The following is a 121896-nucleotide window of genomic DNA, read 5'->3' as shown; positions in this document are numbered from 1 at the left end:
GGATAAAATATATAGTTAACTTATATTTTTATAAATAAATATAAAGTTTTACAGTTTTTTTTAAATTATTTTTACATATGCGCGCGAAATAGCATGTGGAATAACTTATTAAAAAAACTGTTTTTGCGCCGTTTGTATAAAATAAAATAAAATTATTTAATGTCATCTTTTATAATTTTTTAATATTGTTAATATGCTATATTGTTTCAATAAGTGTAGACATTCAATCTGACTTTAAAGTCAACATTTTTACACATTTGATTTTGCAATACATTCTAGAAATACGTACGATATTCAAAGATTTCTCACTTGCTATATTAATTTACACGTCTTTTTCAAAAATTACTATACGTCCAGGATGTCCCTGAATACTATTTTAGGATGTCCTGAGGATTTTCGTAGGATGTCCTGAGGACTTTCAGGATATCACATTTTTAGAACATTCTGTGCTATCCAAAATGTCTGGTATTTATATAGTCATTATATTTAAGTTTATCTTCAGACATTTTGTAGCTAATGAAACTCTTTATACAATATTTTAAGAATAACGTTTTCAGCTAGAATACATATATTCTCAGGACATCCCAAGGATGTCCTCAAGACATGAGTAAAATTTCAATTTATATTAATATTATTACAGAATTTAACATTCTAAACTTACTTTAGAAGTCAAATTTATACATAAAATATTTATATAAAATATTTACAATAATACAACTATTATATCCTGACAAGATCTCAGGACACCCCGGACATATTCAGGATGATCCTGAGGACGTCCTGTGCTATCTGGGTTGGGAGTAAACTCCCAAAATCGAGTATTAACACTCAATTTTGATTGTAAACTCTCAAAATTAGAGTGTTTTTTCCGTAAGGGTGCCGCTACATCTGGAGAGGGTTCACTGTATGGTCCTGAAGTAGATGACTCCATGTAAGTTTAAAAAAAAATTATCAACGTTTCAACTAAATGTCAAACTTTAAACGCGTTTTTCTCGAAACCATGTTTTCAAAACACGTACCAAAAAAATCTCGGAAATGGCTGGACCGATTTACTTGAAATTTGGAGGGGTTAATCTACACTGTTATGAGTGACACACTCATAACGATAAGGTGTCAGTAACACGATGACGTAAGTCGGTCAGCTGCAGTCAGCATCGAGCGCATCGCGCGAGGTTTCGCGCAATCCGCTCGACAATTAGCGCAATGCTCCTTAGACAGCACTTGCTGTCTAAGCAATAATTTGGAATACTGACCAATTTACGCCCTCACGCAATTCTCCCCTTCTTTCGATCCAACTACCGAATTATTGGATATATAAACCGGCGAAAGAAGGTGAGGAACGGTCAATCCGAAGTAGACAAACTAAGACTACACACGACACTCTGTTTTGCGGGGTCGTGTATCGCCGAGATAACTTATTGTAAACACACAACCACGACGTTCTGCTTTACGGGGTCGTGGACAACGAGCTAATAGACGCGACACTCTGCCTTGCGGGGTCGCGATCTACCCATTGTAACTGAATACAAGAATAAAAGTGTTCAAGACAAATAACGGTGTATGTGACGAAATACCTTCCTCGCGAGATCTCTGGCAGCGATCCCAAATCGTACTCACAACGAGGGGTACAACAACACAAAGAAAGGCAGTCTTTATCATAGTGGTTTTTTTAGAGCCCTTTTTTTTACAATTAAGAAAACGACCGATTTGTATCTTTAAAAATCGCTTTTTTTCTTTAAACGGCCACTATTTTGTCAAAAATTGATATTTTAAAAATTGGCCACGATAAAGACTAGATAATTTCATACAGTTTAAAAAAATTCTAGGCTGGTCTGTTTCAGATACTACTGTGTCCAAAAAGTAAGGTGACATTTGAATTTAAACTGCGCGCGAAAATGGATTTGGGGAATTGCTTTTATTTTTAGGTTGGTAGGGCTGCCTTTCACATCCGTGCCAAGTTTAACACATCAAAATATTCATTAGTGTTTGAGATACGTTTTGTGAGCTGCTAAAAGTGAATTTTTCGATTTTTATAATGTCTAAATTTGTTGAGCAAAGAATTTGCATTAAATTTTGTTTGCGGAATGAATTTTCTGCTGCTGATTTGTTGAGGATGGTACAGAAAGCCTTTGGTGATGAGGCTTTGTCGAAAAAAAATGTTTACAAGTGGTATAAAAATTTCCAAGAAGGCCGAGAACGCGTCGAAGACGAAGAGCGTCCCGGACGACTATCAGCTTCAAGCGACAAAGCTCACGTCCAAAAAATCAAAGATTTGGTGCTTGCAAACCAAATCAACTAACAATTAGAGATCTTGTTGATGATATGGCATTTCAAAAGTATCAGTCAATATCATTTTAAAGAATGTTTTGGGCCTCAAACGCGTCAAATCTCGATTGGTACCGAAAACACTGAATTTTTTGGAAAAACATCGTCGCGTTGAAGTGTGTGAAACAATGCTTTCTGAGTATCAGGACAAAATGAAACGCATTATTACGGGAGATGAGACATGGATTTATGCTTACGACCCGGAAACAATCGATCTATCAAGTGAATATCGTGCTAAAGGTGAGGCAAGACCAAAAATACCGCGCCAAAGTCGCTCAAAAATTAAGGTCATGTTGACTATTTTCTTTGATTGTCGTGGTGTTATGCATTTTGAGTTTCTTCCGCCGAGTCAAACTGTCAAGAAAGAATATTATTTGAGCGTTATGCATCGTTTGCGTAAGGCTATTCGCCTAAAGAGGCCGGAATTGAGCCGGCGAGACAACTCTTGATTTTTGTACCACGATAATGCACCGTCTCACACTGCATTGATTCATCGTGACCATTTCGCCAAAAATTCGACCCATATCATTCCACAACCACCGTATTTACCTGATTTGGCACCGTGCGACTTCTGGCTATTCAGCAAACTCAAAAGACAGCTCCGGAGACACCGTTTTGAGTCGATAGAGAAGATACAAGCCGCATCGAAGAGAGAGGCCATCCCGGAAATCGACTTTAACAAGTGTTTTGAAGATTGGAAAATGCGTTGGCATAAGTACTTTGTATCGGGGGGGGGGGGATTACTTTGAAGACGATAAAATTGATTTGGAAGCATAAATAAAGATTTTTCAAAATAAATGCTATGTCACTTTACTTTTTGGACACAGTAAGTCCTGTACGAGCTGCAATTGTGGCGAGACAACTCTTGGTTTTTGCACCACGATAATGCAGCGTCTCACACTGCATTGATTCTTCGTGACCATTTCGCCAAAAATTCGACCCATATCATTCCACAACCACCGTATTTACCTGATTTGGCACCGTGCGACTTCTGGCTATTCAGCAAACTCGTGCAGCATTTCGTGACCATTCAATACCGCGGAGCACCTTTTTTCAACAAGGTCTTACGACGAGGACAATATCTCCGCCATTTTTTAATATTTTTAGTTCAAATTTATTCTGAAACACGTTTTAAGAATGTATTATAAAATAAAGAAAACTAAAATTAATTACATACATTTCGAAAAAAAATCGAGAAAAAGGCCTATTTTTTACGTCTTTAGGTGTATGTAGTCCTTTAATACTAAAAAGTACTTTAAAAACAGAAAATATATGACAGACCAATTTTAAACTATCTCTAGTTATTTAAAAATACAAAAGTAAATTTAAATTTTACGAAAAACATATGCAAATTTTTCGACGAATTTTGCTACTCTTGTGGAAAAAAAAAACAAAAAAATCCGCGGAAAAATAAAAAAAAACCGGTTTTTTTCAAGTCTTTAAAACGATAGATAGCATCATACTCATATTAAGATTGTATATAGCATTTAAGAATAACAATTTATTTACAACAAGGATTTTTTTTTTCTGTGTATGGTCAGGCTTTTCTGTTTGCGTGTGTATATTACATGTATATATTATTGTCAGACTATTTTATATACATTTTTATGTAAAATTATATAAACTTGTAAAGATTTACATAACGTTTCTAAATAAATCAAAAATTTTAATTTAAAAAAATTTTTTGAGAAACGTTCCAATTCTTATAAAAAATTGGAACATTTATTAGAAATCCTGAAGAAAAATTTAAAAATTCTGACAAATTTTTTCACCAGGGTATATTACAATATCTCAAAAAATTTCTTGTCATCCTCTGGATATTGTTCGAGGTATCTACTATTGGAGATGTTCTAATGAATATTTTAAGAAGTTCTCAGGAATTTCAATTCTGTATGAATACTTTGAGAAGTTCTGAGGAATTCGAATCATGGTGTATAACTTCCTATGTTATTTTTAAAGCATTCTTCTATGAATTCCTAAGGAATTACTGTTTAGAAAGGAAGAATACCTTATGAAATCTTTAAGAAGAAACTGTACTATCTGGAATCTTATCTATGTGTATGGATGTTTATCATATTCTATTTACGTGGGTTTGTAATTTAATGAATTCTATCTACGTGCGTATGTAATTGTATGAGTGTATGTGACTATAGTATTTTATCTACATGTTTAATACATAAAAACATATATAATAATGATAATTAATATAATAATGATAAATACATAATAATGATAATAATATTAATAAGTAAAAAAATAATAGAATAATATTAAATACATATATATTATTCTTTAAAAATTTAATGTATAATTAATTAGAAGACGATTTTTTGAAAATTAGTGATGTTTTTGAAAAAATATAGTTTAGAATGAAATCTAAGACGCATTCCCATTAAAAAATTTTAAAATAAAAATAAATTTTAGGAGATTAATAACTTAAAAAACAAAATAATGATAATAGAATAAAAGCTTTATTGTTTTCCTAATGGAGTCACAATGGCGCTTTTTTCACGGAGCGTTCCCGAACCGTTTACATTTAATTTCATCTCCTTCGATCCGACATTGGCGGCCACTACATACTATTAACCCCCACTCCTTCCCACACGCCCTATCCCTCCTTTCCCCCCTTATTTCCTTCCCTCTCTTTCCCTTTTCATTCTGGTCGGCTCCACCACCTTCTCTCTCTCCGGATTAATCTCGCTTTCTTCATATATCCTCCTCGGTGACTTTTCTCCACTCCTCTTCAATGTTTCTCGATCTCTGTCCATTACCCCTTTTTCCACCTCTTTACGCTTTCTCCTGGTCCAACCTTGTGTCTCCTTCCTGCTGGTTCTTTCCACTCGCTCTGCCTCCTTTTCGTCCATCCTCCTCCTTCCCTTCTGTTCCTCTCTTTCTGTTTTCCTCGGCTCCTGTCTCTTCCATCTGCTTGCTAATTCTTCTCTTCTCGATCCGCTGTTCTCTCTCTGCTCTCCGCCAAGATCTGTAGATGAACGACGGGAGGGGAAGGAAGGTCATCGCATGAACGCCATTTTTGAGTCATAAAGTGTATATGTAGTGTTTGTTGTACGAGAAGAGTGAGTGAGTAGTAGTAAAGGGAAAGTGAAATTGATATATCGTATTGGCCCCGGGTCATTTTGTGGCCAAAATGTATAACAATGGATGGGAAGACCTTCTTTCCTCTTCCGTCGTTCATCTACAGACCTTGTTCTCCGCCATCTTTTCTCCTTGTCTCTTTCTCATTCCGCTTCTTTGTACTTCCTCTTTCCACTCTGGCGCTCGAGCAGTCCTCTTCTTCCTTTCTTCTAACTATCCATTTTCTCTACTTTCACTTCTCACTTATTGCTGCCTTACTTGTTGTCATTGCCGGTGGACCACGTGTTCGTACACAATGCGTTCGCGAAACATGCTACTACCGTCCTTTTTCCAGTACTGCCAACTCGACTTTCGACTCTCGAACGACTCTCTCCTTCTCTTCCTATTGGTCCTCTCCCGATATTTCGATATCCCGTATCTCACCAACTCCGCTCCACCGTCTTCCCTCTCTTCTTTTTATCCCCTCTTCTTGATCTTGACTTCCATCATATATTTCTCCCTACTGAAAAAAATCACGTCACGAAATCACATAACGAAATTACAAATCACGTAATTAATGACGACCAAACACGTAACAAAATGTTTCAAACTGATACCTGCTTTTTAAAAATCATGTGATTTGAAAAATTACATGATTTAAAAAAAAATTATGTAATTTTGAAGAATTACGTTATTTGAAAAATTATGTCATTTTGAAAAGTCACATAACGTTTGGGAATTATGATTTTGTTCATAAAAAAATAGTAAGTAAATTAAATTTTTTACTACTTTTTTATGGACAAAATCATAATTTCCAAACGTTATGTGACTTTTTAAAATCAGGTAACAATTTGAAACATTTTGTTACGTGTTTGGTCGTCATTAATTACGTGATTTGTTACGTAATTTCGTTATGTGATTTCGTGCGCTCGTCGTCTCCACCTTCGCCACCAGCTCTATCTTCTCTTGAGCACTTTCTTTGTACACCAGCGCGTTCTCCATTTCTTCTTCATCGCACTCTCCCTGTCATCCATTTGCGCTTCGTCACCTCTATTTCACTCTGAATTTCTTCCCGTCGTACTTCCCTGCTTGAAGTTCTTCCGTCTTCCTTTCATTTCCTCAGCAGCCTCTTCACCTCCTCTATCCGAATTGCTGTGTCCCTCTTTCCCCCAATTCTTCACTAATCACTTCTTCTTTTCTTTCCTGAGCGCACTTTCACACATCTAGGACGCTCCCTCATCCCAGACCCCCCTTATCTCCCTACCTTTCCCCTTTTTATTTACCTCTCCATCCTCACTCCTCACCTCTGCCATTACTGGAAAATGAACCGATCCTATCTAATACCTTTATTTTCTCTATTCTCTCCTTCGCCTCCATCTACTAAAATATAGTCGATCACCGTGCTCCCTCTGCCCCCTACATACGTATACTCACCTTTCTTATCTCCCACCATCCTACCATTAAAAATTTCCCATCTACATTCTCCTATCATTTCTAACAGCTTTCTACCCTCTTTATTTACCTTACCATCCGTGGACTTTCTCCTAACCTGCTTTTCCCTCTCCCCATTATCCGAATCTTCTCCCCATCCTCCTACTTCTCTACCTCCAGTTCTTGCATTAAAATCTCCCCCAATAATCACCTTCGTATCCCCCTCTTTTGATTCGGGAGCGTCCCGTTTGTCCACGTCAATATTAGCCACGGTCCCGATTGGCCACGTCAATATTGACCACGTCAATATTGACCACGTCAATATTGGCCACGTCAATATTGGCCACGTCAATATTGGCCACGCGTCAATATTGCCCACGTCAATAATGGCCACGCGTCAATATTGGCCACGTTATTGTTGGCCACGCGTCATTATTAGCCACGTCAATATTGGCCACGCGTCAATATTGATCACGTTATTATTGCCCACGCGTCAATATTGGCCACGTCGCTATTGGCCACGCGTCAATATTGCCCACGCGTCATTATTGCTCACGCGTCATTATTGCCCACGTGTCATTATTGGCCACGCGTCATTATTGCCCACGCGTCACTATTGGCCATGTCATTGCTGTATATGGGTTTGCGACTTGGACGGGGTGGATGCGGGAGGGGGGCCGAAGGCCGTGTGTGTGTGTGCGCGCGCAAAGCATTTCTCTGTACCACATAGGTTTGCGACTTTTCACGCTAAACAAAAAAAAATTGATTAATATTGACGTGGGCAATAATGACGTGGGCAATAATGACGCGTGGCCAATAGTGACGCGGCCAATATTGACGCGTGGGCAATAATGACGTGGTCAATGTTGACGTGGTCAATATTGACGCGTGGCCAATGACGCGTGACCAATATTGACGTGGCCAATATTGACGCGTGGCCAATATTGACGCGTGGCCATTATTGACGTGGGCAATATTAACGTGGCCAATCCACCCCGTGGTCAATCGGGATCGTGGTCAATATTGACGTGGCCAATTGGGACCGTGGCTAATATTGACGTGGCCAAACAAGTGTCACTCTTTGATTCCATAACCTGTCTTAATAATTGCATTGCCTCTTCTCTTCCTTCCTCTTTTATATATATCCCTACTACCCTCCAGCTTTTCTTCATCTTTATTCCAACCGACAGTAATCCTTCGCCTAACTCTACTATTTTACTTCCTCTATCACCTAACTCCTTTCTTACTCCTACAATTATTTTCCCCATCGCCCTACCTTTTCTATTTTTTCTACTAGCTTTTTGTACCCCCCACTCATAACCCTTTGGTACCCTGTCTCTTATCTTTTCCCAACCTCTTACGTCCGCCCATGTCTCTAATAAGAACATCACGTCCCAATCTTTTAAACTATCCCAAAAATCTTTATCTTTATTACCCAACCATGCTACATTTCAGAAAGCTATTTTCATTTCTTTACCCCCCCTCCCCACGACCTCTCCTCTCCTAACTTACCCCTCACAATCTTTTTACATTCCCTTCCCCCCCTTTCTCTATCCTCAACTCACCTTTCTCATTCCCTAAGACTTCCTCCTCTTCATCCCACTTCCACCAACAATCTTCTATCCTAATCCTCCCATATCCTAACCATACCTTCTTTCTCTTCTCTTCTTCTACTCTTGCTATCCTTTCTAACCTCTATCTCATTTTCTTTTCCTTCCAAGTCCAGTCTTCCATAATTCTTTCTTCCCTTCCCTTCAGAATCTTCTTCTTACTCCACACCTCTTTCCTTTGTTCCTCACTCTCTAACTTCACCCAAACCATCTCTTTCCTTTTTTTGCTTTCCTATTCTCCTAACTCCTTTCACGGTCACTTCCGCTCCTATCTGCTTGAACATCCTCTCCACCGCCTTCTTCCTATTCCCATCCTTAACCTCTATAATATAGAGGTTAAGGATGGGAATAGGTAGGAAGCGGTGGAGTGCTCGGAATCAGTTGCACATTTCGCCTCGATTCCTGAGGTACCGCCTGCTATACTTCCACTACTGCTCTAGGCTCGACGGCCGAGCCGCCGATCACGCGCGTGGCCTTGTGTCTTAGGAACGTCCTACGATAGATATGCCTGGTCCATTCGCGTGATTAAAAAATTCTCTTGCGTTGTGAATAATTTTTTTATTTTTACAGACAATTAAAGTTATTAATATTATTTTTCCTCTTGAGTGATGTGGAAAGCTATTGACAAAATTGCAATTATTACATTGTGTTATATTATGGTCATTATATGTATATACGTTTATAAACGTAAAAATAATATTAATAACTTTAATTGTCTGTAAAAATTAGAAAATTATTCACAGCACAAGAAAATTTTTTAATCACGCGAATGGACCAGGCATATCTATCGTAGAACGCTCCTGAGATACAAGGCCACGCGCGCGATTGGCGGTTCGGGCGTCGAGCCTAGAGCGGTAGTGGGGGTATAGCAGGCGGTGCCTCAGGAATCGAGGCAAAATATGCAACTAATTACGAGCACTGCTCTACATCCTTAATTAGCAAATTCTTCCTTCTATCCTTTCTTTCTTTCATCTCTATTCTCTTTATCTCCTTGACCTTTCTCTCACATACGCTATTTCCTCCTACCTCTATTTTTTCTAACTTTTTCTTTTACTCTTCCTGCGCTTCTAATAACTTTTCTTTCTCTTTCCCATCTAAATTATCTCTCCTTAAAATCCTTAATTTCTTTTTTTAACATCTCTAGTTCTTCTCTCATCTTTCTCCCCTGCTCCTCCATAATCTTCTTCAACTTCTCTTTCATTTCTGATCTAACTATTTTTAAACTCCGTACAATCTCCTTTTTCCAATCTTTTAATTTTCTATCCCATTTATCTCCATCCTCTCCCGCCGGCGATCTAGCTACTCTTTTACTTCCCCTCACACTATCAATTGAAGTACAGCTGTCACTTCTATCTCGATTCATACTTCGCGATTGCTCTGCTATGAATCCGCCTTAAATCTCTTCTATCTCCCCACTCTGTCACCAGGTGGCGCGCTCGCTCTCCACTCTCCCGCACGCTCGTCTTCTCTCTACCTACTCTCTGTTTCAACTCTGTTATAAGGGCCACCGCACAAACTCTTCCATAACGCGTTACGTTACGTTAAGTACTCCATACGAACTTAAGTTGTACTTAAAATTTAACTTAAATCAACGCACAAAGAAATCCTTAACGTAAGAACTTAAGAACTTACGTTAAAAGTTTCTTTGTGCGTTGATGTAAGTTTAATTTTAAGTACGAACTTAGATTTATGGAGCACTTAACGTAACGTAACGTGTTACGAAAAAGCTTGTGCGGTGGCCCTTACCCGGCTCTCCTAATTACTACGCTAAGGGCCACCGCACAAACTCTTCCATAACGCGTTACGTTACGTTAAGTACTCCATACGAACCTAAGTTGTACTTAAAATTTAACTTAAATCAACGCACAAAGAAATCCTTAACGTAAGTTCTTAAGTTCTTACGTTAAGGATTTCTTTGTGCGTTGATTTAAGTTAAATTTTAAGTACAACTTAGGTTCGTATGGAGTACTTAACGTAACGTAACGCGTTATGGAAGAGTTTGTGCGGTGGCCCTAATTCGCTCCTATTTTTTTTCCTACACTTCACTATCCACCCACTCTTATCTCTCACCTTCAACCACAGCCCGCTATCCTATCCTTCCTTACGCTCTCTTTCACCTCTTACTTTACTCAAATCGCTGCCCGCAAATACACACGTCTAACTAGAGATACTGGCTACGGTCCACTTGACGCTACAAACGTTTCGAAGCATTCTTTGATTGGTCAATTTGTAAAAATCTTTGTTTCAATTGGTCAATTAAACGCTTCAAAGCATTTGTAGCGTCAAGTGGACCGCAGCCACTGTAAGAGATTCGCAGATGTACCGTCTTGGGGTAAAACCGGATATCGGATATGACGTTTTTGATGGCGGTTTATTTTGATTGTAAATGCAAGAATACAATATATATATTTTTTTTATTTGTAGTTATTGATATTTAATAATCGTGAACAAAATGAATATTAAAACAATACATTTAAAAAAAAAGGTTTACACACATATTTCATTAATTTTCCCATGTAAGGTTAAGTAATATAAATTGATTATTAAGAAATTATATATTATTATATATAAATACATATTATGTTTATATACACACCCAGGTAGCAAGCCCACGTCATTTTGACGTCCCAAAATGGTCATATCTGGTCATATGTTGTCAAAATGACCATTTTTTACATGACCTAAAATTGACGTCATGATGACGTCATTTTGAAGTCATATTTCAGTCATAATCTGACGATTATTTTCCCAGACAGCACACATCCAAAATCGGGACATAAAGACGTCATTAAGACGTATTTTAGACACGGTCTAAAGCGATGTCTATACAATGAGATTTAAGGCGTAAAGCATAAGCATATTATATAAGCATATTATATTCAACTTTAAGAGAACTTTTTTAAGAAAACATTTAGATATCTTGGAAATAATTTTAAAATGATCAAATTAACCATTTGAACGCTTCAAAGTCTTAGTGCTAAATAGATCGCAATTTCCATCAAATTATAAAGGTTATGAAAAAAGTTAAATTTAACAATGAAATTAATAAGTAAATAAGTTAATGCTATTTATTTTTAATGTGTTTTGCAAAATTTAATTGCTTTTATAAAAAATAATATAATTGCGACAGTTTATAACATTAGGTATATGTAGACAATAACAAGTACCCGTATCGATGATTCAAACTGGCGTAGCAGATAGAGTACAAGGTTTGTAATCCTAAGGTCCCGGGTTCAAAACTTACCAGCGGTAAGTAAGAGTAAAATAAAATAATATAATTTAAATTTAATTAATTAATAAAAATTTGTCTTAAATTTAGTATGTACTGTTGATAAGAATAATAAAAAAAAAAAGAAATTTTTATTTTATTTTTTTATCTCTAGTTGCAGTTTAAAGATATCCGATTTAAGAAATCTTTTAGATATTAGTTTCATGATATCTTTCTGTTCTCAAAAAACGACGCATTGGTTAACATTCTGACATTATATTGTTACGAGCGTCGCCCGGTATACTCCGCGACTGCGACTCAGCTGTTCCGAAGCCGATCGATACATTGATTTTACCGAGAGCGTTGTCAATTGTCACGTTCTTGGTAACGTTTGTCAACAACGAGTCTTATCTCGGTCTCGAGCCTTGTCAGACGCGTTAATAAAGCTGCTTGGTTTTTAAGTTCAAAAGTGTCTTTCATTTTCGCGGCGCGCACGTTACAATATGTTATCTTTTAGAAGTCTTTTTATGTTATTATTTTCAGAAACAGGATATCTTTTAGAGATCTTTTTGACAACATATTGTTTACGTTATTCTATGACGTCAAAATACGGTACATTTCATGACGTCTGGAATTTGTGACATTCGACCGTCATTTTAACGTCATAAGGGCGTCATTTCGTGACGTCAAGAATAGTCAGTAAATGACCATTTTGGTCAAAATGACGTGAGCTTGCTACCTGGGCATTATATATTACAAATATAATTTAAGCATTGTATTTAGACTCGTAGAAAAATATGTGCAACCTCAGGTTTCTCTCTGATTTTATATTCTATTTGGTAGACACGTAGACCCTCTGTTTTCTTTTGACAGGTGACAGCTTAGGTCGGCTAGGCTTTCTCTGTCAGTTATATCTATCTTTCTCTCTCATACTTCCAGTTATACCCCAAGCGACGGGAGCCAATCAGAAATCGTTAACGCATCCGCGAATCTCTGTTATAGTGGGTGTTTACGATAATGGCTATCCGAGTAATTTTCTCTAGGACCGAAATATATGATAAGCACAACCATCTACTATCATCATGATTCGTGACAACTCAATGCTGTCCGGTATAGCCAAATCATCACGAGCGAGTTGCGAGTTCCGTGAGTTTGTAGCAGGTAACCTAAAAAGTACGACATAAATAATTTGATTATTACAATTAAAAATAATCTGTTTTTAATGTATGATAAGATTATTAACTTTAAAATAGTAATTATATGTAACACAATCATGTATTTTTTAAATATTGTCTAAAGTAATATCAGAGATTATTTTATTTACAAATATTTATTTTGTCTATCAAGTTTCTATCATAACGGTATTATTTCAAAACCTAATATAATATTTTAATTAAACATTGATTCTCAATAAATGTTATTATTTATTATTAACTAACATATATATTAGAAAAGTCATCTTTTATTAAATGGATGGTGTTAACACTTTGAAACAAATGAGATAAATTATGTAAAATTACTAAATAAATCATTATTAATAATATTTTTTAGATTACAAGGAAAAAAAAAATTTAAGTATAAATATTGTTCTTTCTTGTAACAACTGTTAATGATAAGTTGCATGGTGTTATCATTATTTTAAAAAATCATATATCTTTATGTATAAATATTATGCATGAATATTTCACTAATGTGAAACTAATAATAATGTTTACAATAAATTTTTTTAATTTGTAATACAAGTGCATAGTAAATTAAGATATATTGTAAACAGATATACGTTAGATATGCGTTAGATATACGTTATAATAGAAACTTGATAGACAAATTAATAAATAAAATATTTGTAAATAAAATAATCTCTTTAATATTACTTTAGACAATACTTTAAAAATACATGATTGTGTTATATAATTACTATTTTAATGAAGTTAATAATCTTACCATACATTAAAAACAGATTATTTTTAATTGTAATAATCAAATTATTTATGTCGTACTTTTTAGGTTACCTGCTACAAACTCACGGAACTCGCAACTCGCAACTTGCTCGTGATGATTTGGGTATACCGGACAGCATTGAGTTGTCACGAATCATGATGATAGTAGATGGTTGTGCTTATCATATATTTCGGTCCTAGAGAAAATTACTCGGATAGCCATTATCGTAAACACCCAGTATCTCTACGTCTAACTTACTCTGGCCCGGAAACGGAAGTCCCAATATTAAATATATATAATTCTTAAATTTTAATGTATAATCAAAAAGAAGACGTTTTTTGAAAACCAGCGATGTTCATGAAACATTATAGTCTTAAATGAATTTAAAAACGCATATCCTTTTAAAAAAAATTAAAGAAAATTGAATCATTGGAAAAGAAGACGTTTTTTGATAAACCAATGATGTTCAGGAAATATTATATTCAAAAATGAATTTAAGACGCATTACTTTAAAAAAAATTTATGTAAAGTTAAATAATTGGAGTTATATGATTAGAATAGTTAGGTATTCAGTAGGAAGCAGAAAACATAATAAAAATAACAAATGTCAGTATAGTATAAAAAAAAGCCATACCTGTCTGTTGTACCAGGCATTAATGAACTAAATATTTACAAACATAATTTCAAAAGCTTCAGAAAAAGTTTAGCCATGGAAAAAACGTCTTAGAAATAACGGACAAATATCATGAGACACGGTAGTGTCTCGCGCCAAGTGAACGCGCAGCACGAGACCGCCCCGTGTATTATACGCGAGTACGCGACTTGCGAGCAACCGAGATTATCAGATCTCAATAACGACTGAACTGATCGAGTTCTAACTAGACTCAATCGAAAGTTTGGGTTTGATTTGTATAAGAAAACTTTTTATTTTTACTCTACATGCCCTACAAGATACTGTCACGCAAAGACCGAATTTTAAATTTTTCATTTAAGATACGTCGTCGTCACTCTTTATTCTTTGTCCAATACATGAAATCAACACTAGAGGGCATTAATATTTATCTGTGACTAGAGTTCTTATAAGAAGAGTTAGGACCATCTGTCGCCATATACAGCCAAATTTACGTTGGTCACTCTGATTTTATCATCTTTAGATTGGTGACACATCATGGCTGCGGTCCGATTTGCGCTCACAGCGCTCACGGTGCTTACAGTACTAACATTCGGTCTGATTTGTTAGCGTACTCAGAACGCGCTAACAACGATTTTATTTCGGACCGCTTGCGAACATGATTCACAGGGTACATAACCTGCGTAATAGCGAAAATTTTTAAATTTTTATTTTGTAAAAATGGATAAGGCAGTGTTACTGCAAGTAATCGACATGAGGATTCGGATGATGATGATATAGAGCCTGCAATTAAATCATCTTCAAGTAGCAGCGATGAAGATGAAGAAACTGCGAATTTGCATAGAACATTGATTTTGAGCAAATATAGGAAAAAATTAGAAAGAAGACCTCGAATTAAAGGATTTATTGAAAGAATTATCCCAAAGTATACTGCACAAGAATTTAAAACACATTTTCGGTAATATTTTTGACTCTTAATCCTATATTTATTGTCATAATCGACATTTTAACAAATTTGTAACTCGTATATTAATTTTTATAATAGATTACTTCCAGCGACTTTTGATCTTATTTTAAGGTTGATAGGACCAGGTTTGAATTCAACGAAGTACGTTGCAGGTAGGAAGCCTATTTCAGCACAAAAACAGTTACTGATGGCTCTATGAATGATGGCTACACCTGACTCGTACAGGTTTATTACGATAAGTATGTCTGGTTTTTTATGGTTATTGAATAAAAATATTAAAACAAATTATGGCTTTCAGATCTGTGTGCACGAAGTTCGACATAGGAAAAGCAACGGCAATTCGTGCTATGAGACGAGTTACATATGCTTTGCATCAATTAGCTCCACGGTTTATTAATTGGCCTCAAGGAAGAAGAGCTACTGAAGTGATGATAGCATTCGAGCGCATGAGTGGATTCCCAGGTGTGATAGGAGCCATAGATGGCACCCACGTGGAGATACGATCTCCTCAGGACGATCAGCATCAAGCCTACATAAATAGAAAAGGTTATCAATCCATATGCAGGTAACGTTTTATAAGAAGTTTCTAAATTGTATTCTAAACAATCTGTAGAGTTGTAAAATGTGAATTTTATTTTCTTCTCAGGCTGTGTGTATCCAAAATTTCTTATTCACAAGCGTTTTTATTGGTAACGCTGGATCAATGCATGACGCTCGAGTGTTTAGAATCTCGCCAGTGGCTGGTACTTAGAGCATCCAGAAATTTACTTTCCAAATGACAGTCATCTTGTTGGTGACGCTGCATATGGTATTCATCCAAACATGATGATTCCGTTTAAGGATAATGGTTATTTGAGTTATAGGCAAAAGAACTTCAACTTTTGTCAATCTTCAGCTCGAATTATGATTGAAAGGGCCTTTGGTATCTGGAAAGCGCGCTGGAGGAGTGTTTTAGACTGTTTGCCTATGATTACATTACAGAAAATACCGGAATATTTAATAGCAACTACTGTCTTGCATAATATTTGCATTTTAAATAAGGATTTAATTGATACCAATGTAATGTCAAGCCAAAACATTCAGCATGGTAGATTGATATTAGATAGAGTGAATGATGGCAATAGAAAATGACAAAGGATAATGAATAATTTAATTATGAGATACAATTAATGTGCTTTTTTAAAAGTATAATATATCTTTTTATTAACCTTTATAAATTCTTTATAAACTATAAATATATAAATATATGAATTAAATTGTTTTAGCCCTAAGGCTTTTTATTTCTATGCGCCTGTCCTAGTGTAATGCTTTTATATTTAAACATAACATCAGTATGTGAATACATCAGTATGTGAATTAGATTTTTAAACTAAACTTACTAAACGATATTATATTAATAATTTATATCTACGAAGCGTAGAGCGACTAATATTATAATAATATCACATAAGTCAGTACAGTCGTAAATTGGAACAGGTACATAAATTTGTAAGAAATCATAATAAAAAAGCAACTATAGAAACTACAAATTTTAACACATTTACATTAACATAAAAATTGCACACAATATAGGAACTCAAAGCAAATTTTTTTGCAATATTGCAGATTAAGTGAGTGTAATAATAAAAATAAAATGATAATAAAATCAAAGGACGTAACATTTTTCATATAAGAGTAGTTAGTCAAATAATTTTTTCCCTGAAATAGCTTCGCAGAATTTTTTCAGTATATCCATTTTCTCTCTATGTTGTTTTTCTTTTTGTTCTTTTAGTTCTTGCAGTTCAACTAGCTTTTTTTCCTCTTTTCTCTTCTCTCTCTCCTGTCTATCTTGTTTCATTTGCTTCATAAATTTATCTAAAACTTTTTCAGATTTTGGCTTCTTAGTGGCAGGCATTTCCATAATATTCATATTCTCATCTGTTGAACTTGCCGAGGATGAAGGTCCAGCCTCTGTTGCTATTGCTTTCGGATTGGCCCATCCTGATTTTCCGAATAATTCATACATTTTCTAAAAGTAAAAAAATATATCACAGTTACACAGACTTATTTATGTGTAAAAAAAACTAAAGCTGAACATCATGCATTGTGGATAATATACCTCAAAATATTGCCATGACTTTCGATCCTTTCCTGATATGTTATTGTGGTCTATGATATTTCGATACATTTTTTCATGCTGTTCATTTTTGACTGACATTGTGTGCCTGACACTGCAATTCCTGGATCAATTTTGTTCATATCGCTTGCAATGCTACTCCAGATTTTTGAATGACGTTTTGTACCTGATGAGAACTCATTCATCCGTTCCTCATATCTTTCCAAGAGCAAATATACATTCTTCGATGACCATATGAATAAAGACTTGTCATTCTCTATGAGATATCCAAGAGATCATTTAATTAAAAACAATGACCCACAGAGAAATGACCCATCAATTCGATGTCGAATCCATTATCATTTATCATTTCTCGCTAAATTATGATTAGGCAATAGTAATTAAATTCATACCAGTTGACTCATCGACATTTCGTATCGAAGTGTCAGACGATGGGATATGCAGGGTATCTGCCTCTGAAGCAAACGAAGATGGACCAGGAGATAAATCTTCCTCCATACAAACATTTCCTTCACTGGTTTCGCAGATCTGAGGAACTGTCACATTTTTTCGCTTTTCTTCATTTATCAATTGCAATAGAAATGCTTCGTCTGTAAATTTTTTATTGCAAGAGTAGTAACATTAAAATTATTGAATTGTGCAAAGTTAACCTATAAAGTCAGTATACATTATATATTTTATTTTTCCTTACTTTTCTTTGCTCTCGCAGCTTCTGCTGCTGTTAACTTAAGTATTATGTTTTCTCCCGTGTCCTCTATATAGACTGGAAACAAAATTCTGCGAAATTCCGTCATTTTCAAAACAATGTAAGGCACATGTAAGACACGCCAGTGAACGTACTGAACGTTACTTTCATTTTTCCCGCGCAAATTGACGTAAGCGCTCACCGTCGCTCACGCTGACCCATCTCCCAAGCATGGTCACCATGAGCACGCAAATTCAAAAATCCATGACGTCACTTCGCTCACAGAAAACGCTCACCAAATAAATCGGACCGACCGTGAGCGCGTTGATAGCGCTGTAAGCGTAAATCGGACCGCAGCCCATGATGAAGTGTCACTAGTGTGCAGCAATGCACTAGTCTTCATTTTCTTTAAATTGTCAAATTTTATACTTCAAATAGTTTCAAAGTAAAAATATTATTTTAAATTTTTACATTAAGATAATTTTATATTATTAATGTCAATGTATGTAAATCTTTCAAATTGACAACTTAACAAGTCACAAATTTAACTATTATAATGAAATAACTATATAATGAAATAAAATCAATATATTTACATATATTATTATTAAAATCATTGCACTATATCTATTAAATCTTATGTAGTAATTGTTTTCACGATTGCTAAGAATATTTATTAATTTATCAATATCTTAAGATTCTTTTTTTACTTTGCATAATGTTGAAAATTTATATAATGTCCAATTGTTTTATTTCATATTAAATACCCAAAAGAATAAATTTTTCTTTGTCTTTTAATGGAAAATAGCACATTTTAAAAAGCTTTGAGGATAAATTGAATCCTGGAGCTACACACTTTGGCATTATAACTTTTATTGTGTAATTTTGTTTAAATTGTTTAGCCTTCGGCCACCCTTCCGCACCCACCCCGTCCAAGTCGCTAACTTATGTGGACTTAACTCTGCTTGCAATGTACATGGATTGCATTTAGTCCGTGCGCATGTGCAGTGTGCGCATTTGGTCTGTGTCTGTTTGTTACTGTGTCCGTTTATTACTGTGTCCGTTTATTACTGTGTCCGTTTGTTACTGTGTCCGTTTGTTACTGTGTCCGTTTGTTACTGTGTCTGTTTTGCACTGTGTCCGTTTGTTACTGTGTCTGTTTATTACTGTGTTTGTTTGGTCTGTGTCTGTTTGTTATTGTGTCCGTTTCACTTAGTCTGCTGTGTCCGTTTATTACTGTGCGCATCTGGGACGCTTCCAATTATCCTTGTTGCACCAAAAGGTACAACAAAATTGGTGGCAGCGGTGGGATTTCAAACTGCCAGGAAGGAAGGTAAAACTGCCAGAACGGACAGCTCCAACCGGAAGCAGCCAAAAGCCGCTAGAAAGACAGACCGACGTCACGAGCCGAGAACAGCTGTAAGGATCAACCGATACGATGGGAGCGTCCCAGATGCGCACAGTAATAAACGGACACAGCAGGCTGAGTGAAACGGACACAGACCAAATGCGTACAGATCAAATGCGCACAAACCAAACGGACATAGTAACCAACAGACTTACCACATGGGTTGCGACTTTTCAGGCACCTCTACCGACGGGGTGGCTGCGGGAGGGGGGCGAAGCCCCCCTTGCATCTTGCCCGTGTGTGTGTGCGCGCGCGCGCGTGCGTGTGTGTGCGCGTGTGTGTGTGTGTGCGTGTGTGTGTGTGCAAAGCATTCTCTGCACCACATGGGTTTGCGACTGTGCGCATTTGGTCTGTGCACATTTGGTCCGTGCGCATTTGGTCTGTGTCCGTTTCACTCAGCCTGCTGTATCCGTTTATTGCTGTACACATCTGGGACTCATTTGATACGACGAGCCGTCGAGTAGACTTCAGCCGCGGCCCGATACCCAGCGCAGCGCAGCATCGTTATCTGCAACACGGATACGGCACCGACCTACCGTACAGCCCAGCTGACAAGATGGAGCGAGCCGCTGCGTTATTGTAAGTAGAATAAGAAACTTTTGTAAAGCGTGCGACGCGAAGAGCGACAACGATATGCACTCAAACAATAAAAATAAACTGATTCCCCGGTAATTGTAAAAAACCGTTATTGTAATAATAAATCACGGGCGTGAATGCCGGAAAATAACGACGCGACGGTAAGAAACGAATCGTGGTTGTTCAGTGAAGCAGCAAGCCAAGCTATTCACTACTGCGAATTAAATCTTGCGTGGCAAGCGATACATGCCCTTTGCGAAGATCGAGATAACGATTGTCGGGCACTAGGACACCCTATAGAAAACAGTAGTGAATTGCCCGAGCATGTCATACGCGAACGCGAATTCTCCTTCGCAAGTCTCGACACTAGCCTATACGAGAACGCAGTTGACAGGACACGACCGGACCGTGCACATAGACAAACGAGACCGTGCATAAGTCGCACACAAAGCCGCGTATCTTCACGAGGCGAATTCTCTCTGACCTCGTACGATTCGGAGATTTTCAACCCCGAAGAAATACTTGAGAAGTACATCATGAGTACCCATGAGCAAACCGGAACGCAAGAATTCATTTCTAACGCGAAACAAGAAATCGAACAACTCCATCGGGAAACAGTTGAGAATCCGGCCGAACCAACCGCAAATCCGAACCCAGCGCGTGAACGGGATGACGAAATCAGAGCCACCCTGCGCGCACTTATACAAGAAGTAAGACGGTTGCAAATAGATATTGACGCGAGAAACGCAATACAAACCCAACGAATTCACGATCATCGACTATCGTGACCCAACAGACGGGACACGACCTTCGAAAATATTGACGAAGATGTTCGACACCGAAGGGGACGTGGTATTTTACCATTAAAAGAAGCACGCTGTATGATCCCAAAATTCGACGGGAACGCAAATAAACTTCAAGAATTTTTAAGCGCGATGACATACGTGGTCGAAAATATTGACCCGCATGAGGAAGTATCGTTATTAGGTGCGATACTATGCACAAAACTGAAAGGTCGAGCTATGCTGGATTTTTAAACGAGAAAAATACGCGACTTCGAGCAATTGAAATACGAATTAGAAGCGTGTTACGCAAGCAAGAAAAGCACAACGCACTTGCAAATAGAATTTAATACATTAAAACAAAAGATAGGAGAAAGTGCGCGAACATATGGCCTCCGAGTCGATAAACTAATGGTGGATCTATACGAATCCATGATTGAAGGCCGACAACACTATACTGTAGAAAATAAACGCGCCATTCTGGATATTCTACAGCAACAAGCGCTAGAGAATTACCAGATAGGGCTTAATGACGACACCAAAGCCATGGTCAGATCGCGCGGGTACGTGACGCTGCAAGATGCGATAGCAGCCGCAAGCGCGGAAGAGCGCATAAAAGGAACGGCTAATAACAAACCCAAACAGAAATATAATACACCTCCCGCCTACGCTCCCAGAAATAAATTGCAGTGCAACAAATACGGTAAAAGCGGACACAATGGCAGAGAATGCCGCAGTAGTCGATATGCAATAATCGATATACACTACCGCAGACTGACAAACCGCGCGTATTCACGCGCCGTGGATAAATATTGCGACAATTGCAAGAAGCGCGGACACACTCGTAAGGAGTGCTGGTACCTGAAAGGACGTCCTAATACAATGGCTCCGAATGCGCCGAAAATGACGCGAAACAAAAAGATCGGTACAAAAAAGACAATTGAACCGAAAAGAAAGAATTCTGACTCCGAGCGCAGCAGCGAAAAAGAGGGCGAAGCAAGCCATAAGAAGAATATGCGCGCTCGAGCTTATCAGGTGACGCACGTGAGGCGAGCCGGCCCTCGAGGCGACGGACTTGAATTAGTCACACTTCCGATAAGAGAAACACGCGCTGGAAAACTCAACATGCTGTTCGACTCCGGTGCAACGCTCTCCCTTATCAAAGTCAAAAATCTAAAAGGGAAGACAAAGATTTATCCGGAAGAAATCGCGCAGTGCGTACCCGGTGGTCGGGATAACTGACCACCGGGGTACGCACTATTGGGAGAATGCACGCCACTATCGAAGTAGGCAACAAAGAAATCAAGCACACGTTATATGTTGTGAAAGACGATTTTCCAATGGATTACGAAGGCATAATCGGTCTCGATTTCCTGCGGAAACAGCACGTGTCATGCGATTATAAAAAAAAAAGAAGTAACAATAAAAGGTGTCACCTTACGTTTAAAATCATATAATAAAATTGTTCTAAAACCCCGTAGTGAAACTATTGTACGTGCCATGACGAATCGAAATGAAATCGAAATAATACTAGCAAAAGAAACCGCACCGGGGCACAGTGGTCCAGAGACCTCTAAAATGTGGCCAAAAGTCACCTATCACATTCAGTTTGTAACACTATGTTTTTATTATCAGGGTAAATGAATGTAGATATGCACAAATTTGTAAAGCGATTCGATTATTATTTTTGATTTTACGAGACGCTGAAACCTGTAAATTAGATAAAAATTACGACCAGTCACTTGAGTTAAATTATTTTCCTTGTGCTATATATTTCCATACCCCAATATTTTAACTACGTATTCTTTAAGATAAAAGTATGTAGAATTTAAGTCATAAGTTATAATTCACTTAGAGAACGTACAAGACTTTCAACAAAAGGTTTTGTTATATATTTTTTCGATTTTCGCAAATATGGCAATATTTCAATTCAAATCTCCCCGAAGCTCCACTTCAGATTTAAATTCTACGGATACCATTCAAATTGTCTATTAGATTGTAGAACTTTTAGATTAGCTGCCACTTTTGATTCCAAGAAGAGATATATCAATTCAAAGTTTACACGCATCCACGCGTGACTTATTTAGCTGTGATTCCAGATTGAAGCTTCGGTTTTTTAGCAATTATTGATGATAGAATGATGATAGATAAGAGTAGGCTGATTAAATATCGATCTCCCCATCAATCTAAAGATTTCATAAAAATAAGTGTAACTGAATATTGTCACAATGCACAATGGGCCAGTAGACCGGAAGTGGCCAAAAGTCAAGATTTTGTCGGATTTTAATAAAACTTTATATATAGGAATTTTTGAGGTCGCTAATAACAAATATGTCAAAATTAAAAAATTTTAAATGGCGAATTTAATATGGTAACTAAAATTTATAAAAATTGGTCCGTTTTAATGAAACTGGATATAACGGGAGCGTCCCAGATGCGCACAGTAATAAACGGACACAGCAGGCTGAGTGAAACGGACACAGTAACAAACGGACACAGTAACAAACGGACACAGACCAAACGGACACAGTAATAAACGGACACAGTAACAAACGGACACAGTAACAAACGGACACAGACCAAATGGGCACAGAGCGAAACGGACACAGTGCGAAACGGACACAGTAACAAACGGACACAGACCAAATGCGCACAGAGCGAAACGGACACAGTGCGAAACGGACACAGACCAAATGCGCACACTGCACATGCGCACGGACCAAATGCAATCCATGTACATTGCAAGCAGAGTAAAGTCCACATAGGTTAGCGACTTAGACGGGGTGAGTGCGGGAGGGGGGCCGAAGACCCCCCTTGCACCCCCCCCCGTGTGTGTGTGTGTGTGTGTGTGTGTGTGTGTGTGTGTGTGTGTGTGTGTGTGTGTGTGTGTGTGTGCAAAGCATTCACTGCATCACATGGGTTTGCGACTTTCCGTGTATGCATTTGGTCTGTGCGCATGTGCAGTGTGCGCATTTGGTCTGTGTCCGTTTCGCACTGTGTCCGTTTCGTTCTGTGCGCATTTGGTCTGTGTCCGTTTTGCACTGTGTCCGTTTGTTAATGTGTCCGTTTATTACTGTGTCCGTTTAGTCTGTGTCCGTTTGTTACTGTGTCCGTTTCACTCAGCTTGCTGTGTCCGTTTATTACTGTGCGCATCTGGGACTCACTTGATATAAATAGGGGTTTTGGAGGTCGCTAATAACGAATATGATGTTGAAATCTAAAAATTTAAAATGGCGGATTTAATATGGCGGAGAAGGAATGCAAAAACATGGCAATTTTATTGCAAATTTTTTATCGGAGATCTTCAAGGACGCTGATTGCGAACATGCTATTCAATTTTTTAAATTTAAAATGGCGAATTTAAAATGGCAGACCAAAAATGCGAAAACTCGTTTTTTGGTAAAAATTTTTTTTTAAGGGTTTTCAAATTCTAAATTCAAAATGACGAATTCAAAGTGGCAAAAAGAAGTCAACTGTAATACAAATAAATATAAATGGTCAAATGTCTATCAAAATAGGATATTAAAAATTTAAATCAAATATTTTATCAAATTTGCCCGCGATTAGCCGACATAATAAGTTTCTGAGATCTACCGCGAGAAGGTTACAGAACATTATCGGAATCTATTTGTTTTTTATTTGTTTTTTTATTTAAAAAATCAAATAGCATATTTGTAATCAGCGTCCTCGAAAACCTCTGATAAAAATTTGCATTAAAATTGCTATGTTTTTACATTTCTTGATGAAGATGTGTCCGCCATATTGGATCCGCCATTTTTAATTTTTAGATTTTGACATCATATTTGGGTAAGGAGCCAAAATCCATAAAAAACTAGGGGAGAATGTTGGCAATGATGGAAAATCTCTAGAATCCATAAATTTATTTCTGAAGTTGACAACACTGTGGTGCTTTCGGGAGTAGCATGGGATGCGTGTAGTGCAGAACTGTGATTGTGACAGATGGTGCATGAAAGACCAAAATAACCTCGCGGAGATGACAGGTCAGCAAGACGCAGGTTAGTGCTAAATATTAAACTTTAATGAGATTATTAATTTAGGATCTTTACAATACGAGTTACTGTAAACTATCTTTGCTGTTTAATTCTGACTGCATTTACTATGTAAAGATTATTTTATAAAATTATGTGATATTTACTACATGTTTACTTTAATAATTAAATAAATAAATAAATAAAACCAAAGTTGTATTTATTAATTAATTTAACACTAAAGTCATTTGTGTTGTAAAGATCCTAAATTAATAATCTCAGATCAGTCTTTCTATAATAGTATTGATTATATTACAATGTGAAATAATATTATTATTACCAAAATACCAAAAATAATATAGAATTATTATTATTTCTTAAGAGATATAAACGTATAAATCCTTTTTTGTAAAGATTTAATGATTGTATAGATCCATCAAAAATAAAAGATTAATTAGTAATTAATCTTTTACCTTTGATAGGTCTGTATTAATTAGTAATTAATCTTTTACTTTTGATGGGTCTGTATGATCATTAAATCTTTACAAAAAAGTATTTATACGTTTATATCTCTTAAGAAATAATAATAATTCTATATTATTTTTGGTATTTTGGTAATAATAATATTATTTCACATTGTAATATAATCAATACTATTATAGAAAGACTGATCTGAGATTATTAATTTAGAATCTTTACAACACAAATGACTTTAGTGTTAAATTAATTATTAAATACAACTTTGGTTTTATTTATTTATTTATTTAATTATTAAAGTAAACATGTAGTAAATATCACATAATTTTATAAGAAAGATAATCTTTACATAGTAAATGCAGTCAGAATTAAACAGCAAAGACAGTTTACAGTAACTCGTATTGTAAAGATCCTAAATTAATAATCTCATTAAAGTTTAATATTTAGCACTAACCTGCGTCTTGCTGACCTGTCATCTCCGCGAGGTTATTTTGGTCTTTCATGCACCATCTGTCACAATCACGGTTCTGGACTACACGCATCCCATGCTACTCCCGAAAGCACCAGTGTTGTCAACTTCAGAAATAAATTTATGGATTCTAAAGATTTTCCATCATTGCCAACATTCTCCCCTAGTTTTTTAATGGATTTTGGCTCCTTACCCATATTTGTTGTTAGCGACTTCCAAAACCGCCATATATCCAGTTTTATTAAAGCGGACCAATTTGTATTAATTTTAATTGCCATATTGTATTCGCCATTGTAAATTTTTAAATTTTGACATTATATTTGCTATTAGCGACCTCAAAAATCCCTATATATAAAGTTTTATTAAAATCCAACAAAATCTTGATTTTTGGCCACATTTTGTGGATCTCTGGACCACTGTGCGGGGATATATATAGGAAGATGCATGGTGGAGTCAAAAAATTTTATGTGCCCCATCACCATTGTCAACACCACGGATAAATCAGTGGAAATAAATACGTCACTCATTATTGTGGAAGATATAGAAGAAAATAACATGCAAGTCTATGTGGTTACCCCCGAGAGGGACGGCAAGAAAAAACTTCCACGGGGTGAGCAAATCTGACAACTATTACGCACACAGCATCTCAATTCGGAGGAACGACAGGCGCTCAATAGGATATGCAACGATATAAATACCAAGATATATGCGGAGAACCCCTGACGTGCACCTCGACAGTGAAACACGAGATCAGCACGCGGGCCGACACCGCACTGGTCAATGTACGGCCGTATCGCCTCCCCGCTAAGCATAAGGAGGAAGAAAACAAACAAATAAACGAAATGCTAAAAAATGGCATTATTAGAACCAGCGCAAGTCAGTGGAACGCACCATTACTAGTTGTGCCGAAAAAAGGTGACTTGATTGGAAAATCGAGACTCCGAATAGTTATTGATTTTCGGAAGTTAAGCGATTTAACAGTAGGCGACTCCTTTCCACTGCCAAATATTGACGAAATTTTGGACCAGCTAAGAAACGCCAAATATTTTACGACTTAGCGTCGGGGTATCACCAGATACCAAAATGGCCGATAAAGATAAACCGAAGACAGCGTTCTCAACGCCATATGGATATTACGAGTATAATCGGATGCCATTCGGGCTTAAAAATGTGCCAGCCACATTCCAAAGACTAATGAATTCAGTGCTTACTGGAATACAAGGACTTCGATGCCTCGTATATCTAGACGATATTGTAATATATGGCTCAAGTCTAAGGGACCACAACAAGCGTTTAGAAAACGTATTACAACGCCTACGTGAAGCCAACTTAAAATTACAACCCGAGAAATGTGAGTTCCTACGCAAAGAGGTAAATTACCTAGGCCACATAATTTCGGAAGACGGGATAGCACCCGATCCCGGAAAATTAAAGGCAATAAAAGAATTTCCGGAACGGGTTTCGGAATTTCCATGTAAGGTCAAGGATGTTCAATCCTTTATTGGCCTCGCCGGATATTAGAGTGAGTCCCAGATGCGCACAGTAATAAACGGACACAGCAGGCTGAGTGAAACGGACACAGTAACGAACGGACACAGTAACAAACGGACACAGTAATAAACGGCCACAGTAATAAACGACCACAGTAATAAACGGACACAGTAACAAACGGACACAGTAACAAACAGACACAGACCAAATGCGCACGAACTTACTACATGGGTTGCGACTTTTCAGGGCACCCTTACCGACGAGGTGGGTGCGGGAGGGGGACGAAGCCCCACTTGCATTACTCTATCCGTTTATTACTGTGTCCGTTTATTACTGTGTCCGCTTATTACTGTGTCCGTTTATTACTGTGTCCGTTTGTTACTGTGTCCGTTTGTTACTGTGTCCGTTTGTTACTGTGTCCGTTTATTACTGTGTCCGTTTGGTCTGTGTCCGTTTGTTACTGTGTCTGTTTCACTCAGCCTGCTGTGTCCGTTTATTACTGTGCGCATCTGGGACTCACTCGTAATTTCCCACTCAATAATATAATTGTAATATAACACATTATATATAATATAACACGTTATATTACAATTACATTGTTGAGTGGGAAATTATAACTAACAGGCACGTTACATGTAACTTGGTGTTTGGTGGGTTTAGACTCCGGATGCATTTAGTCATGAGACAATCCATAATTGTAAAGAATACGGACAGATAAAAGAGACGATTGAAAAAACGGGCAAAATAACATTAAGAAACAATTGCAAGCTTGTGACAGAGAACACGATAATAAAGTCACGACGCCGTACGACACTAAAATAGATTCATTCCTGCCTCAATACAACATCTCATTGCAAACTAACGAATTAAAGTCCGACACAGACACGGAGCAAACAATAAAAATAAAAAATATTATCCAAAACTCCTCAGAGTTAAAAGAACTAAATAAGAAATTGAATGAAACGGACATAGTATTAAGCAAAGGATTCATTTTTTTAGTCGTCACACTTTATTTACCCAACGATAATCAGCGGTACAACTTTTGTAATAATAATAGTACTAATCATAAGCCTCGTTATCCCACATAGAAATGAAATCTCCAATAGACGTCCATTAGACGTCTGCCATGGAAGTTTGAACTTCCAGTGGACATCCATTAGACGTCCAATATAGAGCCATTAGAAATCCACAGTTCCGCACTGCGTACGTCTATTAGACCTCCATTAGACGTCGTCAAAGAGGTCTATTAGACGTTGTGTGGATTATTGATAGAGGCTTCACGAAACCTCGGTGGATGACTGGCGGATGTTTTATGGATCATTAGTAGAGACTTTATGGAGCCTCAATAAATGATTGACGAAATAAGAATTTAAAATAAAAATTTTATTTTTTTAAAATTATTTTTATCAATAGTGTTAATTAATTAAATTTAAATTATATTATTTTATTTTATTTTTACTTGCCGCTGGTGGGTTTTGAACCCGGAACCTTAGGATTACAAACCTTGTACTCTATCTGCTACGCCAATTTGACTCATCGATATGGGTACTTGTTATTGTCTACATATACTTATATGTTATAAACTGACGCAATTATACTATTTTTTATAAAAGCAATTAAGGACTTGGTTAGGTGGTGTGAGAGTGAACGGTCGTGTGGCGATAGCGGTGTGAGAATAGGGATAGGAATAGTCGGAATAATGAGATTTAGGTCGAGAAAATTGTTGTAAGAGGGAAGAGAAAAGAATAAAGTTGTAGGATAATTGAAGAGAACACGGTAGAAGTAGGAGATAAGGTCAGAATTTGGATAAAAGATTATAGGAATGGAGGTTAGAATACATAGTCGTGCGCGGGAAAATGTATAGAGAGGAGAGTGGAAAAAGAGGTAAAAAATGTTAGAAGAGGACTAGAGGAATCGAATAGGTAAGATACGTGTGTCATAGTGAAAGTGAGAGAGGATTATAAGGAATTAAAGAATGAGTATAGAAATGAGCAAGAGAAAGTTAGGTTAAGTTAACGTTCGAAGGTTCTAGAGAGATGACCAAACGAAAATAAAAGGTAAAGTGTATATGATAATGAAATCGAAGGTAATATAGTTATAGAATATGTAGGATAGGTAGAATAGATAATAATATTGGCTTGATAAGAATAGGAAATTTAGAACAAAGGAAGCAGTGAACTCAGAACACATGCCCTGGATGATGAAAATGACAAGGATAAGGAAGAGGAGGAAAAAGAATGCAGAAAGGACAAGTATAAGAGAAGACAACGATTCACCTGCAGAACGGTCACGCTAGGAAAAAGTGGAAAAGGCAAATGGATGGAGACTCTGGTTTTGGTAGGTTAACGGCGGTACACTAGAGAAGAGGAATGCAAGGCTCTATAAAGAGAAAAGGATGGATCAGAGATGCTGTAGAGAGAAGAGATAACGGGCCTAGGATAATGGCTGTATACATTAGAGAAGAAGAAAGATAAGTGATATGAAGAGGTGAAAGAAAGGCAGGAGAGAGGAGTAAAATGAGAAAAGTAATTTAAAGGACTTTTTGGACCGGAAACAAGGAAACAAGAAAAGGTTAGATCAGAGAGGCAAGAGAGAGATAAGACAAGAAGAAATATTAAGGTAAAGGAGTAAAAAGGAAAGGAGCGAAGGATACAGTTTTATTGGGATCCATATAGTACGGACTGTGTAAAAAAAGTAAAGAAAAAAGGGTTGCGGTCTCCTTTGGGTTATGGATAAGGACTTGAAAGCAGCTCACAATAGTACAGAAAGAGAAAATTCAGGAGGTACACGAGAAGAACGTAAGATATAGGAAGAAGTGAAGATTGAAAGATGAGCCGAGGACACAAGAGTGACATGAGGGATAGAAAAAGGAGTAACAAGCATAACGAATTTAATATGACGAAGAGAGCAAGACTGACAAGGGAACGGACAGAACTGTCCCTCACCGATTTTAATGAGCTTTGGATATGTTGTAGAACATAAAAAAATATTAGACTCATATTTTTTTTATCTGCGTATCTCGACGTTTAAGGGTTGAAACCACCCCTCGAAAATAACGCATTTTTTCGTTTTTTGCGAATATCTTTGAAAATATAAGGTTTATGAAAAAATGTTCTATATAAAAGTTTTATGGCATTTTATACTTTTTACAATAGTATATTTATATTTTTTAAAAATTTTAAACTTTTTAATTTATCCCACCCCCCACCCCCTTTTTTCAACATATAAAAAATTTTGTAAGGACAAAAATTAAAGAGCATTAAAAGCCGAATCCACCCATGTATAATAACATATGGGTTCCATCATTCTCAATTATTAGCAAAACGAGATAGTAATCTCGCGCTATAGGTGCCGCGCTAGAAGTAGTGTTGCGTTATTTCTTTAGTCGCGTCACACTCAATAACTGCCACTTCTGCGTATATTTTTATATTAAAACATAAAAATGGATTAATTTTAATTATATAATACGCAACGTATTACTCGATATAAAGCATAAATGTATATATATAACAAAATTAGCATATATATACGTATGTGCCTACGTACATTTTCATTGTTACAAATGCGAAAATAAATTAATATGAAGCAAAATATTTTTTAACATTTATAACTGCAAATACAATATAACAAAATATATAATATCAAGAGGAAAATATAAAATATAAACTGCTATTATATAAATATAATAACTATTTGCATAATTATATTATTTACACTATATGCACGTAGCACGCTCTGATAATAAAGATAATATAATATATAATTTAATAAGTTTGAAATATTAATTAAAAAATATTATTAAATAAAAATGAAAGTATAAATAAAGGAAAAGTGAAAAGAGGTTGAAATAATTGTTACAAATATAATTTTACCAATATAAAATTTTTATTAAACAGAAATAAAAGAATACCAATATTTATTGCATGGGTAAGGAAAACTGCTAAAATCTTACCAAACATGTTTATAAATGTCTTATATTTATGGCACATATTCATTACAAAGATGATGTTCGTGGAAAAAATGTGTTATACAAAGCGATTTTCTACACCAAGAACAAGTTATAATGGCTATTTCGTCACAAAGATCGCATTTTACTTTAGAATTCTTTTTAAAACAAAAGTCTACTGGTGTTTCAAATTCTATCGGTATAACTTGCAGGTATTCATCGTATGCATTCTCTACGTACCCACTTTTAGTCCACGCATATTTAAATATATTTTGAAACCTGGGCGACGAGAATTGATGGTGTGTTAATGATTGTAATTTCAAGATATTATTTCTATTATGAAGATCTAAAGCCAGATTTAACAACATAATAGTATCAGAAAAGTATTTAATGAAATTCTTCCACAATCGAAATCCGTATACGTCTAATGGCTGTATTTTTCCCGTTGTACCGGCTGGAATAGTTAGGAAAACAATATCTGTTGCAGAATCTGGTTTAGTTTCTGAAACTATGTTAGGACAATGTCCACTCCACGAATCTAACAACAATACTGATTGTGGCCCGACATTCGGAAAAAATACTTCCTTTAGCCAAGTTTTTACATGATTTGATGTTAATTTGCCTGACTTTGAAGCCGTAACAAAGATATTAGGCGCGTTGAATAATGTTTCTTGTACTCTCGGACCAAATGTTCCTGTAATTTCTTTTAATACTATGAAAAGAGGTGATAATAATCTACCATCAGCCGAAATAGTCGGTTGAATTGTATAGCTATGCGTGGTTGCTGATATAGACTGTACTGTAGATTCTACGTTTTTAATACCTTTTTGAGCTAAAGTACGACCAGAATGAAATTCTAACTGAAATCCACTCTGATCTGAATTATAAATATTTTCCACGCCAAATCGATTAATATAATATTTTACGTTTGCAATAAATGTCTCGCATTTATTTTCTAAATCAGGTTTTGATAATAGAGACTTTTTTGTAACAAATTTTGTTATTTTTCTAGATACAATATTATGTGCTTTTTTAAATCTTTGTACCCATTTCTCTGAAGCTTTAAATCCTGCCACATTTTCTTCATTTTGTGCTTGAGAAGCCCATCGAGCGATGTCAATGTCATGAATGATGATTTTTCTTTCAAGTGCTTCATTAAAATGGTCTAATGTGTATTGAGAAATTTTTTTTAATTTTTCTGGCCTACTACCACCTTGGATGAAATAGTTTTCCCATCGTCGTAATTGTCGTATCGATGTAACTTGTCTAAATTTTTGCTTAACTCCTTCAAGCGATCTTGGTTTTGTCTTACCACTTTTCCAGTATTCCACAGCTTGCCTCTTATAGTCATTTGATATTGTTTTTTCAACTGAATCACAAATAACTTCTTCTGGAAAATAGATTTTTTCTTCATCCGCTTCTAATAAATCAACTTTTTCCGCTTCTGGCACCTCATACTCATCATAAAAATCTAAAGTTTCTTCCTCTTCTAATTGAAATTGTTCTTCATTTTTTATTTCTAATAGCATATGTTCAATTTTTTCATTCACTCGTCTTTCCTGCGATGTTATTGGAGTGTTCGGATAATCCAAACCATTGAAAGTTATAGCGAGTAAAAATATCACATTATATGGATTAAATTGCAGCATTCTGAAATATTAAAATTAAATATATATCTCAATCTTTTATTATATGTAAAAAATAATACACTTTATAATCAATAAATAGAATTGTCTTCCCTGGTGGAAATATTTTTACAATTTTTTATGCATTTCTATAAAAAATTAAAATTTTTTACAACAAATCAAAACTTTCTACAAATTAATGAAAATTGTAAAAATTCATGACAATTTGTAATTAATATAGTATTTTTGAGTTTCTACAATTTTTTACGAGCACTTTCATGAGCGACGTAATTAATTGTAGAAGTTGTACATTGTTGTAAAAATCACAACTATTCACAACTATCTACAACATTTTACGAATATTTTTATGACCGCATGTAATATATATACTTATAATATTTTTATCATTATTTTTATATTTTTACAACATATCTAATATTAGAATTGAATACGTTAATACCACTAATAAAAATATTTTTTAAATTTTTTACGCAAAAAATGCAAACACCACAATTTTTATGATATAATTACAACTTTGTACGATACATTATTTGTATGTCAAACTGTATCAAATTGTAATTTTCTATAATATTACAACGCATCTACGAAAAATTATACTTTTCATAGATGTTTGTAATTTTTCATAAATGTTTGTAAATTTTCATAGATGTTTGCAGTTTTCCATAAATTTTTCTACGTAAATCTATGAAAAATTATAAACATGGCCCAAATCGCGTTGTTTGACATAAAAATGAAGTAGATGTATTGTACAAAGTTATAGTTAAATCATAAAAAATTGTAGTCTTCGCATTTTTTGCGTAAAAAATTGTAAAAATATTTCTACTAGAGTTTCTATGATAGTTATGTCGTTTCAAACTCTCTTGATAAAAAAAAAAATAATAAGTCAAAATGAATTAAGTCACTAAAACTGAATAATAATTATAGGGAGACTACAGTCAAGACATTAAAATAAATATTTGACATTTAAAGTAAATAAAAAATAATTTTGTAAACGAAATAGTTGTGTTAATACAGATGATTACAAAAAATATGTAGAATTAATCACAACATCAATTACAACATTTATTGTTATGAAAATTGCTCTAAAAAATAATTTTTTTAGAAATATGAAATCGGAGAATAATATGAAAGATGACAAAAAATGAATGACAATGACAGAATTAAACGGCACACATTAAGAGAGTAAAGAGTAATAAATTAAAAGCAGATACTTACATGTTTACGAAAGAACAATACTTGTGACAATACACTATCCAATATACTTGTTCACATTACCAACTACGAACTGAAACGGCAGCTTCTCCTTTATATATTTATACGAATGTATATATGCAATACATTTTGCACACGACACCGGCGTATAAATTTAGCAACAATGATAGACGGATTGGTTGTTCTTGCGCAGGCGTGAGGCTTCAATAAAGTATCTATTAGTAATAGGAAGGAGATGTTTGGTCCCCATACAATTTTGCAAAAAATCTTACCAGTATTTATCAAATAAAATACAATATTTATAAATTATTCTATTTAATACGAGAAAATATACATGCGTGTTTAATATGTGAAATGTGTTCACGTCTTTATAAATTTGCAAAAAATTGTATGGGGATCAAATATCTCCTTCCTATTACTAATAGATGCTTTATTGAAGCCTCACGCCTGCGCGAGAACAACCGATCTGTCTATCACTGTTGCTATATTTATACGTTAGTGTCGTGTGCAAGATGTATGATCAAAGATCTCCTTCCTATTACTAATAGATATTTTACTGAAGCCTCACGTGATGCGCTTGCGCGAAAACAACCGGTCCCTTTATCAACAGTGATATTAAAGTTATTTGTCCGTGTCGTATGCAAAATGTATATATACATCCGTATAAATGTATTTTTAAACTTCAAATTAAATTAAATTATATACTTATATTATCTTTATTACCAGAGCGTGCTACGTGCATATAGTGTAAATAATATAATTATGCAAATAGTTATTATATTTATATAATAGCAGTTTATATTTTATATTTTCCTCTTGATATTATATATTTTGTTATATTGTATTTGCAGTTATAAATGTTAAAAAATATTTTGCTTCATATTAATTTATTTTCGCATTTGTAACAATGAAAATGTACGTAGGCACATACGTATATATATGCTAATTTTGTTATATATATACATTTATGCTTTATATCGAGTAATACGTTGCGTATTATATAATTAAAATTAATCCATTTTTATGTTTTAATATAAAAATATACGCAGAAGTGGCAGTTATTGAGTGTGACGCGACTAAAGAAATAACGCAACACTACTTCTAGCGCGGCACCTATAGCGCGAGATTACTATCTCGTTTTGCTAATAATTGAGAATGATGGAACCCATATGTTATTATACATGGGTGGATTCGGCTTTTAATGCTCTTTAATTTTTGTCCTTACAAAATTTTTTATATGTTGAAAAAAGGGGGTGGGGGGTGAGATAAATTAAAAAGTTTAAAATTTTTAAAAAATATAAATATACTATTGTAAAGAGTATAAAATACCATAAAACTTTTATATAGAACATTTTTTCATAAACCTTATATTTTCAAAGATATTCGCAAAAAACAAAAAATGCGTTATTTTCGAGGGGTGGTTTCAACCCTTAAACGTCGAGATACGCAGATAAAAAAAAATATGAGTCTAATATTTTTTTATGTTCTACAACATATCCAAAGCTCATTAAAATCGGTGAGGGACAGTTCTGTCCGTTCCCTTGTGAGAAGAGGCTGTGCGATGGGTTCATTGTCTTTCAGAGAGTAGATAGTGGAACAGGTTAGGTGCACGTGGAGTAGAGGGATAGGAATTATAAGTAGAGTAGGAGAGAATAGAATTATAAATGTATGTAGGGAATGGAAGAGGTAGAGTAGTTTAATTATCTTATCGTTATGTCATTGGTATATTAAAATATTGGAAATGTGTAGCGAGAAAAATGATTTAAGTAAGATTATATTGTATTCTATGTAGGATTCTCTTTTTGGCAATGGGTGCTGAAGAGAAAAAGATCTCTTGTATAAAAAGGATTCTTGCGATTATAGGGTAAGATCCCATACAGCACGGGGAGCTTCCGAGGAGCTCCCGAGGAGCTCACCAAATTTTTCATAAGCTTCATTTAAGCTTCCAAAAAATTCGCACGGAGCTCCCTGGCAGCTGCTATGTCCGCTTTTGAGAGCTCTTTGAGAGCTTTATTTGAGCTCGCAGGGAGCGATAATCATGTTTTATAATTTATAATTTATAAATCATGTTTTAAGAGCTCCCTGCGAGCTTCAAAGTAATTCTCAGGAAATTTCTATATAAGCTTCCCGGGAGCTCTTATGTCCGCTTTTGAGAGCTCCCTGAGAGCTTAGATGAAGCTGTCAGAGAGCTTATATAGAACCTTCACGGGAATTATTTTGAAGCTCGCAGGAAGTTCTTAAAACATTATTTCTGAACTCCCTGCGAGCTTAAATAAAGCTTTCAGGGAGCTCTCAAAAGCGGACATAGGAGCTGCCAAAAAAAATTTTATTTTTTCTCAATTTTCGGAAACTCTCTCTGAGTTGCGAAGGCCCACGAACTCTCTTCGTGTAACAAAAACAATATATACTACACTTTGCTGCTAATGAAGTACTAACTGCTAGGTAAGCCGTGAGTGATGGTTTTCTTTTATAAGCCTTTTGGAGTAAATTTTCTCACGAGAAGGAGCGCCGTGCCTTCGCCTAGTGGCGATCTTGTGAACTACTCGCGGCTATATGACTATACATGCAGTACATTAATTTACCCGATATGTTCAATCTCTGGAAGTTTGTTTTGTCGAATTTTGTGAGGTTCTCGGAAACTCAGCAAAACGAACTCCCTGAGAGCTTGTTTTGTCGAATTTTGTAAGCTTCTCGGGAGCTCAGCAAAATGAACTTCCTGGGAGCTTGTTTTGTCGAATTTTGTAAGCTCTTCAGGAGCTTAGCAAAATGAACTCCCTGGGAGCTTGTTTTGTCGAATTTTGTAAGCTCTTCGGGAGCTCAGCAAAATGAACTCCCTGGGAGCTTGTTTTGTCGAATTTTGTAAGCTTCTCGGAAACTCAATAAAACGAACTCCCTGGGAGCTTGGTTTGTCGAATTTTGTAAGCTTCTCGGGAACTCAGCAAAATGAACTTCCTGGGAGCTTGTTTTGTCGAATTTTGTAAGGTTCTCGAAAACTTAGCAAAACGAACTCCCTGGGAGCTTGTTTTGTCAAATTTTGTAAGCTTCTCGGGAGCTCAGCAAAATGAATTCCCTGGGAGCTTAATCGGAGCTTTGTGCTGTATGGGATATGATAAGATACATTAGGTTTATAGGTTTATAGGTTATATAGGTTTATATGATAGTGAGAAGCTATGCGACTGGAGATTAGGATAGAAGGATAGTTAAACGATTGGAGGAACATATATAAAAATGTACAGATTAGGAAACTAGGAGTATAGGTTTTAGGTTTAGGTTAAACCAGAATAAGTTAAGGTGTGGATGGATGCAAAGTTAAGATTTTGAATGTAAACCAAATCCCTTCTTGGCATTGTATATGCTTGAAGTAATAAAGAATAATAATAAAATAAAAGCAATTAAATTTTGCAAAACATTAAAAATAAATAGCATTAATTTGTTTACTTATTAATTTTATTGTTAAATTTATCTTTTTTCATAATTTTAATAATTTGATGAAAATTGCGATCTATTTAGCATTAATACTTTGAAGCATTCAAATGGTTAATTAGATGGTTAACTAAGGGACTATAAAAGTGAGTATTCTCACGTCCGCCATTTTTCTTCAAACTAGTCAAGTAACTAGCATGATGTTTTATATATATAATACATCGCAATAACTTTTACAGTCTCAAGATCCCAGCTAACCATTTGCTGCCAAATTGTCAGCAGACTGCTAAAAATTTCTTGCAGAATCAGGTTGCCAAAACCATGGCCTACTGTGTCCTCGAGTGCGCCCAAATTGCAAGCAAAAATTGTTATCAAATCCTGATATCAAATTGGGTGCAACATTAGAGCAGACCTGTCACTAGCAATACAATGACAGATTCACGCAGCAAATTGAGAACAGATGTTGCAACGTAAACTCACAGCAGATTTACACCAAATATGCAACAGATCTGTATTCATAAATGATGACAGATTGGCGACAGATTTGTCGAATCTTTTCATTTCTTCTTTTATCACAGTTATAATTTTATTTGAGAATCGATGTAAGCAATCTCCTAAGAAGATTTATTAATTCAGGAGTAAAAACAGATTAAATAATTTAACCAACCATCTCCTTAGCATCTAATATTTCCTATAGGAGGGCCTCAATTGACCCATCTATTTTCTCCCTTTATATCGCAGGTATATCATCTATTCTAGGTGCAATTAATTTCATTAAATTTCTTTGTAGTTAAATCTCACTCTCAAAAAAATGAAAATACTACCAGTTCTGTATCATAAAAATATAATGTGGCGTCATTATTCCGTCACATCGGACTCTTCCGCAGTTGCAGCGAAGGAAGATAATTTTTGCTTACCTTAGTCGCGTTGCGAGTGGTCTTCATGTAGCGAGTTGACTGCATTTTACTCCTGAGAAAGTAAGCCGCCTATCGACGGTGCCGCACTTTTTATTGCCAATTTGACATTTCGACAGATCTGCTGCATTTCTGCAGCAGATCTGTCGAACAATCGATGTATATAAAAATAAATACATTAAAAACTTCTTATAAATACTTTATATATACATAAATAATATAATAAATAACACAACACAATAATTAATGCAATTAATATTTTATTTTTATTTTAAAATAAAAATTATATACACAAATAAAATTATACATATATATAATTACATTTATCTTTTTGAACATATTGTTATTATGTTGCAAAATTTGTTACACACTTAACACATATATAGTAACACAAATAGAGGTGAAGATCACATAAACTGAATTTCAGTTTAGCTTAGCTAAAAAGCTGTAAAAAAAATAAAAAAAAATAAAACAAAAATAATTCTGACAATAAAATAAATTTTTAGTATTTAATAATAATAAATAACAAAATAAATATCTTTAAACTAACTAATTATATTTAATTAATAATAGACTAAAAAAATAAAATTAAAAAATGTTTAAAAAATTTAATTTTTTTTAAATTTTATAAAAACAAAACTTGAATATATAATATATATTGCATATTTAACGTTATGTACTTATTGATAAGTTGGTTATTGTTGTTCAGAAACAAACAAAAATAAATTACAAACTATTACAAACTTTGAAAAACATTAAAAATGTTGTAAAATTACTAATTTCGTATGATTTTTTTGAGATCTAAAACATCTATTAGCAAATTTTAATGTATAAAATAATCGTACTCTGCTATACAATGTTAATAAATACTGTTTTGGGAATTGGTTACAGGGATGATTAAATGGTACTTCTAAAAATAATTCTAATAATTGTTTGATTACATGTTTCTGTATAATAAAATTGTTTATATTATCGAAAAATATTGTTTCTAATGTTTTGATAAATTGAACAAAATTGACATTTGGCATTAATAAATCACCAAACAAATTTTCCTCTGCAGAATTATATGCTCTATGAAAACAATATATAGTGTTAGCATCTAATTCATTGTAACTTTTGGCATATTTGGTACAAATATCACAAGAATGTTTTTGAAGACACTTACGGATAAGGTAACCACAAATATATCTAAAAGCATTTTCTTCCGTTAAATTTAAATTATGGTAATCGTGATTATCAAGTAATATTCTTGTTTCTTGAATAGGTTCTTCTCTAATAAAAGGAGATTGATTAAATTCACTTAAATTAGTTAAAATTTGATCTGAATCATTTAAACAGTTTCCAGTATTTATATTTGAATATTGTATGGAAAACAATTTTCTAAACGTAAAATAAAATTGTATAGGGGTTGGATTAAATGCATTGCCATTTATCGACCGAATTTTACCAAAAAAGTTTTCTAAAGAACCTTGGTTAAAACGTCTCATAAATAAATATTTTTCTGATATCGTTTCTTGCAAATTTGACCATAATTGAAGTAAGCTATTAATATTTAATTGCCACAATTTAAATGTTCTTACTTTATTAGTTATATCTTTACCCGATTTACTATATATCCTTAATGTTGAAAAATATTCTTTCATATAAAGTAAAAATTCAATTTGATATTCATCACCCTTAAATGCTTGTTTATATTTTCTCGAATGATCTATTGTTAAAGAATTGAAAATATCGAACAAATTATTTATGTTTTCTATAAATGTTGCAGTAGCTGATGCATCTTCTGGTAATATTTAAAGAAATAAAAGTTCTTAAAGCTGCAGAGACGGTATGACTTAGAACTTGAGCTGCAAATTTAACCTTCATTCTTTCAAAATTTGTTGGATATATATGTGAATCAGTTAGTTTCGGTACTAATCGGTTATCTTTGGTTTTATCTATATTATACAAATCTTTGACATAAGACCAAAAAATATTTTCTGATTTTATCTTAATATTATTTGTAATAAAATTATTACGAACTGCTTTTAGAATATGTGGTGGATCAAAAAAATAAAATATTTTATTATTGTCTACTTCAAAATATGGTTGTTCGTTTGTAACACCTAGTTTTTCTGACATTTGCACAAAATTACTACCCATATCACTAATAACAGCAATTACTTTTAACTTAATTTTTTGCAATTTTACAATAGCTTGCAAAATAATTTCTTTGACATCATCAGCTTTAAATGTAGAATTAAGGAAAAAATAAGCAAGTGGCTGTTTCCAAGATTTATATATACCTCGCAACATAATAACAGCTGCATTACATGCTGGTAAAAAAGATTTGTCACGTCCATGATCTTCAAAACTAATAATTTCATCAAGATTAATGTTATAAAAAAGATTTGCTTTTATAGCAGCTTCGTCAATGCATATGATACAAAATTTGTCAATATCATTAAAATTGTCTATTTTATTTTTTATTATGTTAAAAATATAATCATGTAATCCTGGTAAAATTTGTAGATTTTGTATTGTTCGTTGGAGTGTTCTTGGAGTAGGTAAGCAAAATTGACTGGTTAATAATTTATAGCTTTTCGGTCCAGAGAAATAGAGTTTTAAACAAAATTGTTTAAATTCCATTGAATATTTTTTACCTTTTGCAGATTGTCTGTGAAGTTCTGCTTGAGTCTTGACAAAATTAGTTACTTTTGGAGGAAGAAATTTATTACAATGCGAATACCATTCGTTAAATGTAATTTCATTTTTTATTCCATTTTTATAACATTGTAATTTTCTTTGTAATCTTTTAATTTTTTTACGAAGATAAATGTTTTGACATCTTAATTTTTTTTTCTTGGACTACAATAAGATAATTTCAATTCTGTTTGCGTTAGTTTGTCCTCCATAACTTTATTTACAATTTCAATGTGTCTGCGTTTAATATCTTGCGTTTTATTTTTTACAAATATACATTCTGCAATAAAAATTTAATACAACAGAAATATGAAAAAAATAAAAAAATAAAAATTTTATTTCGATTACTTACCATTATCAATATTAATCATTTCATTTTCTATATGTGTTTCAGATATTCCACATGTACTTATTCCATTGACGTTTTCTTCTGTTTCTATATATTTATCATGTAAGGCTATTGTAACATTATCAAATTAAGATAATTTTATTTTAAAAATTTACATCAAATATTTTTATTTATAATGAAACAACAAAATAGTTTAGACTAATGCATTAAAATAGTTTTAAACAATAACATTTATTATATAAAATTAATAAAATTAAAAATAAATTTAAAACAAATAATCAACTAAAATTATTTTTTTTATAATTTAATTTAATATTATTGTTTATTAAAAAAATTATTAAATAATAACTGAAATAAAAACTAATTCAAAAATAAGACCAAATAAAAATAAACTTATAAATATATTTATTTTCTAAATGTAAATTTATTAATAAAATTATGTTAATTATAAATTATAACAAAATATTACACATATATAATACATTTAGATGTGTGTGTGTGTTTGTGTGTGCGTATGTGTGTATGTAAAGTTGAATCAATAAAATAGAATATAAATTTTACCTTCTGATAAAGGTTCCGAGTTATCTAATACATTTATGGTTGGAATTGCGTGTGGTTGAAGTCTATTTCTTAAATTGTTTAAAAACATTACATCAGTAAAATGTTCACTACAAATCCTGTAATTATTGCATAATTTTTCTAGTGGTATGTTTATTTGTCTCTTACAAAATTTTAACCATAGCTCAGCTCTAAAAAAAAACATGTGCAATTATTTTTTTTTATAAAAGCAATAATGCTATAAGTCAAGTTTTTGTGCTAAGTGAAATCTTAGTAATTTCTCTCTTTATATAAACAATAATAATAAACTGCATGTCAGTAAATTAAATAATGTATAAGAAACGTTCATAAAATTAATTTACAAGTTTCATATATATAATAATTCACACACATATATATATATATATTAATTTAATAAATAATAATAAAATATAATAAATGTTACCTTACTATGTCTTTTGGGAATCTAAAAAAGCTAATCCCTTTTGTACCTGTAATATTCTTACAATTATATACAGCACAAACGTATCCACCCATTTCAAAATTGAATTATATTTTTTCACTAAGAAAAAATACAAAGTCAAATTAACTTTTAATGATGTAAACACCATCGACTTAGGGTGCGGTCCCATGGAGCGGATTATGCGGAAGCGGAACGAGCGGATCACCAATCGCGAGATCATTCTGATAGAACTCTTTCAAAGATTCCGTCGAAACGGTCCTGTAATTGGTGATCCGCTCGTTCCGCTTCCGCATAATCCGCTCCATGGGACCGCACCCTTAAAGCCACTTAGAGCATGGACTGCGCCGTCTGCGTCAGTAAACACAACCAGCTGTCAACGAAGCTGCCATATTGTTGGTTGGATTTTTCGCGCATGCGGACTGGAACTTCTTTTCCTGATTTTTCGCTACTGTCGTAACTGATTAAACTGTGGTTTCAGCGCGATCCAGACCATCCACCAAGCCCAAGGAAGTCTTATCGCTGTGTCTTGCTGCATGAGACACAAAATCTATTTTATCCGAGGCAATCCTTTTTATTTTTCCATTAAATTTTGTACTTTTACAATTTGGCAGTAGAAAATATTGTACAACTATATTTTGTAATTATTTTCAATAATATGTAATTGATTATTCCAAATATTCAGTTTGCAAGATTGAGGTTAGTCTGCAAATTTATAGCAAATTTAATAAAACCATTAATCTCAATATAAGATTACAGTCATATAATTAAAATATAATTGTTGCATAACATTTATGTTTTATCTCAGTTACATGTTACATTTATATAATATAACTATAACATTGTATGAGTGGAAAATTACAATTAACATAGACGTTACATGTAACGCACATATTATATTGCGTGTTACTTCCCGTTTTATTATGCCAACATTGATGTTATGTAACTGCGTTTGCTGGGATGTAATTATAACATGTTATATTGCTGAGTCGGAAATTGTAACTTACATGTTCACTGGGTCGTACGTAAGTTATTAACCAATCACATTTGTATTTAAAGAAGAATAATTGAATATGATTGGCGATTTCTTATGACTTGCGATTTAATCATAGAGAAACCTGTGCTTTTGCATTTTTGTTCGCACGCATGCGTATAAAAAAGACAACATTTCCCAGTGAACACAGTAATATAGTAGCAGTGTAACAGCAATGTAACCAAATATAACAGGTTACGTTACTCTGAAATTACACGTAACTTACATGTAAGTTACAATTTCCGACTCAGCAATATAACATGTTATAATTATATGTTATCTAACCGTTACACAACAGTTACAAAGAAAAATAAAATAAAATTAAAATTTCATTTTTTAAAAATTATTTTTATTAACAGCACATACGAAATTTAGGATAAATTTTTATTAATTAATTAAATTTAAATTATGTTATTTTTTATTTTATTCTTACTTGCCGCTGCTGGGTTTGAACCCGGGACCTTAGGATGACGAACCTTGTACTCTACCTGCTACGCCAATTTGACTCATCGATATGAGTACTTGTTATTGTCTACATATACCTGTATGTTATAAACTGACGCAACTATATTATTTTTTATAAAAGCAATTCAATTTTGCAAAACATATTAAAAATAAATAGCATTAATTTATTTACTTATTAATTTCATTGTTAAATTTATCTTTTTCCATAACCTTAATAATTTAATGAAAATTGCGATCTATTTAGCATTAATCTTTGAAGCGTTCAAATGATTAATTAGATGGTTAACTATATAGATCATAATTCTAAGAAAAATTGAATAGTATACGTTTATTATTCTGTTTTTGTTGAGTACATGATGAATTTAGATTTTGTGCATTTTTTGTGCGCAGTAATTGTAGACAAACCGTTATTTTTGAAAACATTATCTTTATAATAATTTTTTTTATTATCAAATAGATCTGTCATTCAGGATGTTATAATGTTGTCTGATTTCTGAGTCAACTACGACGCATCGTTCCGTAATAACATTGATACGAACGTGTTATGTTACGATTATACAATTTTTGTTGAATAACTGTAACGCCAAAACGATGTATAACAGCTATATCACTTGCGTATAACAAAAATATTACGTAACAGGGTATTTGCATGTCATATAGCACCTACATATCACAAGAATAACAATGTTAAATTACATGTAACTTCCATCCCAGACAGCACATGTAGATTATGAGAACGATAATAGGATATTGCGAAAGTATATTGCAATATTCGTATAATATTAGAGATACGTCTGTGATATGGCGAGTATATACCCAGGTAGCAAGGTGACGTCTAATTGACGGCATTTTTTGGTCATTTTATGACGAACCAGACGTCATAATGTCGAGATAAAATGACGTCTAAATGTCGTAAAACTGACGCACATTTGTCTCATCTTAACGACGTCATATATTGACGTCAAAAATACGTCATTATTTTCATATTATTGACGTCATTTTCAAGAAGCTAGTATCGTACATTTGACGGTATTTTATTGTTATTTTTATGACAAAACATAGGTTTTTAGATTACATTTAATAAAGACGACATTTTAACGTCATTTTTATGACTATCCCAGGTAGTAAAAGCCGTTATTTTGACGTTTTAGAAAATATTTCGGGTACATGTCCTATATATGCAGTACTTGCATTATGAAAATATCAAAATAACATAATTATAATGTAAAAAAAAATCTACGTTGTTTCTCAACAAGCATCGTTAACTTCCGCAGTCACCCATCCAACTCTGAACCGCCGTCGACGTTGCTTGACTTCGAAGATCGTACGCTACCTAGCCCTTTGTGATGATCCATGAACACTTGATGATCATGAATACATATTTGTTATAGATCAGTTCAATAGATGCGAGAAACATGAAACTTGTAGTTAACTAATATTTTTATAAATAAATATAAATTTACAGTTTTTTTCCTGATTTTTACATATGCAAAATAACATGTGGAATAACTTATAGAAATATGTTTTTGCTCTGTTCTTTTGATAAAGCTAAATTATACCTCAGACAAAACGCAATATTTATAAAATATTTATAAAATATTTATAATATTTATTTAAATATTTTATAAATATTTATCCAAATATTTTATAAATATTTTTGTGGTCTTATATTTGACAAATCATAAAGATTTATCATAAATATTATAAAAATTATGAAATATTTATAAAATTTACAAAATATTACTTATACAAATCTTTATCTTTTATTTACCATAAATATTATATAAAATATTTAATCTATATTTTAATATGTTGAATAAAGATTTTTTTCTTCGTATATATAAAATATGTGTAAAATATTTATATAATATTTTGAAAAAATAAATATTAATAAATATTAATAAATATTTATCATAAATATTATGTGCTGCCTGGAATGATTCTAAAATATTGATAATATTAATTATATAAAATATTATATTAATTTTAATAATGTTGTTTATTAACCAATCTTTAAATAATGATAGTTATAGGTAGCAAGGTGTCGTCCACTAGACTTCAATAATTTGTCATTTGAGGTCAAATCGTCAATTATTACAAAGAATTATAGTTAACGTCAGTAATTAGTCACTAATAAAATCTTATTAATACGTCGTAAAATGATCAATTAACTGACGTTATTAATTAGTCAAGAATATGACGTCGGAAATACGTTGTAGGATGGATAAATGACTGACGTAATTAATAGGTCAAAAAATGACGTTACTATTACGTCTTAATTTGGTCACATGACGTCTGCGACCTTAAATGACGAATTATTGACGTCGTATTAACGTCACCTTGCTACCTGGTGTAAAGGATGGACTTAAATCTTTTGAATTTGGCGGCAATTCGAGAGGAAGAGGCAGGGATTCTACCAATGAAATGTCGAGAGCGTTTTAGCACTAAATCAATTTAATTTCGCTTTATTCCACAAAGGTTTTCGCCTCGACCGCCGACCACGCGGTCGTTGGACAATTTCAAAATGGTCTCCGCGATCACGCAAACAGTTCGTGACCGAACAAACCCGGCGCTGCTCCGATTAACCGGCACTACCGCACCGCTCCAGTCCGCTCGCCGTCGTACTAGCAGTCCGGGCGCAAACCTGACGCACCGCGACTTCTACGCGCACAAACTCCTGGACAACGCACTCCGAAAATACCGGAGCACCTGCTCCAACCGGACGCAACTTTCGCGGGCAAAAGACGCCACTCGCTCCCTGCGTATTCGTTTTAAACCTCGCTTCCATTACTGCCAATCCAGGGAAAACAAAGTTCCGTTTCCAACTTGCTTAGTAACTTAAGTTTCCCCCGAATTCCCTTACAGTTCGTCCATTCTGACATGACATTCGACTCGAATGTTCTCGGCGGGCGATACGCTTACCCATTACAATAAACAATATGAAAAATTTTACGCAGAACAATAACAATAAAATACAATGATTATTCTTCAGAAAACAATGTTCGTGCAAATGTCCAATCGTTTCATATCCTCATTGATGATTAAAGATTATCCTAAAGTCTGTTTCAACATTTAAGTTTCTCGTGTGACATTCGCTAATTTATGCCTATCACTTATTGATTGCATTCGATGAGGATTAACTGGACATTATCACGACCTAGCTTTCCGTTAACGCATCGGATTTGCCCCATGGCTTTAACTTGTCGGAAGATAGAATTGTATTATAAGGTTTGCTCGAAATGTTAAAGCCAGGGACATCGCGAACAACATATCGGTTATTCTCTAACACTTTAGTGACTAGGTATGGGCCCTTATATTTAGATTTGAGCTTCCGTGATTGGCCCGGTTTTCCCTGTGTGTCGCGTATTAAAACTAAATCATTTTCTTTGTACCGCGCCGGTCTCTTATGTCTACTATCGTAATATATTTTATTGTAATTTCTTAATTTTTCTGTTGCCTCGATAGCAGCATCACGCGCTATTTGTCGCTCGTGGTCGATATCCTTCTCGATATTGGCTAATTGGTCGATTAATTCTTTCAGCTCGCTGTCGCTGTGATTACGTTGCGCGTAACCTAACAATAAATGGCTAGGCGTTGTTCTTATCGACGAGTGCGCGGTATTGTTTATAACGTATTGAATTTGCGCAATATTCGTGTTCCACGCTTCGGGCGTGTCTGTGGCTTTCGCGAGTGAAGATTTTAAAAAACGGTTGACCCGTTCGACCATCCCATTAGCCCATGGTGACGCGACCGCGGTTTGCCTATGCCGTATTTTATATTTATTAATGAGGTAAGTAAATTCTCTGGCAGTAAATGCGGAACCTCTATCCGAAACTATTAGCTTAGGGGTACCAAAGACATTGAATAACCATTGCAAACTGCTACAGGCTTCTTTAGCCGCTGCTGCCTGTGACGGAAACAACCAGGTGTAACGCGTAAATGCGTCTATCACCACTAAGATATGCTTAGACCCATCATTAGATTCTGGCAATGGCCCGAAATAATCGACGTGAATGACTTCAAAGGGTAAGTTTGGAGATTTTTCTAATTGCATTTCTCCCTCGCGCGCATGGCTTGAGGCATTTGCCATCAAACACGTAATACAATTGTCAATGTGCAACTGCACTTTCTTGCGTAGGGATGGAAACCAATATGTGTTTCGAATTCCATCTATCGTTTTTTCCGTCCCGCAATGTGCCATTTCATCATGGTACACCCTAATCACATTACTAACCATGTTGTCTGGAACATAAAAACGAGCTTTATCCCCTTTTCGATAGACCAATCCGTCTATAATTTCAAATTTATCACTTTCGTTAGATTCAAGCTCATTCGCTATTTCTTTTATTCTAGCGTCTTGTAATTGGCGGTATACTAACTCTGTTTCTATAGGTAGCGCATTTACCAACGCAATCTGTCTACTTAACGCATCAACGTGGCCCATCTTTTTGCCCGGACGATGTGCCACCTTGAAGCGGTAATTTTGGAGAGCCAAGGTCCAGCGAGCAATTCGGGGATTGAGGTTGGCTTTATTTACAGCGAAGACCAATGCATTACAATCTGTAATGACTGTAAACTCTAATCCATATAGGTAAATATGAAACCGTTCAATTGCTCTCACAATTGCCAGCATTTCCAACTCAAAACTATGGTATTTTGCTTCTGTTGTATTTGTGGACTGGCTGTAATATGCAATGGGTGCCCAGCAGCTTGAAGACTGTTTCTGCAAGAGGATTGCAGCCAATCCCTGAGCGCTGGCATCCGTGTGAAGCTGCGTTTCAGACTTTGGATTGTAAATCCTGAGAACCGGGTAAGTTATCAATTCTGCTTTAAGCGTTTCATAAGCTCTAATGCATTGCTCATCAAAATTAAAGGCACTATCTTTTTTTAGTAAATGATACAATGGTCTTGCTTTATCTGCAAAGTTCCTAATGAACCTTCTAAAATAACTGGTCAATCCCAAGAATCGCTGGACCTCGGTAGTGTTCCTTGGCTTTGGAAAATTTCTTACGGCTTCGGTGTGATGAGAACTCAGAGTAATTCCCTTCTCAGAGACAGTATAACCAAGATATTGAATTTCTTTGTGTAAAAACTGACACTTGCCATAATTCAGTTCCAAGCCATACTGCTTAATTATTGCAAGAGTCATTCTTAAAGTCTCTAAGTTATCATCCACCGAGCTTGACGCTATCATAATGTCATCTATATATACAATGACTTTTTCTTCGCGTATTAGCGCTTGCAAAATATTAACTAATCTTTTCTGAAATTCCGCTGGGCTTTCGCAGAAGCCGAAAGGAAGTCTGTTGTATTCATACTGCCCATCGGGCGTAGCAAAGGCAAAATATTTAGTGTCCTCTGGGTGGACCTTGATCTGATGAAACCCGTCTCTTAAATCTAATACTGTGAATACTTGCTTGTTTCCCAGCCTTGATAAACAGTCCTCTATCAAAGGAAATGGATAACGCTGTTTGGCAACTCTACTGTTCAACGGCCGAAGATCAACACACATCCGCATCGAACCGTTTTTCTTTTGTACCGGGACTACCCGTGCGCAATATGGTGAGACGCTGGGTTTTATTATGCCTCTGTCTAACAAGTCATCAACTATTTCTCGAATTTGCTTTCTTTGCGTGAAGGCAAAACGCCGTGGCAAATATGAATACGTAGACTTATCCTTTAAATTAACTCTTACATAATAATCATCTTTTATAAGCGGAATATCCGCGGTTTCTATCTCTAATATTGTTTGTTTTAACCGATTCCTACAAGATTCATCAAAATCAATACGACAATTATCAAGTATCTCTTCTAATGTATTTGAAACTTCGCATATGTCGAATTGTGGTAAAAGCAAAATTTCTTCTGAAGAGAAATCTTGTGGATTATATATTACCGTAATCTTTTCCTTTGTTAAAAAATCTCTTCCTATAATTAATGCGTTAGCAAAATTATTGTTTTCAAGTATATTTAACTCTATATTTAATCGGATATCCGGCCATTGTTTAAAGCCAATTTCTGTTTTTATTGTTCCTCTTGTACGAATCGGTAAATCATTCAACGCATTGAATTTACGCATTGCTTTGTCAACTACGCTTTCTTGCGCGAAAAATTCCTTATATGTATTATATTTAATAAAGGAAACAGGACTTCCTGTATCAATTAATACGCTTAAATCGCACTTAATGTTATTAATATAATTAATTTTCACTGGAGTATTACTCATCACCATGTTTTTAGGTACCTCCTGAACGGACGCCACTGTCTCGGTTGCATCTTCCGGCTCCGTCACTGCTAGCACTTTTTCGGATTGCTGCCCTTGCGCGTTAAGTCCATCCTTGCGTTTCAGCTTGGGGCACTCCGTTTTGCGGTGACCAGGCGTCTTACAATAATAGCAGGTAACCTCCGATGGTTCCTTGACATCCTTGTTTGCTTGTCCTTTCTTCTCCTCTCTTTTACCGGCATCCTTGTGCTTCCAATTACGATTGTTGTTACTAAATTTCCTGTTGTATTCGCTCGAAGCTGCTGTGATACTCCTCATCTGCTCGAGGAATTCCTCAACTGTGGCGGCTCTCAGGGTCGCTGCCGTGGCTCTCAGCGATGCCTTCCCTATACCACCGATCACCAAATTAATCGCATCCCGTTCCGTCAAGTTTAACGGTTGCATTAGGGCCATTTTTTCAATGGCGTAATGTTGAAAAGACTCTTTCAAGTACCACCACCTCCTAGATTCTACTTTTTGCATGAGAACATAGAAAGGTAGTTTTCTTTCAAAAACTTTTAATAACGTTTCTTTCAGAGCCGTCCAAGACTCCAAAACTGCACCGGACTGAAACTCGTACCATTTTTTTGCTTCTTTTGTTAACTTACTTGACGCTGCCAATAACATTACTTCCGGCGAGGCCCTATGTATCTGGGCGACTTGATCGACTCTCCTTACCCATCGATCGACGTTCTCGTCCTCACCTCCTCCGAATTCCGGTATTTGTAGCGATAGCAACGACACTGCGTTAGCTGGCGGGAGCGAGCCCACTGTAGAATGCGGCGAGGCACCACCCGCAACCGCTACCGACGGAAGATTTGTATTACGTGAGACCGTGCTCCGCAACGGTGATTCCAGTTCCACCGTATGTGTTCTATTTTGTCCTTCATTTGTTAATAGACGCACTGTTTGTTGAAACTGTTCCAACATTTGCTGATTTTGCCTTTGAATCTGCATCGCAAACGATTCTATCGCACGCTGTATTACTTCTGATGTCTGCACGCTCATATCACGTGCCCCATCGAAATGACCTTCCCGGTCTTTCACGTGCTCACCTGATGGTCCCTCGACTGCTATCGCTCCTTGCTCCGACAACTGCCCCTGATTAGCAAGGTGCTCCATAATGGCATCTACTACTGAATCCTTCCTTCCCGTCACAATTAATTGGTACTTTCTTGCTTCCTTTTTCAGTTGATCTACTGTCAAGGCTTCTAGACGAGCTCGTTCTGCGTCGTGATCCATATCCCACTTCTGAGAGTTGTAAAGGATGGACTTAAATCTTTTGAATTTGGCGGCAATTCGAGAGGAAGAGGCAGGGATTCTACCAATGAAATGTCGAGAGCGTTTTAGCACTAAATCAATTTAATTTCGCTTTATTCCACAAAGGTTTTCGCCTCGACCGCCGACCACGCGGTCGTTGGACAATTTCAAAATGGTCTCCGCGATCACGCAAACAGTTCGTGACCGAACAAACCCGGCGCTGCTCCGATTAACCGGCACTACCGCACCGCTCCAGTCCGCTCGCCGTCGTACTAGCAGTCCGGGCGCAAACCTGACGCACCGCGACTTCTACGCGCACAAACTCCTGGACAACGCACTCCGAAAATACCGGAGCACCTGCTCCAACCGGACGCAACTTTCGCGGGCAAAAGACGCCACTCGCTCCCTGCGTATTCGTTTTAAACCTCGCTTCCATTACTGCCAATCCAGGGAAAACAAAGTTCCGTTTCCAACTTGCTTAGTAACTTAAGTTTCCCCCGAATTCCCTTACACTGGGTACTCATAACGTACTATGTCCGCGTTGCCTTATCCCATAGAATTTCGCTGGCAGTTTATGAGAATATACCGAATATATCTTAAGAATGTTATACGTATGTCTAAAGTATATCTTCAGTATATTCACAATATGTCTACAGTATGTTCACATTATATGGGCTCATGCATAATGAGAGGAATAAGGAACAAGGAATTAAACATACAGAATTAGCAAGAAGAAATAAGAAGAGGAATTAATCATTTCGCACATCAGGAAGCTATCGCAAAAAATGAAGCGTAATATCTGTTGAATACGCTGGGGTGCTTTGGGAAATTATGCTCAGATAATTGTAGGTTATAACCTAAATAATATATGTATATATACAATATATATATATTATTATAGTTTACGTTACTATATTATATCTTATGTACATACCAGAGTTATCTGGGCGTAATTCCTGAGAAAACCACGTTGTCCGTGAGTTCGTGTTCGCACGTTCACACCCTACACTTCACCACGTGTCTGCATCACACGGCAGACGAAAATGCGTAACGTTACAGATCATAGATAGCGTTGACATGATTCACTTTCGATATTACGCGGATATTTTGGAAATATGTGATAGATATACATGAGATATATCATAGGATATTTTACGGATGTTTTGAGTATATTAGATATAATCTCAGTATATTCAGTAGGAGTTGCGAAGTTCAGTCGCTATATTCTAAGTTTATCTTGAGGATATATCAAAATGACATTCTATTGAGACGTTATATGAATGTTTTACGTATATTCGGTATGATCACAGTACATTACGTATGAGAGTATAATATTCGTACGATATCTGGTGCTGTCTGGGATGTTATATTGCCGCTATAAAATGTGTTTACTGGGTTACTTATTTTTCTTTTCCTTAACTTTATAAGAAAAACCTAGAAAAATGACTAATAGCAAAATTCATTTTTAGCAAGCTAGATAAAAGAAAAAATAGCTAGATCTAGCTACAAAATAGCTAAATTGGCAACACTGTCCGTAACTTTGCATTCTTTGCACTGATGCCAGTAGGCCTGTTCTTTTTAGCTGCACTGCTGCACTGGTGCAATAAGGCTGTGTTCCAAAATTCACTGCTAGTATTGAAAATTTATAGCCTGTTCGAAAATAGCTTTAGTTGGTGTTGGGAAAAAAGGTTAAGTTGGTAATATTGAGAATTCCCAACGCTGTGTTTGTTTTCTCCATAGCCCTAGTTTACAACGAGCACTTGGTACGCGTATCAAGTAGTGAATTTAAGCTAATCAGCCAATGATTAAACATTCACTAGTTATTTATTATTTGATACGCGTACCAAGTGCTCGGTGTAAACTAGAGTATAGACATAGGCCCGTATTCATAGTCGAGTCTCAAGTCAGTACTTAAGATGATCTTGGTCAAGTCAATCTTATTCAATCAAGGCCGTCTTAAGAACAATAGATTTCATAGTCGTGAAATAAGACAATCTTCACGAAGAAGATTGTGCTCAAGTAAATCTTATTTGATTCGAGATCATCTTGACGAAGATGTTCTTAAGGTTGAACTTATTTGATATTCGGCAACTTCCGTAATATTTCTGTTGGATTCTCCAATAGGAACGTTACATTTATTATCATCTGCTCATGTTTTTACGTTATTGTCATAGTTCATGGTGCAATCCCACATAGCACACGTGTATTCTGAGAACGTTCCGCAGGATATCGGAACAGTAGATTGCGTAGATACTGGGAACAATCAAGATACGTACTGAGATATACTACAGTACAAACTAAGTATCTTCCTATGTCTCGCTTCTCCTACGGCATAGTACGTACCTGCGAATATCCCGCAGTATCTGTATAGTATGTGAATCGTCAGGGAATGGTCGATCATGTATATGCACGCATACATTTACACGCCTATGCGCGCGCGCTCACATCGAATCAGATTTATAGGTTAGGTAGGCGTATCCGTGGAATTTTATTAAAAAAGAATTTTTTAATGCAACTTTGAAATAAATTTATTATTTCATTTTAGTCTACAAAACAATATTGCAACCAACCATATTACAAAACAATATTACAATCAATTACGCTGAAAAAATCAAATATTTCCTTAACTGGTCCTTAATATTTTTATCCGGTTTTACATCGTCCGGATATAAAACTAATTTGAGACACCTCGGCAGTTCTTCGGCTGCTTCCTACGAATAATAGAACATAATTCTGATAACGTACAGTTAGAATACTTATAAAACTAAATTATGTAATAATTTTTCATAAGTCTTGTTAATAAATTCGAGATTATCTTTGTTGCCGCTGAGATCTCAGAAAGAACTTATATGGTGAATAATATTGTCATAACTAACAAATATTGATAACATAAATCGTAAGCGGTTAATGTTTGTGCATTAATAAACAACAGAGCTGATGGAGCGTGGCTTGCAACCTTTTCTCTTTATCTCTCTTTCCCTCCTCACCCCATCTTTGATTATAAGATATAGAAATAATTAATTTGCGAGACATGCTTTGTCAGCCCTGTTGTTCATTAATGCACAAACATTAACCGCTTACGATTTATGTTATCAATATTTGTTAGTAGGTAATGACAATATTATTCATCGTATAAGTTCTTTCTGAGATCTCAGCAGCAACCAAGATAACCTCAAATTTATTAACAAGACTTATAGAAAATCATTACATATATAAAAAAATATTACATAATTTAGTTTTGTAAGTATTTGTAGTAATGTATTCAATATAAATATCAATATTGCGTGACATAAGGGAAAGATTACCTTGGATAAAGAATCTCTTGCGAAATCGTGCAACCCAGCAAACGTAAACTCATCGGAAAGACAAAACAGCTGGGGACACTGTGGGAACCGCCGACACTGCCGTAGGTAGCGCTTAAACTGAGTATGTTCTGCAGAATATACGTTGACAGTTTTACGCTCAGACTAATGCTTACAAGGGAGAATAAGGTAATGATAGCGCTTTGGGTGTGAATCAGTGCGCGATCGATGTAAATTTTTATACATGAGATAACCGCAAGGTTCTTATTTATGTTCTCATATATTACGGATAATCACAGTATACGGATAATCAGTATAAGCATCGTAGTTTGTTCGTTCATTCTGAGTATGAACTTAAGAACATATGAAAAATGATATACTGATCAAGATGTTATACGAATATACTTAGAATGTTAGGAATGGTACGTACGACTACAGTACTTTCAGTATGAGTATATAATATTCGTATAATATCATGTGCTATGTGGGATAAGCAGTCACTGCAAAAAGACACTACTAATTATATTATTAAGTTTAATATTAATATTAATTTATAGAATGCTATAAACAAAATAAGTCGAATATTCAACTTAATAAAATTTATTAACAAATTTTTCTAATTGAATTATGTATTTATTAACAAAATGTCGTGCAAAGAAAATGTAAATTCAAGCAAAAATAAACACAACAATGGAAAAAAAGTATTTAAGTATTTAGTATTTTTTTTAAATAAGCATTTTATAAGCATTCTTTATTGTACTAAAACCTTATGTGATACATATGCGTTTCATTTATAATTTATCAATTTAATAAATGTGTTTTTATATAAAAAAATATAGCAACAATTATTTATAATCAAATCAATTTATATATTATTCATTATTACAATAATCCATTTATTTGTAATAGTAAATCCTCTGTTATTTATTTTAGCAAGTCCTTCCTTTATTATTAGTAAAATTCCATACATAATTGATTCTTTCAAAAACCAGAATCTTTTTTTAAACTCATTTTTATTTCAAAAATTAAAAGGATTGTGACCATTTCGATTATATCTTTTTAGAAGTTGTATTTGTAATTCGTTTTCTTCATTTTCTTCCTCCTCTTCATTAGATAAGTTAATATCTGGGATTTCAATATTTCTTGGTTCTTCAAAATTCATTATAAATGTAATACTGTCGCAACTTATATAAATTAGGTTAGCGTTCACTTCTTAAGTTCACTACAGACACGACTTGGCGAAGATCGTCTTATTTGCCGATATACAGGGTATTCCAGATTAACCGGAGGAGCCGGCATGTACGTATTCCTCATGAAAAACTGAGTCGAAAATGTCAGTAGCAAAATCTTGAGGGATCATTAGTTTTCAAATGGTAAGCCTTTGAAACCTTCCAACCACAGGCCGTGAAGCTCGCGCTGTCAGGCGCGGCGCAACTAAGCGGCCGGCTAGTCGCTTTGACGAGTATCGCTAAACGGTACCAAACGAGTATAAATCTGTGAAATCTCTATTAATATTTGTTGCTATATTCTTAAATCGAGTCCAATTTAATTGACAAAAAGTAATATTAATTGTAAATTCGATAAAACGCCATTTATATCAATAAAAATTATGTGTTTCTGAAATACGTTTTATGTATAAATAAATTAATAAATAAAATCAATATTAATTAAATTATTTAATCAAATAATATTAAAAACATCAGTCGACAACATTTCCAAAACTTTTTTTCAAAAAGTTCTGTCACAAACAGTATTAAAAAACATTTACATTTGAAATTCGCATTTGATGTAAATAAATATTTCATATTTAGGAAATGAAATGAACGAAATTCCGAATTATGATATAAGAGGAAAAGGAAGTAATACTGTGAAGGCATCGATGTAAGTAAATAATAAGTATTATTATTACAAATTACACTTTGAATAATATTTTAGAAACTTTTAGAGTAGGTGTTCGAAATGGCCACCACCCATTTCAATACAAAGCTGAGCACGTCTAATCAAATTTTCTCTCGATCGTTGTATCATTTCAGGCGTAATGGTTGCAAGCGCCTCATCAATTAAAAGTTTAAAAAGTTTAAAAGTTTAATATTTTTCTAAAATATTATTCAAAATGTAATTTGTAATAATAATACTTATTATTTACTTACGTCGATGCCTTCACAGTATTACTTCCTTTTCCTCTTATATCATAATTCGGAATTTTGTTCATTTCATTTCCTAAATATGAAATATTTATTTACATCAAATGCGAATTTCAAATGTAAATGTTTTTTAATACTGTTTGTGACAGAACTTTTTGAAAAAAAGTTTTGGAAATGTTGTCGACTGATGTTTTTAATATTATTTAATTAAATAATTTAATTAATATTGATTTTATTTATTAATTTATTTATACATAAAACGTATTTCAGAAACACATAATTTTTATTGATATAAATGGTGTTTTATCGAATTTACAATTGATATTATTTTTTGTCAATTAAATTAGACTCGATTTAAGAATATAGCAACAAATATTAATAGAGATTTCACAGATTTATATTCGTTCGGTACCGTTTAGCGATACTCGTCAAAGCGACTAGCCGGCCGCTTAGTTGCGTCGCGCCTGACAGCGCGAGCTTCACGGCCTGTGGTTGGAAGGTTTCAAAGGCTTACCATTTGAAAATGATCCCTCAAGATTTTGCTACTGACATTTTTGACTCAGTTTTTCATGAGGAATACGTACATGCCGGCTCCTCCGGTTAATCTGGAACACCCTAGAGAGAGAAAGAGAGAGAGAGATCTGTTTCATTAAAATTTATTAAATTGATTAAAATATATTAAAATTCCTTAATATATACTCATTTAAATTTGTTAAAATTTCTTAAAATTCATAAAATTTATTTTATTACATTGTTATTTATTATATAAATAAATTTTATAAATTTTAATAAATGTTAAATATTAATTTTTAATAAATTTTAATGAATTTTAATGCATTTTAATAAATCTTAATAAATAATAAAAAGAGATCAAATAAAAAAGTTTTTGTGAAATATTTCATTAATATATTTTTATCAAGGTGATCAAGACTGGATCTTTGAGTTTAATATTATTTTTCATCAAAATACACTTCTCGCAAAAATTAAAGGAACAAAAAAATTTTCTAAATTTTTTGCCAATTTTCAACAGGCTGTATTTTAGTGAAAAATGGTCGTACAGGAAATAAAAAAACATAGCTTTTGAAGCTTGAAGACTCTAATTTTAGAATTTTTTGGTTAAAAATTTTTCTGAGCACCGGTAGCCATGCAATTCTTGGATAAAGCACAAAGAAAAAATTTTCAAAATTTTTTACATTTTTTTTTGCTCTACGGGCATGAAAAAAATTTTTCGAGCTAAACCAATGCATAGGTCGCATAGCCTGTTCATTCAGCTTCAATTTGCTTTTTTCGGAAGTCAGATACGACTATTTGTCTTCGAGATATCGAATTTTGAATGCAAAAGGACCCTTTTTCACTCAATTGCCGATATCTCTGAAACTACTGGTCGCCTAGTGAGCTGACGAGCGGTTTCGTTTTCTGCAGAAAATTTTCTACAAAAATCTGTCATGGTTGATTGAAAAAAAAATTTTGTCCCACCTGAAACGGTAACGTGAAAAAAGAGCAAAAAAATGCCATTTTCCCCTTTTTTGGTAAATCGACTGTGTCTTCGACAATATTGGGGCAAAAGCTTAGGTTAGAAGAAAATTTTACAGTCTAATGTACCCCAAAGACCCCCCTAAATTTTTAGATCGATCGGTTCAGCGGTTTCCCCGGACCGATTGATTGAAATTTTGAAAAAATTAAGGGAACAAGACTTTGTTCCTTAAATTTGACCTAATCTTTTTAAAATTCAATAATTTCATTTTTTTTTTACTTTTTACTCAATTTTGAGTTTTTTGAAAATTGAGTAACAAAAAAAAATCCAAAAAAATTTTTTCAAAAATTTTGAAAATTTCCAAAAAATTTTTTTTTGAAAATTAAAAAAAAATTGAAAAAAAATTTCTTTTTTTTCGTTTTTAAGAAAATCAAACTTTCTGACAAAAATTTTGATTGATGATTGATTTACCGCCGGCATTAGCGTTATCCAAAGCATACCACGTGGAGGTTGCACGGTCGGATTTACGCTTCTTTTGTGCTTACGCACGTGTGTTAATGATTCTTCGAAAAAAATGAGACCCCGTGGTTCGTCAGCTCCACAGTATTTTGCGATTCCAAACTCATTTTTTAAAGTGTGTGTGTGTGTGTGTGTGTGTGTGTGTGGGTGGGTGTGTGTGTGTGTGTGTGTGTAAAGTGTGTGTGTCTCGTGTTCAGTATCGAGTGTTTCCGCCTCTACTCCTAATCACAGCTTGCAATCTTTGTCGCATATTCGAAATGCAATTTCGGATCATCTGTGAGGGATCTGACGCCAAATTCTTATCAAAGCGTTCTCTAATGCTGCCAAATTATTCAGATTCGGATAATTTTGACGCAATCGGCGGCCCAATATGTCCCAGACGTGCTCTATCGGATTCAGGTCAGGACTCATTGCAGGATGCCTCAACAATGTAATGTTTTTGAATAAAAATTTTTGAAAAAATTTTTTTGGATTTTTTTTTGTTACTCAATCTTCAAAAAACTCAAAATTGAATAAAAAGTAAAAAAAAATGAAATTATTGAATTTTAAAAAGATTAGGTCAAATTTAAGGAACAAAGTCTTGTTCCCTTAATTTTTTCAAAATTTCAATCAATCGGTCCGGGGAAACCGCTGAACCGATTGATCTAAAAATTTAGGGGGGTCTTTGGGGTACATTAAACTGTAAAATTTTCTTCTAACCTAAGCTTTTGCCCCAATATTGTCGAAGACACAGTCGATTTACCAAAAAAGGGGAAAATGGCTTTTTTTTTGCTCTTTTTTCACGTTACCGTTTCAGGTGGGACAAAATTTTTTTTTCAATCAACCATGACAGATTTTTGTAGGAAATTTTCTGCAGAAAACGAAACCGCTCGTCAGCTTGCTAGGCGACCAGTAGTTTCAGAGATATCGGCAATTGAGTGAAAAAGGGTCCTTTTGCATTCAAAATTCGATATCTCGAAGACAAATAGTCGTATCTGACTTCCGAAAAAAGCAAATTGAAGCTGAATGAACGGGCTATGCGACTTATGCATTGGTTTAGCTCGAAAAATTTTTTTCATGCCCGTAGAGCGAAAAAAAAATGTAAAAAATTTTGAAAATTTTTTCTTTGTGCTTTATCCAAGAATTGCATGGCTACCGGTGCTCAGAAAAATTTTTAACCAAAAAATTCTAAAACTAGAGTCTTCAAGCTTCAAAAGCTATGTTTTTTATTTCCTGTACGACCATTTTTCACTAAAATACAGCCTGTTGAAAATTGGCAAAAAATTTAGAAAATTTTTTTGTTCCTTTAATTTTTGCGAGAAGTGTATGTATATAATAACACAGGCACACAAAAAAAAAGTGGTTGGTTCGGCGGACTAGACTAATTAATCCTTATGTATTTCGACCCGCTGAATCCGAATCTAAGATCAGAATTGCAAAGTTAGCTCGCATTTTCTAACCACAAAAAAAATTCTTTTTTAATTACACAGGCACACAAAAAAAAAGTGGTTGGTCCGGCGGACTAGACTAGTCAATCCTTATGTATTTCGATCCGCTGAATTCGAATCTAAGATCAGAATTGCAAAGTTAGCTCGCATTTTCTAACCTCAAAAAAAATTTTTTTTTAAATATTGGTCCGGTGGGCCAGACTAGTCAATTCTTATGTATTTTGACCTGCTGAATCCGAATCCAAGGTCAAAATTGCAAAATTAGCTCGCATTTCCTAACCTAAAAAAAATTTTTTTTGAGGTTAGGAAAAAATGAGCTAATTCAGCAATTTTCACCTTGGATTTGGATTCAGCGGGTCAAAATACATAAGGATAGACTAGTCTGGTCCGCCGGACCAACATTAAAAGAAAATTTTTTTTTGAGGTTAGGAAAAAATAAGCCAATTCAGCAATTCTGACCTTGGATTTGGATTCAGCGGGTCAAAATACATAAGAATAAACTAGTCTGGTTTGCCGGACCATCATTTAAAAAAAAAATTTTTTTGTTTTAGGTTAGGAAATGCGAGCTAATTTTGCAATTCTGACCTTGGATTCGGATTCAGCGGGTCAAAATACATAAGAATTGACTAGTCTGACCCACCGGACCAATACTTAAAAAAAAAATTTTTTTTGTGGTTAGAAAATGCGAGCTAACTTTGCAATTCTGACTTCAGATTTGGATTCAGCGGGTCGAAATACATAAGGATTGACTAGTCTAGTCCGCCGGACCAACCACTTTTTTTTTTGTGTGCCTGTGTAATATATACTATATTTTGATTCATTAGACTGCATGTACTGTTGTTTGTCTTGAAATGCAATCCTTTTCTGTACCAATTGCAAATATGTAAACGACTTAAGTATCATTATTATCAATTAAATTGATAACGTAATCATATATTATTTTATAATTTTAGTTTAAATAATGCAATTTAAGAGCGACAGTATACGACATAGTGCAAAAGAACATAAATTTACATAAAAAAATTATATTAGGCATAAGCTTCAAATATATAATATTGTAACGAGCGCGCCGCGGAAATGAAAGACACTTTTAAACTCAAAAAAACCAAGCAGCTTTTATTAGTGCGTCCGACAAGGCTCGAGACCGAGATAAGACTCGTTGTTGACAAACGTTACCAAGAGCATGACAATTGACAACGCTCTTGGTAAAATCAATATATCGATCGGCTTCGGAACAGCTGAGTCGCAGTCGCGGAGTATACCGGGCGACGCTCGTAATACTGCTCCCCCTCTTCAAGATTGTCGTCCCGACAATCCGGGGAGCAGTTTTCCTGTTACTTCAAGAAGGCCCCATCGGCTTCCAGGACGATTTCCTTGTCCTTAATCGGACCACGTCCAACCGAGACGACCCTTCCAGTAAGGGCTTCTCCGGGCACTCTTCCTCGCAGAGTTAGCCAGACTCCCACGCGGAATTTTTCTGCGCCGGCTCCCTTTTCCGTCCCCGTGCTCCTCTCCTGCCGTGAAGCTTCCTCTTCGCCCGATCTTGTGCGCTTCTCGTTTCTTTTTTCGGGATCAGGGGGGGAATTTACTTCCACGGATCCAACGCTCTAAGAGCTCCCTGCCCCCTGCCTCGGCATTTGCCCAATGTCCCACGGAAAAACCGTGGTCAAAAAACCGTGGGCGAGGCAGTCTTCTTAAAAAAACTTTCCTCCTCACCTCGAGAAGCAGCCCTCATGCACCTCTCAGCAAAATTACTGAAAATAAAACAAAACAAGCAGAACAAGAACACACACAAAAAAAACGGAAAGAACTTTTTTTTTTCTTTAAGCAAAAACGATAGTTGCGTCCCAACGTACTCAATCAAAAGAAAACAATCCCTTGACATTCGGGCTCGGATTTATGTCGTCTCCCCCCTTCTTTCTACGTAAGGAGCTAAACGATTAGCATGCACGATTTTATTTTTTGAACGAGGACATTTTTGTATACAATATAAAACCTCACTTATTTTCCTAATAACTTCCCATGGTCCTTCCCAAGGACTCTGCAACTTGGGTGCTCTTCCTGGAATCCGCCGAGGATTATAAAACCAAACTTGCTGTCCAGGCTCAAAGTTTTTTCGCCTTGCTCGTTGATCATACCAAAATTTGGCATTCTTTGAACTAATCGAAAGACGTTGTCGAGCGAAATGATGAATGGAATCTAGTCTCTGTCTTAACTTGGAAACAAAACCCGCACTATCCTTCTCCTCCTTCGTAGAAGGGGAAACTCCTCTAAGCAGATCCAGAGGTAAACGAAGATCTTGTCCCAAATACATTTCAGCAGGAGACATTCCAATAGCTTCTTGTTTCGAAGAACGATAAGCTAAAAGATATAATGAAATCCAACGATCCCAATCCTTTTGATTTTCCGAAATAAACTTTGCCAAATAATTCAAGATCGAGCGATGTTGACGCTCGACTTGTCCGTCCGATTGAGGATGAAGAGGAGTTGTTCGTGACTTCCTTATTCCGAGAAGTAAAGTCATCTCCTTAAAAAGATGACATTCAAAATTTCTTCCTTGGTCTGTATGTAATTCCAAGGGAATTCCATGACGTGAAAACACCTGATCCACAAGCGATCTCGCGACAGTGCTGGCCCTTTTATTCTTTAAAGGGGCAGCCTCTGGCCATTTGGAGAAACAATCCACTACCACCAAAAGGTATTTATTCCCAGAAGAAGAAGTTGGTAAAGGACCAAGAATATCCACTTGTATCCTTTCAAAAGGAGCTCCCACATTATAGATTTCCATAGGAGATTTTCCTTTTCCTAGAGGTCCTTTTTTAGCAACACATTCTTTACAAGAAGCACACCAATTCTCTATATTTCTCTTGCTTGAGACCCAATAAAAACGTTTTCGAACTTTCTGTAGTGTCTTATTCACACCAAAATGTCCCCCTGAGGGAGAATCATGAGCTTCTTTTAAGATTTCATGTATTCTTTGACTAGGAACCACAATTTGAAAGATATTCCTTTGCAAATTCGGGGAAATCTAATTCTTATGAAGAACTCCATCGATCAGCAATAGAGTATCCCAATAAGACCAATAGATTTTCAAAGAAGGATCACCAGAAGCAATCTCCTGCCAATCTGGACGAGTTCCGGCCTCCTTGAAATGAATAATTTTAGAAACAACTGCATCTTGGAGTTGAGCTGCACGCCACTCTTGAAAATTCTCACTAGAAAAGACCAAACGTCCAAAAATTTCTTCCTTTGAAGATTCTTCATTAGATTCTACTTTTATGCAATACCGGCATAAAGTCTCCAGACATGGACGTCTAGAAAGTCCGTCGGCATTATTGTGAATCTTTCCTCTACGATAAAGGACATCAAAGTCATATTGTTGTAGACGTTCCATCCATCTTGCTAGTTGTCCTTCCAAATTCCGGAAAGACATCAACCAGCGAAGAGAAACATGATCTGTCCTTACCAAAAACTTCCGTCCGTAGAGATAATGATGGAAAAACTTCACTGAATCCACAACAGCGAGAAGCTCCCGCCGAGTTACACAATAATTCCGCTCTGCTTTATTAAAAATTTGGCTGAAATAAGCAATGACTTTTTCTTCTCCTTCCTGAAATTGAGAAAGTACCGCCCCAATGCCATGATTTGAGGCATCAGTGTCCAAAATAAATTGTCCTTCTCCCGAAGGAAAAGATAAAATCGGAGGACATGTTAAAACTCGTTTCAAATTCTCAAAAGCTACTTGACATTCAGAAGACCAAAGAAATTTACGATTTTCTTCCGTCAAATTATACAAAGGCTTTGCCACAATAGCAAAACCTTTAACAAATTTCCTATAATAAGAACAAAAACCAAGAAAGCTTCTAACCTGCTTTCGATTTTTGGGAAGTGGTCAATCTCTCACAGAAGAAATTTTCTCAGGGTCAGTTGCAACCCCCTCAGCAGAAATAACATGACCAAGATATTTAACTTCTTTCTTAAGAAAATTACATTTACTTGGATTTACTTTCAAATTAGAGCATTCTTTAAGCGACAAAAAACTTCTTTCAAATTGCATAACATTTCTTCAAAATTTTTCCCGAAAACAATTACATCGTCTAAATAAACAAAGCAAACCTTTGAGATTAAACCTTTTAATACTTTTTCCATTAATCGTTCGAATGTAGCAGGGGCGTTGCAAAGACCGAAAGGCATTACTGTGAACTGCCACAAACCGTTTCCAACCGAAAACGCAGTTTTTTCACGATCTTTAGGATCTAGGCTTACCTGCCAATATCCACTTTTTAAGTCAATAGTACAGAACCATGAATTCCCCTTTAAACAGTCCAAAATATTGTCGATCCTTGGCAGTGGAAAAGAATCTTTAATAGTCACTGCATTTAATTTTCGGAAGTCAACACAAAACCTTATAGTTCCATCCTTTTTTTTCACCATAACCGCTGGAGAGACCCAAGGACTGTTTGACTCCTCAATCACTTTTTGGACTTTCATATCCTCTAAAATTTTATTCACTTCTTCCTGTAAATGAAGGGGAATTCGACGAGGTACCTGTTTTATAGGACGAGAATCACACAATTTTATACAATGAGACAAAATATTGCAATTTCCAGCAACAACCTTTTCAGAAAACACATGAGAATATTCATTTAAAAAGTTTAAAAACATTTGCTTTTGCGAAAATTCAAGTCCACGAGAACTTTCTTCGAAAATTCGTCGAAGGGGTTCGGAGAGCCGAGCAGGGCAGTCCTCAATTCGAGAACAAATTTGCCCGCGCTTCTCCACCCTGCTGCCCGTCAAACCAAGGGCGCTCTCAAATAATCCATTTAAAATTCCCGTCTGGGAAAGAAAATCCAGACCGAGTATACACTCGTCACAAATTTCCGCGACAAAACATGGCAAATTAATACAAAATTCACCTAAAGAAATCGTTGCAGAAACACGAGAAATTATCGGAACTTTTTCTCCCGTAGGATATTTCAAATTACACGAAATAATACGCTCCTGATCGAAAGAAGCAGCTATCTTAGCGCTCACGACCGACACATCCGAGCCCGTGTCAATTCTAAAAACACACAACTTTCCATTAAAATACCCGCTGACGCAACAACAATCTCGCGCAACCGCGCTCACGCCGCCGAGCTTTCGGACAAAAACAGTTTCGTCGCGCGCAAAAACAGGGGCCCGAGCTCCGCCTGTCGAGCTGGCCCCAGTCAACCCGACAGAATTTAGTTTCCCGACTTCCCCGCCGCAGGACATTCTGCGCGGAAATGCCCGGTCGCCCCGCACTGCCAACACTCTTTATTTTTACGTTCTCCTTCCTTAAACGATCCCTTAAAATTTTTCTTTTCTTTTTCCTTAAATCCAGAAACTTCCTTCCGTTCCGCGCGGAAATTTCCGTTAAATTTTTCCGGAAAACAACTTTGATTGATAAATTTAAGCGTTTTCGCCCGTTCAATCGCGACTCTCAAAGATGTTATCCCCTCCACCTGAAGGGTACGTTTTACGAATCCGTCTGACAACGCGGCGATAAACTGCGAGCAAGCAATTTTGTCGCGCACTTCATGTGTACATTCAGAATACGCTTTCCGGGAAAGACGCTCTAAATCCGCCCCCAATGTCGCGTAATCCTCACCCGGACTCTGCTTCCGATTCGTGAATTGAGTATAAAAATTTTGCGCGAGCTCGCCCTCCCCAAAACGGAGCTCCAATTGCGATTTAAGCTCAATGAAAGAAAGAGAGCCCTCACTCGCGGAACAGGAGTCCAGCAACGAACGCGCTTTCCCCCGTAAGCAGGAAGCTAAAACCACCGCCTTCTCCGACTCACTTCAACGATTCGCGTTCGCGATGAGCAAAAATTGTGTCAAAAATTCGCGTAATAGGGACGTTCCATCGAAAGTGTCCGGTTTTAATTTTATGCCGACAGGCGCCCGCATGTCCCCCCATGCCTCCATGCTCGCACCGCTCTCACGCAACGCGTCCCCCACGTTCCCGGCCGAACGAATATTATCAGAGAGACTTAGCTGGTTCTCCGTCGCTCGGGAAAATTGCAGCCGTCGAAGTGCCTCCACGAACTCCCGCTGCTGCTGCGCCTGCTCCTCTCGCATCCCCCGGAGTTCCTCTAAAAGAAGCAGGAATTCCGGCGCCGCTGCTCCTGAAGGAGGCCTGGGAGTCACGACGCGCCTCTCTCCCGTCTCTCGCTCCAAATCTCGTGCGTCCGCTCTGTCTCCCTCCGCAGCGGCAGAAGCGTGGGATCGGGTCACCACAGGGGAACGATGGATGGACATCTTCGAATTTCTTGTTCTCTCGTTCTTTCACTCCGCGCACTTTCTGTCTCTTAAACTCGCGCGCGCTTCACAGGATCCGACAAACGGATCCCGGACGAGCCCCCAAAAATGTAACGAGCGCGCCGCGGAAATGAAAGACACTTTTAAACTCAAAAAAACCAAGCAGCTTTTATTAGTGCGTCCGACAAGGCTCAAGACCGAGATAAGACTCGTTGTTGACAAACGTTACCAAGAGCATGACAATTGACAACGCTCTTGGTAAAATCAATATATCGATCGGCTTCGGAACAGCTGAGTCGCAGTCGCGGAGTATACCGGGTGACGCTCGTAACAATATTATTATGTAAAATAAATATAAATTAATAATTAATTTGATTTTGAATTAAGATAGAAAAATGAAACAAAATAAAAATTTATAGGAAATTGTTTAAATTATTTTATTTTATTACATATAAAATCATTTTAATTAAAGAGTAATATATAGGACTTATTAATTATTTAATTTATTTAAAAATTAAAAAATTTATTTAATAAGATCGTAAATAACTTTAATAATTTTTATTTTGTGAACTTCAATAATTTCAATTTCCATTGAAAAATTTAATTGCTTAATGATTATTTTATAATTATTAAAATATTGAATATAAAATAAATATAAACAAATAAGTATCATATATATATATAAAGAAAAATAATAATAAATATACTAAGTAACATAGTTAACATAAATAATTATTAATATATATATAAACATTTTGTTAATATTGCTGGCAGTGGTTAATCAACTGCCCAACAGCGTTTGCTACGCTATAGCTGTTCACGGAACTCGCTATCACTACCACGCTATTGGCTCCACGAACAGTTCAGATAGCGTTAGCGTTTGTAGCGTTAATAGTGTCTCCCCGAACGCACCCTATGGGTGCGTTCGGGCAGCTCACTATGAGCGCTACGCAGCACTACCGCTGTTCGCGGAGACGCTGAATAGCGCTATCAAAATTATGATGACGTCACTGTCTGTAGCGTTTGACGTCATAAACGCACGCTATCCATGCTACTGCTTCAGAGGTAGTGCATGGATAGCGTTTGGCTCAATCCCCACCATTGTCTGTTTAAGGGTGCGTTCGGGGAGACACTATTAACGCTACAAACGCTAAGGGCCACCGCACAAACTCTTCCATAACGCGTTACGTTACGTTAAGTACTCCATACGAACCTAAGTTGTACTTAAAATTTAACTTAAATCAACGCACAAAGAAATCCTTAACGTAAGTTCTTAAGTTCTTACGTTAAGGATTTCTTTGTGCGTTGATTTAAGTTAAATTTTAAGTACAACTTAGGTTTGTATGGAGTACTTAACGTAACATAACGCGTTATAGAAAAGTTTGTGCGGTGGCCCTAACGCTATCTGAACTGTTCGTGGAGCCAATAGCGCGATAGTGATAGAGAGTTCCGTGAACAGCTATAGCGTAGCAAACACTGTTGGGCAGTTGATTAGCCACTGCCAGCAATATTAACAAAATGTTTATATATATATTAATAATTATTTATGTTAACTATGTTACTTAGTATATTTATTATTATTTTTCTTTATATATATATGATACTTATTTGTTTACATTTATTTTATATTCAATATTTTAATAATTATAAAATGATTATTAAACAATTAAATTTTTCAATGGAAATTGAAATTATTGAAATTCACAAAATAAAAATTATTAAAGTTATTTACGATCTTATTAAATAAATTTTTTAATTTTTAAATAAATTAAATAATTAATAAGTCCTATATATTACTCTTTAATTAAAATGATTTTATATGTAATAAAATAAAATAATTTAAACAATTTCCTATAAATTTTTATTTTGTTTCATTTTTCTATCTTAATTCAAAATCAAATTAATTATTAATTTATATTTATTTTACATAATAATATTATATGTTTGAAGCTTATGCCTAATATAATTTTTTTATGTAAATTTATGTTCTTTTGCACTATGTCGTATACTGTCGCTCTTAAATTGCATTATTTAAACTAAAATTATAAAATAATATATGATTACGTTATCAATTTAATTGATAATAATGATACTTAAGTCGTTTACATATTTGCAATTGGTACAGAAAAGGATTGCATTTCAAGACAAACAGTACATGCAGTCTAATGAATCAAAATATAGTATATATTATTATATACATATTTTGATGAAAAATAATATTAAACTCAAAGATCCAGTCTTGATCACCTTGATAAAAATATATTAATGAAATATTTCACAAAAACTTTTTTATTTGATCTCTTTTTATTATTTATTAAGATTTATTAAAATGCATTAAAATTCATTAAAATTTATTAAAAATTAATATTTAACATTTATTAAAATTTATAAAATTTATTTATATAATAAATAACAATGTAATAAAATAAATTTTATGAATTTTAAGAAATTTTAACAAATTTAAATGAGTATATATTAAGGAATTTTAATATATTTTAATAAATTTAATAAATTTTAATGAAACAGATCTCTCTCTCTCTCTCTCTCTCTCTCTCTCTCTTTCTCTCAATAAAGAGAGATTTTTAATTAAATATTTTCATTAGGACATATAAACGATTTCTTATTTTCTTCTTTCAAGATCGCGCATAAATTTTCTCTAACCTTAAAAGAGAGATAGCACGTGATGTTTAAACAGACAATGGTGGGGATTGAGCCAAACGCTATCCATGCACTACCTCTAAAGTAGTAGCATGGATAGCGCGCGTTTATGACGTCAAACGCTACGGACAGTGACGTCATCATAATTTTGATAGCGCTATCCAGCGTCTCCGCGAACAGCGGTAGTGCTGCGTAGCGCTAATAGTGAGCTCCCCAAACGCACCCTAAACATCACGTGCTATCTCTCTTTTAGGGCCACCGCACAAACTCTTCCATAACGCGTAACGTTACGTTAAGTACTCCATACGAACCTAAGTTGTACTTAAAATTTAACTTAAATCAACGCACAAAGAAATCCTTAACGTAAGTTCTTAAGTTCTTACGTTAAGGATTTCTTTGTGCGTTGATTTAAGTTAAATTTTAAGTACAACTTAGGTTCGTATGGAGTACTTAACGTAACGTAACGCGTTATGGAAGAGTTTGTGCGGTGGCCCTTAAGGTTAGAGAAAATTTATGCGTGATCTTGAAAGAAGAAAATAAGAAATTGTTTATATGTCCTAATGAAAATATTTAATTAAAAATCTCTCTTTATTGAGAGAGAGAGAGAAAGAGAGAGAGAGAGAGGAGATCTGTTTCATTAAAATTTATTAAATTTATTAAAATATATTAAAATTCCTTAATATATACTTATTTAAATTTGTTAAAATTTCTTAAAATTCATAAAATTTATTTTATTACATTGTTATTTATTATATAAATAAATTTTATAAATTTTAATAAATGTTAAATATTAATTTTTAATAAATTTTAATAAATTTTAATGCATTTTAATAAATCTTAATAAATAATAAAAAGGGATCAAATAAAAAAGTTTCTGTGAAATATTTCATTAATATATTTCTATCAAGATGATCAAGACTGGATCTTTGAGTTTAATATTATTTTTCATCAAAATATGTATATAATAATATATACTATATTTTGATTCATTACACTGCATGTACTGTTTGTCTTAAAATGCAATCCTTTTCTGTACCAATTGCAAATATGTAAACGACTTAAGTATCATTATTATCAATTAAATTGATAACGTAATCATATATTATTTTAAAATTTTAGTTTAAATAATTAATGTAATTCAAGAGCGACAATATACGACATAGTGCAAAAGAACATAAATTTACATAAAAAAATTATATTAGGCATAAGCTTTAAACATATAATATTATGTAAAATAAATATAAATTAATTAATTTGATTTTGAATTGAGATAGAAAAATGGAACAAAATAAAAATTTTTAGGAAATTGTTTAAATTATTTTATTTTATTACATATAAAATAATTTTAATTAAAGAGTAATATATAGGACTTATTAATTATTATTTAATTTATTTAAAAATTAAAAAATTTATTTAATAAGATCGTAAATAACTTTAATAATTTTTATTTTGTGAACTTCAATAATTTCAATTTCCATTGAAAAATTTAATTGTTTAATAATCATTTTATAATTATTAAAATATTAAATATAAAATAAATATAAACAAATAAGTATCATATATATATAAAGAAAAATAATAATAAATATACTAAGTAACATAGTTAACATAAATAATTATTAATATATATATAAACATTTTGTTAATATTGTTGGCAGTGGCTAATCAACTGCCCAACAGTGTTTGCTACGCTATTGCTGTTCACGGTACTCGCTATCACTACCGCGCTATTGGCTTAGTTTACATCGTGCATTTGATACGCGTATCAGGTACCATATTCGTATCAAATTCGTACTAAATATTTAGTACGCACGATGTAAACGCTGCCGGATCAATTTGGTACGAGCGTATCAAGTAGGAGTATCGTACTAAACTGATACGCGTGTACCAAGTGATACAAATGTCGATGTAAACGCATAAAACGCATTTTAGAGAGAATTTAGCAATTGAGCATAACCTCAGTGCTAAAATCTAAAAACCGGTGTGAAAATGTCTTAGTAGGAGACATCAACATGAATTAAATTTGTATTATATTTTTCACAGTACATGCTTAGTACATTCGATGTAAACGCGCCCGTACTAAGGCTTTGGTGCGCACCAAACTTAATACGCGTACTAAGGTTTTGACGATGTAAACTAAGGCTGCGTTCCGTTTCAACGCATGATGGGCATAATGCATTGTTCATCCTTGTTTAACGTTTGACAAACAACAAGGATGAACGATGCATCATGCGTATCATGCGTGAAACGGAACGTACCCTAAGCCAATACATTGGCTTAGTTTACATCGTCAAAACCTTAGTACGCGTATTAAGTTTGGTGCGCACCAAAGCCTTAGTACGGGCGCGTTTACATCGAATGTACTAAGCATGTACTGTGAAAAATATAATACAAATTTAATTCATGTTGATGTCTCCTACTAAGACATTTTCACACCGGTTTTTAGATTTTAGCACTGAGGTTATGCTCAATTGCTAAATTCTCTCTAAAATGCGTTTTATGCGTTTACATCGACATTTGTATCACTTGGTACGCGTATCAGTTTAGTACGATACTCCTACTTGATACGCTCGTACCAAATTGATCCGGCAGCGTTTACATCGTGCGTACTAAATATTTAGTACAAATTTGATACGAATATGGTACCTGATACGCGTATCAAATGCACGATGTAAACTAAGCCATTGATTCCGATGACGCATGTCGTAGCATGGCGACGCGAACAAACCATTGGTTTGTTCGCGTCGCCATGCCCCGACATGATCCTACTCACTCCAATGCATTCTAATAGGTTGGCGTCATCGGAATCAACGTATTGGAGTGCGTTGGGGTGAATAGGAGCATGTCGGAGCATGTGACGCGAACAGACCCCATAGGTCTATGGTACCACGTACCAATACTACCATTACTACCAGTTCAGTAGTGCATCGACAAGGAATAGTGTATAATTTTTATTCTCGGTCTCTTGATGATCTCGGTTTATGAAATTTTTTATTATTTTCAAATAAGCGCGTTTCTTGAAGAGGAAAGGAAAGAAAGTAGTAGACAAAGTTCAAAGAAATTTTGGTACATATCTTTCTAAAATTCTACATTTATAATAGTGTTTTAGAATAAAGAACTTTCGTACAACTTGGGTTTCTTAATTTGTAAATAAATTCAGTAATGTTAACTCCAAGTAGACACGTAAGTTATATGGCGAAATAAAGTTCTAATTGAACCGCATAATACGTTCAGATTTCATGAAGAAATAAAATGTTCAACAATGTTTATTAAAGTAACTATTAAATCATTAATTACAATGTAAATGTATTTTGTGAATTCTTTCAGAGTTTAAAATCATGGATAAATTTTATCCAAATGCCAATTCAAGTTTAATACGACTTTTGCCATTAAAATTTGTTATGATAGTTCAAGATAATATTTAATCAGAATTTTTGTTTATATTAAATAGCATTAGTTCTAACATCTCTTATAATGTATAAAATAGAAAGAGGTATAAAATTATTAGAAGTTTTAAAGTTTATACATTTTTTTACAATGTGAAAACAATTCTTAATTTTATCAGTGAATTTTTATCCAGAGTAGTTAATATAAGAAAAATATGAGTACAGGAGAGAAAAAATAGCATTAAAACCTGACAGACTTATGTCTTCACTGAAAAATATTGGAAAAACTTTAGTATTTCCATAAATGACTAAATTTTTATGCTTACCTAACTTTTAATTTATATGCTTTGAAACAACGTGTAAGTTGAAATGAATATTTTTATTTTTAGATAACATGAGCCACAAACCACCAATTCGTACTTACCAGAGAAAAAAAACTGCAAATAAACCTTCAGTACCTTTATTGACATTACCTGCTGTATCTAACAGAAGATATAATTGTATGGAAAACCATTCTTTCAACAAAAGTGAAACGTGTAACAATTCTTTAAATTATGATTTATTTGAAACAACATTTGATAGAATTGCCAAAGGAGCAGTGTAAGAAATATTTACAATAAAGTAGACATTTTACTTATAGATTTTTATATTATACAGTCTGAAAACAATTACGTCACAAAATTATGTAACAAATCATGTAATTAATGATGATCAAACACATAACAAAATGTTTCAAATTGTTACTGGGTTTAAAAATCATGTAATTCCGAAAATTACATGATTTTGAAGAAATTATGTAATTTTGAAGAAGTACGTCATTTGAAAAATTATGTTATTTTGAAAAGTTACATAATGTTTTGGAAATTATAATTTTGTCTGTACAAAAAGTAAAAAATTTAATTTATTTACTATTTTTTTATGGACAAAATCATAATTCCTAAAACATTATGTGACTTTTTGAAATGACATAATTTTTCAAATAATGTACTTCTTCAAAATTACATAATTTTCTTTAAAATTATGTAATTTTTTAAATCACATGATTTTTAAAAATTTGAAACGTTTTGTTATGTATTTGATTGTCATTAATTACATGATTTGTTACGTAATTTTGTTATGCAATTTTGTGACGTGATTTTTTTTAGCAGGGAGAGTAAGGAAAAAAGTCAGTACCCTTGAATAATTATAAAAGAAAATAAGTTTTACAGAAAAATATTTTAGATAGAAGTCGTAAAGTATGAAAAAATTTATTTACTGATATTATTAGTTTGATCTTGGATAGCATTGCCAAGGTCAGAGCAAGATCAGAGCTTGAGTTTTTTAAATAAAACTTTTATTGCTTATTTTTACAGCTTATCTCAAGTTTTTCAAAACATAATTATACTTTCATACACTTCTGATTATTTGTTTTAAAGTTAATGGGGCTTTTATAATAAAATGATTAACCAAGATAAACAATTATCCACCCAAGACAACAGCAATAATGGATCTTGATAACAGTAAATGAATCTCTTTAAACTCTACAACTCTTAAACAATTTTCTATAAAACTTATATTTTCTGAACCATTTGAGGGTACTGATTTTTTCTTTATCCTGTATACAGGATTGAATAAATTAATATATTTTTAAAACTAAATTCTGTCTTAAGTCTATTGTTTATAACTGAAAATCTTAATCTTTATTTAAAATTTAAAGCATACTTATGCTTGCTGTATAATTATCTTGGCAACTAGTTTGTTATTGCCTTCTGAAAGATGGTAATCAATTAAAAATCTGATAGCTAAATCTTTTTAAACTCAGATCTTTGGCACAGAAAACTCAATTCTTATATGGCAATCACTTAATTGAGTTGAAATTATTGATTTCTTAAAGGAGGAGCCTATATGAGCCAAAAATGACTTATGTGAGTAATTAATTGAATTTTATTTACATGTAAAGTGAGGAATATGCATCATATTTTTATAATTATTATTTCGAAAAATGTGCTTATTATGAGAATTGAAGATGCTTGAGTGATTTTGCATATACACGTGCAATGTTTCTGTAAAAGTCAAGTGATCTTATCTACCATAATTTTCATAATTGTTTGCTTTTGAAAGCATTTAGATTATACTAAATTATAAAAATATCATATTTAATGAAATAACTTAAGAACATTAGTTGAAAACCAGATACTTTACTACGTGCATATATAGCATAGATGTTCTGTATAGATACCTATACAAATATTAAAATTTTTATATAAATAATGTGTAAGGGAGGGAGGGAGGGTGAGAGGGTATTTAATAATTATAAAGATCTCGTGACAAGGGCACAGAGGAGTAATTACCGACGGAATTGGAGGAGAGCATTCTCTCGGAAACCTAGCAACGCGCAAGTTTTTTAACAAGCGCTTCCGATGTCGTGTATGCTTACTTTTGCTCTGTAATTTTTGACACGGTGTTTTTTTTATTGTCGCAAATAAATATCAACAAACATTTTGGGACCTTAGCGAAGTGCATAAGGCCGTCATATCTATATTAAAAGCCTTTGCAAAGTGCAAGAAGCAGCTATATCTCACTTGGGGCCTTGGCAAAGTGCATAAGGCAGTCATCATTTGGTTGAATTTGCTTAAAGCTTTGGCGAAGTGCACACTTAGACTATATCAGTGTTGCCAACTCTGGGTTTGCTGTTTCTATCAGACGACAGTGAATCCTACCAGAATCTTACTAAACTCACGAAATTTGAATATTTTTTTTTATTTGTGAGTTTAATGTGTCACATCCGTTATGGATATCTGACACTTGTGACTGTATTCCAGATACTCCTGTATTTTCACCTATGTGGTGAGGTCCACGTAGGTAAATGTTTCAGATTCTGCCTGTTTTCACAATGAAATGGTAGATAACCTCTAATGTTCTTAGTTCCTCCTTTCTAAGCCAGTTCCATACATTGTATGGTTTGCTTGCTCCTATTTTGTTAATTTTTTTTCTTTTTTAAGATTTAACGTGCCGTCAACCGAACTTTCGTTGTAGGTTATTTGACATCTCCCTATTTCGTTAAGGGGTTATACTACCCCACCGTGCTGAAAAATGAGGTTTTTTTATGAATTTTTTTCTCCACTACTAATAAAGCAATCAAACTAAAGTTTACAGGGTTTATTATATGTTTTAAGATATAAAAAAAAATTTTTTTTTAATTTAAAGTACAAAATGGCATCGTGGCAATAAGTTACTTAAGAACGCTTTTTTTTCGAAGAGATAAACGGCGTGCAGGGTAGCAATGTTCATACAGCATCTACAGGGATATAAAAAATTTTTTTATATTCTATATTAGTGTTTCTTTGGAAGTACCAACGATTATTAAAAAATATTTATTTTTACAAATTTGGCATGCATTTAAAAACAAAAATTACTTTTTTCGATGAAAAACTGATTTTAAATCGTTTATAAAAAATGTAATTATTTATTGATCGTAAAAATCATTGGTACTTCGATAGATAATCTATCTAAGAAGCTACAGTTCAAATTTCAAGTCAATCGAATATAAATTGCCCGAGTTATGCTGCACGCCAATTTGAAAAACATGGTTCTGAGATAATCGCGTTTCAAAACATGTTTACTATATGAAAAATTGAAAATATCGGCTTGCTGATTTTTTTACCTTCACTTTGCTATCTCAGGACCGTAAAACATTTCTTCCAAGCCTAAATATTGCTCTTCAGTCTCCTTTTTAAGCGATGTAAGGTCCTTCCGCGCGTTTTTCTGTTTATTGATGCTGAGCAGTTTGCAGTTTGAACGCGCTGTTCATCGATTTCTATACAATAATTATAAAATTCGTGGCTAATCTTTAGTTTAAGTGTACTCATTATAGCAAGTAATTCTTGAAAACTATTATTATAAGTGATTGCAGCAACGTTAGTCGCTATATCAATAACAGTTTTGCCGCTTGATACCGATTTCGGCGCTACTTCCAAACGACGGCGTTTAAACTTTCATTCGCATTTAATTAACACTTAATTTGAGAAAGTATAACTTACTTCTACCTATATAAAAATACCGACTTGACTACAACGCTTCAAAATGCTGCGCGTGACGGAGTGACATTTTTAAACATTTCAAAGCGCTCGGCGGCGCTTCGGAAAATAAGTAAAAATTTTTGTAAGATTTCCCACTTATAATTATGCTGAAATATCATTTTTAGATAGTTTATGCATCATTTAAGCCAATAAAAAAAAAAACGGAAAAAAAATTTTTTGCTGAGTAGTATAACCCCTTAAGGTCCTATGTTAGGTTCATGTTCGATCTTAAGTAGTCATAGATTGTGCAGTTAAAGATGGTTGACACTTTCATAGTCTTCTCCACACTGGCATCTGGCGGAGGAAATGTATCCTTTTCTGGCCAGGCTACTGTTCAGATTAAAATGGTTGGCTCTCAGTCGGTTGTACAGTACTACCTTCTTGATATGTTAGTGCCTTTAAACCACGGTACTCTTTCCTGTTCTTTATAGAAATTTTGGAAATAGAACTTTCCTGTAGCCAGTGCTTGTTTCTCGAGTTCCTTATTATTTTTGAGGTAGATTTCTTCTTTATGTATGCTTCGGAAGTCTTTTCCTGGTATCTTTAATTCTGGGCTGTGTTCTTCTTTGGTTGCTTCTTTGGCCAGTTTATCTGCTTCTTTGTTACCCCAGATGCCCTTGTGCGCGGGTATCCAGCAGATTATTATCCTCCTGTTGTCTTTGTGTGTCATTTGATAGTACCAGTGGGCGTGTTGCTCGCTCGCTGTTAAGTCGTGCGCAGAGGAATATGGTCGGTTCGAAGATAAGTACGCTGGTTTCCCTTAAATAAATAGTTTATTCTTTATGTACACTGTACAGAGTTTTATGTTTGTGTTATTTTATTGGCCCTGACAAGGGTCGCTTGTGTGTGGAGTCTTAAGCCAGGCACGGTTTCCACGCTATCGGCGGGTGAGCCTTCGTCACCCGGACTCTGCCTAGGTTGTTGTTCTCGTCCAGGGATAGTGTGGACGTTATCTCCGGAACCTAGGAACTGTCTGTTATTTTCTTCTTCTGGGATGAGCGTCTTTTCTTCTTCTTGGCGGCTGCTTTTCCCTGCGAAGGCGTCCTTTAGATGCATCGCGGGGTTGGCCACTTTTCGTTGGTTTCCCGGGTTGATCAGTACCGTTGGCCGAGCTGCCTTCGTGCTGGGTACCGTAGTCCCTGGTTGCTGGCCGTGCGGCGGTCTGCATCGCCCGGGTCTTCTGGGTAGTGTCTTCCTCGGTCTGCGTAGCTCGGGTAGTGGTCTCCTTCACTAGGCTCTCCAAAAGGTCCGGTAGCAGATACCTGGGCGATGTGTAGCGCCAAATCCGCGGATCGTCGGCGGCCAATAGCACTCTCGGAGGCCTGGTCCGTTTCGGTGGTGAGACTACTGCGGTCGCGGGGTTCCATGGCGGCTCCTTGGCTGCCAGTGTGCTCGCTATTATAATATACGAGAGACCGGCTAATGTCTTCGTATGTAAAAAGAAGACTCGAGTGCGAGTAACGCAAAGAGTAATCTGTCCGTCTTCTCGCGCTCCTTATATTGCCTAGAAGTCGTCATTTTACTCCTGAGATAACGTGGCCTCTGGTAGTATCCGCGCGCACTTCTTCTTTCCATTACTGCTATGCTTACAGCGTTAGTCGAGTTGTGCGGTGGCTAGGCGCTAGCCTATTGCTTACAGTGCGTGTTGGTTGCATAGTTGCTAGGCGTTTTGAGTGGCGACTAACCGTTTTTGTGTCGCCACAGTACCAGTGTCTGATTTCAAGAATATAGTTATTATGGTTTGTAGAGACTTTGTTATTATTTAGAGCTGTAATGGTGCTTTTGCTATCTATTAAGATAACGATGTACTTGTTGTTGGTGTGTCGGAGAGTCCATTTCATGGCTTTAGCGATTGCACATGCTTCTGCAGTGAAAACGCTGCTTATTGTGTTTAAATTCATGTAGAAGCCTTGCTCTAGATTTTCAATAATAAAAGCGCTGCCTACTGATGCTTTGTTTTCTCCTTTTGATCCATCCGTGAAGATCCATAGTGTGTCTTCTTTAAGTTTGTATTGTTTAGTTATAGCACTGATGATGTCCTGTTCGTTTATCTTTCTGTATTATATTGTCCAATGTTTGAGTTTGTGGCGATTTCTTCAGTTAATTCCCAGTAATCCATGTTGAAAATCATGTCATTTATATTGATTGCTGCTGTTACTCGTTGTTTTTTAATCGTATCTCACACCTTTGTAATAATACTTTTTTTTTTCTATGGCGTGAGAGCTCTACTTATGTGTTCTTTTTTGAGATAAGTCTTGGAGTAGGTCAAATGTACTTTTATCCGATGTGTTGATTTTTTTCATTAAGTTATTACTGGCAAGAAATTTTGCGCGGTATTTTAAGAACATTAGCTTTGTTTCCGCGAGTAATACGTTGGTTAGAGTACTATTTCGATACCCCATAGCTGTTCTGATGCCAATGTATTGGGTTTTTTCCAGTTTGTGAATTGCTTTGAAGTTATTAGTAGGGAAATAGACTGGTAAGTCGTAATCTGTGATGGATTTCACTAGGCTTTTATACATTAACAGGGCTGTATTGACTTCCATCCCTCTTGTAACCTTGTTGGCATAATTTAGAATTCCATTAGTCTTTATAGCTCTTTCTTTAACAGTGTTACATTGTTTCTCGAATCCTAATTTTGGGTCTAGCTATATGCCGAGGAATTTTGTTTCCATGCTTAGGTAGATCTGGTCCTGTAGCAAGTCTACTTTGATGCTTTTATTGACTCTGCCTTCTTTATTGAATTCCATGATTTTTGTCTTTGTAGGTTGTATCTGTAATCCTAAGTGGTCTAATTCTTCTTGGATGTTCTCCAGAGCACTTTCAATTAGAGTTTTTTTGTTGTTTAGGTGCATTGTTCTACAGTAAATTGCAATGTCGTCAGCGAACTTTATTTGTTGAACTTCTTTTGGGATGTTGTCTGTAATTTTGTTGGTGTATATGTTGTAAAGTAATGGGCTTAATACCGCTCCTTGCGGCAGGCCTTTATGCAGTATTCTCTTTATTACATTACCCTCTCCCGTTATGTAGTCAACTTGTCTGTAGAACATCCAATTGTTTACTGCGTTATTTTACTGGGGCATCCTATTTTTACCAATTTGTTTATAAGCACATCGTATAGAACGTTATCATAAGCAGAAGATATATTGATGAAGGCACCCAACGTGTTTTGGCGATTGTGAAAACCCGTTCTAATGTAGGAGATAATACTAATTAAATTGTCGAGGCACGATCTACCTCTTCTGAAACCAGCTTGATTTTTATTGAAGACTTTATTTTTTTCCGCCCACCAATTGAGTCTCTCGTTAATAACTCGTTCGTAGATTTTGCCGAAGCAAGACGATAGTGAGATGGGTCTGACACTTTCTTTATTTGCTTTATCAATAAATAATACTTGATACTCCTTCCATTGTTCCGGGGTTGTGGCTGTATTGCAGAATGTGTTAAATATTTTGAATAATATCCATGTACTCTTCTGGCAGTTCCTGTATCATTTTGTAATCTATTTGGTCTTTGCCGGAGGCCGAGACTTTTCAGATATATCCGATGGCTCTCTTGATTTCATGTAGAGTAATTGGAGCATTTAAGGGATGTGTCTGGTCTTCGGGTAATTGTGCTATAATGGTTTTACTGGGACCCAGGAAGGTGAGTTGGTATTGATAGTCCGTTTCATTTCCTTGTTTCTGTCTTTATTTTGCCAATTATGCCATTCTATGTATCTGTTTTGGGTTTCTGAATATTTTAATTTTATTCCATACATATTTAATGCCATGGTTATAGTTGATGCTTTCGATGAATTCATGTAATGCGGTTTTTTTTGTGATTGATTAGAAGTCGGGTTTTGGCTCTATGTTTTTTATACTCAATAAAGTCAGCCGTGTTTTTTGTCTGATAAAATTCTTTCAAAGCCAGTTTTCTATCGGCAATTGATTTTTGACAATCTTCATCCCACCATATTTTGTTTTTGGTTTTTTGGGGTCTGATTGGAGTTGCTGGTAGTCCGTGTTCATCTTGATTGTCTTGGGAGGCTGTATTGCGTTTTTTCCCCTTAAATGTAGATAAAATTGTAGCTGCTTTCATTTTTTTATTTTCAATGCTGTGTATATTTCATAGGCGTTTTGTTCTTCTTTGTTTATCAATGTGAGATTTCTTTTCATTTCTTCTTTATATTTGTTTCAATTTGTTTTTTTAGTGGAAATTTTGTTTGTTTTTTTGATGTATTTTTTGGTGTCAGTTTTAATGATACATTTTATTGGGAAGTGATCCGAACCCCATGCATCATCAATCTGATTATATATGATTTTGTTACATAGATCTATTGAACAAATTGCTAAATCAATATTAGACATGTTTTTGTTGGGGTCTCCCATATAGGATCTTGTATCTGTATTGACGATATATAAACTTTTTTTGCAACAAAGTTCTGCTAATAGGCTACCGTTGTTATCTGTGTTGTCGCAGTTTTATGAGACGTTATGTGCATTAAAGTCGCCGACAATTAAAACGCTATCATCTTGGAATTGGTCGAAAAATTCATACCACTGTCTGCGATTCATATATATTCCAGGTTTACGGTATAGTACTACAATGAATAAGTGTTTGCCTTTTTCTTGTAATTTAATCTTGATTTCAATGGATTCTGTGTGCGCGGGTTTAATTCTGAGTTTCCTCTCTTGGAACTGTATGTTTTTTTAATGCAAATAGCCACACCTTCCGCTGCCACATTGATGTTCGTTTCCTTGTCGCTTCTTATTGTGTGGTATCCTGGGATTGAAAATTTATTCTTTGGTTTAAGTTTGGTTTCTGTAATGCATAATACATCTGCATCTGTGATTTGATTCATTATTTCTCCTGTTTTTCCTGTTACATCTCTCGCATTCCAGAACAGTAGGTTCATTATTGTGTTTGATATGAATTATTGTCCCGGTTTTCTTTTCTTGCTTTGTCAGATGTATTAATGGGGGTTATTATTTTCTTTATTAATTTGACTACATCCAGTAGCATGTCTTCGTCCTCCTTTGTAAACTTTCTCTATGAGAATTTTTATTTCTCTTATGGTATTATATTTTGCTATCGTCTCCTTTTTTGTTTGTTTTGTGGATTGTCTTCTTTATCTTCTTGAGGTGACCTAGATGTTCTTGCTTTCTGCCAATATGTTGGTGGTTGTTCTTTATCCTCGTTGTTTTTAGTTTCTTTCCAGTTGGCTCTTGATTCTAAGAGTCTTTTATTTGAGTCTTCGGATCTAGTGCTGGTGAAACTATTTGAGTTGACTATGTAACTGGACTTTTCTCTTCTGGTTGTTGGTTCAGAAGGTCGTGTTATTTCTTTTTCCAATGTGGCTTTTTGTTCCCCTGGTTTTGGCTTCAATAAGGTGTCTCTGTAATTGGTTCTTTGGTTAAGTATTTCCTTTCTTGCGATGGGAATTGGAACTTTTTTTTCTGCAGCATAGGATATCTTTTTGTGTGGTGTATGTTTTACACTGCTTATCATTTGCTCGATGTTGCCCACCGCAGTTAAGACATTTCGGTGGTCTGTTGCATAAGCCGTGGAATGGGTCCCCGCACATCAGGCACATCCTTTCCTTGTTTTTACAGACTGCTTTAATGTGGCCGAATCTGTAACAACGGAAGCATTGTTTAACTTCCATAACATACGGTCTGACTTTTATGCGAACAAGACTCCCGTATAGGGCCATGTTTATTGGCATTATATTTTCTTTAAAAGTTATAATATTTTTTGTTAGTTTGTTTTCCATGCATTTTGACTCTTTATTAAACCTTTTAATTGTAAGCCTTTTCATTTTAAGAATGTTATCTTTCTGGTCTATGGCTATAGCAAGTTCCTCTACACTGTCCGACCAATCTGTAATGACTCCTTTTATTGAGGTATTTTGCTCTAATAGCCTATACTCAATCATGTTGCTCTTACTTAATATTTTGATGACTCTATTTGCTCTATCGATGCCACTATAATGTAAGTCGGCAGAGCTGAAGCCAGTTTTAACATATTTGTCTGGCCTGATATCAGCTTTTAGTAGGAAATTAATTAATTTAAAGTGGTTGCACATACCTCGTTTTTCCATTTCTTCTTGTTTAAGCCTTACCGATATGATACAAACTCTTTTGTGCTTCGCTTTGAACTTTATGTCCTCTCCCTTGTCTGTTATGTTGGCTTGCTCGTGGGCATTGAAAATGATCTTACCGTTGTTAAAGACTACTTTTTCTATATTGATCTCATTCTCAGCTTGTGGAATTGGACTGAATACTGACTTTGTCGTGTCGCCTTCCCCGCTTGACGTTGTCATTGGTGTAGGCTGGTCTGACGTTGAATTGTTTTCTCCTTCCGCGGTAGTTGGCCTGAACTCATTCCTGCTGTAGTTCTCTTTGTTTATTTGTTCGTTCTCTTCACTTTCCATGTCTACACACCTCGGTTCTTCAATTAAATTTATCCAAGTCTTTTTTTTTGTCTTGTTGTATTCTTCTCTCTTTTGTCTTTTTCTTTTAACTGTAGTTTTTGATTTGGATTTTGTCATTGTCGTTTCTTTGTCCGTTATTATTGAACTTAGTTCACTGAGTTTTTCGCCACTTTTCGCGCCTATAGCTTTTTTCTTATTTTTGCTCTTATCCGTTCTATGAAATAATTGCGGGTTTCCTATTACTTCGTAAATTTCTTCTAGGCTGACGCACGATGACATGAGCTTTTGTTTAAGCTGAGATCGTTTTTTTAATGGTGCATGCTTTTTAAATACGCTTTGCGCGGGTTTGGGCGCTAAGCGAGCCTTAACCTCTATAATGCGTTGATTAGCGTTTTCGCATGGAATTACGTCTTTGTCCACCTTTGTAGTATTTTCCTGTATCACTTTTTCGTGTATACTAGTCCTAAAAAGGGCTGTTGAATCGCTGGCTAAGCAGAACGGTATATTATATTACGGCAGAACGGTTTATATATATTTCTTCCCATGACTGCACGTGCGAGTATCGATCACCACGGTAGTTCGCGAACAATGCCCGAAAGGGCATAACGGAATAAGCAGGTGAAATCTGCCCCCGCACTAATCGAGCTCAAATTGATATCATTAGTTGGCACTCTTGAGATGTAAAACTTCCCAAAATATTAGCTACAAAATTGCATTTTTTGGGGAGTTATGGAGGGGGAAAGAAAAATAAAGAAAGTGGTTTTTTTCGAAAATGGTCTGACCAATTTTAATGAAAAAAATATATCTTATAAACACCGTTTAGACAAGTTTAAGAAAATTTTAAGTAATTTTTGTGATAAAAAAAACCCGATAAAAAAATTTTTGAATTTTTTATGAATTTTTGGGGGATGATAGTTCTGAGATACCACTTTTATATTTTCACAAAAACATCTCTAGATTTTCTTCTTTAACACATATTTTTTTCAAATCAATTGGAGTGGTGGGACATGGTTAAAAATAATAATTCACACCACGCCGCCGTGCCGCGCCGCGCCGACTGAGCGACCGGGCCGTGGCGCACGGCGATTCTTGTCATGTTGAACTTACATACTAATTGCAGTGTTGCAATGTTTAGTTGCCAAGAAAAATTATGATTTAATAATATAAAATATAATAACACATAATATTTTCAGGACGTCTGCAGTTAGCCTATAAAACTTATCGTTTTGGTAGTTTATCACGAGGAGATTGCAGTACGTTTTTAAATTCCATATGTTTGGGGTGCTTTTTTAATGTGAGTCTCCTTGCCTCACATTATTTATTATCAGTGTGCTTTTTTAAAGTGAGTTCCCTCGCCTCTCACATTATTTATGATCAGTGTGCTTTTTTAATGTGAGTTTCCTTGCCTCTCACATTATTTATAATCGGGGTGCTTTTTTAATGTGAGTCCCTTCGCCTCTCACATTATTTATTATTGGAGCGCTTTTTTAATGTGAGTTCCCTCGCCTCTCACATTATCTATCATCGAGGTGCTTTCTTAATGTGAGTCCACTCGCCAAAAAGATAATGTGAGAGGCGAAGGGATTCACATTAAAAAAGCACCCCGATGATAAATAATGTGAGAGGCGAGGGGACTCACTTTAAAAAAGCACCCCGATGATAGATAATGTGAGAGGCGAGAGGACTCACTTTAAAAAAGCACCCCGATGATAGATAATGTGAGAGGCGAGGGAACTCACATTAAAAAAGCACCTCGAACATATGGAATTTAAAAACGTATTGCAATCTCCTTGTGATAAACTGCCGAAACGATAAGTTTTATAGGCTAACTGCAGATGTCCTGAAAATATTATATGTGTTATTATATTTGACATTATTATATCATAATTTTTCTTGGCAACTAAACATTGCAACACTGCAACTAGTATGTAAGTTCAACATGACAACAATCGTCGTGCGCCGCGGCGCGGTCGCCCAGCCGGCGCGGCGCGGCACAACGACGCGGTGTGAATTATTATTTTTAACCATGTTCCACCACTCCAATTGATTTGAAAAAAATATGTGTTAAAAAAGAAAATCTAGAAATGTTTTTGTAAAAATATAAAAGTGGTATTTCAGAACTATCACCCCCCAAAAAATTCATAAAAAATTCAAAAATTTTATCGGTTTTTTTTACCACAAAAATTACTTAAAATTTTCTTAAACTTGTCTAAACGATGTTTACAACATATATTTTTTTCATTAAAATCGGTCCAACCATTTAAAAAAAAAAACCACTTTCTTTATTTTTCTTTCTTCTCCCATAACTCCCCAAAAATGCAATTTTGTAGCTAATTTTTGGGGAAGTTTTACATCTCAAGGGTGCCAACAAATGATATCAATTTGAGCTCGATTAGTGCGGGGGCAGATTTCATCTGCTTATTCCGCTATGCCCTTTGAATAATTTTACTTTTAGGTTGTAGTTAAGAAAAAATGTTATAGGCTTTTCTCTAGTTTTACAAATAAAAGATAGTAATTGCACATTTACTCAGTCTAAAAAAAAAAGAATATATTTGGTAAAATATACATATATACCAATAAATAAATTTATTAATTGATCATGCATAAAACAGTTTTTGAGAAAGTATTCATGGAGAAATTTAGGAAAAATGTATAAAAATCGACGATTTTTGCACTTTTTGGGTCGCCATATTGAATCCGCCATATTAAAAATTGTATTTGATTGAAAATAAATATCAGTCTCATTATTTTCAGTGATAATAAGCTGTTAGATATCCGAAATTTGTAAATTATTGTAAAAAAAATACAATTCGTAAATTTTGGCGATTTAGCCGGCATTTTTTAATGACAATTTCGACAAATTTAAAAAATATACCCTTAAAGTACAACTATTTTGGTTGCGATGGTTACAAAAAGAGTTAGAGTTTCATATCATTTTGATGTGAAAAAAAATATTAAAGAAAAAGTTTTTGCGATATTTTCGCATTTTTCTACTTAAAAGTTGCCATAACTTTTTTGGACTTTATTTTATACATTTTGACGATAGATTCTGAAAGAGCGTAACATTTTGCGTAAGAAATGATACTTTTTAAATTTTTTATAGACTTTTAACATTGCAAATAAAGTCGCTGAAGATTATGTTAAAAATGCGTCCGTTTGAGCGTTAATGAATTAAATTAGTAGGATTAGCAAAAAGAAATAAAAAAAATATACATATATACCAGAGCAAAAAATGTTTGTTATATAAAAAGGGTATTGCAAAAATTAATTTCACAATAAATTGTCAATACAAACATTATTATATATTGACTTTGGAGAGAAACTAAAAATGCTAATTGGTTTTGTGAGAAAAATTCTATGAAAAACAACTTTTTTTCATATTGTTCTCCGATTATGTAAAAAATAAGAAATGACAAGTTATTAAAACTTATTCCACACACAGTTTATGGCTAAACCAGTAAGCTTAATAAAAAACATTTATGTGTTTTTTTGCAATTGTTCTCAGACTCAATTGATTTAATCAGTTTTTCTTTACAATCAATACAATATTTTAATAATTTGTTTATAATTTATTGCAAGTTGTTATATTACACTAGCGCAAAAAAAAAACGAGACAAAAATTTTGACTGAATTTTTAGGCAATCTTCAAAGTGATGTAACTTTGCGAAAAATCATCCAAATTACATGAATTTTTTTTAAATTAAAGGGCAAAGACTACTTTAAGAATCCTTAGGCGAAAGTTTGATTTGTTAAGTTTGACCCTTTTGTAACACATAAAAACCAAACATGTTTTTTTTCATTGAAAAAATTAAAAGTTTGTTATCAGTTTTCTCAAGTTTTTTATTAAATTCTTGCTAATTTTAATCTAAGTTTTTAAAGTTTATTTTTTTCTAAGCAATTTAAAAAAAAAGAACATGTTGATACGATGTTTTGTGTTGATTATACACGAGTTCGAAATTTGACGATTGAATTTTCCACATAAAAAGCGCCGATTTTTAAAATAAAGTTTGAATTTTTATTTTTTATGTATGAGTATGTGTATATTTATGTATGATCTGAACAGGCTGCTAAAATGGCGAACCATTTGTTGACATCAGTAAAATTGACGCGTCAGCTATCCGTTATATTCAGATCAGTAAGTGTCAATTTCTACCGATGAATTTTAGAGTCACATTGGGTCACTCTGACAGCGGTATCATTAAATTAAACACGAATAAAATTAGTGTGCAATATCATATTCATACCGTTTCACGGTATCGAAAGAATACTGTATTTATTCGCTAAAATATCCTAAAATCCAGTGCAAATTTCAAACTTGTATATAATCAACAAAAAATATTGTATTAACATGTTCTTTTTTTTAATTGCTTAGAAGAGAATAAATTTTAAGAATCCGGATTAATATTAACAAGATTTTAACAAGAAACTTGTAAAAAATAATAACAAACTTTTATTTTTTTCAATGAAAACATGTTTTTATGCGATACTAAAGGTTCACATTTAACAAATCAAACTTTTGCCTAGGGATTCTTAAAGTAGAGTATTTGTCCTTTAATTAAAAAAAATTCATGTAATTTGGATGATTTTTTGCAAAGTTGCATCACTTTGATGATTGCCTAAAAATTCAATAAAAATTTTTGTTTTTTTTTTGCGTCAGTGTATATTCGCGTTTCAAAAATTGCATTTGACTTCAAAAATATCTTTAAAGGCATTTTAATATCTATAAAATTTTTTAGTTTTATAATTTGAGTTTAACATAATGAGTCTCGAATCTATTATGTCTCAATGAAATTGACTGAAACTATAGTCTATTATAATTATAATTATAGTTTTTAGTCACTGATAAAATTTTTATGTATAAATAAATTGTACTTTATTATCTGAAACCTTACAATTTATTGAGCGTATTGTTTCGATATACAGCTTATTTTCGCAACAATGTCATTAGATTCTGCAACAGTCGCACAGATTGTAGCGTTGATTAATGATGGAAGGAGTTAACGTTATGTATCAAATTTGTTTACGAATTACTGATTTTAAGTGAAAAAGTTGTTTTTGTAACATTTTTTTTAAAATGATGTAATTGTTAAAAAAGAATCGTAGAAAAATGTTCCAAAAATGAATTTGTTAGGAAATTAATGAACTTAAAAATTTATGCATTTTTAAACCCCACGGAGTTGACTTCCTTGAGCTACGCAACCGTTAAAAATTTTTTTTCCCATTTTTTAAGCACTATTTTCAACGTTTGTCATTTTGTAAAACGTTTGTCGTAACTTAATTACGGTTTATATAGTTTTTAAGAGGAAAGTTTAAGTTTTAATTTGAATTTTGGTTTATCTCGATACGATAATTTTAGAGGAATTGTCGCTATTGAAAGGTATTACAAAATTTGAGAAAAATTAAGTGGTTTGTTTTTTTGCGGGTGAGTGTAGTTACCACCAAGGACCAAAAAATACTTCAATTTAATTATATTTAATTAAAAAATAGATTAACTATCTGGATCTGATTCGATTTTTTAGCCAATGAAGAAAATCGAAATTATTGAAATAAATTTTTTGTTGTAATTACGGTTTTTCTACAATTATTTTTTTTATGTTTTTTAATTTCTATTATACAATGTAATTTTTAAGTATTTTTATATTTTTTTCTGTATATATGTATATATGTATATATGTATATATGTAAACGAGAAAAATAAATAGAAAGAAATATAAATTATATTACTGACAATGAGACCAGAACAATTACAGTATTGATAACCTAATAAATTTTTTTTATCTGTGCCATACTATAATATGTTTACAAAACCTTCAAATGTGGCGAATACTTACAATTAGTAAAATAACTGTTTATACATAAAAGGAACATGTTTTTTTTTTACGACAGGCAAATTGACCTCATATCACATTTGTTGTACAATTACATATTAACTGTCAAGAAAAAAGTAGAACATTTACTATATTTTAAGTGTACTATTATAGTGATCTTATATACTATTTTATCCAAATTTATTTTATTTGCAAATAGCATGGACACAAAAATTAGATTGTTAATGTGCCATTTCTTGCCTGAAGTTACAAATTTAATATAGTGGTAGCAAAAATCCCAGGGGGTTTAAATTATTTTTTCGAGTCTCAGTACTATGAACACTAGAACCAGGAGACCGAACTAAGCCTGATTTCGCCTCCAAAAGGCGAAAATCTGTCAAATGTAGTACCAAATGGTGGCGCTGGCGACAGTGATTTACCGGAAACAATATAGAGTATAACGACAAACATTTGACAATAAATGCAAATTTATAATAAAAATCTTAGCAATTTTACATTTAGAGTACTTATCTCAGTTTTCTATACCAAACATACAACTGCGTACAGTCTAGCACCACTAGCACGGCTGACTACGATAAACTTAGACTGGACAATTATATCTAGAGTTGGAATATATTCCGGTTTATTCCGGTGTACCAGCATTGTCAGCGCCACCATTTGGTACTACATTTCTGACAGATTTTCGCCTTACTCAAAACCACAGATCGGTCTCCTGGTTCTAGTTTTCATACTCAGTACATACATGTATTTAAAATTGTATGTATGCACACATATTTAATCTTAAATTTATTTTAATGCAGTGTGCCTCCTATGCCATTGGAAGATCAAAACAATTCCTGGAAGGACAACAGTAGCGATACTGATATTAATGATGCAACAAACGTAAAGTCTCCTGAATATGTAACATCTAATTTTTTAAGACACAGTATATCTGGTTCAACACAAGCTAGCCATAAATTAACTTGCAAACGTAGGAAACGAAAAGACTATGAACCAGAAATCATGATTTCTTCAGGTATATTGTCTAAAAGGACCAGAATAATTTCAAGAAAAGATAAATTACAGATAGAGAAAGCACAAGTAAGTATAGTTTATAGTTTATAGAAATAAACAATTGAATTTGTTTTTAATGATATTTATCAATGAATAGGGACAAAAAACACAAACAAATAAGATACAAAGGAAGAAAACGTTAAAAGACAAGTTTAAGTCTAGCCGCGTGTGCAATGGACAGATATCAAATATCACAAAATTTGAAGTTACAGATAATTTGAAAGATACCTTATATAAGAACGGTAATTATAAATTTGTATCAAAATGTTTTATGAAAGTTTTTTTATACAATATAAAAATTGGTTGAATTATGAGAATAAGTTTGTGATATATGTATATAAAAAGTATATTACACTGGCGCAAAAAAACGAGACAATTTTGACTGAATTTTTGGGCACTCTTCAAAGTGATGCAACTTTGCGAAAAATTATTCAAACTACATGTACTTTTTTTAAATTAAAGGGCAAAGACTCTACTTTGAGAATTCCTAGGCGAAAGTTTGATTTGTTAAGTGTGAACCTTTTGTATTGCATGAAAACCAAACATGTTTTTTTTATTGAAAAAGTAAAAGTAAAAGTTTGTTATCATTTTTTACAAGTTTCTCGTTAAAATCTTGCTAATATTAATCCAGATTCTTAAAGTTCTTTTTTAAACAATTTAAAAAAACATGTCGATACGATGCTTTTTGTTGATTGCACACGAGTTTGAAATTTGCACTGCATTTTAGGGCATTTTAGCGAATAAATACGTGGTTATGAGTGACACACTCATAACGATAAAAAAGGTGGCAGTAGCACGATGACGTAAGTCGGTCAGCTGTAGCAGTCAGCATCGAGCGCATTGCGCGAGATTCCGCGCAATCCGCTCGACAATTAGCGCAATGCTCTTTAGACAGCACTTGCTGTCTAAGCAAGAATTTGGAATACTGACCGATTTACGCCCTCACGCAATCCTCCCTTTCTTTCGATCCAACTACCGAATTATCGGATATATAAATCGCCGAAAGAAAGTGAGGGACGGGTCAATCCGAAGTAAACGAACCAAAATAACACACGACACTCTGTTTTGCGGGATCGTGTATCGCCGATATAAATCATTGTAAATACACAACCACGACACTCTGCCTTGCGGCGTCGCGATCTATTCACTGTAAACGAATAATATAATAAAATGTTTAAAACGAAGAAACTGTGTGAGTGACCAAATACCCTCCTCGCGAGATTTCTGGCAGTGATCCCTAACAGTACTCCCAACGAGGGGTACAACATACGGTATTTTTTAAATATTATGAATTTTGAGTATCAATATGATATTGCACATTGATTTTATTCACGTTTAACTGAATCATACCGCCATCATCAGAGTGACCCGATGTGTACCACGTGGAGGTTGACGATCGGATTTTACATATCATATGAAAAGGGCCAATTTTTTAAATGAAATTTTAATTTTAATTTTTTATGTATAAATACGTGTATGTGTATGTGTATATTTATGTGTGATCTGAGTAGGCTGCTAAAATGGCGAACCTTTTGTTGACTTCAGTAAAATTGGCGCATCAGCTATCCGCTATATTCAGATCAGTAAGTGCAAATTTTCACCGATGAATTTCAGAGTCACATGATGTGCAAAATCCGACTGTTAATCTCCACGTGATGCACATCGGTTTACTTTGATGACGGTGGTATGATTGAGTTAAACACGAATAAAATCAATGTGCAATATCATCATATTGATACTTAAAATTCATGATATTAAAAAAATACCGTATTTATTTGCTAAAATACCCTAAAATGCAGTGCAAATTTTAACTCGTGTGCAATCGACAAAAAACACCGTATCGAAATGTTTTTTTTTTTCATTGCTTAGAAAAGAGTGAATTTTAAGAATCTGGATTAATATTAGCAAGATTTTAACGAGAAACTTGAAAACGTGAAAAATGATATCAAACTTTTACTTTTTTGAATTAAAAAAAACATGTTTGGTTTTCCTGCGATACGAAAGGTTCACACTTAACGTATCAAATTTTTGCCCAGGGATACTCAAAGTAGAGTTTTTGCCCTTTAATTAAAAAAAAAGTACATGTAATTTGGATGATTTTTCGCAAAGTTGCATCACTTTGAAGATTGCCTAAAAATTTGGTCAAAATTTTTGTCTTGTTTTTTTTGCGCCAGCGTATATACAATATATGTATATAAAAAGAACATTTTGGGAAAAAAATTAAGTTGTACTGTATCATTTTTACATAAGATTATGAATTTGTTCTGAAATGAAGGTTGCATGTTGTAACGTACTCCTATTTCTCTCAACGCGCCAATTGATTATTGCGATTGATCAATAAGCGCGCTGAAGCGAATAGTCCAAGTAGCACAGTAGGTCGACTGTAGCATTCTAAATTTTATAAACTATAAAGCAGTTACAACCGTTCTCTCTACGTTTTTCAATGCTAGCAAGTCGTAATCAACGATAGAAGATTAAATGTTACTCTAGAACATTCCTACATGCATTCTACTAGGACGCATGTAGAATGCTTTTGGCAGACATTTGTTGATGAATTCATCGTGCAAGAATTAAAGTAATTTTGTAGAACACAAATGTAGCGAAAAATAGATAGCGTCTTCATTTAATTCATTATGCATGAAAAATTGTCAAATATTATTCGCATACAGTTGTATCTGCTACTCGTGCTACCTGGGTAGGAGTATGGTGGAGTATGCGACCCTAACAAATCCTATAAATGTTTATAAACGACATAATTCTATTAAAATATATGATGTCACATTTTTGACAAATATGACAAATTTTTCTTGTTACAACATTTAAATCATTATAAATAAACAATATTTTTATCGATATTTATTAATTTTTTGACTGTAACTATGGGTCTGAGACATCTTGAGACGTCTAAGCTAAAATAATATTTGCTTGTAACTTTAAAACCAGTAAACCTGCATATGTTTTGTTTTCTATCTAAAAAATAAGTAGGCAATGGAAAGAATTTCACGTTGCAAAGTTGTTGTGAAACATTAGACTATTGCTGAATATTGAGCAGGCAAAATTTTACTGACAAATTATTTCCTTTTTCTTTAGTTAGTGCCAAAAATGAAATTTTTGTACATAAAGAGAGTTAAAATATAAACAGACTTTTATTAATTTTTTTAATGCACTTTATATATCCATAATAAAATTTTGTTAAATATTAAATATATTCACAAGTTTGTATATTATTTTATATTTTAATTTTTATTTATTAACTTTTTCTTACTTAAAAATTGTCCATTTTTACGATTTTAAATTTAACTTTTTTTAATAGTTATTAACATTTTTTATTGAACTTTAAAGTGAAAAATTTTAAAGCCTAAAATATTTTTCTGTATAAAAAAGTTATATATTTTTAAAGAACACCATTTTTTTCTTACTTATACTCAGAATTTATTACAAAATAAATATTTAGCAAACAATTTTATACAAAATAATCATGACATTATCAATTATAATGTTGACAGATATATATTTTGCGACTTTTTCAGATTTTTTTTTACTTTAAAATAAAGAAAATGGCATCTGGCACAACAAACCCATACTTACAATCTACAAAGTAGTAAAAATGAAAATAGTAAAAACGATACAGTTGGAGGGATTAATATCATAAGGAAAATGTTTTAAATAATAAATTATCCTTTCCATTACTCAAATTTTTTCATTATTATTTTAAAGATAAAATAATGCTCTTTTTTTAAAAGATACATAATAAATTTACATATCACACATTATAAAATGAATTAATTATTAATTAACAATTTTATTGCAGATTTTAAGCGTACGGCAAATTATCAACAAATTATTAAACCGTGTTCTGTTAAATTAAATATTTACACTGTTCAGAATTACATGTTAAATCGCGAAAAGCTCGCGGAAAGTAAGCAAGACGTATCACGCAATACAAAATTCTTGTATACAAATACTTTACAGACTAATAGAGATATTTCTCAAATACAGAATACTATTTCGCGATTAATTTTGACTGATTTGGGAAACTTTAAACATAAGTCAATCAAACAATGTTCTGTGGCATTAAACGATAATAATGTTAAAGATTGGTATGTCTTAAATAACAAAGAAAACATGGACATAAAAGATAAATCTATCGACATAAGAGATAAATCAAGTCTGTCATATTTAATTTTCCATAATTCATCTGAAGCCATTTCAAATTATAGTAAAAGCATAGAACATGTGCCAAATAATATTAGAAAGAACAGAAATCTAATGAAAGATTGTTTTGTAAGATTGGAAAGATTAAGAACAACAGACTTTGTGGAAGAAAGTAATGCAGTGTTTAACAAAAAAGAACAGAACATAGTTTCTAGCACTCCTATCGGTTCACGAGTCAAACCTTCTACCTGTTTAGTAATATTTTCTCCTATTAATTCTAATATTAATGACAAGTTTCATTGGAATCAGAAATATTCATTAACGACTGCAAAAGAAAATATTTTTAATATTGATCAAAGAGATTGTTATTCTTCTGTAGATAAAACACAAATCCAAGTTTTATTGTCACAAAAATCACGAGATGTGTCTATGAATTCCATTGTTAAGAACGGAATAAGTTACGAGGATGATATTTACATGGCTCAAAAATTGGAAATTCCACATTCTTTAAATATGTTTACTGCATGTAGTGCAAATCAATCACAATCATTATTTGGTAATACAATGTATAATAACTTAACGAAAGATACAGATGAAGATAATGTAGTAAAGAAGAATTTTTCAGATAAATTTGTAAAAATGGACTTAGTAGATTTATCCACTGATTTACATTTAAAACGAGAATACTTATTGAATAGTAAAGCGTTAAGTAATACAAGAGAAATTTCAAAAGAATTACTGAAAAATAAACATTTACAGAACTATAATACAGCAAAAAATATTGTAAAAGCGAAAAAAAATAAAAATGAAACTATTAACATTAATAGATACAGTTTTTACGGTGAAGGTCAAGATAACGTTAACAACGTTGACGCTCGTGTGCTGCTCACACGATTGCAGGACTCAGTTAGAATAGGGAAGAGGACGCAATATCCAAAGTGGCATCTAAGTATGTCGAATGTTTCTAATAACAAGGCCACACAATCGGATGACGAGATACTTTGCGCTGTCACGACTGATAAAGACTCTTCTGTTGTTGAATATGACTCCAAAAACTCTAGAAATACAAACAAGTTTTCACTCGATTGCTTTGAATTATTCAATGGCACAACTCGACAGCATAATGATTCAAATAGACAAATGGAGAAGTCTGTCTTTTTAAAACCAGGAAAGAGTTGGGCCAGATCTTTATCTATATTAAGTAATGTAAATGATGAAGATGATTTGGACAAATTGAGTGTTGGAAAAGGAAAAAAGTGGAGGCGTAGCGTCAGAAATATATTAAATATGCAAAAACAAGGTAATGTTTTATAATTTATATTAAAAATATTTTTGATAACATATAATAATGACATTAATGAATATATATATATTATATGCATATCTTAATGTAGTCTATATAGAAAAAATATTATCAAACATTAGTGTCAAATTAAAATTAATTCTAATATTTTTAACAATTATTTCATAAGAAATTATGTATTATTAAATTATATGCAGTAAGTATAAAAATATTATAAATAAAATATTTCTTAAAATCTTTTTCTTAAATATCTTATTTCAAAAAAATTAACATTAATTAGAACAATTTATTTATAATAAAAGATTGTATGTGTCTGTGTGTGTTTGTTGGCGCGCGCGTGACAAATTAAGTAAAGTATAAAGAAACCACATTGTTGCTTAAAAAAATACAATATACGATTTGTAATATGCAATTATCTTAATACTTTACATGCAGACTAATTAAAGAAATTATGTAAAAAAATTTTATTTTAACAAATGGCGATAATTTTTATAAGTTTGGAAAAATTTTTTTGAAAAGTTAATTTTATTTTATTTTGAACCTTTTTGTAGAGTCCCCTTAATGGGACATATATATATATATGTACATACAGGGTGGGGCACCAAAATCCAGACAAAATTTAATTTGAATTTTCTGCCGTTCTGTACCATTTGTAGTGGTTATGATTAGCGTCCAAATAATAGCTTGACGCATGTACTAAACAGTCATAATCTCGAAACAGTTGAAACCAAGTGCGGAGTGTAACCGAAGAGCCGCGATTATCGAAAGTGTTCGCGCTAGGCGCTCAGCGACAGAAATCATTCGGTTCTTCGGGTACCCGTGATCGACTGTGTATGATGTCGTCGCGAAGTATAATGAGTCGGAGAAGTCCAACAAAGGTTTTGCAATACCGGCGAGGAAAACTCACTCGAAGGAGTGTGTTGTCAGGACGTCCGACATCATCCAATGGGCTCAGGAACTGATTTTTGAGGATCCAGGACAGTCGATCCGAAAATTGTCATCGGTTGTCGGTGTGAGTGAAAAACTATGCGTCGAATCGTCGAGGAGGACCTCCGCTACAAGTCTTACACAATTAAAGTGACACGGATGCTTTCCGAAGCTGCCAAGATTAAATAAAGCGAATTAAACGCTGCAACCTGCATTTGTGTTCTTTAAGAAACAATGCTGCCGGACGCCTCAGGGTTTTTTCTGACGAAAACATTTTTACTGTCGATGCGAAAATCAATCAAAGGAATGATCGAAGGCTCGCTCATGATCCTGAAGATGTTCCCATTGTTTCCAGAACAAAATTTCCGGCGAATGTTCACGTGCTGTGTCCAGTATTGTGTTGTGTCCAGTGAGTGAAGGTGATGTCATGCCACCGCATTTCTTTAACCAAGAGGAAAATGTCACAAAAAAAGTTTATTTGTGTGTTCTGACAAATGTAATGAAGCCGTGGATGGAAACTGTGTCATCTGGAAAGCTGTATGTTTTCCAGCAGGATGGTGCGCCCACAAGTCATTTGGTTCAAAATTGGTTGTCGGACAACGTCGACATGTTTTGATTCAAAGAATTCTGGCCTCCCAACAGCTCAGATTTAAATCCTTTGGACTTCTATGTATGGAGCGTGGTTGAAAGGGTCACCAACAAGATCAAACATCCAAACGTCGCATTATTGAGAGCCGCTATTGAAACGATATTCGTTGATATGGACCGTGACACATTAAAACGGACCTGCAAACGCTTCAGACTGGAGGCGGTTATTCAAGCAGGGAGAGGATATATTGAGTAAATGTGTTCTTTATGACCTTACAAACAATTTAGTAAAAAAAAATGTGTAAACTTTTCCGATTTTGCAATAAAAATTATGTTTAAAAAATATTTTTAATTTGTCGAAATTTTGGCGCCGCACCTTGTGTGTCACACACAAACACGCACGCACGCACGCACGCACGCACGCACGCACGCACGCACGCACGCGCACACACACATACAAACACGCACACACAAACACGCACACGCGCGCGCGCGCGCGCGCACACACACACACACACACACACACACACACACGCACACACACACACACAGAATAAACAGGACCAAGAGCCGCAACAAGATGTACGTGTCGTATTACAATTTATTACAAAGTTTCACCGACAACAGACATTTCGGTTTCGCATTAGACCATTTTCAATGTTGAAAAGTTACGAATTTAAAAAATTATTAAAAATAATAAATGATTAAAAACGCATTACGACACGCGAAAAAAAGGCAGTAGGTTGTTAATATTGTTGTGTCGAGAAGCTCCTTGGCTCACTCACACGCGCACTTACTTGCCGAAAAGAAGCTAGGCGAGATTTCGTAGGAACACCAACTTTATTTCGAAAGCGAAAACAAATTCACAGAGCGTCCGCCACGACAGGAGTCTGACACAAAACTGACAATCACATTTTTGTTTACAAACATTCCGCGGCAACCGGGCGATCGATATTATCGATCGTTTCCACAGCTAACTGGCGACGCGAAGTATACCGGGCAACGCGTGGCGCGCAACAATATTAAAAAATTAGGTTGCAATATACATAGGTCATAGATTTTCAAAGTAGAAACAGAGGTTAAAGTATAACTGTAAAGAGAGAAACGGAATGAAAGCTAAAAAACTGTAGGAATCAACCGAAAATATAAGGAGAAAGATTTAACATAAAAATAACAATACAGATAAAATATATTTGTAGATAAGACATATGTACATGGTAATGCTGAAAAACAAACGTTTAGAGACCTCATAGGTCGTCATCTTCTAAAAATCGAGTTAACCGACAAACTAACAGATATGAAAAGGTGACCGAGAAATGGAGCAAGTATACCGAGCAAGAACTATCAAAGAGAGAGGGTAGTAGGTGAGGGAAGGGGCTCAGAGAAGTTTAGGAGAGGGAAACAGATTTAGGATTTGAGAACGAATTTTTAATAGGTGTCTTGTTCTCGAATCAATCTTCTTTAATTTTAACAACTGTACTTACAAACAAATATTTGGCATTTTTATGGGTTCTTTCCTGTTATTGCGGATATGGTCTTACAAGATATAGAGGAGGAGGCACTTGGAAAACTAATTTTCTTATTACCGTTTTATTATAAGTGTGTGGACGATGTTTTTCTGGCTGCTTCTCTAGAGCATTTTGATCACATACTTTAAATATTTAATTCTTTCCACTATAGACTTCAGTTTACTATTGAGATAAGCACTAATAACCAACTTCCGCGATGTCTTGTTTATTGTTCACGAAGGCAGACTTATTCCTGACTGGTACCATAAGCCTACCTTTTCAGGAAGATACCTGAATTATCATTCCCATCCATTACCATATAAGAAAGGTATCATCTTCAGTTTGGTTGACAAAGCGCTATCTATCTTACACCCTCAATTTTATAAAAAAACTATTGAACTTATTATTCGAGTCCTTCTGAACAATTGTTATTTCTTATTCTTCATCTTCAACACAATCAATCATGTTTTGAAGAAAAAAAATTTTTAGCAATCACAATAATAATTACGACAACTCTAACGTGTCAAAAAAATTGTTTACGGTGCCCTACGTCAGAACTGTATCTGAAAAGTTCTCGAGTATAATTTCAGATTTGGTTTTTAGTATGGCATATTTTTATTCCCACTTGCTGAAGTTTATTAGAGTTGACAAGGATACTTTAGACAACATGTCACATAACGATGTGGTATACAAGATCTCTTGTGCTGATTGTGATGTCTCATATGTTGGCTAGACCAAGAGACAATTACAAACCAGAGTTAAAGAGCATCGTTCTGACATTAACAAGAATGCTGCTTTTCCTTCAGTTATTTCTTGCCACCGTTTAGAAATAAACCACAAATTTAACTGAGACCATGTGAAAATTTTGGCCGAAGAACCTTCTTTCCATAAGAAAATTATTTTAGAAATGTTGCATATAAAAGTCAAAAGACGGCATTAAATAAGCAGCTTGACGCTTCATTTCTACCCGACGAATACTTTCAAATCCTAGATCTGTTTCCTTCTCCTAAACCTCTCCGAGCCCCCTCTCTCACTTACTATCATTCCCTCTCTCTTTGGGAGTCCTTTGCTTGGTATACTTGTTCCATTTCTTGGTCGTCTTTTTATCTGTCAGCTTGTCGGTTAACTATACTCGATTTTTATAAGATGACGACCTGTGAGGTCTCTAAACGTCTGTTTTCTCAACACTCATATACGTATGTCTTATCTGCATATATTTTATCTGTATTGTTATTTTTATGTTTAATCTTTTTCCTTATATTTTTGGTTGATTCCTGCTGTTTTTTAGCTTTCTTTTTATTTCTCTCTTTACAGTTACACTTTGACCTCTTTTTCTACTTTGAAGATTTACGACCTATGTATATTGCGGCCTTATTTTTTAATATTAACGATCTACTGCCTTTTTTTCGCGTGTCGTAATGCGTTTTTAATAATTTGTTGTGTAATTTTTTTATTTTGTAACCTTTTAACATTGAAAATGGTTTAATGCGAAACCGAAACGTCTGTTGTCAATGAAACTTTGTAATGAATTGTAACACGATACGTACATCTTGTTGTGGCTCTTGGCCCTGTTTATTCTATTTATTTTTGATTTTTCATTTTAAAGACAATACTCTACACTTTTAAATGTTTTTCGTCCCACTGGGCTGTGATATCTGATTCACGCCATGCACCGCCGCAAACTCAAATTTTTATTTATCAATTTTGCATCTTCTAACTTTGTCATCCGCCATTTAAAAAAAAAATAGCCATGCATAATTGCTATTGAAATATTCTTAAAGTGGACACTTCAAGCTTTAATTTTTTTTTAAGAAAAATTTTTTTTCATTATTTACCAAGTTATAATCATTTGAAATTTCGTAAAATTTTCCGAAATTTTAAGTGTACCGCTTTTTTTGCTGCTGAGTGTAGTTTATATATACACATGTAACCAAATTGTACAAGGCCACATTCAGAATACTTTTACAGTTTCCATATGCATCGTAGACTAAAAAAAATCGTATGTGTGATCATGTTTTTTCGATGAAATATTATGTATATAAATGTATAATGATAATATAATGAATAATACAGCATATCGTTTGTATGCATACACATGTTAAAATTGTTATGTTTTTAATATACGTTAATTTTATATTGAGATTGTATAGTTGAAACATTCTTAACATTTAACATTGTTTGCGTTCACCAGAAAAAGCAACTTTATAATTAATTGTATATCATTAGTTTTGTCTTTGCTTCTAGATTTAAATTTTATTATAGGACTAAATTTTTTGGATGATTAAGAAGGGCTTATAAATTTTAATAAAGAAAAAGGAGTTATAAATTTTACTTTTTTGCACAATACGAATCTGCCAGAAACGTGATAATACTGACTGGCGTTAAAAAGATTGGTGTAAATTTTTGTTATTACAAGTCGAATTTTTATCCGAAAATTCCAATCTATTATTCTAACGATTTAAATTGATTTTTTATTTTAAATAATTAAAATAATCGTTTTTTTAAATATTTTATATGCTTTTTAAATTGTTCAAAGAATATATTGCAAAATTTAAGTAAGAAAAATCTCAGGTTTACGAAAGATTCACGAAATAATGCATCTTATATGCATGTTTAATTTATATTTAATTTTTAATTTATTTTTTCTTCAATAATTAGCAATTAATTTTTTATTTTTTTTTAAAACAAATATCAGGAAATAATATTATATTAGTAATATTATATGGAGTGCAATTCCGAAAAGCGGTTACTTCCAATTTTTTTGAAATTGTGTATACTTACATATTTTGGCGCGCAGATTACGAATATGTAAGTGAAAATATATGCAATTTTTATTTCTAAAGTCAAAACTTGAAGAAACCTCAAAAACTATGATTTTTAACTTTTACTTTAATAATTACACAGGCACACAAAAAAAGTGGTTGGTCCGGCGAACCAGACTAGTCAATTTTTATGTATTTTGACCCGCTGAATCTGAATCCAAGATCAGAATTTCCGAATTGACTCATTTTTTCCTAACCTAAAAAAAAATTTTTTTTTTATATTGGTCCGGCGGACCGGAATAGTCTATTTTTATGTATTTTGACCCGCTGAATCCAAATTTAAGGTCAGAATTGCTTAATTGGCCAAACCAAAATTAAAAAAAAATTTTTTTTTTAGATTAGGAAGAAATGAGCCAATGCAGCAATTCTGACATTGAATTTGGATTCAGCGGGTTAAAATACATAAGAATTGACTAGTTTGGTTCGCCGGACCAACATTAAAAAAAAATTTTTTTTTGAGGTTAGAAAATGCGAGCTAACTTTGCAATTCTGATCTTGGATTCGGATTCAGTGGGTCGGAATACATAAGGACTAGTCTAGTCCGCCGGACCAACCACTTTTTTTTTGTGTGCCTGTGTTATTGAAACTTTTGAAAAATGTTTTGAATAAAAGCTTTAGATCTCATCGAAACACACATTTCATGTTCTATCCATTTATCCTCTACAAGTATTAATAATAATAATATTATTATTATTGGGGGTGGCCCTCATACGAAGCCCACTTTTTGTACTCAGATGGAGTCCATTGTGCCTCTTTATTATCAGCTGCCCTAGCGAAGCTCCGCTTCTGGAAAGAAGCGGAGCAGAACTTTCACGGGCAGCTGTCTCACCTGATCTGGTTCTAGAATATCTGAGCTCAGCCGGCGTGTTCTTGGTTCGACCAATGCTGGACAGTACCCAAAGATGTGGAGGCTAGTCTCCTCTTCTTTGCCATACAACCTGCAGTCAGGCGTATCGCTATGACTCAATTTGTGTAGGTGGTAGTTAAGGTTGCTATGGATCGTGAGCAATTGCATCGCGAGCCTGGCGTCCTTTTTTCCTAGAGATCTTATGTTTCTGGCCAGATCTCTGCTGAGACACTCCCCCAGCAAGACACTCCCCTATCTTGTCTGCATTTGCTCTCCATTTCTTTCCTCCAGTATTCAAGATGCTGCTCCCGGAGCCAGCTCTTGAGCCTCTTTTTGCTTAGACAAAAAGAAATCTTAACAGCCGGCTCAGGTCCCACTAACCTTGTTTTGGCTACCTCCTTAGCAAACAGGTCCGCCATTTCGTTGCCCTTGATCCCCGAGTGTCTGGGAATTCATACTAGGCCAACATCATTATTCTTTGTCAACTGGTTCAGTACGCACTTGCAATCCCAGACCAATCGCGAGTTAATTTTTGGATCCTCAAGCGTCTTAAGTGCCTTTTAACTGTCCGAGCAGATCCTGATGCGCCTTCCTCTCTCTCTCCCATTAGATTCTAATAGGGTCTGGGCACATCTCATGATGGCTAACACCTCCGCTTGGAAAACCGTAGCGTGTTTGCCAAGCGGAACGGCGATTCTTGCCTTGTCGCGTTGGCAGTAAAGATCAGCTCCAGAGCCCGTGCTCGTTCTGAAGCCGTCCGGAAACCAGACGCCCCCGTCCCGAGAAACCGGTCCCTTAGAGCCGTTCCACTCCCAGCGTCCGGGGAAGTTTATTTTGTACTTTTTTTTGAAGGTACGGATCACCGGCCTCCTATCCGGCCCCATTGCAAAAATGACATCCGACAGGATTTCTTCAAGAAATCTCGTGTGCAAAGCTCCTGCCTTCCATCTCGATTCGCACCTCAGGCGATAGGCCGCCGCCATCGCGGCCGCCACTACCACCCGATTGAGAGTCTCATTGCCGATCAGCATCATACCCATCGCCGCCACCGGCATGGTCTACATGGCTCCCAAAGCCCCTTTTAAGACCAGAGCTTTGACGTGCTCTAGTACTAACTTAGCAGTTTTTCTCACCATCCTTGGTTATCACACGACAGACGCGTATAGTAGTCTGGATTTGAATACCGTCGTGTAAATCCAATAAATCATCTTCAGTTTAAGACTCCATGTTTGCCCGAATGTCCTTCTGCATGTCTAGAAGTAAGAGCACACACTTACAGCGGTTCTTAAGATGTTCCTTTCATATCAGCTTTCTAGGTTCACTCCTAGATATTTATCTGACTTGGTTGAAACCAATCTGGTTCCTCCAAGGACCTGTCCTTCCACTGGGCCTGCCTTGTATCTGCGAGTGAAAATTACGAGCTCGGTCTTCAGCGGATTTACTGACAAACTGATCCCATCGCATCGGTCTTCAACCATCTCTAAAGCCTTCTGCGTGAGCTCCGGAAGTGTCTCCAGGTATTAGGATATTCATCTGCATATCCCAATGTGAAGAAGCTCTTCTCGTTTAGTGTCCTGAGCAGTCTGTTCGCCATTAAACACTACAAGAGTGGAGAAAGAACTCTCCTCTGCGAGCAACCTCTCTCCACCCATCCACTGACACTCACTGTTTCCAGTGAAGCCATTACTTGCCGCCCAAGTATGCCTTGGATCCATACCACGATTCTTTTCGGCACGTCCCTGCGTGCAATCTCCTCGCACACTACCTCATGCGGTGTATTGTTAAAGGCACTTTCTACATCCAGAATGATGCCGACTGCGTAGCCTTTCCTCTCTAGTTGCTTCTCGATGAACGATACGGCAGAGTGAAGCGCCGATTCTGTGGAGTACCCGGTACGATACGCGTGCTGATATACATGCAGCGGGTGTTGCAATAAAACCACATTTTCTTGTGTCCTGCGCAGGTTTGAGTTTTTTTGCTAGATGTTTTTCGCCTGTCCTTCGCAAAAGCCCGGAAAGTTCGATTCCAACAAGTGGGTCAGGCATCGCTCCTTAGTCACCATCGTCCCGTCATTGAGCCGAATGGTCTTCAGAGCCGTGTCCTGATTCCTGGCAGAGATCCTGCCGAGCTTAGCGGTTTTGGCTATCCGCTCCTTGCAGAATTTTCTCCAGTTCTTCTTTTTAGCCTTTGCTACAGAATCCCTATAGACCTTTTGAGCCTTCCGATGAAGGTCCCAGTCAGTCTGGCGGTCCGTGTTCTTGGCTCTATTTCAGATTAGCTCCGCACCTCTGAGCTCCTGCAGCTTGGGGTTCCACCAGAAGATTTTCTTGGTATTTCTCACCATCCTCTTTGGACAGTTATTCTTGAAGCTGCCAACGAGCACTCTCTGCAGGTGCTCGACGCACAACTCAATCTCTTGCGGGGTCCCATGTTTTGTGGGAAATTCTCTAAGACCGACAGCCAGGTCTTTACGAAATGAGTTTCAGTCCATCTTGTTTGGGTCCCTCACAGTTATTACTTTTGCTTGCGCTTTGGAAAGCCTGAAGGTAATCTGTTTGTAGTAGGACAATGAGGGCTCATCATTGATCCTCCAGCCGGTCACCTCCTGCACTAGCTGTTTAGAGCAGATGGTTAGGTCTACCACCTTTTTCTTTATCGCAGTGACAAAAGTAGGTTCTTTGCCTCTGTTGAGAATTTCTAGGTCAGTGGACACCAAAAACTCAAATAGCCTCTCACTTCTCCTGTTGGTGTCCGTGCTCCCCAACACGGTGTGGTGCGCGTTTACGTCGCACTCTAGGATGAAGGGAAGCCGCTCCCTTTGGCAGTACTCCATCAAGCGAATGATCGGGTTTGATGGCAGTAAATTGTTCTCTCCATGCGGGAAGTAGCCCGAAGCCACTATCACTTTTCTTCCAGTCCCCGTCCCACCGGTGGTCTTAATCGTAATCGCTACCAAATCCCTGGAACAGAAAGCTGGCAGCAGTTGAATCTCCAATCCTTTACGGCCACACAGGCTCTAGGTCGTTCTTTACGCGGAGGCCTAAACAGCCTACCGCACCCAGCCAGACTTTTAATATTGCTCCGGACTAACCAAGATTCTTGTATTAGTGATATGGCTGTGTGCACCCCAGCTAGGCGCTTGGCAAGGACAGCCGAGGCTTCTTTACTGAGTGGCCTTTACTTGGAGCCAGTACAATTGGACACAGTGCAAGTGGACACGTTGCAAATGGACACAAAATAATGTTTATCGTACATTTCTACACCGTAAGTTGTACACCGCAAAGTTGTACACCGTAAAGTTGTACACCATACATTTCTACACCGTAACCATGGCCACACACAAACACACATACACGCGCGCACACGCGCACGCACACACACACGCACGCACAAACACACACACACACACACACACCTTTGGCCCCCTTCCCGCACCCACCCCGTCGGTAGGTGTGCTCTAAACAAAAGGGTATAGAAATGTATGGTGTACAACTTTGCGATGTACAATTTTACGGTATACAAAATCCCTGTGTCCAAATAAACCGTGTTTATTTAAACTGTGTACATTAGTTTATGTCCATTTGCAACGTGTCCATCTGCACTCTGTCCAATTGTACTGTGTCCAAGTGAGCCATTTTCCCTTTGCTGTGGTGCAAGTTGATTTGGGTGAAGCCCGGTCAGGCCCATTACGAGGACAAGACCTTTGAGTTGAGCTACCCCCTGTCCCCCCCTCTCTTTATCGCGTTGAACCGGTCACCTTAAAGGTAACCCGGTCCATCCGAAGATGAGGTCTGTACTTTAACGCCCTAAGCTTAAGAGCGCTGGACTCAGGGATGTCGAGAATGAGGTTTCTATCCTACAAGTAGCTTCTACATTAGAAACTACCTGCGAGGGTAGAAACCTAATTCTCAGCATTCCTGAGTTTAGCGTCCTTAAGCTTAGGGCGTTGGAGTACAGACCTCACCTTGAGATGGATCTTTAAGGTTACCTTTAAGGTGACCAGTTTACTGGGATGAGGAGGGCAGAGAACCCGACCCAGACCAAGGCCTCGTCCTCGTAATGGGCCTAACCGGGCTTCACCCAGATCAACTTGCACCACAGCAAAGGAGTTTCGGCTGTTCTTGCCAAGTCCGAGGTGCTGATATTCTGCCCGGATTCTGCCGCTTCAACAGCTCTAGGACCGCGGCCGCGCCCTGCAAATTATTAATGAAGTTAAGTAACAGATTTTATTATTATTTTTACAGTTGGGTCGGGAAGGATTGGATTATTGAGTTTTTAATAAAGGAAAAAGACTCCACACAAAGCGACTTTCATCCCACCCTTTCTCCCTGCTTCGGAGCAAAACTAGGTTCACGCTTGTACTGCACCACATGGGTTTGCGATTTTCTACGCGAAGCCAGGTCCACCCACACCTCTTTCTGCTTACAGAACGAAACTAAGTCCACGCTTGTACTACACTACATGGGTTTGCGACTTTTCACGCGAAGCGATGTTCATCCATATTTTATTTTTGCTTACTCAGCGAAACGACATTCATGCTTGTACTACACCACATTGGTTTGCTACTTTTCACGTCAAACAAGATCCATGCCGTTTGTTTCTACATTGTTGTGCGTCACGGAGATAGGATATGTTACAAACATTTAATGTTGTTTTTTTAATACTATTATTTTTATGACAAAAATCAATGGAATATAAAATGTGTATTTTGATGAGATTTACAACTTTTATCTGAAATATTTTTTGAAATTTTTATTATTTACCGAAGTAAATAGAAGAAACCATAATTTTTGTTTTTTTTTTTAAGTTTCAATCTTGAAATCCAAATTTGCTATATTTTTATTATCATATTCGTAATTAGCGTGTCAAACTGCGTAAGTATACACTGTTTTAAAAAAACTGGAGGTAATCTCTTTTCAGAACTTTATCCTATTAAATTCCTATTAAATTATATTAAAAATTAAATTATGTTAGTAATATACGTGTAATATTATTTACATAAAAAATTGAAATTTATTTTAAGATTTTTGTTTGATGGTACAACTATCTTAATTCTAATGTATGAAATTGATAAACCAATGTATCAGAAAATCTTACAAATCTACTTTTTTCTATTGAATACAATCAACATTTGCTTGGAAAAAAAAAAAGTTGAAAGTAATTTATTAAACAAAATTTTAATTTGGAAGATCTAATTAACTAAATAACAAGTTTTGAACAGATGTAATAAGAGATATCATGATCTTTAAATTTTGATATTTTTTTTTATGTTTTGATGTTTTGTATAATTTTAAGATGCCAATGTTTTACTATATTTTTATAATAATTAAAATGAATTAAGATAAAAAGAAATTCAGCAGTTATATTTAGAGCCTTTTGGATAAGCTTAGCGGTATTATAATCTAGCAATAGATTTTGAAATATACATATATACATTTTTTATTTATATATACTTTTTTGATACATACTTTGTCAATACTGAATATCTATAATATAGATACATGAATTATAGATTTTTAGTGCTAACAACGGATATTGAAATATAGCTAGTATTAAAGAGCGAAATTTTTAACTTATTGATTTTCTTACCTTGTAAAACTTTGCATTTACACATTGAGGAATTAAAAAACCTGTTTTATCTAGTACAACAGGCAATTAAAATTTTACAATTGTTACACAGGAATTTTCCAAAGTTGCTTGAAAGAAGACAGAAATGATACAGATCTATCTAGATTTAGTGCATCAAATGTATCATTGTTCAACAATAATAGGTGTAAAGAGTTTAACTTAGCAAATCATGCTAGATTTTCTAAAAGAGTTTCGATGAGAGTTGTGCCTAATAATACAAGCATCCAATGCGATGTTGAAGACACTCCATTTCTTGAGGCATTTGGAATAACAGCGAAAAAATCTCTGCAATTGAAACTATTACGTAAGTATTTTTTCTTATACGTTACTATGCATTAGTATTAACCATTAATTTATTTATTAATTTATTAATTATTTACTTATTTATTTATTTATTAATTATTAACAATTTTAAAAATCTTGTAATATATGATTAATCAATTAATAAAATTATTGTCAAACGATTTTGTATAATTAATCGATTAACTTTTTGCTTAACTTAAGTAAAAATTACTGATAAGTATAATTATGATTGATTTAATTGAATTGATTGCTTAAAGAAATAAAACACAGTTTATTATAAAAAATAATTATTAATTTTAATCAGATTAAAAAAATTATATTTATCATTTTTACAAATAATTACAAACTTGAAAAATATTTTGATTAAAATTTGTTATATCGAAAAGATATTAAAATATTAATCAATAAAACATTTCAAATTTATATAAGTCTGTGAAAAAGTCAGAAATAGAAAATATGTAAATTGGCGGCAAATATGAATTAATCGCAAAGAGCGAAACGTTTAGTTCACGATTTTAATATTTAACGAATTGTGTTAATTTTGTTTTTTATTATTTATCACGCTTGACTTATGTTGTTAATTTATATATTTTCTATTTTTAATAAATTAAGTATTTATTAATCAATGCTATAAAATAAATAAAAATAATAATTAATAATTAATAATTAACGATTAATTGTAATTACAACTTTAATTATCAATTATTTTTAATCAGTCGATTCAATTAATCATAATTTCATATAACAATTTATTTTAATAAAATTAATTAAATATGAACCTTATTCGGTAGCTGGAGCTTTGTGCTGGATATCTTATGTAATTTTATATATTCTTTTATTTTAATTAAATATTGAGGTCGTAAATATTTTTATCAATATGCAAAAATATTACGGTGTTATTCCTAAAGTAATTCTAAATTAATTTTATAACCTGTTGTATCCCTGGTCTCGGGATACAGTGCGGGACCGCTGCCGATGACTCCTCGGGATCAGGTTTCCAAAAGATAACGCCGAGAGTTAATAACAAGAGATATATATTTGTTCTTCCTTTACAGTTTTCGTTAGTGAACCCGAAAGATGTGTTACTACGTCTAGTTTGTAGATTCGACGAGCGACATATACTCGTCGCTATTATTATTGATTATGAGCCCACTCGTTCTCTTTCCGCGGTCTTTATATACTCAGCCTTTCGGCTTGTTACCAAGGGATGTCACTCGCGGTCACGGGCCTTTGGCCCGTGCACTAGCTTAGCCAGCAATTGCTAGCTAGGCGCATTCCACCGGAAATCAGGAGATTTCGGGTGGCAAAATGAGTAACCGGATATGTAGCTCGGTGTGATGTCCGGTGTGAAGGCCGGTGCGATGCCCGGTAGCAAGGCCGGACGGTGTCGTCGCGCAAGGTGTCACTCGACACCCTTATCGTTATTACAAGTAAAGTTTGTGTGAGTGTCGCGCACTCACAACAAACCATTCATAATTTTATTAATTAGTATATTCAAATTATTTTTTAAAGTTTATTAAACTGGGAATATACGTGTATGTATAATGAGAGAGCGTGCCGAGAGAAGCGCTGGAATCGCTCGAGTTATAGCATGGCCACTATATCAAGCAGAAATGTGCGAAGGAGCATAGAGTATCGATAACACAGGCACACAAAAAAAGTGGTTGGTTCGGCGGATTAGACTAGTCAATCCTTATGTATTTTGACCCGCTGAATCCGAATCCAAAGTCAGAATTGCAAAGTTAGCTCGCATTTTTTAACCTCAAAAAATTTTTTTTTTTAATGTTGGTCCGGTGGACCATACTAATCTATCCTTATGTATTTTGACCCTGAATTCAAATTCAAGGTCAGAATTGTTGAATTGGCTCATTTTTTCTTAACCTCAAAAAACACCTTGTAAAAGCAATTTGGATCACAAATGTATAACGGAAAACGTTCGTGCAGGACGGAACGTGCAGACTTGCGTAACCACATTACCCGGGGAAAATTTAATACGTATGACAATTTTGAGCTTCTGTGAATAGTGTAAAAAATTTACTCCCTTTTTTTATTATATTTCTTTTATTCTCGAAGATTCTGTGCAATGGCTTTTTCTTATGTTTTTTTCCTTTCACAGAGACATCACGTTTGAGCGTCCAGCAGAAATCAGCCATCATATTCACATCCAACTTGCTTTGATATCGATACCACATTTTTTTGTCCTGATGAAATATTTCTCCCTGTTCTTCACTATAATTACCTAGATTTTCTGAGAAGTAGTCGATATGAGAATCTAAGAAATGCAACTTAAGATTTATTAGGCAACCTAGTTTTCTATAGTTTTCCATCATTTCCGCTACCCTTTCTTTGTAATCTTCACTTTTGTGGTTTTTTAGAAATTTTTCCCCGGGTAATGTAGTTACGCAAGTTTGTATGTTTCGGATTATACATTTGTGATCCAAACTGCTTTTACAAGGTGTTTTTTGAGGTTAGGAAAAAATGAGCCAATTCAACAATTCTGACCTTGGTTTTAGATTCAGCGGGTCAAAATACATAAGGATAGATTAGTCTGGTCCGCCCGACCAACATTTAAAAAAAAAAATTTTTTTTGAGGTTAGGAAATATAAGCTAACTTTGCAATTCTGACCTTGGATTCGGATTCAACGGATCAAAATACATAAGGATTGACTAGTCTGGTCCGCCGGACCAACCACTTTTTTTTTGTGTGCCTGTGTAATTTATATCGATATGAATTGAAATGCTTAATATCAATATACCAATATGTTGATTAGAAATGTATCGATATTAGAGAATATCAGATAGAGAGAAACAGAATGCATATAACTATTGCATCCAATCAGACATCAGAGAAGGAATGAACATAAAATGATCGCAATTGGTACGCGAGTTTTTTTTGGCTTCGGATTTTTGCGCAATGAAATACAAGTTTTTTCAACACATATTTTAAATGAGAGATTTATTCCATAGTAATTTTATAATAATAAATTTATAATTAATAAATTTGCATTAAAAATTATGTACGTGCGTGCGTGTAAACAAGACTACAAAAAAATAATAATTGCATGAGAGAGACAGAGAGAAGGGCAGATAGAGAGAGAGGAGAGAAAGAGAAAGAGATTAATGAGAATAAAAATAATATATTTATAAATATTATATATATACATATTATCGGAAAATCAATTAACAAAGATGTCTTACCATAAAACACAGTAACATAAAATATAATTAAAAAAAAATTTTATTTAACAAAAAAAATTAATTAAAATATTAATGAAAGTATGAAATCTATAAGTCCCGACAGAATAAAGTAAAGAAATTTTAAGTCATAAAAGAAAATGGGTGCATCCAGAAGTGCAACCGCTCATTGAGCGGCTAATTAGCAATTGAATTTTGGTTTGCATAATCAATTGATATTTGGATCTTTTATTGATACGGCGCAATATTGAAACTTAAAGTATGTAAAATATCGAATATAGAATAGCCATTGTATTAATATTTTAAAATATCGATACGAATCGGAACATTAAGCATTGGTTGTAGCGGCGAGAGGGAAGGAGGAAAAACGTGCCGTTGTCCGTGCTTTGTTTAATAAAAAAAGAATATCAGAAAGGAGCATGTGACAAAACGGGTGAATCCGGTTTAGTTTGATAACGTATTTATGACATTATTGGAAGCGAAAGACTAACAAATTTGAAACATAAATATACTTATAAAATGTAACTTTAATAGTCTTTTAGATTTGGAATACCCACAAAGACAGAAATTAACCCTTTTTTGCAATTTATTCAAATTGTATGTGTGTATACATACAAATAACGTTTTCGCAATCAATGAAACTAATAAAGTTGAGGTAGTTTGAACTTTAATCATATAAATGTCGCTAATAACATTGATGTTTATGATGTATATCTGTCTCACCTTTCACCATCATATTTTTGCCACATACTGATTCCTGGTATTCTTTATTCAATGGTTTCCCCGCTCTCACATTTCGCCACACCGTACCAACGTTTGATACAGTGGGCAATACTATAGCTCGAGTGACTTTCGAATTATACGAATAAGAGCGCTTTCTAACGCGCTTGTAGTTACTTAATTTGAAAAATTAATATCTCGGTTCTTATTGCGGTATCTTAAAACAATAGTGAATTTTATATTCACCTTAATCTCTTCTATCTTTTCATGAATTAGTGGATGGTACTCGTCGTTCGCCCTGTATATACAGAGAGAAATCCGAGAATTATTTATTTATTAATAAGAAGATAAACGGGATCGAGGTGAACATAAAAGTCCACCATAGTTTTAGAATATTTCTAATGATAGCTAGCATATTAATTTTTTAAATTGTACAAATGAAAGCGCGACGAGGAAAGCGCCAAGCTGATCGAATTATTCGGCATGGTAAGCGATTCGAATGCCCTCTTAGCAGACAAAGCTAGAAACTCTGAGAGCCCCGTCAAGTAATTGTTTCAACTTTGAATGAAAGCGCATATATACAAACATTAAGGAGTGGTTGCAAAAATGACATTTTTATTATTAATTTGTGAATTAGTGGGATACGTGGGTGATGGTGGGAGTAAAGTGCTATGTGGAAGAAGAAAATGTGCTAAATGCAAATACTGTTGCATATGCTGTTAACAACATTAGGTAAACTGCTTTTGCTGATGTGGCGGCATGCCACGCCACAGCGCGACGCGCGCGTATACGCGCACAGCGTCCGCGGCCGGGTTAGCGGCCCCGGCGACCGCGAATAGTGAGCGCGGCCGCCACGCGGCGCTCCTTCTTACAAGTCAAGTGACAGCGCTTGGCCTACATAAGGAGACCACCCACGGCGAGAATTCAGCTTCTTACGCTTCGTATAGTGAGCTCTATCCCTGGACCTATACAAGCAATAATCCTTTTTTGGCGGAGCACCTCAGGGCCTTGGCATCTGAGATTCGATTCAAGCGAGCTCGTGGTCTTCCAAAATCTCCTCCGGGAGACTCTCATCATCGACATTTTGCCTCGCTGCAGATGGCCGGTCCACCGTGGTTCTCGGACCAATCCGGTGTACCCGGGTCTTAAGAAGATTCCGAAGCCTGAGGAGCCCGACGCGGAAGAGGTCTCCGTTCAGTGGCGACTCATCCGGATCGCGGTCTCACCGGAGAAGCTGAAGGATCCGCGGCTCCAACCTAAGGATCCTCGTCGCTTTTACCCGGTCACCAGGACAACACAGACCGTAGGATGCGGGACCATCATTCGGTCGACGCAGATCACAACTTCTGGTCCGTCAGTGACAATCAACCGGCCTACGCAGACTACTACTGCCGGGCCACGGATTGTGTCAGACCAAACGACGCGGGGTATGCAGACGGCGCCAAAGACTACCGCTGAATTTTCCGACATACCTAAGACGCCAAGTTCGCTTCCTCGCACATCAGGGAAACGTCTCCTTCGCTCCATGCTTGAGAAGAAGAGGAAGGTCTTCAGGGACCTCTTCGGGAGTGACAGCGACTAACTAGTCCTAACCTTTTTCAGGCATCTATGGGTGCCGCCTAATCCTTCCATACTGAGGCAAATAACCCTCGAGGCAGATAGGCCTGCGGCAGACGACGGCAAGCAGACTACCCTTCGGGACTACCTCAAGATCATATACACTGACATACTTACAGCTGTACACCAAAGATCAAATATACGAACACGTATTATTATTATTTGTGGGGGCCTTTTGATTACTTCACCACCAATCCTAATCCCCACAGCCAACATTAACTGTACTGTTTTCTTTACTATATAATGCACTGCAATTGTCTAACTCATTAGCTGCTGTTGATTTTATAATACGTTGCTCTATCAAAAAGAATTGTTCTGGTTTTTTTTAATTACGAACCTATAATTTTCATTTATTATTATTTATTTAATCGATGACATCTATACATTGTAACAAATCATGAAATATTTTAATTTATTTACCTATTAGACAACTCTTGTACAGTTTCTGATTGCTTTTTTAATATAATTAGAGTAAATTTTTCTTTTCTTTTAATCAAGTACAAAGATGGTTTAGCTATTTTTAAAATCTTTTTTCTCTTGGTTTGGACCTAAAATTTAAAAAATTATTTATAAAAATTATAACGAACATGGTAAAAAGTGCGTTACTTACTTGATGCATAAACTTCTTTAAAATGTACACTGCACACATAACTCCAAAAGGAACAACTACTTGGGGGAGCTCTCAGAGTTTTTGGCTTTGTCCGATTAAGAGGGCGTTCTAGTCGCTTAATATGCCGTATAGAATAAAGAGTAGAGGAAGGAGCATTTGCTCGAAAAGTGAAGCCAGAATCGAACTATGATGTCATAAGTAATAGTATACGTGTATGTACGTATGTATATTATGAACTTTTACACGCTATTTTTATATCCACGAGATGACATTGAATTTGCCATTACGAATTAAGTGTGACGTAGTCGATATCCCCTTCCCCCCATTCTCAAAAATCTTGCAAATGCTTCTTCAACTTTTTATTCTATGATAAGCTGATATTCCATTTTGTCAAGCTTTGGCGGTGAAAAGTGCGCCGTTGCTCGTTTTGCCGCGCTTCTCTCGCTGGCAGCCAATGCTTGATACAGTGGGCCGTGCTATAGCTCGAGAAGCTCGGCGCTTTCCTTGGCGCGCTCTTATTCGTACAATTTAAAAATTAATATTTCGGTTATTATTAGTGATGGATTTAGTGGAGAAAGACAATGACGACGGTAGCGTTTTATACACAGTAATAAAGCTTTTATTAGAAATAGTACACGGATTAAATGCGATGCGTGACAATACTCTGCGCGGTACTTTTTTGTCGGAACTAGAAAGAGAGAGACGGACTAGAACTTTTCTTTTTTCCTATATCGTGCCCATAGTTTCCTAATTGAACATAGATAGGACATCCTTCCGCTGGACAAATAATACGTGGCGCCCCTCGTGCCACTGCATGACACTACTCTCCGGGCCTTAAGCGCATTAAGCAATGAAAACGTCTAAGCGCCCATTTCAACAATTGGAGATATCCCACAACTATGGTGGATTTTTATGTTTATTCCAATCTTGTTTATCTTTCTATTAATAAATGGACAATGCTCCGATTTCTCCCTGTATACATATAATTTTAAAGTCGGTCTACGCAATGTTTTGTTCATTGTTTTACCTGCACAGTTTAAGACGAATTGTAGTTCAATAGTGTCCACACAGAGGACAGTTTTCAGCACTGTTTTTCCCATTTATCTGCAATTTATCTTGTAAAAAGAAGACAAATTAAACGTCTTAAGTGCACGTAACGTTCAAAGTCTAGAGATTAGTTAATAAAAAGATATTTTTTCACAAGCATAAAAAAGTTTTTATAAAGGAGGAGGGCCTATAAGAACCATAAGAGCCATAAGAACCAAAAATGGCCTATATGGTAACCAATTAAATATACAGGGTGTCCTAGATTGAATCATTCTTATTTTACAGAGTGAAAGAAGGTGATACAAATTACTTTTATTATTTGAATTTAAAATAATAGCACCAAATTCTACCGGAAAAATTGCATAAGGAACGCATGATACATGTCGACATTAAGAAATTATTAAATTAAAATTTTAAACAAATTGTTTAAGCATTTTTATTTAAAACTTTTTAAGCACAAATTGATTACTCCTTTACAAAAAATTTATCAGATTTATTCTAATAATTGATACATGCTGAAATAATTTTTTAAAAATTGGGTAATTATTTAGTTTAGGGGAGGCAGTTTCGATGACTTTGATCTTGACATATGTTATCAAGGTCACCCTTCTGAGTGATCTTTGAAAGATTTTAGTCGTCGCTCGTGATTTGTTAAAAAATTATTAACAAAAAAGTTTCATAAATACGACACAATTATTCAGTATAAGGGTACATCACATGGTTTTGCGACTTTCCACGCGTAACGAGATCCATCCCTCCCTGCTTACAGAGCGAAACGACGTTCACGCCTGTACTTTACTACAAGGATTTGCGACTTTAGATTTAAAATTGTGGCCAAATAGCGAATTAAAAATGTTTGGGTTAGGTTAGGTTAGGAAAAAATATGGGGAGGCGGTGCACGGGCTCTGCCCGTGAGCCGGTATCACGCGGCGTCGGCGTGCGCATAGCGTGGTGAGCGTGAGTCTCTCAATGGTGATGTACCTGAGCGATAATTATGAGTCTCTTAATTACTGTATGAGTCCTTCCGTTGAGCAATTTCTGAGCAGGTATTTGAAGATCCCACGAATAGACTTGAGCACAAAATTACGTTGAAAACGATCGCACGAGATACAATGTGAACCGTCGCCATAGAGCACAAGTACCGAAGTAAATTAATTCTGGTGATATGCGCATGCTGGCGCGCATACTGGTGCTCATGCTGACGCACCACGATCTACGCGAACGGTGATCAATAGCTGCTGCTATGACTGCCATCTGACGTGACGGACTCAGTACATACTGAATCCCGAACAATTAGCAAACATGCAAATTACGCATTTTATATATTATTAAATGATACTAGATATCACAGACGCGCGCTTCGCGCGCGCTACTTTACTTTTTACTTTTTACTTTTTAAAAATAAATCACAACGATAATTGTATAGATATAAACAGCTGTCAAAATTCAGTTGTAATGACAGCTACTCTTGCAACACGAAGTAAACGCTGCGAGAGAACCAATCGGCATCTCGGAAAAGCGACAACAATAAACTTCGAGAAATGCGAGCAATCGACTTCACATGTCCTTTTTTAGATAGGATAAAATATATATATTTTGGAAATTAAGATAGATAACAGTGATTGTGCAATTTAATTCTTTCTACATCAATAATAAAAACTTAAGAATTAGAAATTTCTTATTTTTACTGTACTATGGGTTTGTTACACCATGTAGATAGAATTGTAGTATATATACATCAATCTCAAATATCTCAATACATACTCAAAATATTGAATGTCTGTGGCGGGATATTCGAGCTGGAATACCACGATATGGCACTCGGAAAGAACACTATATGTATTATATAGCTGAATTTATTTTTAAACGCAAATATAATTATTCCGAACGAATTGATAAATTCTTTGAAATTATGACTTCAATGTATCCTATTGAAGAATATCACGAATGAATAAAATTATTATTGTAAAAATATTTTATACTCTCTTATACTGCAAAGTGTGGTGCAGAGAACGTGTGGGCGGAGGAGGGGCGGAGCCCGTGCACCGCCTCCCCATATTTTTTCCTAATCTAACCTAATCAAAATATTTTTAATTCGCTATTTGGCCACAATTTTAAATTTAAAGTCGCAAATCCTTGTAGTAAAGTACAGGCGTTGGCGTCGTTTCGCTCTGTAAGCAGGGGGGGGGATGGACCTCACTACGCGTGGAAAATCGCAAAACCATGTGATGTACTCCTATACTGAATAATTATGTCGTATCTATGAAACTTTTTTTGTTAATAACTTTTTAACGAATCACGAGCGACAGCTAAAATCTTTTGAAGGTCACTCAGGAGGGTGACCTTGATAACATATGTCAAGGTCAAGGTCGTCGGAGCTGCCTTCCTTAAACTGAATAATTACCAAAAATTGTTTAAACATTGTTTACTGACAATCTATTTTAATACTTTTTATCAACAATCTTTTTTTATATCTATGTATAACGCACTTTCCGTAGTTAATTTTGCCCATCGCTGCTAAGACTATGAGAATCAACTACGAGAATTAAGTAATTGAATTAAATAAATATTTTTAATACCTAATTTAATAAATACGAGTACATAAATAAATAATTAACAATTAAAAAAATATAATAAGGAATTGAAATAATCTCTAATTGTATTTATTTTTATTTATTTACTTATCAGTTTATTTAGTAATTCATTTTTTTAGTTATTTATTAAATTTATTTATTTAATTATTCATTAATATAAAGGAGTAAAATTAAGTTTTAAGTAAGGGAATGTGTGAAATGCGCATGGTGTCCGTGGAGCACCATGGCACGCTACGCTTCTGCATACTCCGGCCGCGCGCCGTCTGATTGATCAATTTTATTTATTAATAATTTAGTAAATAATAATCTGAGCCAAAATTGGTAAAAAAAACTTTTAGTTTAAAACACTCTTTTACTCTGTAAAATAAGAATGATTCAATTTGAGACACTCTGTATCTAAAAGGATAATGAATATACATCATATTTTTACAATTATTGTCTTGAAAAAAGCTTGCGCTTATTATGAAAATCGGAGATGTTTTAAATAATTTTACTTATACGTATGCAATGTTCCTGTAAAAGTACATCTTATCTATCATAATTTTCGTAATTGTTCTTAAAAGCATTTAGATTAAACTAAATTAAAATCATATTTAATTAAATAACTCAAGAAAATTGTTTGAAAACCAGATACTTTACTATGTGCGTATATAGCACAAATGTTCTGCAAGATATTTATATAAATATTAGTATTTCTATATAAATAATGTGCAGTTTTTATTTGAATATATTTTATATTTGAATTACATCTTATAAAAGATTATATTGTTAAAGATTCAGATCTTGTGCTAATTAAAATGCATTAATTTAACACCCTAGTGACCGACGTTGGACTTTTTGTTTAGACAGCATCTGTATTTAGAGATCAACAGCATCCAGAAAAATCAAATAAAATTCTCTTTGCTTGAACGATTTTTTATTCTTTCGTGGTTTTGTATAATTGATCTCTTAGCGATCGCCTTTTTATCATTTCAAACTTGTTATCTTTCATTTATACTTTTTATACTTATGCATTGGTTAAACCTTTGCCATGATAAAGACATCATTTGAGAAGAATTTTAGTTTTTCTGGATATTGTTGGTCTCTAAATACAGATGCTGTCTAAACGAAAAGTCCAATATTGGTTCCTAGAGTGTTAACAATTAATGATTTTTAATTAACACATGATCTGAATTTTTAATTATATAATCTTTTATATAATGTTATTGAAATATAGAATGTACTTAAATAAAAGTTTACACATTATTTATATAGAAATTTTAGTATTTGTATAGGTATTTTACAGAACACGTATGCTCACATAGTAAAGTATCTGGTTTTTAATTAATTTTCTTGAGTTATTTCATTAAGTACTGTATAACTTTGTTTCAATTTAATTCTAATTGCTTTTAAGAACAATTACAAAAATCATGGTAGATGATAAGATCGACCCTGACAGGAACAATGTACAAAACATTGCGTGTAGACTGACCACACACACACACACACACACACACACCCACGCACGCGCGCGCGCGCGCACATTAATTGTGATTAATAAATTAAAATAAATTGATTAAATTTTGCCTAACATTACTATGCGCAGTTTTATTCGTTTTACGACATTGACATAATTACATGTCACGCATAATATGTTAATATATTAAATTATTACATTATGTTGAAATTTTTTATTTATATTATATTGAAATGAATTGAACAAATGTTTACAGACCAGGAGGATTCATTGATACATGATGATCGAATCAGCAGCCATTTCACAACCGCGAGAGACGTTGTCTTACAAAGATGTTCGCAAAAATGTTACATGTCTTTTGCAGAGTGTTTTCCAGATTCGTATGTAAATCTTTATACATATAAGGTTTACTACTAGAAAAAACTGAAAAAATTTAGAATTAAAAAAATTTTTTATTTATAAAAATGAATTTTTATTGATATTTAGGAAAATTTTGGAATTTTACTTTTAAATTAAAATTAAGAATTTTTTTTTAACAAAAATTAATTGAAGCATTTCCGAGTAGCACATATTGACTGGCCATAGTTGGTCAATATTGTGTTAAGATTGGCCAACAGTTGATTAATGTTGAGCCAATGAATTGTACTATTATTGGACGAACCATTCCCACCCCCTCTCCTCCATTACCAGGATAAGATATATAAGGACGGTTACAATCTAAGAGAGCTAATTTAATTGTTCATTATTTTGTGATTATTGTGATTTTATATATAGAGCTTGGTAATTAAAAATGGTTTTAAAAATAAATAATTTTTATTAAAATGATTTTATTTGACACGACTGGCAAATTTATTAAATAGCTCCTTTATAACGTTTTGACTATAGTCTTTGGTCCTTCTTAAGTAATGAACGTTTAAACTTACAAAGCCACACTTAAGGCATTGTGTCCAAACAAGCCCAAAAATCTGAAGAGTAAATTAACAAAAAACTCAATATACGCCGCGACATTATTATAAGTTAAAAGTTATAAATTTAAGAATTACAATCTTACATATTTCGTGTGTCATGTGGGAGATTCAATTATACATAATTTAAATCGATGATCTCGTTTAATATCAGAAATTTTGAATTGTTTGAACGTCAATGTTGAGACAAAGGCAAATAACGACTGAGCCAGTGATGTGCTTTAAGTTGCTTTTATTATTATGTCGTATGTTCTGGTTAAGAGGTCAGTATCTTTTTGTAAATTGATCGTGTTGTTATATTTCTTGATAAAAAACATTTTGGCTATTTCTCTTTTACGTGTTTTTCTTTATGTAAAATTTCAGGATTAGACTAGTCAAAATCATTGCCCAGAGACATACGGGTGCTCACTTATCACAGAGTGGTTGTCAATATGTTTCTTAATATCGGCTTTGGTGTTCTTTAATACGAGTTTCTAAAGTTCTCTTTGTCTTTGTTTTAAAGTTCTATATATGTAGATGAAACTGCATTGCAAGCAATTAATTTTATATACAATTTCTGTTTGCTTGACAGGATCCAACTTATCTTTTCCTTTCTTTATAATGCAATCGAGTTTCTTCGGGACTGTATATAGTACGTTAAATAATTTTTATGTTGCCAGTGATGATTTAAAAATTTGAAGTCAAAGTTGTTCACAATCGATCCGAGTAGCAAAAAGTGAGGCCAAAAATAGATCAAAAACCGCCTTTTTTGTCACCCTTGAATTCCGACTTGAATTTGGTGCTAAATAGTTATATATAAGACATTAATACCTTAGAAGTTTCAAATTGAGCTCACTCTCTATCTTTAAGATATGAGAGGCCAAAGTTTGCATTCTGCATAAAGCATGTCTTATTTACTGCTTCAAAAAGATCTATATGCAAAAAAAAAAATAAGACCATGATATACAGGGTGATTCAAAATAACTATATGTCCTTGCATAGACGTATTTTTAGTAATATTCTGAGTCAACTTTTTCTTTCGCAAAAAATTATCCAGAGCTTAGATTTCTAGATATAATAAGAAATAGCTTACGTATCCTGAATCGGATACAAGAGGTAAGCAGGGGTGGCATAACTCACCGCTGCTCGCAGGCACCACGAGCACCGCGAGGCATCTGCTGCGCTCAATAATCGATAATCATCTCAATTATCTTTAACGATGGTATTTAGTATTTTGAATCACCCGAATATTATGTAATAAAGGAAGAAATGAATAGGTGACAGAGAGAGAGAGAGAGACCCTCCGGAGATGCACTGAGATCGACGTGCGACTGGAGAGGACTCGATCAGAATTTAGACCGCTGATGGAGAGGACACCGCAGAGACGAGAGAGGCGCGCAGGAGATGAGAGACGGACGACGAGCTGAAGATTGGATGAGGCAGAGGGAGAGCAGGCGATCGACCTCCCGAGAGGGAGAGAGGGGATCGAGAGGGACCTCTTGTGTGGTGGGGGTGTTTTCTGTGTTTGAGAAGAGACGGGAGAGGAATTTGTTTGAGTGGACGGTAGAGCGAGGTAGGGGTTAGAGGAGGCGGAAGACGAGGTGAGAGAGGGGAGAGAGAGAGGTGAGGAGGGAGTGAGGAGAGGGACGAGAGGACGAGAGAGGAGAGAGGGAGGAGAGGGAGAGAGGGAGAGGAG

General features: G+C 34.6%; 5 protein-coding genes and 2 long non-coding RNA genes across 39 annotated transcripts in view; 2 read left to right on the top strand and 5 right to left on the bottom strand.

Annotated features, from left to right (window-relative positions):
* Nucleotides 1–2027: 2027 nt before the first annotated feature.
* On the bottom strand, nt 2028–6012 carry LOC114255574. Its single transcript, XR_003626818.2, has 2 exons — nt 5527–6012; nt 2028–5305 (listed from the first exon to the last, which is right to left on the bottom strand). It is a non-coding gene; the product is annotated as an uncharacterized LOC114255574 (long non-coding RNA).
* An 8715-nt stretch (nt 6013–14727) lies between these two features.
* On the top strand, nt 14728–16703 carry LOC118647674 (putative nuclease HARBI1). 3 transcript variants are annotated; one of them, XM_036293008.1, is made up of 4 exons: nt 14728–15176; nt 15297–15410; nt 15484–15750; nt 15832–16703. In XM_036293008.1, exons 2-4 carry the CDS (start codon nt 15385–15387, stop codon nt 15962–15964), a joined length of 426 nt encoding a protein of 141 aa, XP_036148901.1. In that variant the 5' UTR covers nt 14728–15176; nt 15297–15384; the 3' UTR covers nt 15965–16703. The 3 variants fall into 3 exon arrangements, with proteins under 3 accessions (XP_036148901.1, XP_036148900.1, XP_036148902.1); XM_036293007.1 differs by having other exon boundaries at nt 14730–15176; nt 15264–15410; XM_036293009.1 differs by lacking the exon at nt 14728–15176 and having other exon boundaries at nt 15270–15424.
* A 299-nt stretch (nt 16704–17002) lies between these two features.
* Nucleotides 17003–18344, bottom strand: LOC118647673. Its single transcript, XM_036293006.1, has 4 exons — nt 17993–18344; nt 17694–17891; nt 17284–17557; nt 17003–17193 (listed from the first exon to the last, which is right to left on the bottom strand). The coding sequence occupies exons 1-3, from the start codon at nt 18093–18095 to the stop codon at nt 17334–17336; spliced, it is 525 nt and encodes a 174-aa protein (XP_036148899.1). The 5' UTR covers nt 18096–18344; the 3' UTR covers nt 17003–17193; nt 17284–17333.
* Nucleotides 18345–31041: 12697 nt separating this feature from the next.
* LOC118647719 lies at nt 31042–34226 on the bottom strand. Its single transcript, XM_036293153.1, has 2 exons — nt 33986–34226; nt 31042–32774 (listed from the first exon to the last, which is right to left on the bottom strand). Exon 2 carries the CDS (start codon nt 32771–32773, stop codon nt 31157–31159), a length of 1617 nt encoding a protein of 538 aa, XP_036149046.1. The 5' UTR covers nt 32774; nt 33986–34226; the 3' UTR covers nt 31042–31156.
* A 3425-nt stretch (nt 34227–37651) lies between these two features.
* On the bottom strand, nt 37652–42780 carry LOC118647713 (52 kDa repressor of the inhibitor of the protein kinase-like). Of its 9 annotated transcripts, none has more exons than XM_036293113.1 (6): nt 42498–42579; nt 42354–42399; nt 41912–42099; nt 41354–41458; nt 40962–41281; nt 37652–38764 (listed from the first exon to the last, which is right to left on the bottom strand). In XM_036293113.1, exons 1-5 carry the CDS (start codon nt 42538–42540, stop codon nt 41148–41150), a joined length of 516 nt encoding a protein of 171 aa, XP_036149006.1. In that variant the 5' UTR covers nt 42541–42579; the 3' UTR covers nt 37652–38764; nt 40962–41147. The 9 variants fall into 9 exon arrangements, 8 of the variants coding, with proteins under 8 accessions (XP_036149006.1, XP_036149010.1, XP_036149012.1 ...); XM_036293117.1 differs by lacking the exons at nt 37652–38764; nt 42498–42579 and adding an exon at nt 42687–42780 and having other exon boundaries at nt 41057–41281; nt 41912–41979; nt 42077–42099; XM_036293119.1 differs by lacking the exon at nt 37652–38764 and having other exon boundaries at nt 41057–41281; nt 41912–41979; nt 42077–42099; nt 42517–42597.
* Nucleotides 42781–54011: 11231 nt separating this feature from the next.
* On the bottom strand, nt 54012–55196 carry LOC118647772. 2 transcript variants are annotated; one of them, XR_004964914.1, is made up of 3 exons: nt 55121–55139; nt 54694–54821; nt 54012–54099 (listed from the first exon to the last, which is right to left on the bottom strand). It is a non-coding gene; the product is annotated as an uncharacterized LOC118647772 (long non-coding RNA). The 2 variants fall into 2 exon arrangements; XR_004964912.1 differs by having other exon boundaries at nt 54694–55196.
* Nucleotides 55197–72002: 16806 nt separating this feature from the next.
* The window catches only part of LOC105838777, an 88350-nt gene continuing 38456 nt past the window's right edge, over nt 72003–121896 (top strand). Inside the window, exons 1-11 of one of the 22 annotated variants that reach the window (XM_036293308.1) lie at nt 72003–72262; nt 72972–73182; nt 74456–74486; nt 80163–80285; nt 81102–81207; nt 89684–89765; nt 89858–89963; nt 90034–90178; nt 93748–95391; nt 107767–108018; nt 119513–119636. In XM_036293308.1, coding sequence (XP_036149201.1) covers nt 72977–73182; nt 74456–74486; nt 80163–80285; nt 81102–81207; nt 89684–89765; nt 89858–89963; nt 90034–90178; nt 93748–95391; nt 107767–108018; nt 119513–119636 — 2819 coding nt within the window. In that variant the 5' untranslated portion in view covers nt 72003–72262; nt 72972–72976. The other 21 variants (XM_036293304.1, XM_036293306.1, XM_036293305.1 and 18 more) reach the window with 21 other exon arrangements.

This window comes from Monomorium pharaonis, chromosome 10 (assembly GCF_013373865.1).
Source record: "Monomorium pharaonis isolate MP-MQ-018 chromosome 10, ASM1337386v2, whole genome shotgun sequence".
In the NCBI taxonomy this organism is placed as follows: domain Eukaryota; kingdom Metazoa; phylum Arthropoda; class Insecta; order Hymenoptera; family Formicidae; genus Monomorium; species Monomorium pharaonis.
Note: the sequence above shows the minus strand (reverse complement) of the source record. Positions and strands in the feature narration are given on the sequence as shown.

Bases quoted from the DNA above. Each gene is read 5' to 3' on its own strand.
- LOC118647674 (XM_036293008.1), top strand. From the start codon at position 15,385: ATGATGGCTACACCTGACTCGTACAG. The intron at 15,411-15,483 runs GTTTATTACGAT...TATGGCTTTCAG, and splicing joins GCTACACCTGACTCGTACAG to ATCTGTGTGCACGAAGTTCG. The intron at 15,751-15,831 runs GTAACGTTTTAT...TTTTCTTCTCAG, and splicing joins GGTTATCAATCCATATGCAG to GCTGTGTGTATCCAAAATTT.
- LOC118647673 (XM_036293006.1), bottom strand. From the start codon at position 18,095: ATGACGGAATTTCGCAGAATTTTGTTTCCAGTCTATATAGAGGACACG. The intron at 17,892-17,992 runs GTAAGGAAAAAT...AAAAATTTACAG, and splicing joins AGCTGCGAGAGCAAAGAAAA to ACGAAGCATTTCTATTGCAA. The intron at 17,558-17,693 runs GTATGAATTTAA...GATATCTCATAG, and splicing joins AAATGTCGATGAGTCAACTG to AGAATGACAAGTCTTTATTC.
- LOC118647713 (XM_036293115.1), bottom strand. From the start codon at position 42,445: ATGGGTGGATACGTTTGTGCTGTATATAATTGTAAGAATATTACAGGT. The intron at 42,100-42,353 runs GTAACATTTATT...GTTTTTTTTTAG, and splicing joins TTCCCAAAAGACATAGTAAG to AGCTGAGCTATGGTTAAAAT. The intron at 41,282-41,353 runs GTAAGTAATCGA...TTTTTATTGCAG, and splicing joins AATGATTAATATTGATAATG to AATGTATATTTGTAAAAAAT.
- LOC118647719 (XM_036293153.1), bottom strand. From the start codon at position 32,773: ATGCTGCAATTTAATCCATATAATGTGATATTTTTACTCGCTATAACT.